The 139,884-nt window shown below is 40.4% G+C and overlaps 2 protein-coding genes across 4 annotated transcripts; one reads left to right on the top strand and one right to left on the bottom strand.

Annotated features, from left to right (window-relative positions):
* The first annotated feature begins 23,884 nt into the window (after positions 1 to 23,884).
* On the top strand, positions 23,885 to 38,759 carry LOC133135202 (E3 ubiquitin-protein ligase RMND5A). 2 transcript variants are annotated; one of them, XM_061252038.1, is made up of 10 exons: positions 23,885 to 24,051; positions 24,281 to 24,434; positions 25,693 to 25,835; positions 29,327 to 29,461; positions 31,508 to 31,608; positions 34,533 to 34,699; positions 35,481 to 35,646; positions 35,820 to 35,922; positions 36,238 to 36,392; positions 37,599 to 38,759. In XM_061252038.1, exons 2-10 carry the CDS (start codon positions 24,293 to 24,295, stop codon positions 37,660 to 37,662), a joined length of 1,176 nt encoding a protein of 391 aa, XP_061108022.1. In that variant the 5' UTR covers positions 23,885 to 24,051; positions 24,281 to 24,292; the 3' UTR covers positions 37,663 to 38,759. The 2 variants fall into 2 exon arrangements, with proteins under 2 accessions (XP_061108022.1, XP_061108021.1); XM_061252037.1 differs by having other exon boundaries at positions 23,886 to 24,124; positions 37,599 to 38,297.
* Positions 38,760 to 51,350: 12,591 nt separating this feature from the next.
* On the bottom strand, positions 51,351 to 95,266 carry rnf103 (ring finger protein 103). 2 transcript variants are annotated; one of them, XM_061253096.1, is made up of 4 exons: positions 94,556 to 95,266; positions 68,003 to 68,145; positions 61,125 to 61,240; positions 51,351 to 54,620 (listed from the first exon to the last, which is right to left on the bottom strand). In XM_061253096.1, the coding sequence occupies exons 1-4, from the start codon at positions 94,779 to 94,781 to the stop codon at positions 53,075 to 53,077; spliced, it is 2,031 nt and encodes a 676-aa protein (XP_061109080.1). In that variant the 5' UTR covers positions 94,782 to 95,266; the 3' UTR covers positions 51,351 to 53,074. The 2 variants fall into 2 exon arrangements, with proteins under 2 accessions (XP_061109080.1, XP_061109081.1); XM_061253097.1 differs by lacking the exon at positions 94,556 to 95,266 and adding an exon at positions 70,392 to 70,710.
* Positions 95,267 to 139,884: the final 44,618 nt, after the last annotated feature.

Raw genomic sequence — 139,884 nt, 5'->3', positions numbered from 1 at the left:
ATCCCTGGAGAACAGCAGTTTTTGAGATACTCAAACCACCCTGTCTGGCACCGATTATCATTCCACAGTCAAAGTCACTTAGATCACATTTTTTCCCCATTCTGAGATTTGGTCTTAAAAACAGCTTTTGACCATGCCTGCATGCTTTTATGTATTTAGTTGCTGTCACATGATTGGCTGATTAAATATTTGCATTAACAAGCTGATGTACAGGTCAATCTAATAGTGCTCACTGAGTGTAGTTGCCCAAGGAGGAATTGGTACTAACTGACAGGGTTCCCAAAAGTTTTTGCACAGGGCCTTTTTCCATTTGTATTATTTTGAAACTAAAAATGTCAATAAAAAGAAATGTGTCATGTTTAACTTTGTTAAGGTCCGGTTCGCTTCTGATATTAATTGTAAAAGGCTTTTTTAACAAGGGGTGCCCAAATGCACACCACTGTACAGTAGTTCATGCCAATTCATGCAACATTATTGTGTGACCAAAATAGGCTCATGCACACTGTCTGCACTTGCTCTTTGAAGTTAAAGGCCCGGACACACCAAACCGACGGTCGGAAGTCGGTGGCGCCCTGTCGGCCGAGTCTTTCCGGTTTGTCCCGCACGCCGACACTCCATCGGCGTGTTTTGGAGGGCTCCCGGAGCCGTCGATGAGAGAGCTCTCTGATTGGCTGTCCAGCTAGCGAATCAGTGCACGAGAAGAGAAACGGAAGCGACGAAAGCAAGCAAACGAGGAAGTCAAGAGGACACAGACAAGTTACTATCACTACCAGACATCATTTTCGATTAGTATTACTAAATAGCGAGAGAACAAGGAAATTGCTGCAAACTGTTTGTTGTGAGCGAGACAATGGCTGCTTCTAGGTCCAACGCAATGCAAACGCATTCCCCGGTCTTCCGGTTTCCAACTCTCCTGGTGTGGAGAGTTATTACCTCTCACGCAGGCGCAGAACGTACGTGCAACTCGGCTGTCGGCGGACCGTCGTTGCGGTGTGTTCGGCACAGCCAACATTAACGACGCGTATCGATGCGAGGCGATCTTTGTCGGCGCTCCGTGGCCGACCGTCGGTTTGGTGTGTCCGGGCCTTAAGGTGAATGAGAAGACTAAGTTTAAGTCTATTTACTTAAGACGTAAGGTGGATGAGCAAAGGGGGTGAGTTCGTGGGTGGCTTAGAGGGGGCAGAACTTATATAGCACTACAGCCTCCCATGAATGAAAAAGTTATCTTACTATGCAGTTTTGTTATTTAAAGTTATTGAGTACATTATTTTCAATGATTATATGGTCATTTATATTTAGATTAATTAGATGTTTACTCTTTAAGCTTTAAAATTAAAATGCATATTTTGGGCGAGTGAAAATGTATCTGGGCTAGTAAAATGTCTACCCCTGGATGTAATGGATGTATTGGATCAAATTAAAGATGGTAAAAATGGTAAATGCAAGGCCCCGACCAGCTCGTCAGGAGCATTTGGGGGTTAGGTGTCTTGCTCAGTGACACTTCGACACAGCCGGGCAGGGGATCGAACCAGCAACCCTCCGACTGCCAGACAACTGCTCTTACTGCCTGAGCCATGTCGCCCCCTTAAAGATGACAGTCTGCACTTTAACCTCATATTATTTAATTTCATATCTGATGTGCTGGAGTACAGAGGGGAAAAAAAACAAAACAAAAATTGTACCACTTTGAGTGTACCTACTGCCTAGTTTGCCTAAAAGCTAAATAGAACCTGACACCGTATCAAGCCTGGTCTTGAAAATGACATGTACTGGCACAATATTCCACACATTGACCACTCGCTGTGTGAAAAAAATACTTCTGTACCTGATATCTGTACGGAACTGTACTGCTACCGCACATTGACTAGAACCCGAAAGGCTTTGGTCAATTATGACCCCCCAAGTCTTTTTCAACTTGAGCACTATCCATTTTTGTGTCCCCATAAAGTAATCCTGCCTTATATTTTTATTTTATCACATCGAAAACTTTATATTTAGTTGTATGGAATTTCATTTGCCAGGTTTCCGCTGACTTCTGGATTCTGTTCAAGTCTTCCAGGATTACTTTAGTAGAGTCCATACTGTTAGCTAACCCTAGTTTTGTATCATCTGTAAATTACTTTCAATACCTATGTCAACGTAATTTATGTAAATGAGGAAGAGCAGACAACAAAGTAGCCATGTGTATCTTTATTCTAGCACAGCAGTGCTCCTTTGTTATTCTTGATTCACTTGACCACTTCAGTAATTCTCCTTTTCCTAATACAGTATTGAAAGAAGCATTTGACTAAGATTTTCTCGTACATAAATAGCCACACCCCCACCTCTCTTACTGGATCTGTCCAACCTGGTCTCACAACCCATTGACTTTACAAGACTCCACGAACGACATCAAAAGAATATGAGACGCTATTTTTCTGTCTCTTCATGTAATCCCAGACAGACTCTATGATGTAGAGATCAGGGCTCTGTGGGGGCCATATCATCACTTCCAGGACTTGCACTGTTCTTCTTTACACTGAAGATAGTTCTTAATGGCTGTATGTTTGGGGTAGTTGTCCTGCTGCAGAATAGATTTGGGGCCAATCAGATGCCTCCCTGATGGTATGATGGATAAGTATCTGCCTGTACTTCTCAGCATTGAGAAACCCAGTTCCTGAAATTTCTGCCTGGGAGAGACCTTGCTGATGCAGTATAATTACTGTCTTGTGCTGTGCTCAGTCTTGCCATAGGGTATGACTTCTGACATTAAACTGTCTTCAGCAACCTCACCTTGGAAGCAGAGTTTGGCTGTTCCTCACCCAGTTTTAACCCTCCTACACAGCTGTTTCTGTTTCAGTTAATGATTGTATTTCAACCTACATATTAAATTGATGATCATTAGTTCCTGTGTGATATAATTGGTTAATCACACACCTGATTATATGCCTACAAAATCCCTGACTTTGTGCAAGTGTATCTAGAAGAATTTATGCTGCTTTGAAGGCAAAGGGTGGTCACACCAAATATTAATTTAATTTAGATTTGTCTTCTGTTCACTCACTTTGCATTTTGTTAATTGATAAAAAATAAACGATTAACATTTCTATTTTTGAAAGCATTCTTACTTCTGTTCATATTGTCTCATGCATGCATTTACCTTTGCTTTGAAATTTGCGCTAGATAAGCATCTGCCAAATGGCTACATCTAAGTGTCTTGACTTATATACTTCTGTAACTTCATGGGCCCTCTCTTGAGTGGACAGCCTAAATGTCCAGCTAATAAAAGCTTGTAGAGAAAGCACTGAATTGCAATATATCTCTTGATTGATTTAACAAAAAACATATTTTAATTGTTAATAATCTGACTGGTGTGATCTGTCAATTTGCGTAAATACTGCAGTACATTGTGTGCAGTATATGTTGATATATTGTCAATTTTATCTTTCAAAACCTGATGATAGCTATATAGTAATAATGGGGTTTTTTAAAGAAACGCCCTTAATTAATATTGATAAGCATAGAACTATCATTGATAATCCCTATGTAGGCTATGCCTGTGAATGGCAATATCAGAGCGCAAAGCTAAGAACAGAAATTTGGAAAGATAATTTAGAAATTGATGGAATTGATTCACAAAAGCGAATTCCTCATTTAAACGGTTAACCAAACTGAATTGTAAACGTTTACAAAAAATTGCTAACTGATAACCGATATTTTTTTCTGAAGCTGAAATGGTAAACTCATTTTAAAATAAATGCGCATTCACCACCAGCTGTATTATTGTGGTTTAAGCAATATTGCAATACGCTGTTTAGATTCTAAACTAAAGCAAAAATATCCTGGTTTCAGTGAAAAATTGACCATGTTAATTTCACAACCACGATTGTCCCGCGGTATATAAAATGCATTGGCAAAGTTACATAAAAATATATCAAATTGTATTGGCATAAATGATCATTAGACCAGTCGCCTATGGTAAAATAGACTCAGTGTTATATGTTACAGTTTCATATTATATCAGGCAGATATTGGACTCCCAACGGAGTGCACAACCCCGCCTGTAAATTCTTAACAGCAGCATATTGACAGATGCCAATCAAATCTGCCAGCCAGAAGCCTTAGGGAAGAGGGAAGAAAACAAGAAGAATTCTTATTTTAACCGATGCATTTTTAAAAACTGACAAGCGATCGACTAGCATGCCTGGATGCAAACTACATGGATTGAACTAGCCTAGACTGCTGTAACTGCGAGGTTACACTGCACCATGTCAATATACATGTAAATTTGGCAATTAGGCTATTATCTAACTTACAATGTTTACGTGTAACTATTAAGATGGCCTAAAATAAAGTTGAAAATGCAATTAAATTTGTCAGTACAGTTTTTTTTTTTGTTTTTTAAAAAAGATACGACCAGTAGGCTATCGGTTACACAGTTAACCATTTAAAAAATGGCATAGTATCCGTTTACAAAAACTGATGATTTGTCACATCCCTACCTCGTGGTGTCCTTATTGCGATATTAGTGCATTCGATCACACTGATTACATTTTGGAACGAGCTGCAAATTGCACTTTGATGTTGGCTTGTTCACCTGCAGTGTAGGTAAACTGTATGTATTGTTGGGTCATTCCAATTATGCCATCCCACATGGATGGCATGACGAGGCTTAATGATATCAAAATCAACAAAATTGGAACATAAGCCAGTCTTTGGCCGGAAAATCCTTATGGTCCCTGAACACCCTCTCCATCCAAAGCCTGCCATTGCCAAAGCCCTTGCTAAACAGTGCTAAATCAGCCATTGCGTTACATTAGATTACATTAATGGCATTTTGGCAGATGCTCTTATCCAGAGCGACATACAATTGATTAGATTAAGCAGGAGACAATCTTCCCTGGAGCAATGCAGGGTTAAGGGCCTTGCTCAAGGGCTGTGCGGATCTTATTGCTAGACCGGGGATCAAACCACCGACCTTGTGGGTCCCAGTCATGTACCTTAACCACTGCGATACAGGCGCATCATTGCACATGGTCATCACCCAGCCGCTTTATAACCCTTTCACAAATAGTGGAATTGCTTAACAATTTGAATCAATCAATGTGGATGAATTGATGCCCCAAGTCCATTATGAAAATTAATTGAATGTTATATGGGGTCCAAATAATTGAGTGAAATTGTCATTACAACATATTGTCTGTATTTCACTACTTTACCTGCAGGGTTGCTATTTCCCTCTGCCTCCATAATGTGCGTAGGCATGGGGTTTTTAAATTGCAATTTATGCTTAGAAAGTGGTGTACGCACATTTCAAGCCCTTTTTTCTGCGTACGCAACGGTCAGAACTTACAAACACAAGCATGAACTGAGATACAAAGGCAGTCTCTGCTATATTTAATCAAAAAGTGTCTTGCTAATACATATATTATCTCTTTTTGGTGCACAGTTAATGCATCGGGGCATGCCGGGGTGCTCACACAGAGGAATCATCTGCTCATCCAATGAAAACACTGAATCACCGTTATAGCTTTTTTTGAGCATTCATAATCCTCTGTAATTTTGTCGTTGGTGATCAAAAAATGCTTTCTGATTGGCCATTTTGAAGGTGAGGGTGTGCTTAGTCAGTGCTCTTCTGCCTCCTTTACATTATCGTCGAACCACGACACTTCTTCACACATGCGGTACAGACATTGTTAAGTGAACTGCTAAACCTGTTTAGGGCTAGCTGTTCTCAGCAATCCAATTAAAACTTTTAATACCTTTGGTTCTTCTTCATTCTTATCTGTAGTTGTTATAAGTTATATTAGTAGTCTTGTATATTTTCACAGTGGAGTTTGCATGTTTTGCAAGCTGCTTATTTCATTTAAGTGACCAGCTCACTTTGTGGCCATTGGTTTAGTGATTATCCAGCTAGCTAGCCAACTCCAGGCTAGCTTTAGCCGATTTGTTGATATTCACTAGTTAGCTTGTTGAGTATAAAAAAGGCTAATATGATTAGATTTATTTAGCTAACTTTGTAAATCTTTCAGCATGGATAGGTGGCTCCCAGGTACCCTCAGCCATACAGTCTATGCCCTCAACCCCAGTGCATGCTGTCTCCACTGTTGAGCCCAGCACATCTACCAACACTGAGCAAAGCATTACAGCCTCAGGCACAAACTTCCGTCCTTCACAAAATCCAGATACACTATCTTCTCGCTCTGCTGTGTCTGCTCCTGACTTAAATATGGATAGCACATCCCAGCCTATTTTAAGTAGTTATCCCAAGCGCCCATTTGGACAAACCGTGAGAAACTTTCGAGCAGGCTGATACTAGTGATGGGAACGTTCCTTCATTTAGGTAAGCCGGATATTTGGCTCCATTCGTACAAATGATTTGTTTCGTTTGGCTCACTCGTTCATTCACTTGTACTTCCGGAAACTACGCGCATGAGTTTCATATGTTACTCAGTTCATCATTCGTTCGCAGCATTGAACTGTATTGGTAAACAAGCCGCCTGCGTGTGGCTCCCTCGGAATATCATCTTGTTGCAGAATTGATTTAACATTCCCCCTTTTAATATTAATTTAGTATAATGTGCAACCAAAGTATGATTATTACCCCTCTTTAAGACAGCATTTGTTGAGTCCACTTGTTGCCCTGTTGTAGCCTAGCCTATCAATCCTAGGAAAATAAAACTAACGCAATATTTTTCTTTTTTGGATTGCACCCAGGCAGTAAGTGACTCCAGGTCGGATCTGGCCCGATGTCAGCCTGGACTGGCACAGATCTGGTCTGAGGTCACTTGTTATGCGGGCAGCTGGATAAAAATATTGAACATCTGTTCAATTCTGCTTTGCAGTATGGATGATACCGCTCAAAAGCCATCTGCTTAGTAAGCAAAATAAATCAGCTATATCAGATTAAAAAAATGTTTCTTCCAAAGCTTCGTTTCAGGTTTCTTAAGAAATTGTAAGCTATGAGACATTGATGTTAAAGTTAAATTACATAGGCTACGATTACATTAAATTTAATTCGTTCATCGTTTGATTGGCATTTCGGTAAGCCTATTGGCCTTCACGCAATGCTGTAATAAGTAGCCATTGGACAATGTGAAGTCACTAAAATCACTGTATTTGGCTAAGGAGGTGAAGGGGGAGGGGCATGCAGATCTCAGTGCTTGGGAGAGAGCCAAACGAACAAATATTTCATGGAGTTCATTCATTTGAATGATTTGTTTGAAAAGCCCATCACTGGCTGATACCAGTCTCGATCATGGTTAGAATATTCTGTCTCACACAATGCCTGCTTTTGCCTGTCAGAAATGTGGTGTGTTTTTAATTCCAAAGGAGAGGACATATTCACAAAACGTCGATACACAAATTGGAAGAAAGCTTCCTTAAACATCCTCACGTTAGAGAGATATCTGCATGGCACGCCTTGCTCAGAGACAGGTGAAAGTATCGTGTAGCTACTGGGTCAAACCCAGACAGAAATGAACAGGTACTATGTTAAAAGCAAACACAAAGTCATTTGTTTGATTAAACCATACTTTACCCTAGCTAGCTATCAATTGCATTTCTAGGAGTTCTACATAGGGCGGCATGGATGGTGCAGTGGGTAGCACTGCCGCCTCACAGCAAGGAGGCTCCCTGTGCTCACATGGGTTTTCTCTGGGTACTCCGGTTTCCTCCCACAGTCCAAAGACATGCAGGTTAGGCTGATTGGAGAGTCCAAATTGCCTGTGGGTATGAGTGTCCGAGTGAATGGTGTGTGTGCCCTGCGATGGACTGGCGACCTGTCCAGGGTGTATTTCTGCCTTTTTCCCAATGTATGCTGGGATAGGCTCCAGCCCCACTGCCACCCTGTTCAGGATAAGCGGTTTAAGATATTGGATTGATGGATGGAGTTCTACATAACTTTACACACACACACACAAATTTATTTTCTTTTTTTTAAGTTGCTAATCATACTGGGCCTAGACATCATTCTATCCTATGCAGAACTATCATAGTTCATCATACAAATGTTCATCATAAAATCTAAAGTGAGAGTTGAATTTTTTTTTTTTTCAACGGTTATGGGTTTCTGAAGTTGCACTCTATTTAGCCTCGGGTGCTTACAAGAAGTAACAGTGTGGGTTGAAGCAAGGTATCTGGGTTTGACATATAAACCACGAGGTCGTCCGTGTATAACGACACTTTTTGTTCTGTTTCGGCCCTCCAAATTCCCTCTATATCACCACTATTTCAGATCACAATTGCCAGGGGCTCGATGGCCAGATCGAACAGTAATGGACTTAGGGGGCACCCCTGGCAGGTTCTCTGTTGGAGGTTGAAGGGCTGGGACTCTTGAGAGTTGGTTAATATTGTGGCAGTAACAGTTTAATCCACGCAATGAATTTTGGTCCAAAATCTAATTTATCTAGGATTGTGAACAGGTAGGCCCACTCCACCCAATCAAACACCTTTTCAGCATCTAGAGAGAGGATGCATTCAGGGGTATCCCCGACCGCGGAGTATCTGATGTTTAATAGACGTCTAATGTTAAAGTACGAGTGTCGGTTTTTAATGAAGCCAGTCTGGTCTTCTGATATAACCCGTGGCAAGACATCCTCCATCCTCCGGGCCAGAACCTTGGACAGTATCTTTGCATCCCCATTAATTAAGGGAGATCGGCCTATATGAGGGACAATCCACCAGGTCTTTACCCTTCTTAAGGATGAGGCTAATACAAGCTTCATTAAAGGAGGGTGGAAGGTTACCTTGTTCGAATGAGTCAATGGGGAGAATGCTTTGTAGAATTCTACTGGGAACCCATCAGGACCAGGAGATTTCCCAGATTGTACAGAGGAGATTGCTGACGCTATCTCCTCTTGTGTGATGGGTTCCTCCAGTCTCTTTTTGTCCTCAGGCGGGATATTGGGGATTTTTAATTGATCCAAAAAGTTACTCATTAATTTGGTGTCTACGGGGCAATCAGAAGCATACAAGCGAGAGTAGAAATCCCTGAACACATCAGTGATCTCAGATAAGTCCGAAGTGGTCTCGCCACTGTCTGATTTAATTTGAGTAATTTGGCTTTTGACCTTGCGTCCTCTCAGCAGGTGAACCAGCAACCAGCCCGATATTTCACCGTGTATGTAATTATTCACACTGATGTATGCTTTAAAAGTATCCCAAACCATAAGGAGGTTTCAGGGGATGTATTGATGCAAAAAAAAAGGTTATCTGCTCCTTCATGAATTCTTCGAAATCAGTTTTGGCCAATAGGGTTGAATTAAAGCGCCAGTGTCTTTTAACTTTGGGGAGGTGATGAGGAAGTATGAGGGAGTGTGAACCCAAGTCAGGTAAGAGAGAAAAGAAGCGCTCAAAGAAGCCTACATCATCCATGTTTGGAGCATAGGCATTCCCTAGGACTACATTGGTGTTATAAAGCTTCCCCAAGACAACAACATAGTGACCATTTGGATCCGATTCTACCTTATGATGCACAAATTGTACATTCGGGTCAATCAAAATGGAGACTCCTCTGGCCTTACCCTGAAAGGTTGAGTGGAAACATTCCCTGCCCACCCAGACATCAGGCGGGAGCTATCTAAGCCATGCATATGTGTTTCTTGCAAAAAAGCGATTGATGCTTTAAGCTGTTTAAGGTGCAAAAGCACCCTCCTTCTTTTGACTGGATGATTTAAAGATTTTACATTCCAGGAAATGAAATTAAGAGGGCTTGATATGTAAGTTAAATCTCAATAACAGTACTAAGGGCATCCATGTCGGTTTGCAGAAAAAAGAAAACAAATCTGTAAAAAATTCAAAATTACAACTCTGGCTAGCTGGAGGGTTGTCATTAGCTTGCTGTCCTTTCCCAGATATTTTAGACTTAGTTGTCATAATCAAAGTTTGCACGAGCAGAACACACTAAATATTAACTTATTAAGCACAGGTTACTAGCATTAATACCGTGTGAGAAAAGGTTTGTGGGATGTAATTATTGAATTTAAATCGGAGCTTTCACTCAACACATCCTACTCCATCAACCCGGAACCGGAAAAACCGCCTAGCTAACTTATGACTAATTCAGACTCGTTAGCTTGGCTTTTCCTGTAATGTTATAGCCTAGTCAACTTACTTTTACGTTTGCTGCGATAATTAGGCTATATTGCGGCCAGGGTTGGCAATTATGTTTTTCCTACCAACATCCCATACTGATGGATTATAGAAAATTATGCAAAGATGAAATGTGTCTGCTATGTCACGATTAATAGAAGGTATTTTTAAGAACTTATTAAGAACTTCTAAAGAAGAGAGCCGGAACCTGATGGAGGTTTTTAAGAACTTTGCCTCAGAGCTTGTTCCATCTATGCTATAGATGTATAAAGAGGCATTAGAGAGGGGTACATCGCCACCAACTTTGAGGCCATATGGATCAAGTGGGGTTTATTTGTGGTTATAGCTCCTTGGATGATATAAGACATTTTATTGATTTTATGTGTCCCCAGTAGCTGCTATTTCTTTAGATGGCAAAAAGGTGTTTGATATGGTGGAATATCAAATATTTAATGGAAATTAAATCTATGGGTTTGGGGATTTTTATTATATAAAAAACCAGATGCTGCAGTACAAACTAATGGGCTTATCTCTGAGTATTTTACACTGGGGAGAGGAACTAGGGTTTGCCTCTATGTCCTTTGCTATTCTGTTTAGCCATCAAACCGCTTGCAACGGCCATAAGGAATGTGACTGACTTCCCAGGTGTCTTGGCAGGCGGTGCAATGCATAAATGAATGCTCTATGCTGACGATATATACAGTGGTGTGAAAAAGTGTTTGCCCCTTTCCTGATTTCTTATTTTTTTGCATGTTTGTCACACTTAAATGTTTCAGATCAAACAAATTTAAATATTAGTCAAAGATAACACAGGTAAACACAAAATGCAGTTTTTAAATGAAGGTTTTTATTATTAAGGGAGGACAAAATCCAAACCTACATGGCCCTGTGTGAAAAAGTGATTGCCCCCTAAACCTAATAACTGGTTGGGCCACCCTTAGCAGCAACAACTGTGATAACTTGCAATGAGTCTCTTACAGCGCTGTGGAGGAATTTTGGCCCACTCATCTTTGCAGAATTGTTGTAATTTAGCAACATTGGAGGGTTTTCGAGCATGAACCGCCTTTTTAAGGTCATGCCACAGCATCTCAATAGGATTCAGGTCAGGACTTTGACTAGGCCACTCCAAAGTCTTGTTTTTCTTCAGCCATTCAGAGGTGGACTTGCTGGTGTGTTTTGGATCATTGTCCTGCTGCAGAACCCAAGTTCGTTTCAGCTTGAGGTCACGAATAGATGGCCGGACATTCTCCTTCAGGATTTTTTGGTAGACAGCAGAATTCATGGTTCCATTTATCACAGCAAGTCTTCCAGGTCCTGAAGCAGCAAAACAGCCCCAGACCATCACACTACCACCACCATATTTTACTGTTGGTATGATGTTCTTTTTCTGAAATGCGGTGTTACTTTTACGCCAGATGTAATGGGACACACACCTTCCAAAAAGTTCAACTTTTGTTTTCCAAAAGTCTTGGGGATCATCAAGATGTTTTCTGGCAAAATTGAGACGAGCCTTAATGTTCTTTTTGCTCAGGAGTGGTTTTCGTCTTGGAACTCTGCCATGCAGGCCATTTTTGCCCAGTCTCTTTCTTATGGTGGAGTCATGAACACTGACCTTAACTGAGGCAAGTGAGGCCTGCAGTTCTTTGAATGTTGTTGTGGGGTCTTTTGTGACCTCTTGGATGAGTCGTCGCTGCACTCTTGGGGTAATTTTGGTCGGCCGGCCACTCCTGGGAAGGTTCACCACTGTTCCATGTTTTCGCTATTTGTGGATAATGGCTCTCACTCTCTCCCGCAAGCGAGAATCCACCTGGATGGCCAGATTGATTAAGCCGTCCAGGTCTTGTGGAAGATCACGGGTGGTGAGTTCATCTTTTATGGGTTCGGACAGTCCATACAGAAAGACATCATAACATGCCACACTGCTCCAGCCCGTAAAAGCGCTAAACCCAAAGCCCTGACCAATTCTACTCCACTCCAGGGGCCTTGGACCATGGCAGGAGTTCTAGGAGGGAGACGCTCCTCTCGCGTCCTCCCATCGTAAGGCATCAAGCTCATAAACAGGTTTGATATCCTAGATGAGCAAGAGTTTCCTTCTATGAGCAGGAGCTCTCCATCTCCCACGGTCCACTCTGCAGCAGTTGCCAGACGGCTTTCCCGAGGCTGCACCTCGTCGATCAGGGCCAAACTCCCTCTCGGACCAGGCAGGGCCTAGATCCACTCCTCGGCCCACAGTTGAACACTTGGTCCGAGCTCACTCTCCTCCTCCGCCTGCCACAGTAGCGGAGCCCTTGCTGCGCCCACTGACCCCATTATCAGAAACGTAAAGAGCAAGTCAGCTGTGACTTTCTGCTCTCCCGGTGCAAGGGTTAGCGATCTCTTTGAACGCATTCCTAGCTTGCTGGTTAAACACCCCCTCGCCCGTAATATAATTGTTCATGTTGGATTTCCTGTTGACGCTGTTTCCTGTTTGCTGTTCGAACCAGAGGCTCGTTTTTCTCCAAGCAGCTGCTGAACTTCACTTCTATTTTTGACACTATACTCTGAAAATAATCACTGGATTACTCTACCTTCAACAAGGCGCTCCAAGATCCCACTGCATCCAATATCATCCACAAGCACACAGAATAAATACAGGCAGATAAAACGTAAGTAATTTACAAAGTCTAATGATGGTTTTCAGCTCGCTGGTATCGCCCACATCTCACCCTGTCCTTGACTCTCCTTCTTGGGCTGTCTCCTGCTCTGTGTGTAGGCTGACAGAGAAGATTGTTGAATTGGAAACTCGCATCCGTACCTTATACGAAATTCGAGATAGTGAAAAGTCTATAGAATCCTTCTCGGTTCCGGATGCACTAGTTAGTCTGTCTCCAGGTAGCACCCCACCGGAGCCTTTGCAGCAAGGCGGGTGGATTACAGTTCGGGAACGTAGTCGAAAACTTAAGCCACCAGTGCACCCCATTCACCCCACAACCCATTCACGTTTCCAACAGGTTCTTCCCCCTCAGCAACGCACCGGCTGTGAAACCTGTTGGCAACTCTATTTTAAGAAACGTGAATTTAGCGACACCAGGGACTATAGTACAATGTGTTCCTGGGGCTAGGGCGACCGACATCGAGGCAAATTTGAAAGTGCTGGCTAAGGGTAATTGTAAATTGAGATTGTTATTCATGTCGGCGCTAACGATGTCCGATTGAAGCAATCGGAGATCACCAAATATCATTTTAAATCAGTGTGTGATCTGGCAAAACGGTTGTCTAGGTCAGTTATTTGCTCTGGTCCCATCCCATCTCCGCGTGGTGATGAAATCTACAGCAGATTAACATCATTAAATCACTGGTTGTCTGTTTGGTGCCCTGCAAACGGTGTTTGCTTCATAGACAATTGGAATACCTTTTGGGGGAGGCCTGGTCTTTTGAGAAGAGATGGTATTCACCCCTAGTGGGAGGGTGCTGCTCTTCTTTCTAGAAAAAGTATTGTATAGTCTCAGAAATTAAATTTCTTGACACACCAGAGCCAAGGCCAGGCAGCAGATCCTCTGTCTTGCACAGCATACACAACTAGCATTAACTCAATTGATCAGCTGACTGACAACATAAATAACGTAGCAGAACCCTGGATACTATCACACCTCTTAAGAAGAGAAAGGTTTGCCATGAGAAATTAGCACCTTGGTACAATGACCATACTCGTGCTCTCAAGCAAGCTTCACACCAACTTGAGCGCAAATGGCGCTCTACGAAATTGCAGGCATTCCTCCATGCCTACTAACCTATAAACATGCCCTCTCCACAGCACGTTCATCTACTTCTCTACCTTAATTGATGAAAATAGAAACAATCCTAGGCACCTGTTTAAAACTGTTGCCAGATTGACGAAGAATCATGTTGATCCCTGTGTCTCAATATCGTTTAGTTAGATTTCATGAATTTCTTTGATGACAAAATTTTTAAAATCAGGGACAAGATTCAAAGTTCTTCTGCCACCCTTCCTATAGGGTCTGTCCTTCCATCCACTCAACACATAGATGGAGAATCCTCGGAATGACCAATGGCCTATCTGAACTCTTAGAGCTCCAATAGAGCTCATTGAATTTAACAGCATAGTCTTCTACTTGTCTTCTAGACTCTATCCCAACAAAGCCTTTGAAGGAGCTACTACCAGTGATTGGAGCACCACTCCTACATATTGTCAATGCTTCTTTAGCATCTGGACACATACCACAGACTCTTAAACTTGTAGTCATCAAACCACTTCTTAAGGAGCCAAACTTAGATGTGAATGATTTGTCCAACTACAGGCCCATTTCGAACCTCCCATTCCTGTCTAAAGTAAATGGTAAATGGTTGGAATTTATATAGCGCCTTTATCCAAAGCGCTGTACAATTGATGCTTCTCATTCACCCATTCATACACACACTCACACACCGACGGCGATTGGCTGCCATGCAAGGTGCCGACCAGCTCGTCAGGAGCATTTGGGGGTTAGGTGTCTTGCTCAGGGACACTTCGACACAGCCCGGGTGGGGGATCGAACCGGCAACCCTCCAACTGCCAGACGACTGCTCTTATTGCCTGAGCCATGTCGCCCCAAGTACTAGAAAAGGTCATTTAAAAACAACTGTTCATTTCTGCACCCCAATCATGTATTGGAAATTTTTTAATCTGGTTTTAGACCCTTCCACAGCACTGAAACAGCCCTGGTCAAAGTATTCAATGACCTACTCCTCGCTTCTAACAGTGGCTGCATCTCTGTACTTGTGCTTCTAGATTTAAGTGCAGCATTCGACAAAGTTGATCACCTGATCCTTTTGGATAGACTTGAAAATCTTGTAGGCCTCTGTGGACAGGCTCTCTCTTGGTTTAGATCATACCTTTCAGACCGATATCAATTTGTGAATTTTAACAATGACTCCTCATATCAATCCAGGGTTAGATACGGAGTACCACAACGATCTGTGCTTGGGCCCTTGCTTTTCTCTCTATATATGCTTCCCCTGGGACAAGTTATTCACAAACATGGCATTAACTTCCACTACTATGCTGGTGACACACAGCTGTATCCATCAGTCAAACCTGAGGAAGTTGTCCAGCTGTCAAAAATGGAAGCTTGTCTTAAAGACATTAAGAAATGGATGAATCATAACTTTCTTTTGCTAAACTCAGATAAGACTGAGATAATGGTAGTGGGGCCCAAGTCCTTGAGATGTAAATTTATCTGATGATGTGCCAAACATTGATGGAATTTCCATCACGTCAAGTGCTGTCATCAAAGACCTTGGAGTTACTTTTGATCCAGATCTTGCCTTTGATGTACATATTAAAAACATCTCTCGGGTTGCTTTTTATCACTTGAGGAATATCTCCAAAACTTGGAAGATACTGTTCCTAAATGATGCAGAAAAGCTAGTCCATGCTTTTGTTACCTCAGGATTAGATTACTGCAATGCTCTTTTGTCTGGATGTGCAAATTCCTCTCTGAAAGGGCTTCAGCTAATTCAAAATGCAGCAGCTCATATTCTTACTAGAACAAGGAGATTTGAGCACATCCTTATACTCCCTCACGAATACTCCGCCCGCAGGGTGCAGGCCTCCTTGTTATTCCTAGAATAACTAAAAGTTGCAAAGGTGGCAGAGCATTTTCCTATCGTGCTCCTTTCCTGTGGAACAAATTGCCTGCTCATGTTCGGGGTGCAGACACTATCACCTTATTTAAAGCTAGGCTAAAAACGTATCTCTTTAGTCTGTCCTATAGTTGAGGGGCAGGAGTGGGTGGCTGGCATAAGCTATAGAGTCTCTGGCGGACTTGGCGGTCAGTGCTGTCAGTGGATCATTGTTGGTAGTGCTGTGTTAAGCATAACCAGTCATGGTCTGGTGGTGACTGTCTCAAGCCTGCCCTCATGGCTGTGTTGGCCACTGCCTCTGTTTCCCTTAGCTATGCTGCCATAGCCTTATTCTGCCAGGGTGCTCCTTATTGCACGCAGGCACCTCACTCTCTCCTGCTGTGATTGACCAATTACCATCTGGACCCCCTAACAATGTTACTTTCCTCTTCTCCCCACTCTGGGCACCTGCCCAAAGAGCTAGCCCAACTTTTCCTGCGCACCCCCTCCTGGCCCAGAGCTCCAGCCCAAGACTAGCCGTACAACGCCCACCTGCCACTGCTGATTCAGCTGTAGCACCAAGCCCCCTTGCCTGACAGTGCCACCCATTGGTGTTCCTGCCATCCCTCAACCTCATCTCTGCTTCAACTTTATAATTGGACATTTATGTACTTTTATTAATCTGCTTTTCTGTTTAAAACCATTCTTTCTACAAACCAGAATGGCAGATGGGTTCCCCGACTGAGTCAGGTTCTGCTCAAGGTTTCTTCCTGTTGCCAGGGAGTTTTTCCTAGCCACTGTTGCCCTAGGTGTACTCTTGGGGACCGGTTTCTCTGTAAAGCTGCATTGTGACAAAGGCCCTTTGTAAAAAGCGCTATACAAATAAAAATTGTTTCCTGTTTTAAATAGTCATATTCTTAATGTTGTCAATAAGTCACTCTCCATGTGCCCTCAGCTGCCATTATTAAACCGCTGCTTAAAAAACCTGGATCCACAAATTCTGAATAATTATAGACCAATTTCCAATCTTCCTTTTATGTTGAAATTATTTGAAAGGGCTTACTGCCTACCTATCCAACAATAATCTTTTTGATCAATTTAAATCTGGCTTTCGGTCCTGTTATTCTACTGAAACCGCCTTGACCAGAGTAACCAATGATCTGCTGCTTAATGTTGGTTCTGACTTAACATCATTGTCGCTGCTTCTTGACCTAAATGCAGCTTTTGACACCGTGGCCCATAGCATACTTCTCAGCCGCCTGGAGAAGCATACTGGCTTGCAGGGGATGGTGCTTTCTTGGTTTAATTTTTATGTATCAGATAGAACTCAACGTGTAATTTACAATAATACAATCTCTGAATTTTCTGAAGTAAAGTTTGGTGTACTACAGGGATCGGTCCTTGGCCCTTTGCTTTTTTCTATTTATATGCTTCCCCTTGGTGACATCATTTGCAAATATGGTATTAAATTTCATTGCTACGCTGATGATATGCAGCTATATGTACCTGTAAAGCCAAATTACCTTTCTCAACTCCTAAATTCAGAAGCATGTGTATCAAAATAAAAAAATGGATGGGTGTGAACTTTCTGAGGTTAAATACTGATAAAACAGTTTTTATTTGTTGGACCAGCCAAACATGGACACTTGTTTGATAATTTGAGTGTTAAAATTGATGGCTGTATTATTTCCTCGTCCAGGCGCTCGTCATTTCCCACCTGGATTGCTGCAACTCCCTCCTAGGCAGTCTCCCAGCTTGTGCCATCGAGCCCCTCTAGTTGGTCCAGAATGCTGCAGCCCGCCTGATCACCAGTCAACACAGGTCGGCTCATGTCACCCCACTCTTCATTGGCCTCCACTGGCTTCCTATTGCCACATGCATCCAATTCAAGGCCCTAGTGTTGGCATTTCATGCTGCTAAGGGGACTGCCCCACCTTACATCAAATCCTTAATCACTCCCTACTCCCCAGCTAGACCACTCCAGTCTGTCAGCTCTGGTCGCCTTATGGTTTCCTCACTACGAGCACCTGGCGGTCAAGCTGCACGTTCATGCCTGTTTTCCGCTCTGGTGCCTCAGTGGAGGAATGACTTGCCTACCACTGTCAGGACAGCAGAATCCCTATTTCGTACAAAACACACCTTTTCAAAGTTTACCTTAGTCCTCCCTCCTGATTCCCCCCCATCCCTCTTGTCTAACTCAAAAAGACTTGTGGAAGAACCTATGCACTTGGAAGTCACTTTGGATTATAAGAGTCTGCCAAAAGACTAAAATGTTAAATGTAAATGTAAAACTCTACTCACTTCACTTCTGATTTTTACGTTCGCCAGTCTAGACAGAAATTGGAGCTGATGGCACAGGCTGGGAGACTAGGAGGGAGGGAGTTGCAGTTATCCAGGTGGGAAATGACGAGTGCGTCAGATGACGGATACATATACTGTAGAGAGTTGAGGTTTTATTTTCGTGAGTCAACAAACAAAGTTCAATCGGCGGCAAACAATCACAGGAGAGGTAGGCAGAGGCTTGGTTGTTGTCACAGGCAAGAGGTCCGTTAACAGAATAGCAATCCAAGAAGTTCACAGTAGAGAATCACCGTTCATAAATCAGAAATCTACTAAACCAGAACTGGGTCAATACACAAAGTAGACAATCTAGCAAAGTAACTGTGGAGACCTATACATATATATATACACCGGTGAATTAAACTGGAATCAGGTGAGGGAATGGAAATGAGGAAATAACAAACAGGTGAAATTAATGACTGGAGTGAAGGGTATGGAGTTAGGACGAAACGTAATATGAAACCAACAACGCAAACTAGAATGCAACACAGGGTGTGACAATGGTAATAAAAACAGATGAGACAAATAGATGCGATGATGTGAAAATAAGACAATGACGTGAAAATAAGTGATCTAAAACACTTTAATGAGGGAAAAATACAGAATGTGACACAACTGGCTTTATCAAAACGACACTATTATCAATAGACTTCACCTGGAACATGTCTGCTAATGCTGGTTAATTTAATTGCTTAGTGAGCAAACAAAGCCAGCTAGCTAATTTAGCATGTTTCCTGGTACATCATACAAAGGCAGCCATTCAATCTGCAACAGGGACAACATAACCTGTGACATGTCATGTTGGCCAATCAGAGAAAAAACTGTGGACCATTGCAAAAGTGCTGTTTTTCTGTGACCGTTTCCCTTCCAGTTATATTACAGTTCACTGGAGCCAGTCTTCGGTTGTCAACCCCTTCACTAGAAATAATTGCGTCCTATACTGATATCTACAGGTGCATGTCAAAAAAAGTGAATATCGTTGAAAAGTTTTTTGTTTTTTTTCGTAATTTAATTCAAAAGTGAAACTTTCTTATATTCTAGATACATTACACATAAAGTGAAATATTTCAAGCCTTTTTTTGTTTTAATCTTAATGATTGCAGCTTACAGCTCATGAAAATCAAAAATCCACTATCTCTAAATATTACATAAGACCAATTAAATAAATAATTTATAATACAGAAATGTCAACCTTCTGAAAAGTATGTTAATTTATGCACTTAATACCCAGTTGGGGCTCCTTTTGCACAAATTATTGCATCAATGTAGCGTGGCAATCGGCCTGTGGCACTGCTGAGGTGTTATTGAAGCCCAGGTTGCTCATCTTCCTCTTGACAATACCCCATAGACAGGTCAGATGAGTTGTCTGGCCAATCAAGCACAGTAACGCCATGGTCAGGAAGCCAGTTACTAGTAGTTTTGGCACTGTGGGCAGGTGCCAAGTCCTGCTGAAAAAGGAAATCAGCATCTTCTTGTAGTCAATATCCTGGACATGTCTGTGTGTGGTGGCTCTTGGTGCACTGACTCCAGTCCACTCCTTGCTCCCCCAAGTTCTTGAATCGGCTTTGCTTGACAATCCTCTGAAGTGTACGGTCATTCTTGTTGCTTGTGCACCTCTTCCTACCACTCTTTTCCTTTCCAGTCAACTTTCCATGAATATGCTTTGATACAGGACTGCACTCTCAGCAATAACTTTCTGTGGCTTGCCCTACAAGGAGGGTGTCAATGAGTGTCTTCTGGACAACTGTCAAGTCAGCAGTCTTCCCTATGATTGCCCGAGCAAGTATTGAGTACATAAATGAACATACTTTTCAGAAGGTCGACATTTCTGTATTATAAATCCTTTGTTTGATCTTATATAATACTCTAATATTTTGAGATACTGGGTTTTTGCTGTAAGCCGTAATCATCAAGATTTAAAAAATACAAAAAAAGGCTTGAAATATCTTTATGTGTAATGAATCTAGAATATATGAAAGTTTCGTGAATTAAATTACAGAAAAAAAAACAATATTCAAATGTTACACCTGTATACTTCCGCTCAAAAGGTCAATTTCCCCATTGGGCTCTATTCATTTTTGACAGCAAAATAAAAATACTTCCACTCATATAATTCATTCTTGGCATTATATTAAAAAGATAAATCAGTTATCATTTTTCATACCACACAGTATTATTATTATTTTCAATTATTTATTTTGCCCTACATCATTTCGTCCACGACCACGTTGGAGATCCATATGATGTAATGGATTTAGCCCAGGGTTTAGAAATAAGATCCGTAGTCTGTACATTTATAAGGCATTTATCTGGCTGAAAGAACGTACAGTCCCCTTCAAAATATTGGAACAGCAAGGTCAATTCCATTGTCTTTGCTATGCACTGAAGATAATTGACTTTGAGGTGAAAAGATGTCCATGAGCTGACAGATCCGAATTTCAGCTTTTATTTCCTGGTATTTTTATTTAGATTTATTAAAGAACATATCACCTTTGTATCAGAATTTAGGTGAGCAAAAAGTGTTGGAACATGTGACAGATAGGTGTTTCTTGTTGCCCAGATGTGTCCTGCTTGATTGGTTATCCAATCAATATTTCAGAATGACTGCTTTTGGTTTTAGCCTTGGTTTTTGCCTGTGAAGAGTGAGAGAGAGCAGCAATATAGAGGCTATACCACAAGATGCAAACCACTCATAAGTAGTAACAATCGGAACGCAAGATTACAATTTGCAGAGTATAATAGAGATGTCAAGTCTCCTCCCAGGATCGCCTTCAAAGACGAAAGGAAAAATAACAAAGAAAAGTAACAAACAGTGTCCCGTTGGAAGGATGCAATCCAGCTGGAGACACTGTAACTACCAGAGTCACTATACAGGGTGGGCGAACAGGGTCAAGCATGAGTGAGGCACTGGGGTGAACAGATCCTGAGCAGGAATCAGAGTTGTAATGGATGCAAGGGTCAAAATCCAATCTGCAAACAGATCAAAATGGGCTAGGCAAGAGTCAAACAATGAGGCAATGGTCATATACAGGATCCAAACATTAAACAAAGCAAAAGGGCTAGGCGAATAGGTCAAATACAAATACGGTCATACACAAGTGAAGTCGAAGCAATCACTAAACCACAGTCTCACTCACAAAGGTTTGCAGAGCTAGTCTAGGTAGGATTGGTGGCCTTTTTCAAAGGAACAAATTTGCGGCAGGCGGAATTTGCGGCAAACCAGTCAAAGTAAAATTAAGATGGTCCTGCATCCAGCCAAGATGCACAACTACAAGCACAAAAGCTTAAGACAGAGGTTGTAATAATGACCCAAAACTGCCAAAACAACACATGGCTTCATGGAGGTTTTAGACTAGCCAAGACCAGACCTTAACCCAATCGAGCATGCATTTCACCTCCTGAAGAGGAGATCGAAGGGTAACCCCCCCCCCCCCCCCCCCCCCCAAGAGAAGCAACAACTGAAAGAGGCTGCAGTAAAAGCCTGGAAAAGCATCACAAAGGAAGAATGCAACAGTTGTGCGATGTCAATGTGTTGCAGGGTTGATGCAGTTATTGCAAGCAAGGAATATCCATCCATCCATTATCTTAACCCGCTTATCCTGAACAGGGTCGCAGGGGGGCTGGAGCCTATCCCAGCATACATTGGGCGAAAGGCAGGAATACACCCTGGACAGGTCGCCAGTCCATCACAGGGCACACACACCATTCACTCACACACTCATACCTATGGGCAATTTAGACTGTGGGAGGAAACCGGAGTACCCGGAGGAAACCCACGCAGACACGGGGAGAACATGCAAACTCCGCACAGAGAGGCCCCGGCCGACGGGGATTCGAACCCAGGACCTCCTTGCTGTGAGGCGGCAGTGCTACCCACTGCACCAAGCAAGGAATATGCTACCCAATAATAAGTGTTATTTACTTTCGTTTACCAAAAGCCAGGGGTGCAGACAGGGGTGCAGAAAAATGGCAGGTTTAAAAGCAAAAGCAGGGGCAGACAGAGCGGAGTTAAAAAAACAGGCCAAGTCAGTCCAACAAGGCAGATATCCACAAGACAGGGGTCAAACAGGCAGGGGTCAAACAGGAAATCCAGATAAACAAGGCTGAATGGACTTGGGAACAAGGGCTCGGGAACAAGGGGGCTAGAACTGGGGGACGGAAGAAAAGGGCTCGGGACTCAGACACAGGACAAGACAAACTAGCAAGCTGCAACTGAAAAGGACAGGTATAAATACACAGGGGAATGAGACAAACTAGGCGGGGCATGGGAGTGAGGGCAGTCTAACAACTGAACATCAGGTGAGACACATGATAGGGTAATAGCACAATAACGAGGGGGAAACGAAAACGCGGACTGGATTCACAAAGACACACAAACCAAAACTAGTGAATGTTAGTTTGTTAGTTTGACGAACATATTAGTGTGTTAGTATAATTAGTACTGTACAAATTCTATGTTAGTTGGGATTAGTATATTAGTGCTGTGTACAAACATGAAATGGAGAGAAAGCAGGAAGTAAGGAATGCAAGATTGGAAGAAAGGTTGAACCCTGGAACTACCGTAAACACCCGAATAGTGGGGCACGCAGACAGGGGAGTGACTGGGCTCGTAAACATTCAGACTTAGACATCACAGGGGAAGATGAGTGCAAAGACTAATGAATATAAACAGAACAACAGACATGAATATGAAAAATAATAAATTACAAGAATAACGATAATAAACAATGATAAACTAACAGACAGAGCACAGGAACATAACAGTAAATCTTTTAACGCATCTAGGTGTAAATACCAGGAAATAAAATCTGAAATCTGAACTCTTGTCTCGTGTTCATCTTTTATCTCAACCCCAAATGTATTCAGTTTATTGCAAAACCAAAACAATTGGTCTTGCTATTCCAATCCGTCTAATTTAGCTTGTATTTTGAGTATTCTGTGAGCATTGCAGTTGTGCCAGTTATTATATTGCCAAATTCCATTACATGAACATCATAGCCTACAGCAAAATGCAATTATGCGCTTTGCCATCTCTGTACACACGCTCTCTAGTGTACAGAGTATAGTATCGTAGTGTTTTTTTTAAATCTGTGACTGCGGGTGTTTTCCCACATTAGCTTAGCCCAGGGGTCGGCAACCCTGGTCCTGGAGAGCCGCAGGGTGTGCTGGCTTTCGTCTCCACCTGAAAATAAGCAAGCGACTCAGACCCAAGAAACCAGGTGAGGTGAGTTAACTGTGTAATCAACGGCTTTCATTGATCAATTAATGCCAAGCAACAATGAAAGCCAGCACACTCTGCGGCTCTCCAGGACCAGGGTTGCCGACCCCTGGCTTAGCCATAACTCGTTCTGTGCTTGCCTCGTTGCACTTGTGATTATGCATGTGACCAAAGACACAGAACTGGGCATGTTTTGTGTGGAAATAAGTAGGGTTCTAGGTCTGCACCCACATATGTAAGAACTGAGTGAGTAAACATGTCAGTGAGCCTTTTTCAATGATAGGAAGGGATTCACATTGGTATGGTAACAATGTTGTAACGCAAAAATCTTACCTATTTGTTCAGCCTAGAAAAAAAATTTACCCTGCAAAATTGCAAAATGATATTTCTTGCTTCTATTTATAACTGGAATGTGAGCTTTGGGGCTGTAATTCATGCTGGGGTGACTATGGTGCTTTTAGACAACACTCATAGAAAATGAATGGCAGGCTCATCAGTAATTCTATTTCCAGGTCATGGCAGCCATCACGTGATCACGTTTCCCTTCCAGTTATTATATAGTTCAATGGGACAGGCTAAGAGCCCACCAGCCAATGGAAACTTCCGCGGTATCCCCGTTTCCCATTGGTTCACGGGGCCCACGGGGTATGTAGAGGAAGTTGTAATTACTGAAAACATGCCGAGGAACCAGAAAAAAAACAACAAAAAAAACAGCTAGCTCCCATGTTCACGTAAACAGCGACGAAGTCAATGTTAATTTGTTGTGAAATGTAATATATTTCGCACTGTACAGCTGGCCAATGATTCTTCTATCATAATTGGTGGGTAGCTTTAGCAGATCTAGTTTTATATCACATCTTTGGTGACGACCAATACAGACGGGTCATCAGTCCGGTATGAAAACAAAAACATTCGCCCTGTGCTTAAAGTTGTTGACTAACAGCAGGCTAACTAGCTGTCTTAACAGTATAGCGAGTAAGCTAGTTACCAGTTTTTATTTTATTTATTAAAATGTAATTGCTCTGTTGATTTGTAATGTTTTATTCGTAGTGTCTGAGCTCAATGGATCAATGTGTGAACGTAGAACGGGAGTTGGAGAAAGTGCTACAGAAATTTTCAAGCTATGGACAACACTGCGATAGGACACTAGAGGAACTAGTGGATTACACCAGTGGACTGAAACACGAAATATTACAGACAAACGGTCAGTTCATATGTCACACTGTAATATAATTTCGTTTTACCGTAGAAATCCCTGACTTGTTTACATTCTGGACATTCATCGCTGTTTCGATCGCAGCACCTTCGACACATGCAATAATCTCATTGTTCCGAAGATGGTCTCGATATACTTCACGGTCGGAATACATTTTAGAACAGCGCTTCAGGCATGTGTTGAAGGTGCTGCGACGAAAACAGCGATACGCTTAGCAGGCATTTCTGCCCAGAATGTAAACAAGTTAGAGATTTTTCATGGTAAGAAATTTTATAACAACGTTGCTTAATAATTATTGATTGATTGATTCTAACCTTTGTGATCACGGTCCTGGCATCTAATTATGTGAAAAACAGGCTACCTGGCTAGCTGTTACCTTGCTGTGACGCAAAATTTGGATCGTGTACAGTATCTCAGCTAACATGCAAAGGCTCAGAGTTGACAAGTGCAGCCCACATTTATGTAAAATTAACTCAAATTTGCCTCGTGCGGCAAAGTTCAAAGGAGAACACCAGCCTTATAAGGATTATAACAATGCCGTTATACAACAAAGCTGTTGTCGGTACAGTATACTGTTCAAATCTGTGTTTTATTGGAAGTTTCTTAAAAATAATTTGTGACCAAAACGTCAAATACATGTCAAATATTCTTGTTGTGGAAGAAGTTTCCTATTGGAAAATGTTTAAATGTCAAGACAATTTTGATCAAATTCACCCAGATTGTTGGCCTACCTTATAGCATAGGTCCTAATGTTGAAGTGGATGAACTGGTTCCCTTTGTGATGTGCAGTGTTTAGGGGGTTACACATTTTACAAAGAATTGCCCTACTTACCTAGAAGAAGGTTGGCCAGAAGTATGTTTTGTGCTTTTTCTTTCCAAATCTCCCCAAAATCTTTTTGCCCAAATGACCTTTTCTGCTACAATAAATGACATTACATTACAATATTGGCATTTAGCAGATGCTCTTATCCAGAGCGACGTACAGTTGAGTAGACTAAGCAGGAGACAGTCCTCCCCCTGGAGCAATGCAGGTTTAAGGGCCTTGCTCAAGGGCCCAGCAGCTATGCGGATCTTATTGTGGCTACACCGGGATTAGAACCACCGACCTTGCGTGTCCCAGTCATTTACATTAACCACTACGCTACAGGCCACTACACTACGCCACAGGCCGCCTAAATATTGCATCTCATGAACTGTTATGTTGTCTACTACTGACTGTCTTTGCTGCTTTTGTGTTTCTTCTTAGGTGAAGAGCAGGAGCTCCCTGGGACATTGTCCCTAGTGCTATCCCAGTGCTGTAAGAGGGTAAAGGATACTGTTCAGAAACTGGCCTCTCACCATAAGGACATCCACAGCAGTGTCTCCCGTGTGGGGAAGGCTATTGACAAGGTGTGCATGACGCCTCCCATATACGTGTGCGGTATTACAGTGTTAGTTAAAATCATAAAAACCTTCAAATCTCTGTGTGCATTAATTTATTAGCTCTTAGAGCCCACTCCAGTCGTTTGGAAATTGAGAGCGATCAGAGCATTGTTGGAAATACAGAGCAGTACTACCCTTGGAGCTCTCAGAGCTTGCAATGGAGAGTAGTGGTGTGCAGCTCGAATTGAAAGAAAATATAAATATTTTTGGATTGGGAATTATTGTTGTGCTTAGCCTATTGTTCCTTGACATCCTACTGAGATGCGACAGTCATTTACATTACATTACATTATTGCCATTTGGCAGACGCTCTTATCCAGAGCGACGTACAACAAAGTGCATACCCATAACCAGGGATAAGTTCGCTGAAACACCCTAGAGGGAAGTACAATTTCAACTGCTACCTGTACAACAAAGATAAAGATAAGGACGAGGGCCTTTTATTTTTTTTAATTTATTTTTTTTGAGAACAAATAAACAAACAAACAGAGCAAAAGTGACCAAAGTTAACTATCCAAACACTACGTCATTTGGTGAAGAGTTTGCAGTTTGCACTATTACTACAGATTACTCCACCGTATGAACGAGTGTCTATGAATGAACAAGTATCATTGAATGAATGAGTGCCTGTGAACGAGTCGTTCGGGGGATTGGGGTTGCAGTTCATTTTAATAAAAAATACAGAAGTATAAAGGTATAATAATATTGAGGGATAAATTATAAGGTGTCCAGTACCTGAAATGCATGTTAATAGTAACATTCAGGGTTTTTTTTCTTAATTGACACAATTAAGGGGTTCCCACCAAGGGACTAAATTATGGGGTCCCTATTTTTAAGTAAGGGGTATTGCATACTTTCAGGGGCAAATTAAAAGGAAATTAAATGATTTCAAGTTTTGTTGTGCCAATGAATGAGAATCTACTCTCTAATAGTTGTATTTAATGACATGATGTTGCAAGACATTATAAACCCAAAATGCAAACACATTAGTTGCTGGCAGTTTGCAAGCCTACTCAATGAGCTCTGAATGGCCCGGTCTGGTCGTTCGCTAGTATGTATCCTATGCGCTCTGGCCTTACTGAATTAAGTGAACAAAGTGAGCCTTTTGAAAGAGTTGTTCTTTTGACTGAACGAATTGAAAGTGAACGACTCAGTAAAAAGAATCGCATTGCTCACCGCTATCTGAGAGCTAATCAAGAAACGCACCTACTTTCAAAGGAAAAGTGACTTGTCTTGGGATTAACCAATGAGCGGGGCTATACGCTACATTGCATTGGTTCAGCCGCGTTTTTAGGTAAAATAACTTGTCTGTACTGCAATTGAATTGTCAGATACAATTCCATGTTTATTGCAAAAAAGTCTTCCTAAAGAATTCCAAAAAAGTTTGAATGGGCTTGACGCCACTGCTTGTAATAATGCCATGCCAACTACAACAGTCATTCAGTGGGGAGAGAATATGATTGGATGGGGGAGAAAGGGGTACCAGCTTAAAAAAAGTCCCGGTACCCCAAAGAACAAAACAAACAACTGCGTACCGGCCCACTTCAAGCAGTGGTTTTAACTAACTAATTTACACTTTTAGCAATTATCCCTTATCCCTGGATTTGTTAGCAGAATCGGCATTACTCTTTGCAATTGTCTGTATTTTATGTTCTTCCTCACTGTCTCACTATTGGGATTTACACATAAGTAAGGCTATGAAAGAAGTTTACCTTAACCCCCTTTTTTAAATTCCTTTTTTCAGTGTAGCTTTCAATCACTGTGGTTGCAGGATATATTGTTTGAAAGCGTTAACTTGCGGTTCCATCTTGATAACCTATTTTAAGATGCCATTGCTTTAGCCACAACAGCTCCTTATTTTGTAATGTGGGTGGCAAAACAAGCATGAGCAGACCTCACCTTCTCTGCATTTTGGAAATCCACAGACCACACAAATCAAGCAAATGTCCTTTTCATGGCAAGGGTCTAGTGAACCAAATGCGTAATAATTTTAAAAGGCCAGACTAATCTGTACCCACTTAAAAACTGAAAATATCTTCAGTGAGAAAAAGATGTTCCACTTCCACTGTGTTTGTTTTAGTAATGTTTAGAGTAACTTTGAAAAACTAACCCCAAAGGGTTACCTTTCAGAAGAGACCAAAAGGGAAGTCAAAAGGGTTTAAGAATAGTATCCCATTGTATTTTGGTTATGTCATTTTCAAGCTTGTGTTAAGTGGCGATTGTTTTAGATGAAAGTAAAAACGTTTTACTTGGAAACTGGAACGTTTGACTTTAAAGTAAAAATGTTTGAGAATAATATAAATACGGGGGCGACATGGCTCAGGCAGTAAGAACAGTCGTCTGGCAGTCGGAGGGTTGCCGGTTCGATCCCCCGCCCGAGCTGTGTCAAAGTGTCCCTGAGCAAGACACCTAACAACCCAAATGCTCCTGACGAGCTGGTCGGCGCCTGGCATGGCAGCCAATCGCCGTCGGTGTTTGAGTGTGTGTATGAATGGGTGAATGAGAAGCATCAATTGTACAGCGCTTTGGATAAAGGCGCTATATAAATGCCAACCATAAAAAGATTTGACTTTTAAACATTTGACTTGATGTATTACCATGGGACTATACTTTTAAGGAATAGTCTTCAGAAAAAGTCTCCAACTTGAAGGCGTACTGCAGTTGATTGTTAAGGTTTGAAACGGCTTGAGACATTTCAGTAATTTAAGCTACATTTACATCACCACTCTGATGTTACCAGATTGCGGTTTCATCCACACATCTGACTGGATTTAATTGTCCAAATTGTACATGCCAGAAAATGCATGGTATCGTAATTTTTTAGGGATAGAATGCTGGCCTCCTTCATATGTGGTATTAAGTTCACCAACTTGCTATTATGTTAATATGTCGTGTAACCCATTTAATGAAAATGTGCTGGTAGCTGGTGCAAATACATTTTTGCCCTTTTGTTGTTGTTATTTATTTGGCATATGCTACCAAATATTAAGTGTTGTTTACTTTCATTTTTACATAAATTCTCTGTTCCAATACTTTTGCTCGCCTAAAAATAGGGTGGTCTGATACCAAAGTAGTTTAATACATCTAGGTGTAAATACCAGGAAATAAAAGCTGAATGTCTGAACTCTTGTCTCGTGTTCATTAAAAAAGTTTTATCTCAACCCCAAATATATTCAATGTATTGCAAAAACAAAGGAATTGGAGTTGCTGTTCCAATACATTTGGAGGGGAATGTACAGATTGTGTGATGCAAACAGTATAGACAAAGGATCTGATTTCTGCAAAAACATGTCCTGCAGTGAAAATGCAGCCAAGAGAACACACCAACTAGATTTAAACTTCATAAATTTGTGAAAGAAAATGGACATACAAGGTTTTGATTGAGACTGATGATTTGCTCTGCAGTTGTTCTGTTGACGTGATGTGGTTTGTTGAGCATTGATGGTTTTGTGAGGCAGAACTTGGACTCAGATCTGGGCAGTGTCGGGATGGAGGCATGCTGGCAAGCAGAGAGCCAGAGGTTACTCAGCGAGGTCATGGTGGAACACTTCTTCCGTCAGGGTGTCCTTGATGTGGCTGAGGAGCTCTGCCAGGTAAGTGCCCATGCCTGGGCCACATACAGCACCCACAAACTGTACATGGCCCATACACGGGAACCAGACTATGGCTTGTCCATTGCTTGATTCAGGATTTGGTCATTATTTAACATGATTTATATGATTATATAAATGTATTTAAGGGATCAATAAAGTAGAATATTGATGTTATTTTTGGCTGTCATGTCAGAAGGAAAGCAGGTGCAGGTATAAATCAGTCATACTGGTATTAAGAAGTGTTTTTCACTGTAAGAGACCCTCGGGGTGCTTGCAGCAGTGTGGTGCCCTCAGGAGGGCTCACGGCTCCCCTGGCCAGGGCTGTGGGGTGGCGGCCTTCGGTGGGACAGTCACCAGGGTGGTGAGGGTTCCTACACCACTCACAACCTAAGGACCCATCCAGCTCTTCATCGGATTCATTGTCTGTGTACTACACGAGGCCGAGGCCAAGGCCAAGGTCCTCTCCGGACAACCTATCCAGGTCCCTACTAGGATTGGGATAAGCCTCAGCAACCAGACATAGGGGGTCGCCCAGGTAGTCTAGGGGGCTTAAACCCATCCACAAGAAAACTTCCTGCACCTACACACAGCATCATGAAAAAACGGTCATAAGGCTGTTTATAAGGCTCAGTGATTTGGTAATGAGCAGCAGTTTTTTGATTACAATTGGCCAGAGCTGCTGTTCTACCTGTGTTGGGCTGGTGCTCCCCCCTGGGAGGAACTTGCTTGTTTTCTGAATATTTTGAAAATAGAGAATGTGAGTACCATAAATCCTCAAATTGTGTCCGGGGACTTTACTTAGGCTGCACAAAGCACAGGCCTTTATTTGGGGCAGGCTTGTATTCGAGGCAGGCCTTTATTTCTTATTAGGCTTCTGTTGTAGAATTTTATTCTTAGACATAAAGTAAAAGGCTACACTTAAAGTGGGCCAACACTGTTCAACACTTCCTGTAACCGTTCAGAAATCAATTAGTGTAGGCTAATCAGGAAACACCGTTTGGTCAAAGTGTCAGTCTTAACAGACTTAGTTTATTGCAAATATTCTCAAACACAATAAATCACATGCAAGTCCAGAATCCATAAAATAACAACTTGCCAGACACGCCTTCATGAACAATAACAAATTAGCGTAGATAACAGCAAGTTAAGGATCTTTTTTCCTAAAGTGCGTTTTATTGGGAATGTTGGGACTGATGGGCACTGAAATCTGGGGGGTATTTGATGGTTCACTGTTAAGTTTTATGTAGTTGAAAGAGTGTCGGGATTTCCACCCGTCTGTTTATTGCGAGCCAAGGCAGCCGCTTTCATTCATTCATTGAACGTGCGCTGTGCTGTAAATACATGGAAACCTTATTGCGTAGCCAGGTAGCCTAAAATGAGTTAATTTTAAATTTTGCCTGACTTACTTTTTTATTAAATTCATTGGCTGGAATGCCTTGCGGCAACAATTGTGTTTAAATGTATACTGCTTCAGCCTTTGGCAAGCTACTCAGAAGGGGGCGGCAAGCAACTGGTAGCTTGAGAGCAACGTGTTGGAGACCCATGGTGTAGGACAACAACTTTTCATTGGCAACAGTATTAAACCAACCAACAATATAAAATATTAAAAAGAGCTCTTTTATTTCATTGAGGTAAATCGAAACAATGTCTTCTAGTGCTCATGGACTGATAGCCCTACTGGTAGGCAATATTACCCCGGCTTGTATTTTGGGGCCGGCCTTTATTTGTCCGAATCGGCCACGCCCCCGGCTATTATCCGAGGCCCGGCTTCAAATAGAATCCCGGACACAATTTGAGGATTTACTGTAGTACCTGTACTACCTATTGAAAATGATAGCAAGCCACTGGCTTAAGATTGACAGAAACTTCTTTCACCATGTGTTAAATGTGTATTTGATATTGATGTGTATTAGCTGTTTATCCCGTATTAGATGAGACTTTAGTCCATCTGTACCGTGTCTAATCAGTTAGTCATTTTTATTATCAAAAGTGAAATTAATGTAATTAAATCGCGTTTCACAGTTGTTTGCTTCTCTCTGCTTTCAGGAAGCTGGACTTTGCATTGATCCAAGTCAGAAGGAGCCTTTTGTAGAACTGAACAGAATACTAGAAGCTCTGAAATTGAGAGATCTGAGACCTGCATTAGAGTGAGTTTTTATGTTTTATCCTATTGGCTCAATTGACTGCATTGAACTTCACACAGTTCATCACTCACAAGGGAAGTAAAATGTAAAACTGTCAACACTTTATGTTTAGGTTGTCCTTGAAGCGATACTAAAACTCTTTGCATTTTAATGGATCTCTATGGGGATTGGGGGGTGGGACTAGATTCAGCTGTAAATTATGCTGATACAGTATACAGTCCCGGCCAAAAGTTTTGTCGCATGAGTGGACAAAAGTGACAATTGCTAATTACCCAACTCTTAATTAGCTAATAAAGTTAGGAAACAACACAAATTCATCATAAGTGTCTAAAGTTTATTAGAAGCTAGCAAAATGACATTTCAAAATTGTTACTAAATGTTACAGCTTGATAATGAGTTTTGGCCAGACAAAAGTCTTGTCCCAATGGCCAACTCCAATGTCTAGGCCACAGTGAGGAAGAAACAAACAAGGGGCTTGATTAGTCAGTTGTAGGTAACTTTGAGCTATAAAAGCAGAAATTTGAAACTTTAAGCCATCAAGTTCATGCTCAACATTGCTTCTGTCAACATGCCCAAGATCAAACCAGAAACCAAAGTGCTGATCATCAAGAATCTCAAGTCCAAGTCTCCTGCTGAAGTTGCAGACATCTTCAGTGTGTCTAAACGGCAGGTGGAGAGTATTCATTCGCAAGCGCTACCAAGAGACTGGCGACGTCCATGAAAGACCCAGGTCAGGCAGACCGCGCAAGACAACTGCTCGAGACGACAGCTTGCTGGTCCGACTGTCAAAAGCCAGCCCCATGTCAACGGCCTCACAGCTCCAGGAGGAGTGGACACCAGCAACACCTGTTTCGTCTAGAACTGTACATCGGATTCTTGCTCGCAATGGTCTCCACGGTCGTATTGCTGCCCAGAAACCAGCGCTAAACAAGAAACAGCTAAGAAACCGTGTTGCGTTCGCCAAGGCCCACAGCCTGACGGAAGGTTGGACAGCAGAAAAGTGGCGAAAAATAGATTTTTCAGATGAATCATCAGTTGAGCTCCATCCCAAGCGCCGCCAATATTGTTGACGACCCAGAAGACAGTCAAATTTGGAGGTGGAAAGATTATGGTTTGGGGTTACATCCAATACGGAGGTGCCAGGAGATCTGTAAGGTGGATGGTAACATTGACAGTGCCAAATATCAACAGATTCTTGCCTCCCAGTACATTCCCAACTACAAGAGGGGTCAGATTTTTCAACAGGATGGAGCTACTTGCCATACCTCAGGTTCCACTATGAAGTTTCTCAGGGGGAAGAAGATCAAGGTCCTTCAGGGATGGCCAGCACAGTCTCCAGATATGAATATTATTGAGCATATCTGGGGAAGAATGAAGGAGGAAGCTTGGAGGACCAAGCCGAAGAACTTGGAGGAGCTTTGGGATGCCTGCAAGGTGGCCTTCCATGCCATCCCCGACGACTTCATCAACAAGCTCTACGACTCTCTGCCAAACCGGATGGCAACTGTTCTGCAGGGTCATTTCTTAACTTATAGTCCATGATGAAATACTAGACTGATTTTTCATTTGGTATTTTATTTACTTTTTGAGAAAGATACAATTAATTGATTATAATTTGATTTGCGACAAGACTTTTGTCCAGGTAGAAAATGGCTTGTTCATCATTATCAAGCAATAAACCTTATAAGCATCTATGAAATTTTTGTTTTGCTAGTATCTAAATAAACTTTAGACACTTATGATTAATTTGTGTTGTTTCCTAACTGTATTAGCTAATTAAGAGTTGGGTAATTAGCAATTGTCACTTTTGTCCACTCATGCGACTGTAGAACCCATGTCTCGGCTTAATGGATTTAAGTCATCAAGGGTCCAAGGTATCAAATGAGCCTCAAGCTCTTGTTAGATATGCAGCAGATATGGATGGATCACTTCAAGGGTTGTTTCTTTTTAATAAATGGTAAATGGTTGGCATTTATATAGCGCCTTTATCCAAAGTGCTGTACAATTGATGCTTCTCATTCACCCACTCATTCACACACCAACAGCGATTGGCCGTCATGCAAGGCACCAACCAGCTCGTCAGGAGCATTTGGGGGTTAGGTGTCTTGCTGAGGGACACTTCAACGCACCCAGGGTGGGAACCAACCCGGCAACCCTCCGACTGCCAGACAACTGCTTTTACTGCCTGATTCATCCATATCTACTGCATATCTGGCAGCAGCATGACGGTTTGAGGTTCATTTGATACCTTGGACCCTTGATATCCTGATATCCAGACTCTGATGATGTTGACAGGTCATGGACATCAGGTAGTCATGGCATGCAAAGCATATGCAACCAATTAAAATCTATGATTATATTAATTTGTCCAATTATTTTTGAGCTGTCCTGTGGTAGACGGCTAAAATGACAATAACTTTGTTGATGTCCAAATATTTATAGACCTGACTGTATGGGTATAGGTGTTTGAAAATGTTGCAAATTAACATTATGCATGAATGTCAGTGTTCGAAATGACACATAGAAGCTGGATAGAGCATTGTTAATTCACATACCATATGAATGACTTGATCTTCATGTGTCAAAAAGATTTTTTAGTTTATAGAAAATGATGAAGTCGACTCATTGAGCCTTTTGTTAATTGGCATTCAGTTTGGCAAAAAAAAAAAACTGCCTAACCGAAATATCTCTCTTATGGCACTGGGAAAATCACTTTATGTGTGGATTTGTTTTAATTTATGAATTGTTTTTGACTGATCTTATCATTGAAATAATGAATATTGACAGATTTATATCACACTTTCATATATGTCCTTAAAATATGTAGAGGACAATAAAGTGTGGAAAAAGTGAATAACCAATACATTCTGAAGCTACTGCATATCCCTGTGCTGACTGTCTGGTCATGTGAACCCACCCGCTCTCAGGTGGGCGGTGGAGAACAGGGAGATGCTCATGGCCCAGAACAGCTCCCTGGAGTTTAAGCTACACAGGCTGAATTTTATTAGACTGCTTATGGGAGGAACGGCCAATCAGAGAGAGGCACTTCAGTATGCGAAAAACTTTCAACCTTTTGCTCTCAACCACCAAAAAGGTACTTCTATTTTTCATTTACTTATTATTCTTATTATTAACGTATTATTCCAATATTATTAAAGGTACAATACGTAAGATTTTTGTGTTAAAACATCGTTACAGGACTATTGTAAATCCCTTCGTATCATTTAAAAAGGTTCACTGACATGTTGACTCACCTTTTTGCCTGTGTCCTTAAATTTGGGTTTCAAAATATGCAGTTGACAGCCAATCAGCGCATTCACAGAGAAGGGGCGGGATAAACACTGTTTATGTTGCCGTAATTCCTCTCTTGACCGCCAGAAGTCCGGAATTACTTATTGTACCTTTAATTGAACCATTGAAAATATATTTCATACATAGTCCATAGCTACTTGAAATTTTGGACTTGGTAGTCATTGATGAGAAATGCAACATACAGGATTGTTATCAGTTGATCATAAGGGTTCTTGTAGTTATCATTTAATGTTTCAGTTGGGTATTGATTGGTATTTCGTGGAAAAGGTCTGGAAACAAACGTGATGCATTTATTTGGACACCAAGCCCCACACCCAGTCAGCAAACCAGTATCTTATCTCAGTCTTAAATTTAATAGAAGCATATCTAGTTAGAAATTATACAAAGAACAATGGACAACTAATAATAAGAACCATAATAATCATAATATAAAAAGATATAAACTAGAACTAGAAAATACTATTATAATCATGATTATTGCATGTATATAACACCTAACACTGCAGTGGATGAGCTGGTTGTCACTTCACTGAAGCATGGAGATCTGACCCTCTTACCCACAGACATCCAGGTGCTGATGGGAAGCTTGGTGTACCTGCGACAGGGGATAGAGAACTCGCCTTACGTCCACCTGCTGGACTCTAACCAGTGGTCAGATATCTGTGACATATTCACCCGAGACGCCTGCTCCCTGTTGGGCCTATCGGTGGACTCCCCCCTCAGTGTCAGGTGAGGGCCTATCAGGAAGCTCATCATAAGACCTTGAACACATGCTAAGGCTAGATGCTGTGACTGTCTGCTTTGAGGGTGGTGAACAGTATTGTGGAAATGCTCAGAATTCTGGTGTGATAGAGCGATAGGTGTAATGCTGGTCGGATATGTTCACTACCTTGTCATTTCAGTTTTTCAGCAGGTTGTGTTGCCCTGCCTGCCCTCATCAACATTAAAGCAGTCATTGAGCAGCGACAGTGCATTGGCGTATGGAACCAGAAAGATGAATTGCCTGTGAGTACCAGCCTGCTCCCCCAAAGCCATGAAGAGACCTACCATGATTGCATGTGTTCTACCATTCTTGGGGTATATTATGAGCTATCTCTGTGTTTAGGGGAGGAGGAGATCATGGATTGGGGCATCAAAAACCTTTTACTCTCATTTTCATGAGCTTTCAATGTTGCTTTGGCAGATAGGTTTTGTCTGTGGGAGTTTTCTTTTGACGTGGACGTGAGCTTCCAGTACTGTGAAACTTAACCAGTGCTAATGCAGATGCAGGACAGTGGCCCTGATGTTTTCTTCTGAAGTGAATGCCATGTGCATCTGTAGATAGAGGTGGACCTGGGGAAGAGGTGCTGGTACCACTCGGTGTTCGCCTGTCCCATCTTGAGACAGCAAACCACAGATAGCAACCCACCCATGAAGCTGGTGTGTGGACACATCATCTCCAAGGATGCCCTCAACAAAATGATCAATGGGAGCAAGTACGTCTGTGAATAGCTGCTTCATTATACAAATCATTATTTTTATTTAGCAAGTACCGAATTGTAACCAATGGACTACGGATCTCATTTATTTACAGCAAATTTAATCTTTAAGCAGTAACATGGTGGTTGGTCACACTTTCCAGGTTTCAATTTGCACTAGAGGGCATTGAAGAAACACAATGAAAGTATTAAATATGTCCGTTCTTTAGTTTTGGAGAAGTAAGCGTTTTAAATGTATCATCCTATTTTCAACCGGTTTAGAATGTTCTTCTCATATGCGTCACTTGAGGATAACCACTGCCCTTCCCTATAACTTGTGTGACCCATAGTTTGCCACACTGGCCTCCAGGCAAGACAATTAAAATATTTGACCAACATTAGGTTCACTTAAATGAAAGTGCCTTTTAAGTACTATTAGATTAGTTCTGGTTATATTCATTTAGCTAGCTAGCTAGTTTGCTTTCATAAGGTGACGTTATCAATAATGTTATCTAGCTAGTTTGCTTTCATAACGAAGTTGTAGTTGTGCTTTTATCTTAACTTGGCTAGCTAGCAAAAATGACCATTGGATAAGTCAGTGTCCTTACCTTAGCTATAGTTGATATACTAAGTTAGCTAGCTTGTCAAAATTTCCAAGATGAACGCATTAGCTATAGAGGTAGCTATGGTAACAAACAACGTGTGGAAAGTGGGAGCATGGTCTGCCAATCATACCTAATTGACTATGCCCAGACAGTTTAGGTGAACTTTTATAGTGGGACATTTAGGTATTAGGAAAATAAAAAGTTTAAAAATACATTTAAATGATTTAATAATAAAATAAATTATGCACATTTGTGTTGTTGTTGCCGAAAGACAACAGGCAAGTCTCACATTCCACCACCATGTTACTCCTTTAAACTGTAATGCATCACAAACAAATTACAGTCATACCTTGATGGACAGTTCCTTGTATTTGGATGAGTACAAGCAAAATCATATCCTTTTTTCACTTTCTATGCAGCAAATAATATCTCTGCAGCCAATAACAACTCCTGGAATGGTTAATTGGTGTTTAGACTCAACCTCTGAGAAATTAACCTGTGAAATTGACCTGTGTGCACTATGGCCCTCTAACCAAAAATAGACAGCCTGCATTGTAATTATTGATATGGCAATATTGATTTCTCAGTAATTCAAAGCATGTTTGTCTTCTATTTCAAGATTGAAGTGCCCCTACTGCCCAATGGAACAGGTACCAGCAGACGCAAAGCAAATCTACTTCTGAAGGGTGGTCAGGAATGTGACCGTCTTTTGAAGCGTTTGCGTGTGTAGGTGTGAGTGTGTACGTAGTGTTGTACTACGGGGTGTTAGTTTTGGAAAATGTGCCAATATGTAGAAACACTAACATGCTGCAAAGATTTGGAGAGAGTCTAGTGACTTCTTTTACACAATTATCTGAAGAGGCCACACCAGCTTTGGCCGGTTTATTTAGTGAAAAATATGTATTTTCAAAAAAAAAAAAAAAATTCTCCTCTTGAAATATCAGTGTATCATCATACTGATTTGTTTGTATGTCAGCTCTTGGGAAAATTGCTGTGGAATGTGTTTCTTTTTTCCTCTACAAATGTATATACATTTGCCTAAATTGATATGAAGCTATTACCACTACTGGTATGCATTACTATTTTTCATTGAACACAAGTTGTGTAATGTACAGGGGCAAGTAGAAATGGCCATCTCTGGGCCTGAGCTATTTAAAATACATTGCTAATTTATATTGTTTAATCATGGAGGTGTGGCAAGAATAATTACTTTGCTTTAATGATTATTGTTTGTGTAATGCAATATCTAGTAAATACAGACAGGGACAATATTTTCTCCCAGATTCTGTTGGTTTTGGAAATAAAGCACTGAAGCAAAGCTTTAGTTTCAAAGTGAATTCTACTCCTGCAAAGTTAGTGCACAGGCAATGTGCTTTTGCACAACTTATTCAAATGTATATTTGAATTCTGCACTTGCAGTTAAATATCTTTATCAAGCTAATGGCTAAAAATGTAAAGGTTTCAAGCTAGGAAATAATGGGCAGGTGTCATGGACACTGGTGAAGCTTAGTCCTATAATAAATTGAGTTTTGTATGGAGAATCTGCATTCAAAACATTATTTAGTTCAGGACTAGGCTTAGCCTGTGTCTATGAAAGTGGTTCAATATTTTTTGTTTTAGCATCATATCTACCCTTTGGGATGGTAAGGTTAGGAATGGAGATTATAAGGTTTGGCTAGGACAAATATTTCAACACTTGTCTTTGTGGTATTCTGTAGAACAAAAGTGTTATTGTGGTAGATTTCGTTAGATGAAGAGGTAAAAGCAGTTGATGATCAAACATGCTTCAACATACACTCATTGACTACTATATTAGGTACACCTGCACACCAGCTTGTTAATGCGAATATCTAATCACTGGATTGGATTACTGCAACGCTGTCCTTACTGGTCTCCCAGCTTGTGCCATCAAGCCCCTCCAGATGGTCCAGAATGCTGCAGCCCGCCTGACCACCAGTCACCCCACTTCACATTACCCTCCACTGGCTGCCTATTGCTGCACGCATCTGCTTCAAGGCACTAGTGTTGGCATTCCAGGCTGCTAAGGGGACTGCCCCACTATACATCCAAATTTTAATTGCTTCTTGCACCTCAGCAAGACCACTCTGTCAGCTCTGGTCGCCTTGTGGTCCCCTCATTACGAGCACCAGGTGGTCGAGCTGCACGTTCACGCCTGTTCTCTGTTCTGGTTCCTCAGTGGTGGAATGACTTACTTACCACTGTCAGAACAGCAGAATCCCTCCCTTTCAAACTGTACCTCCTGATTTATGCTTTTATGCACTTGTAAATCGCTTTGGATTAAACGTTTTTGGAATTAGTCTGCTAAATGACTAAAATTTTAATGTAATCAGCCAATGAAGAGATTCAGTTCTTGTTCAGACCAACATCAGAATGGGGAAGAAATGTGATCTAAATCACTGTGGAATGATTGTTGGTGCCAGACGGGGTAGTTTTAATATCTCAGAAACTGCTGATCTCCTGCGATTTTCAGGTATCAGTCTCTAGAGTTTACAGTGAATGATGTAAAAAAAAAACTAAAAAAAAACATCCAGTTCTGTTAGCAAACGCTCCTGGTTAATGAAAGAGGTCAGAGGGGAATGGCCAGACTGTTTCAAGCTGACAAGAACTAACTCACTAAAATAACCACATTTCTACAGTGGTATTGTTGAAGTTTGATCAAAATGCTTTTATTAAAACTATGAATGTTTAGAGTGAGCCACAGTTGAAAAATTGTAGAGGAAATATTTCTGTCACTGTTCCTCTTTGTCCCTTTTAGGTGGGGGTAGTTGGCAGTGTTTCGGCAGCAGTGACGTTGAAGAAGCACTCAAGAGTCAAGGTTGTTCAATCTAGAAATCTTTAGTTTAAAATAAAACACCCCATGTGCCAACAGATTAATCTGGGGAATCTTTGCTCCGTGCAAGAAGCTTCAAGAAACCAGAGAATTCCAAAGTTGGAAATATCCTAGCCTTTTTGCAATATAGCTAACCAATCATTTGTCATACAAACACATTGTCTCTCTTAACCCACCATAATATTTTCTGTCACTCTATGAAAGCTGAGCTGTCTTAACCCTCATCTCTGCAATGTCAGGCTGCCCGGCCTGCAATCACCAAACCAAAACATCTCCCAGTGAAGACGCACGCTAATTGGCCCGCAATCAGAAACCAGCGTCATGGCCTTTTAAACACCTGATTAAATGTACTCCTCGTACTTGGTGTGCAGCTCAATACGTCAGAACGGACACACAGTTAATCACTCATGCTGACTTATTCATTTTAACAGCATTAAAGCATTAAACATTATGACTTATCATTGTAGTACTAAACAGCATTTAATATATAGTATAAAGATATATGGAAACATTTAGAGAAAGGATATTTTTGCACATGATTCTCAATGTCATTCTAAACATCATAGTTTTAATAAAAGCATTTTGATCAAACTTCAACAGTATGCAGAAGAGCATCTCTGAACACACAGCATGAAAAACCTTGGAGTGGATGGGCTACAGGTGCAGAAGACCACAATGGGTTCCACTCCTATCAGCAAAAAAAAAAAAAAAAAAGGAACTACAGTGGGCACAGGCTCACCAAACCTGGACAGTTAAAATTGGAAAGATTGCCTGGTCTGATGGATCTCGATTTCTGCTGCAACATGCCATCTGTAGGGTCAGAATTTACATAAACTACATGAATCTGTGGATTTGTCTATTCCACAACCTACCTGAGTATTATTGCTGACCATGTGCATCCCTGTGGTGTGCAGCTCTGCAACAAAAAAATAAGGAAACTTGGCAGACAATACTGTTTTTTGGCACTGACATTCCTATTGTTGGAATATTTAATCATTTAACTCACTTTCCTACAATAGCCTAACATAATATTTGAAGTATAACAACAGTCTTACATGTTATGCAAAAGTAGAAGGCTAACAGCAGAGCTGGCAAATGAAATGGGGTAAGGTCCACAAAATTAATTTTTAAATAAAAGCTGAGTGTGCTCTTTAGCTAAATCAAGAAAAAAGTATTTGTCCCAAACATGGAGCTTACCCCATTCATTGATTACGCCGAACTACCACTACACCGAATCTAAGGACTGTTTTTAAGAAATAAAGCAGCAAGCACTTTACAAACAAAGGTAATGTAAAAAAATAATAAAATTTAATTAAAAAGATTTGTAGGCTATGGTTTCTCTTAAAACTGCTGGAAATTTCTAACATCTGACATCAATACTCTTGGTCATTAATTTTTCATGTGCCAGAATCACCATATTCCTTTCTCTCATGCAGCATTGTGCGGCGGAAGGGTGTTAGGACACGTGTCAGAGTGGAGAAAGAACTCTCACATGATGCTGAGCAGGGGTCACCAACACGGTGCCCACGGGCACCAGGTCGCCCCCAAGGACCACATGAGTCGCCCGCAGGCCTGTTCTAAAAATAGCACAACTCACTAGTGAGCTGCATCTAAAATTTAATTTTACTCTGTTGCTTTTTTTTTTTTTTTATCACACTTGCATTTATATAGATTTTAAAATGACAATATCTTGAAAATATGTTTATTATACAAGAAGTTTAGATAAGTTTAGGTGAACTCTGACCTACTCTAGTTCAAAGAATGTTCCAGAATGCTGCAGCCCGCCTGATCACCAGTCAGCCCAGGTCGGCTCATGTCACCCCGCTTCTCATTGGCCTCCACTGGCTTCCTATTGCCGCACGCATCCGTTTCAAAGCCCTAGTGTTGGCATTTCAGGCTGCTAAGGGGACTGCCCCACCTTACATACAATCCCTGATCACTCCCTACTCCCCAGCTAGACCACTCCGGTCTGCCAGCTCTGGTCGCCTTATGGTTCCCTCTCTACGTGCACCTGGCGGTCGAGCTGCACGTTCACGCCTGTTTTCCGTTCTGGTTCCTCAGTGGTGGAATGACTTGCCTACCACTGTCAGAACAGGAGAATCCCTCCCCCTATTTCGATGCAGACTCAAAACCCACCTTTTCAAACTCTACCTTAGTCCTTCCTCCTGATTTCCCCTACCCCTCCTTTCTGATATCCCTATCCTTGTCTAACCCCCCCCCCCCCCCCCAAAAAAAAGAAAAGAAATGCACTTATGGTGACAACTATGTTTAGAACAGCATTTCATGTGTATTTTGCTAGTTTCTGGATGTGATGCTTTGATTTATGGTAGAACCTATGCACTTGTAAGTCGCTTTGGATTAAAAGCGTCTGCCAAATGACTAAAATGTAAATGTAAAGGTCAGTATTGTGCGTGTGACAAAACAAACTGGTAGCCCTTAGTATGACTCAGTACCCATGAAGTAGCTCTCAGTTTCAAAAAGGTTGGTGACCCCTGATGCTGAGGATACTCCAATAGTGATTGGTGATTAGTGAGTCAGTTGCATACACTGCATGTAGCTCTGGAAAGGCTTCCTTATAGCCCTGTATATGTCGACACACTGTTGACAGGTCCGCGTCAGTGAAGAACTTCTTGAGCAACATGGATTTTGCCACATCAATTAGATTTTTCAGACTATTGGTTGTTGCATCAGTACCAGCAAGTTGCTGCAGCGGTTTCAATAGGGCCAACTCTAGAAAAGACGAAGACTTTATATCGGACCGACTTTCAGTGCTTCCACAAAGAGGAAATTTGTTCACATCCAGAAACTGCACCACTTCCCTTAAGCTTCTGATGTATCTGTGTAGAAATCTTAAGGAACCCTAGACTCTATTATATATATGTTTATTTTTTGGTGTTAGTAAAAAAGAACGCATTTGAGATTTCCAAATATTCATTTTCCAAAAGATTTAATTTTACAGAGACATTTTTGTATTTAATTAAAAAAGTAACATATTACTGTAAGCAATTGGCTACTTTTTACATAAAAACTTGATCAAGGCTGTCTGAGATCAGAAGCAAGCAGCCAGCCAAAGTCTGCAGAAGAACTGTGGCAAGTTCTCCAAAATGCTTGGAACAACCTCCCTGCTGATTGTCTTACAGAACTGCAGGAGAGCATTGGCTATCTCAGAAAAGTGATGCAGTTTTAACCCTGAAGGGTGGTCACAAAAAAATATTGATTTGATTCAGTTTTTAGCTATTCTGCCAAATTACTCAAATGTAGTGTAAAATGTATTGTACGTTTATTTAGGACCTTTCATTGAATTATTTTTGAAAGAATCTTATCTGTATAGAATGTTAGCAGGTGCCTAAGACTTTTGCACAGTACTGTAGTGTCGGTTTTTCTCAACCTGTGTTTTTCCCCAAGAGACATGATATAGTATTCAAGTGGCTATGGCTAGATGCATGCCTGTAGAATCCCGTCCTTTTATAATGCCGTTTTCCAGTTAATAAACCCCGTCTTGGTAAAAAAAAAAAAAAATAGATCTCTTTGTCATTTGTGCTTGAAAACTAGCGGCAGGGGTATTATTAAACAGAATAACTTTTTATAATAAGAATAATATTTTTTTGCTGTGGGCAAACGTCAACCTCTACAAGTGACACACAAACACCGACAAATGTAGAGAGTGACAGTAGAGTGGTCCGTCTCCCAGTTTTAAACTGCCAAATCAACCAATCAGAAATTAGTTGTCAGTTTTTTTTTTTGTTGTTGATATTTTGAATAGAATATTATGATAGAACATTAAGTCTCCTGAACTGAGAAATAATCCCCAAATCCTAACCTTAACCATTAGTAAATTTAAAAAACAACAGACCCTCGATCACAATGAAAATAAGTCTGACTTTCTTGTTTTTATCCTTGTTTTTTTAAACTTCGGGCAATGTTGCTACGGCAAGCTGGAAACTAGTTTTTGTGTTGAATTATATTAGCGAGCCATTACTGGACAATACTAGTGAACGTATAGAACTACAATTCCCTGTAGTACGTCCCATGGCGCTAAATACGAAAATGGCACCGAAATGTTGTGGCTTTGATACAACCGCGACAATGCAATATGTAAAAAGTTTTTAGTTTTCTAACAGGGTGTTTTTTACTTTGTAGGCTTAGCGAAGATCTGATATTGTATTGGTAATCATGTTAAACCAATTTTCTATTGAGCGAGTATTATTCTCACGGTAATCTATACTATATTTCTATAGTAATCTAATCTATATTTCTAACATTCATGTGACAATTTTTACTGTCTATTAACCATGTATGGGTAACTATAGGAGTGAACTTGGCTGTGTGTTGGGCTCGTGCCCGTACGGACAATTCAAAGTTGTTTTGGGATTTATAAAAGGAAATTGCGCACTGGCGCAAGGTGATATAGATCGTAATATTTTTTGCCGTACGTACATTTCCTCTTTTCTATTAATGCCAACATTTAGTGAGGATTGGAGTTTTGTAAATGAGGCCCCTAGACTGCAGAAAACTAAATATATTGACCAGGCTCATGCCTGGTCAATATAAGGAAAGAAATTCCTCTGCTCAAGAAAGCATATACTTTGCCAATGTATATTACCGGCACTTTTGACAAATATGCACAAAATAAGCTGTAAACTAAAAAAATAATAGTTTAAGATTTATTTTCCATCATGCGTAAGTGTGCTTGATTCAGTCTTACATTTTAAAAATATTTTTTCCCCCAAAAAACAGGTCCCACAATTATTGGCACCCCTGGTTTAATACTTTGTGTAAACCCTGGCAAAGATGACAGCGAAGGGTCATTGCTATCCTTGGGATACCCCCCTCTTCAGTTCAGACCACAGGTTTTTCATGGGACGGTAAAAAAAATAGGTTGGAAAAGTCTGGAGACTGATATAGCCATTGCAGAACATTTAAAATAAATAGCATTCCATTTTACTAGGGGACACCACAGTGACCTCATCCCCCAGTGCAAGGAACCTCAAAGTGGTGATGGACAATAGGCTGGCCCTGTCCAAGAACTCTGCGGCGGTGACCCGGGCATGCTGGACTACTGCAATTCTCTGCTGGCTGGCCTTCCAGCATCTGCCATCAAACTAACATTAGACCAGAGTAGTTATTAACCAACTAATCAATTAACATGCCCGTCATTATTCTCACCTGCCGCTGCTCCTCCGTTCCTAATTACTAACACTTATTAACCGACTAACATTAGATCAGCGTAGATACTAACACATTAACCAATTACCCATTAATCATCCCTCGTTCAGTATCCACTCCCATTTCCTCCCTGTTCCCAGTGTTACTCCCTTTGCATGCTGATCACTTCCATCTGCATCTTGTTTCCACTTAATCAATGACCGTGATTCTAAGCAGCATTCCGCTCTGCTACTTAAGCGCTTTTCTTTCTAGCACTCATTGTGAAATTGTCCCTCTTTTGCCTTGATACTTTTGAGTGGTATGCCTTGCCTTGTTTTGATTATTCAGTGTATGACTTTTCTTCGTCCCACAACTACGTCTTCTGTCTGCCATGCTCTGAACCCTGTCTGTTTGACCACGCTTCTTCCTGCCACTTGTTGTACCCAGCCTCCACTGCCTGCCTTCAGTTCAACGCGGCTTGTCAAAGACCCCTGCCTGATTTCTACTACCCTGACTTTCAGCCTGTTTCAGACGCCTCTCCTGGATCACCGTTCTGCACTCCGCTTCGCTGATTGTTTCTCCTGGCTTTCGACCCACACCCAGCTCTCGACTATGACTCAGCCCTGCCCTAATGTGCCAAGCCTTTGTGGATTGCTTACTCCACTGTTGGACCTTTGCATGGACTTGATTTTCGTACTTGCTTCGTGTTTTTACTGTTATTAAAATCTCCTATGGGGAGCTTTTCCTATATACTGTACCTAAACATGTAATTCTGAACTCCAAAGCCTGTAATCTCTTACAAGGGGATTTCAATTCTAACAAAGCATGGCACTATAAGTCGCTGCAGTGCGCCTATATGCAGCTACAGTTAGATTGTCAATGTCCAAATATTTATAGACCTGACCAAGTCATTATTTTTCCACATATGTCTACTACAGGATAATGGACTTGGAAGTAAATTATATTTTTTTCCATTGGGTTTAGTAGGACAATTATTCAGGAGAAAAAACCCTTAAAGTGACCCATCCATATGTACTGTATAACTGGTGGCAACATGACGGTTTGAGGCTCATTTGATACCTTGGACCCTTGATGACTTAAAGCCATTCAGCCAAGAACTGTGTTTTATACTGTATCAGCATAATTTACAGCTGAATCTAGTCCCAGCCCTAAATGACCATAGAGATCCATTGAAACTCAGTTTTAGTATCACTTGTAGGACAACCTGAAAATAAGATATCCGTGACCTATCATCCATCAGAGTCTGGATATCAGGACGTCATGGCATGCAAAGGATATGTAACCAAGTATGAAAAAATGTCAATTTAATCTATGATTGTTAATTTATCCAATTCCTTTTGAGCCCCTAAAAATGTGGGGTTTCCTACATCGTTCACCTGATTTAGATGGAAATACCCTCAAATTAAGACTTTCAGCTTTAATTTAAGGGCATTTACTTCCAATTCCAATATCCTGTGGTAGACAGCAAAAAAAAAAGTCTAAATATTTATGGCCCCAACTGTAGCTACAAATAAAAATGTGCCTTGCATTATTAGTAAAGGCTAACAGTTGTCTACAACGACCAATGCAAATTTAACAATATCAATATCAAGAACATAAGAAAAAATGTAAGTTTCACAAGCAGTAATATGTATATCTTTGCCATGTTCACATTACCCATGAGTTCATACTTCATCTGCTTCTGCTTCAAATCCCCCAAATCCATGTCAGCATTGCTAGAATTTGCTTTAGCTATGCAAATGAGTAGGAAAAAATACCATGGTGTAAATAGCAGCTGGGGTGCGATGTGTGGCCGGTGTGAATGCCTACCCCCACTTACCAAAAACAGATCCTAAGACCATAAATGACCACTCCATCCTGAAAGAGACATCCCTGTAAAATCAATGGTATGCTTGTATATTTATTGCAAATTTAGTGATAGTAGAATTACATGGTATAATTACACAATAATTAATATTTATGCAAATACAGTGTGTTTATATAAAATCATGTAATGTTCTTCTGTTCGCAAAAAATTGCTATCACCCCTCTTGGGAGGTCAACTTTATTTTTGAATAATATAAAACAAACATATATACATGGACTTGGAAGTAGTGTGAAAAAGTGTTTGCCTGATTTCTTATTTTTTTGCATGTAAATATTAGTCAAAGACAACACAAGTAAACACAAAATGCAGTTTTTAAATGAAGGTTTTTATTATTAAGTGAGAAAAAAAATCCAAACCTACATGGCCCTGTGTGAAAAAGTGATTGCCCCCTAAACCTAATAACTGGTTATTAGCAGCAACAACTGCAATCAAGCATTTGCGATAACTTGCAATGAGTCTCTTACAGCGCTGTGGAGGAATTTTGGCCCACTCATCTTTGCAGAATTGTTGTAATTCAGCCACATTGGAGGGTTTTCAAGTATGAACCGCCTTTTTAAGGTCATGCCACAGCATCTCAATAGGATTCAGGTCAGTACTTTGACTAGGCCACTCCAAAGTCTTCATTTTGTTTTTCTTCAGCCATTCAGAGGTGGACTTGCTGGTGTGTTTTGGATCATTGTCCTGCTGCAGAACCCAAGTTTGTATCAGCTTGAGGTCACGAACAGATGACCGGACATTCTCCTTCAGGATTTTTTGGTAGACAGCAGAATTCATGGTTCCATTTATCACAGCAAGTCTTCCAGGTCATGAAGCAGCAAAACAGCCCCAGACCATCACACTACCACCACCACATTTTACTGTTGGTATGATGTTCTTTTTCTGAAATGCGGTGTTACTTTTTTACGCCAGATGTAATGGGACACACACCTTCCAAAAAGTTCAACTTTTGTCTCGTCAGACCACAGAGTATTTTCCCAAAAGTCTTGGGGAACATCAAGATGTTTTCTGGCAAAATTGAGACAAGCCTTAATGTTCTTTTTGCTCAGCAGTGGTTTTCGTCTTGGAACTCTGCCATGCAGGCCATTTTTGCCCAGTCTCTTTCTTATGGTGGAGTCATGAACACTGACCTTAACTGAGGCAAGTGAGGCCTGCAGTTCTTTGGATGTTGTTGTGGGGTCTTTTGTGACCTCTTGGATGAGTCGTCACTGCGCTCTTGGGGTAATTTTGGTTGGCCGGCTACTCCTGGTAAGGTTCACCACTGTTCCATGTTTTCGCCATTTGTGGATAATGGCTCTCACTGTGGTTCGCTGGAGTCCCAAAGCTTTAGAAATGGCTTAATAACATTTTCTAGACTGATAGATAAACCACAGTTAAGTTATGTTTTAACAGGGGGGGCAATCACTTTTTCACACAGGGCCATGTAGGTTGGGATTTTTTTTCTCCCTTAATAAAAACCTTCATTTAAAAACTGCATTTTGTGTTTACTTTGACTAATATTTAAATTTGTTTGATGATCTGAAACATTTAAGTGTGACAAATCAGGAAGGGGGCAAACACTTTTTCACACCACTGTACATTGGTAATTTTGAGAGAGAGGGGGAGAGAGAGTGAGAGAGAGAGTGGAGAAAGAAAACAGTATGAAGCCTTTGAGGGGAGGGTAAAACAAAATAGAGTTACTAAAAATAACAATAAAAGAAAAAAAGAATAGTAATAAAAAGAATAATGAAGTGTGGAAAGAGTGACTTGTGTACACATATGGACATGCAGACCAACGGGCAGATAGACAGGAGGATGAACAGACAGACAGGTGGACAAGTGGGTGGACAGGCCGGATAATAATAATGAAAGTATGAATATGAATAACACATTCTTAAATACAAAAGAAAAAAATACAAAAATAAATAAAATAAAAATAACAAATAAAAAGCAAAACAAAAAAAAGGAACAGTAAAAGGAAAATATGCATGATTATGGATGGGTTGGATTAAGATATGGCATTGCATGGATAGTGTTTCTAGAGTATGTGAGTATATGTTGGTTAGGGTGGGGTTGGGGGATTAGTCCACAGGCAAATTGAATGATTTTATGAAAGGACCCCAAATGTTTGCCAAGTGTGAGCTTTGGTGCTGGTGTGAGATTAGTTCCATGGATATGTGTTCTTTGAGTAGATTTAACCATTGTGTTATGTTTACTTTGGGTCTCGTTTTCCAGTTTAAGAGGATGGTTTTCTTGGCGATAGCTAGGGCAATGAGTATAGGTTTGGTATTTTGATTTGGTGGGTTGATTTTTGAGAGGTCTCCTAGTAGATGGACAGAATGGTATGCTGCAGCTCATAATGACAGATATTTGGTCTGTGACTTGTTTCCAGAAATGGTGTTGGCGGGTAGAGCCAGGTTGAGTGGAAGTAATTATTTGGGGTATTCAAAGAGCAATGAGTGCAAGTGTCTGAGTCCACAAATCCCATTTTATACATCTTTTGGTGGGTGATATGAGTTCTGTGAATTACCTTGTATTGTATTAGTTGCAGGTTAGTATTGGTGGTCATCATGAAGGTGTTCCTACAGATTTGAGTCCGAATTGTCTTTTTCCCAGGAGGGATATTGTTGATGGTTGATATTAGTTTGTATAATTTGGAGAGAATGTTTTTGGTGTTATTTTTTTTATTTCATCCATTAGCGGAGGTGGTTGTAAGTAGTTGTTCATTATTTTAAAACAGATTTTAATTGAAAGTACTGGAGGTATTGCGCTTTCCCAATATTATACTTATGGACCAAATCCTGGAAGGTGCCGTCCTGAAAGATGTGTTGAAGATGTGCGATACCTTTTTGTTTCCATGAGGTGAAGGAGAGTGGTGTTTTGTTAATCAAGAAGTCAGGATTGTGCCATATTGCAGTGTATTTGCATGGGGTCATTGTGAATTTAAAGATTTTGTAAATTTTCCGCCAGGCATTCAGAGTTGTTGAAATGACAGTGTTTTTGAAGTTTGAGTTGAGTTTTATAGAGGCACTGAGGAATGGTAGATCGGAGTTGGAAATTTCTTTACATTCTGATCTATTTCTATCCATGGGTTGTCCTATTGGTTGGGATGAATCCAGTTTGTGATGTAGTTTAGCTGGTTTGCCAAATAGTATTGCTAAAAGTTTGGGGCTTCCAGTCCTCCTTGAGTTTTGAGTTTCTGTAAGGTAGAAAGTTCGATCCGGGGTGTTTTATTCTTCCAATAGAATTTAGTTGTGATGGTGTTTAATGAACTAAACCAATTTGTGGTGGGCTGGGTTGGAATCATTCTGAAGAGGTAGTAAATTTTTGGTAGTATGGTCATTTTTACAGTTGCTATTCTGCCAATTAGAGATAGTGGTAAGTTTGTCCAACGGTTTAAATCATCTTCAACTGTATTTATTAACGGAATGAAATTAATGAGGAACCACTCTGACAGCTTGGTGGAAATATTTATACCCAGATATGTAATATTGCTAGTGGAGGTGAGGGGTGAGTTCTGAGATGTAGCATTCCAGTCGGCACTATTTATGGGTAAAATGGTTGATTTTGTCCAATTTATAGCATAGTCGGATATTTGAGAGAATGAATTAATGAGACTGAAGACCTCATGCAGGGAGTTTGATGGGTCTTGTAGGTACAGCAATATGTTGTCTGCGTAAAGGCTGATTTTGTGGTGTGTAGAGAGGGTATGGATTCCTTTTATTTTATTGTTTTGATGTATTGCAGCAGCTAGTGGTTCAATGAACAAGGCGAATAAAGCTGGTGAGTGGGCATCCTTGCCTGGTCCCTCTGTGCAGTGTGAATCTCTGTGATGTTAGTCCATTAGTAGAAACTGTGGCCATTGGTGTATATAATATTTTTATCCAGTGAATAAACAATTCTCCAAAGCCAAATTTGTTGAGTGTTTTAAACAGGAATGTTCAATTTACTCTGTCAAATGCCTTTTCTGAATCCAGTGATTATTGTTTTAGTTTTGTTTTGATTTGATGTATGAATTAAATTAAAAGGCCTACGCACATTGTTTGAAGAGTGTCTTCCTTTGATAAATCCGGTTTGATCTGGATGGATTAGTGATGGGGTAACCATTTCAATTCGGGTGGCTAGTGCTTTACTGATCATTTTGAGATCGGTGTTGATGAGCGATAGGGGGCGGTAGCTGGAAAATAGGGTTGGGTCTTTATCAGGCTTCAGTAATACTGAGAGGGCTGTGTTCATTTTTGAGTTTTGTTTGATGTTAACTGTCATTCTGAAGAAGAGTGGAGAGATTGTGTTCCAGAAGTGCTTCAAGAACTCAGCTGGGAAAATCAGGTCCTGGTGCTTTATTGTCAGGCATCATCCAGTGTTAGGGGTGCTTCTGGTTCAATTGCTAGTTTTTCGTTAAGACGAGGTAGGTCTACATGGTTAAAAAAGGAGAGGGTATCTAATAAATTTGGCAAGCATAATGCCTTTGAACAAGGCATCAGTGCACGAGGACGTAATCACAAAAAAAGTTTGCTATAGATGTAATTTATTGAACATTCATAAGTAACGTTTTCCACATGTTCACAAAGGTACAACAGAGGGCATTTCAAGGCCTTTAAATTAGGTCTGGTGTAAATAAAATTGATTCGATATAAATACTAGGCCAAGTTGGCTCTTTCCTACAATCAGTACCCTAAACATACAATATTGACTCGTCTTAGGCAAATTCATTGAACAATGCTGAAATCTGCACAAGAAATATCCACCTTCATGTTTCAAACTGAAGTCAAACAATGCGATGTGCAAACACAAGGCTTTGAAGCCAGGTTCTGACCCCTTTTTTCCTTGAAACATTTACTCCTTTCCAGGCTCATGTAAGATAGACATGAATGCTGTGTCCACATCAGCATACTTGCTTAAAACTATGTATACAATTGGATACAAGTCGTGTACAACTTGAATACTCAATAGTAAGCAAGTAAGCAATTTCAAACATCGCCCAGTTCTGCATTTGCCACCAAGTATAGCTGGATGACACACTTTCTCTGGCTTGGATTAAACACCATATGATGCATCTGGACAAAAAACCAATGCATTTCCTGTGCAGAGAGAAAGGGCCTTGCACTACCACAGGAGGACCAACAAAACTAGAGAAAATTATTAGACAAGACAAGTTAGTGTGTGAAAACCACAGAACAAAGCAGACTCCCTTGTGCCGAAAATTAAAACCGCACAAACATCACTGCTTAGAAGCTGCTACTGTCACCTTTCATTGTTTGGAGAGTTTTACATTGTCCTTTGGTTGTTTGGAAATGAGATGGAGAATAACAAAAGGTCCAAGAGCAAAGAGCATTTCCAATCATTTTAGAAGTGAGCTGGCCCTTACACTGTGAACTATGCAATCCATGAACAATGCACTTTTTCCTTGAATTTAATGTACATGCTCTAATCCTGTGCATGTTTAAATTATTCTCATATGGCGTCATAAATTGATGATGGCTATATGCAGAAAGCCAAATAAGCATCCAAGATGCTTAACATTGTGGGGGGGGTCACAATTTAGTGAACAGGAGCTATTGGTATTTTTTATTTTTTATTAACAAGGTACTGTATCCCCAACTAAATAGAGCCACCTTTTTATTGTAACACAATACAGCTGTGAAGCTGCCAGACCAGTCCTTTGACTTATGATAGAAAAGTATATTCTTTCAGTGACCCCTGCTTTGTTCTTCTTCTTTTGGATGCATAACAGAAAGGAAAAAAGAAAAATAAAGTGAGTAATGCAAGGAAAATTACTGGACTGAAAGAGAATTTGAAATGACAGTAACCTGCATTCAAGGTTGTCCACATTTTCAAATGTGGAAATCTGTGGATTTATTAGTTAAGACTTCTGGTTAGGTTTTGCTCCCTCACGATAGCAAGCGATAGCTTATTTAAACAAGACTTTTTCAGCTAGTTCAATGAGCTTTAGATTCTAGTTTTAACGCAAAAGCGTTTTTCTGCTACAGCCAAATGCTTTCATGTACTTATAAGTATGAAGCATAACTTAATAATTTTTTTCATTATTATTAGTGCTTCTGATACATTTTCCCTTCTGTCTGCCCGAAAGTAAAACTGAGGTTCAAACCACAAAAAGAAAAACAGTTTAACAGAGCTCTATGGACTAACATTGACACATCAAGTATTAAGTTAAGTGCAGGAAGCAGGATTGTTCCCAGGCCCCAGTGCTACAGCGGTAGGCCCCATTCCACTTCTACAGGTGCTGTTCCCGTGATCTGTCAGGTTTCTTCTTGTACGATGGCCATCGGCACACGGGACAGCAGTGCCGCCCAGCAGCCAGCCAGACCACGATGCACTGCTGGTGGAAAACGTGACCACACGGCAGCCCCATTACGAGGCAACCATCTGCAAAGTTCTCCAGGCAAACGACACACTCCGTGCAATGGAGCATGCCAGTGGGCCAGGATGACCAATCTGCCTCCCAGCCCTCTCCGCTACCGTTTATGTTGCATGCCTCATACCCTTCATCTCCCACTGAACCAGTCCCACTTCCCAAACCTTCCTGCTCGCATGAGAACTTTGAGGCCCCCTCATCCTCACCCCCACAGTGATCATCATCAGATGATTCATCCTGCTCACTCCTGGACTCGCCCTCTAATTCGCCGCCACCATTGTGGAGGCCATCCTCATCCACCCCACTGCATGCCGCTCTCCTGCGTCTGTGGTGCCTGAAGTGCCAGGTGGAGAGGCTGGTGATGTAGTCGGTGGGGATGAGCGAATGGAGCCAGAGGTCAGGGAAGGCAAGCCTTTCCAGAAGGAAGTCTGGGTCATCGTCCCAGTCAGACTCATTGGGGAAGTTGTGGAAGGAGGCGATTGGGTGGATGAGGTAGCTGGTATACCAGTCCCAAAGGCTTGACAGCCACTCCAGATTGTTGGCATTAATTTCATCCTCATTGTTGTTCCGCCGTCTCTTCTTCTCAAAGTAGTCGACAAGCAGACCATGACCAAGGTAAGTACTGAGGAAAAGTGCTGGGTGGGAGGAGTAGAAGGTCCAGTCAGCCCTCACCCATGAGGCAAGTGCTGTGGTGTCAGCATACCGTAGCAGCTTCAGGCTGTACTCATAGAAGCTGTCCAGGTATGGCAACTGCAGGAAGCCCAGTATAGGCAGCCAGGAGATGATTAGTAGGGAGTTGTAGGTCCCCAGGGTGCTGATGAGAACTACAAAGCGTTTCACTGTGGCACCCTGCGTGATGAACAGGTCCATCCAGGCCATCAGGTTGACCATGACCAGGCTGAGTACAAAGAGGTCATTGACTTCGGGCTGAACTGAACGCAGGAAGGTGTCCATGGCATGGAGGGAGATGAACTCCCCGGTGCTGTTCCCGTATCGGTACATGCCTTCAGGGGTCTTCAGCACATACGAGGGTACCTGGGACACTCCGATCTCCTTCAGGCGGCTCTCAGCGGCCCAGCCACGTGTGTCTACAAAGATGAACTCAATGCGCCCCGTGAACTTGACACTTAGTGCCGAGAAGAAGGCCGGTGGCTGGGCCAGCTCGGCGAACAGGAACATCTTCACTGGATGGTGCTCGCTGGCAAGCCACTCCTGCTCCAGCTGACGTGGCATGCAGAGGGTCTTGATCCTCGATGCCACATGCGCAGTCATCCACTTGAAGATGGGCTCCGTCTCCACGCGCCTACCATCATACTCCTTAAGCATAACTCTTCCTTTGGAAGTGTTGGTCTGAGGTACAGACATGATGAGTGTCGATTTCAGCCAGCCACGTTTCCGACAGTACCTACCAGGGGAGAAAAGAGAATAAGGCAGATTAATGCATGACAATGTCTTAATATGTTCTAGCCAGGTCCTGACAAATATATTCATGGAGTTTGAGGATCCAAGATCCCAATAATTCTGAAAAGTTCAATTGTCAAAAACCCCTCCAAATGTGTTCTCGAACCTTATCAGAAATTATAGATAAAGTCTCATGGCCATCATCTTTGCCAAGGGCGTTTGCACAAGGTATTAAAGCAGGAGTGCCAATAATTGCGAAACATGAGTTGCACATGCGTGGTTCTGCTAGTATTGGGTCAAACCAATGACAATTGTTTTTTTAGTGATAACATGAAAATAATTCTGCACCAAAAGGGAATTTTAACATAACGTTTTGAAGGGTTAAATAACTGGTATATGGAACAAGTGTTTGGCCATTACAACTGCCTGTATAATGTGGTACATACTGAGGGTAATGGTTGGTATGTTCTGGGGGAGGGGCCTAAGGGTTAAAAGAGCCCCATTTCCATTCCTCTGAGAGAGAGTAGCTGTGGTTTAGTTGATTAATAATTGTGTTTTGTTGCCTTTGTATATGTATGTAGGTATGTATGTAAGGCATTACATACATTATAAAATGTTAAATCTCATCTCAAGAAAAGCTAAAACACTGAGGGACCATAGCATAATGGCCACACCAGATACAAAAAAAGGCAGAGAAGCCTATGTATTGGCAGGCAATTATGGCACACATTTAGTTTGGGTACACAATACATCAGAATGCAAATCCCTAATTAAGTCCTTTATTGTGTTGGCAGTGTATTCTGGCTCAGTGCATTATTAAGTTCCTCCCAATTAGTTTGGACGCATTTCTCCACAAATTGGCAGACAGAATGTTTTTGTAGACTTCTGAATTCACCCAGCTGTTCCATCATGAATAATGATTAGAGAGCCCTCTCCAGAAGCAGCCATGCAAGCCGAAATCCATTACACTTCCTCCACCGTGCTTCACAGATCAGCTCATTTGTTTCATGTGCAGATCCCTTCTTTCTCCACACTTTGGCCTTCCCATCACTTTGGTAGAGGTTAATCTTGGTCTTGTCAGTCCATAAAACTTTATTCCAGAACCTTTGTGGCGCATCTCTGTACTTCTTTGCAAACTGTATCTCACCTTCCGATTCTTACTACCGATGAGTGGATTGCAACTTGTGGTACTCACCGGTAACTTCAGACTGTCTTTGATCACCCTGGAGCTGATCATTGGCTGAGTTTTTGCCATTCTGGCTATTCTTCGATCCATTCGAATGGTAGTCTTTCGTTTTATTCCACGTCTCTGGTTTTGCTTTCCATTTTAAAGTATAGGAGATCATTTTAGCCGAGCAGCCTATTATTTTCTGCACTTCTTTATACGTTTTTCCCTCTCCAATCAACGTTTTAATCAAAGTACGCTGTTCTTTTGAACAATGTCTGGAACGACCCATTTTTCTCAGGTTTTCAGAGAGAAATGCATGCAAACATGTGCTGGCTTCATCCTTAAATAAGGGCCACCTGATTCACACCTGTTTTTGTGCTGAGCACATTTCAGGCACACAAGAACTGAATCTACACTAAGTTACTTCCAACCCATTTCTAGGACTAAGATCATGGCACAGTAGTTCTTCTAAGCAACAACTCAGATTAAAGCACCTTTAGAGAATCTCAATTGGGGACAATGTCCTGACCGTTAAATAAATCAAAGGCAATGTCATAGTTCAATATGCAAGAAACTAAAGGTGTGGTTTTGTGTGTTGATCTGAAGCAGCATCAGGTATAAATTAACTCCTTGCGCCCTTTTTCTTTCCTTAGGCATCCCCAGCAACTCATGGTCAATTTGGTGGAGCCATCCACAGCAACAGGCAGAACCTACTGTCAAAGTCCAAATGAAAGGAGCAAAGCATCTTCAACCCATGACCAGTGGCTTCAAAATAAAACGATCTTCGCATCTACACGTAGCTGTGCACTACACACATTTTTGCTGGCTTGAGCTTCCTTATTATATAGGCTAATTTAATTTTCTGTTTTCATTCATGTGATGATAAATGCAAAACTGAAATAATATTTGAGGTGAAAAAGAAAATCACAGGCAACATAAGGATTAGACCGACCTACCCACCATATACCCTGAAGTCTGCTGTTGCTCAGCCAATAGCAGGCACAACACAAAAACTTCAGAAGATGTAAAGTAGTGTCTATCCATATTAAACAAGACCAGGCATGCCTCGATTAGCCGGACCCTGATGCATTACATTACATGACATTATTGGCATTTGGCAGACGCTCTTATCCAGAGCGACGTACAACAAAGTGCATACCCATAACCAGGGGTAAGTGCGCTGAAAGACCCTAGAGGGAAGTACAATTTCAATTGCTACCCGTACAACAAAGATAAGGACGAGGGCCTATTTTATTATTTTTTTATTTATTATTATTTTTTTTAAATCAACAAATAAACAAAGCAAAAGTGACCAAACTTAACTATCCAAATACTGCTTACCTAGCCAACTAAAAATACCAAAACACTATGTAAATCACAAAGACAACAATTAAGGTTCACAGGGAGGTAGGGAGGGATGGGGAGAGGTGCTGCTTGAAGAGGTGCGTCTTCAGTTTGCGCTTGAAGGTGGGGAGAGATTCTACAGTTCTGACCTCAACGGGGAGTTCGTTCCACCACCGTGGAGCCAGAACAGACAGTAGTCGTGAGCGTGAGGTGGAGGTTCGGAGAGGGAGAGGTGCCAAGTGGCCTGTGGAGGCTGAACGAAGAGGTCTGTCAGGGGTGTAGGGTCTGATGATTTTTTGTAGGTAAGCTGGGGAAGACCCCTTAACTGCTTGGAAGCACCAATGTTTTCAATTTGATGCGAGCCATGACAGGCTGCCAGTGGAGGGAAGTAAGCAGGGGGGTGACGTGTGAGTATTTGGGGAGGTTGAAGACCAGACGAGCTGCTGCATTCTGCAGTAGTCCAGGCGGGACAGAACCATCGCTTGGATCAGGAGCTGGGTCGAGTAGGGGGTGAGAAAGGGGCGGATTCTCCGTATGTTGTATAGGAAGAACCTGCATGACCGGGTCACCGCCGGGTCCCTCAGGGATACCACACCCCATGGAGAGATCCAGGTGAGGAGAGGTATTAGTAGGGATGAATATCATTTCAGTCTTGCCTGGGTTGAGCTTTAGATAGTGGTTGTCCATCCAGCTCTGGATGTCACTCAGGCAAGCAGAGATACGGGCAGAAACCTGTGTATCAGATGGTGGGAACGAGATGAAGAGTTGGGTATCATCCGCAACTAAGTATGTGTGGCAGAAACTATTTGGGTTGACCCATACCTGTCAGCGCAGAAGTGGATTAAATATATAGAATAAAGAATAAAAATATCTAAGATTATTCCGGCGATAAAACAGCCCTCCCATGAAACCAGAAGTGATGTTAAATATAACTCCCATTTATATGATACATTTACTTCTTCCACTGAGGCATTTCCATGTCAGTGGGTTACTTGTATTAATTAACACAGAATGTCAGAAAATGTGTTTTGTGGCTTTAAGAGCATTGCACTGCGGGTTCAGTTGCGAGAGGGAACTTGAGATGGCTGTGGCAGAGGACAGGTAGCTGCTACACGTTGTTTTAAATGTATTGATTCTAATAGCTATATTGGAAATACTGCAAAAACAAACAAGCCATAAAATAAATACCATGTGCTTCACGGAATCCAAGCAGGATAAGGTTAAGGTACATGACTGGGATATGCAAGGTCGGCGGTTCGATCCCCGGTGTAGCCACAATAAGATCCACTGGGACCTTGAGAGGATTGTCCCCTGCTTAGTCTAATCAACTGTACGTCACTCTGGATTAAGGATGTGACAAATCATCAGTTTTTGTAACCGGTTACCATCCCATTTTTTTCAACTGTTACCATTCACTGTTCACCGATACTGCTTATGACCGCTAGGGGTCATATCTTTTTTCTTTTTTTGAACTGAATTACTGAGAATTATTATTATTATTTTTTTAAAGATATTCTTTAGGCCTTTTTCAGCTTTATTGGACAGTATAGTATAGAGAGACAGGAAGAATGGGAGCGAGAGAGAGGGAAAGACATGCGACAAATGTCAGACGGTCGGATTCGAACCGCCGACGTCGCGGCTCGCAATGAGCATGCGGTCAGTGCTCTACAGACTGCGCCACCGAGACACCCATTACTGAGAAATTTAATTGCATTTTCAAACTTTATTTTGGGCCATCTCAATTGTTAAATGTCAACAATCTAAGTCCGATAATGGTAAATCAGCCTAATCGCCAAATTAAATATTCACATTCACATTGACATTGTGCAGTGTAACCTCACAGTTGCAGAAATCCCTATAGTTTAGGTGTCATTTTTTTTAATGCATCGGTTAAAATTATAATTCTTCATGTTTTCATCCCTCGTCCCTATGGCTTCTGACACGATTGGCATGTAATCTGTAAATATCCTGCTGTGAACAACTTTGTTACACGCATTATTTGGCTGATAGAATATAACACCGGGTCTATTTTACCATAGGTGACTGGTCTAATGATTTTACTTTCCTGCCAATACAGGTCTCTGAACAATTTAATATATTTTTATGTAACAGTAAACTTGCATTTTATATTCCAATGCATTTTTATATAGCGTGGGACAATCATGGTGGTAAGATTAACATGTCCATTTTTTCATTGAAAGCGGGGAATTTTCTCTTTCAATATCTGATGGATAAATAGCCTAATGATAATGTATTGCTTTATTTATTTTTATGTAGATACCGCATAGTGGAAAGCGAAGTTCAGTTTGCCATTCGTTTTAATTTGCGTGTCAATGAATAAACACAGATGAAGAAATAAGAAGAATAAGCCATAAGTGAACTAACATCTACAGATTTAAAACACCCAAAAAATTTGACAACTATAGTACTGTAGCATTCAATTCCATGCAGTGTTTGCATTCTTAACCCTCTAAAATGGCCGCCGATTGCTTGTGGACAACGTATTGTAATATTTAGTGCAACATTTGTCCAATAATGTATTGCTTCGTTTATTTGTAGATACAGGATAGTGGAAAGCTACGTTCAGTTTTTTGGTAGTTTGAATTTGCGTGTCAACGAATAAACACGGATCTTCTGTGAACCTTAAGAAACCACATAGCATTCATTTCATGTGGTTTTTGCATTTGAAACCCCCTGAAATGGCCAGATTGCTTGCACAAACTACTGAAGCTTGTAAATTTTCAGTTTAGAATAGTTTAGAACTGCAATAATATGCCTAGTGATGAACATGAACATGAACATTAATTTTAAACTGAGCTTACGGTTATAGGTTAGGTGTTCTTAATTGAATTAGCTGAACTCTGTAAATAAACAGATAAACAATAAATTGTTACCCTAGCGATTTGATCAAATCAGAATCTGTTGTAAGATCCTGATCAGCTGTAACATTCAATATAAAATGCATGGAATATTTATCAGTACAACAACGGCATTATTGGTTTTTTTCCCCGAAGTACAAAGGTAGCTAACTTTAGCTAGCCTAGACATTTGCTGCCTGCCTAACCTACGAAGCTAATGTTACCAAGTTTAACAGAAAAGCAATTAGCTACCCAGGTAACAAATGTAATCCAAACTAGTAAACTATAAAAGATAACGATTAGCTGAGGTTAGGCTATATAAAATTATTTCTCAGATAAAACCTAATAAGCTAGCAAGTTAGGCACATTTTAAAAAGGTAAGTCAGTTACTCAATAATAGAAAAACAAGATTCTTGCCTGGTCCCTTATGGGTCTGAAAAAAAAAACAGTGTATGCATTTTTGCAAAGTCCAAGTTTCCTGACGCAAAATCATCTAACTTGCAAATGCATTTATTTTGGACCACTCAGCCCTTTGAGTTAAAAATAATGTGCCTAGAGCATGTAAATCAGAATAAAAGATGGTGTATATAAGGATGGCCCTCAGGATATAACCCTATTACACTGATGACAGCAAGAGTCTTTTCTAAATGTAGGTACTTTAAAGTAAAAAAGATCGACAAAATACCAAGAATTTGGTATCTGTACATCTAGTATTAATTTCAATACACATACCTTTAGCTCATGCCCCACCCAAGGATTCCAACCTGCAATCTGCTGGTGTCCATGACCAGTCGTCAAACAATGACTATGGTGTAGTTTTCAATGACAAAAATAAAGGCACCATTATTATCTTGTGTCTTGTGCCTTGAAGACAAACTCCAATTCAAAATAAGGCCTCAAATAGCAAACCTTATTAATGAATGGCAGGAATGCACATACATGCCATGCATCGGATATTCAAATTGTGATGTCAACCCAAACCCTATTAATCGAGAGCTTCTAGATTCATGTGACTGTGTCAATGACAGTTTTAAGGGAAGAAACCTACAGTGGTCATATCTTTTCACGACTAGTGATGTGTTTCAGCAGCAAACCATACAGAAAAATACATTAAACCAGCAATAAAGTTTGGTCTCACCTGGAATCGCTGGAGCAGTTAAAAGTGCCAGTCCGGATGCCAAACTGAGAGACCTTTTTGACCATCTTCCCCCAGTTGGCTTTACTCACTAGAGGGTGTCTGTCTTTGGCTATCACCTGTGGAAAAATAGTTTTGTTTAATACACCTCAAACAAACAGCTAGTCTGCCTGATCCTCTGCTGTAAGCAACCTCAGCGATGGTGCCATATTCAATTATTTTTTATACAGACACAAGCTACAAGACATGAACTATATTTTTGCCGCTGCAGGCTTTTTGAGAAGATAAAACACTCTCTTTGAGTGTCCAGTTTGTTCGGTACTTTGCAGCCATGTCTGAGCCATACTTGAGCCTTACGTTGCTTTACAATGGAACCTGTGCCACAGATGCATTGAGACGGCATATTTTCCAGATGATCACACATCACAAATGATTGCATAGGGCCTGAGAAATATAGTTCTTTTTTTTTCCCACAAGACGTTTTCATTTCAAACGATGTGTACTTTTGATTTCAAAATACTCGATAAATAGCCATAAATAGTTCATCTGTGTGTATTTTCTTAAAATATGCACTCCTTGATTTGAAAAACTTTAATTGTCTAGTATTTACAGTACAGACCTTGTCAGAGAACTATGAGGGCAGTGTTTAAAAAAAATAATAATTTAAATACATTTATAATAAAATAATTAATAATCAAGATAAGATTGAAATAATCGTGATATTGATTTGATGTCCTATCACCCAGCCCTACTTGTGAAACATAGAATTTTCACACTTTGCTTTTGACATTACCCATCAGGTAAGAACTACAATCAAGTTGTCTTTTGTCAAGTAATACCATTTAAAATAAATATTTTAAAAATAAACACTTTTCTTGAGTTGTAAAGCTGAGTGTCTTGCTTCCGTTTTGTAGATAGGATTAATCATATCGTTTTAAAAAACTAAATTAATGAAGCCGTGCCAGTCCATTTTGTGCAAAAGCAGAGCCATGTGCTGTCGCCCTCACTGAAAAGTTTTGTATGACCCACACACCAATTTGTGACATGGTGGTAGGCTAAAAGTGAACGCCGCCACTCAGCCACCCATTTCGTTAGCTAAAGCTATGCAGTGGTATGCCTGCTTATGTTACATACCGTAAATCCTCAAATTGTGTCCGGGGTCTTTTATTTACTTTGGCTGCACAAAGCACAGGCCTTTATTTGGGGCAGGCTTGTATTCGAGGCAGGCCTTTATTTCTGATTAGGCTTCTGTTGTAAAATTTTATTCTTAGAAATAAAGTAAAAGGCTACACTTAAAGTGGGCCAACACTGTTCAACACTTCCTGTAACCGTTCAGAAATCAATTAGTGTAGGCTAATCAGGAAACACTGTTTGGTAAGTCAAAGTGTCAGTCTTAACAGACTTAGTTTATTGCAAATATTCTCAAACACAATAAATCACATGCCAGACACGCCTTCATGAACAATAACAAATTAACATAGATAACAGCAAGTTAAGGATCTTTTTTTCCTAAAGTGCGTTTTATTGTGAGACATGCGTTTCGTTTGGAGCAGCATACCGGTAGGCTATCAAAAGATTTTTGCTTTGGTTTGGGATTTAATTTACTTTTGGACTGTTTGATTCTATTGCTAAATGTTGGGACTAATGGGCACTGAAATCTGGGGGGTATTTGATGGTTCACTGTTAAGTTTTATGTAGTTGAAAGAGTGTCGGGATTTCCACCCGTCTGTTTATTGCGAGCCAAGGCAGCCGCTTTCATTCATTCATTGAACGTGTGCTGTGCTGTAAATACATGGAAACCTTATTGCGTAGCCAAGTAGCCTAAATTGAGTTAATTTTTAATTTTGCCTGATTTACTTTTTATTAAATTTGTAGGCTGGAATGCCTTGCGGCAACAATTGTGTTTAAATGTATACTGCTTCAGCCTTTGGCAAGCTACTCAGAAGGGGGCGGCAAGCGACTGGTAGCTTGAGAGCAACGTGTTGGAGACCCATGGTGTAGGACAACGACTTTTCCTTGGCAACAGTATTAAATCAACCAACAATATAAAATATTAAGCAGAGCTCTTATTTCATTGAGTTAAATCGAAACAATGTCTTCTAGTGCTCATGGACCGATAGCCCTACTGGTAGGCAATATTACCCCGGCTTGTATTTGGGGGCCGGCCTTTATTTGTCCGAATCGGCCACGCCCCCAGCTATTATCCGAGGCCCGGCTTCAAATAGAATCCCGGATACAATTTGAGGATTTACTGTACATTAATTTGGCTGTGTGGCAAGATAGAGTAGAATGAACACCACTGGTGCTGTCCTAGCAGAGGCTAAAACAATTCTGTCCGTTACTTCCCAGAGTTTTTTGGTGCATTCTGAATTTTATGTGTCACCGGATTGCCGCTCCCTACAACAGAAAGCGCAGTCTTATTCCAACTGGTATCTTTTTAAATTGTGAAGTGGGCAGAGACTGGGTGTTACTCTTTAATTGGCATTGTAGTACTGGATATTTAAGCCCAACCCTATAATGGTTACTTAGTTTGCAAACAGGTCTACCAATATTAGTGCTTGACAAGCATACAAAACCAGCAATATTGTGTTTGAAATTAAAATATGCAGGCCATTTACTTCACCTTAAGATGTCATCTTTGTTTACAGAAGAAAGACATCTGACTGCAGCCACAAATTGTGTCAGAAGCAATGATATCCTTCACATATTCTCTCAAATATGCATTTATTCCCTAGATAATCATATTATGCAAACTACAGTATTACTCTGCATATTATTGGACAAGTGAGATCCTCAACATGACCAATATACACTCATTGAGCAATTTATTAGGAACACTATACTAATACTGGGTAGGGCCTCCCTTTGCTCTCAAAACAGCCTCAGTTCTTTGTGGCATGGATTCCATAAGATGTTGAAAACATTCGTTTGAGATTCTATTCCATGTTGACCTGACTGCATCATGCAATTTCTGACCATTTGTCAGCTGTGTAAGGCAGAAATGATTAAACCTCATAATGGGACTCATCAGTGAGCTGGACAGCACCAGGTGGCTTCCTCTGATGCAATGGCAATAAAGTGGCTGTAAACTAATTTAACCCCCCAACGCAGGAGTATACACATTGCTAATTCTGCATTGTCCACAGACCACTAATCTGTGCATCATCACTACTGGACAATGCCCTGTCTGGGTTGTCATTCCCCATAGGGCGTCCCCTGGTAACCCCTCTATTTTTGGGGGTACTCTTGCCCCACCAGGTATAATATAATATCTTCCAGCACTAGACAGGGTTTTTTTAATTTCTGGCCTCCATTTTGTGCCAGGTCATGACCTTTTCTAGCTGTTAAAACTCTAAATGTCCCATCTGTCTGTCTGACCACCTTGACCCAGACTTTAGGGAACAAGCTTTTAGGCAGTAAATATTTATTAGTAAATATATAGTCTGATCTGATTTTTTTGGGTTTTTCCTTTTGCTATTACTGTGCTTTCTAGCCTGGCTAGAATCTGTCTCCCCGTACCTTGCCGCAGAGGATGGATAAGGGTGTAACCAGTGCACGAATCAACTATTATCAGTAAGTATCGGTGCCCCCCTGTGGATCGCATTACAGGACCGGCCACGTCCATGCAAATATTTTCCCAGGGTACTCCCGACCTTATAGTTAATCCAGCACTCCACATACCGTGTGGTGTATTAATCATCTGGCATTGTGAGCAGTTCTTAACTACTCCCTTCACTACTTCTCTCAGCTTGGGTATATGTAACCTATTCTGGTTCTTAATTACATTAAAAGAGAAATGTCCATTCTCTTCATGTATTTTCCAAACCAATGCCTCTCCCTCTGTCAGAGGCGCGACTTGTTTAGTCCCTACTATGGGCCATTCTTCTATATGTGGGTCTGGCATATCACGGACAGCCATTTTCCCACCTAGTTATAAATTTATATTTATACTATCACTTTATTAGAATTTACTGTCCTACACAGTCTTCTAATACTGTAACTCATTCTAAATTATCTCAATTCCTTTCGAGTATGAGTATTACGGTTTCACTACTTAGGTGCCTAGCACCTTTCTCGTCAGTGCCAGTAATCGACTCGAGCCCCACGAGTAGGAATCTACTCGGGCAGTGCCCCACTAGGCTAATTGTCGTGGGTCCAGCAGGAAGGTGTTCTGTAGCGTGGAGGAACCCCGCGTCCTGTCTGTTGGCCTCCAGGTGCAGTTCACGGCTCCAAGCATGTCGTAAAAGCCCTTTAACTCTTTGACCAGCTTTTCTGTATGATGAGGGATGCGCATGAACACCTCTTCGACATCAGTCCCACTGCCACAACTCTTGGGCTGAGTCCGCACCGCGTACGTCACTCCGTTCTCCATATCCATATCCTGGAGTGGCGCGCAGAGGGAGCGCCACTGGTTGGGCCACCCTTAGCAGCAACAACTGCAATCAAGCGTTTGTGATAACTTGCAATGAGTCTCTTACAGCGCTGTGGAGGAATTTTGGCCCACTCATCTTTGCAGAATTGTTGTAATTCAGCCACATTGGAGGGTTTTCGAGCATGAACCGCCTTTTTAAGGTCATGCCACAGCATCTCAATAGGATTCAGGTCAGTACTTTGACTAGGCCACTCCAAAGTCTTCATTTTGTTTTTCTTCAGCCATTCAGAGGTGGACTTGCTGGTGTGTTTTGGATCATTGTCCTGCTGCAGAACCCAAGTTTGTTTCAGCTTGAGGTCACGAACAGATGACCGGACATTCTCCTTCAGGAGTTTTTGGTAGACAGCAGAATTCATGGTTCCATTTATCACAGCAAGTCTTCCAGGTCCTGAAGCAGCAAAACAACCCCAGACCATCACACTACCACCACCATATTTTACTGTTGGTATGATGTTCTTTTTCTGAAATGCGGTGTTACTTTTACGCCAGATGTAATGGGACACACACCTTCCAAAAAGTTCAACTTTTGTCTCGTCAGACCACAGAGTATTTTCCCAAAAGTCTTGGGGAACATCAAGATGTTTTCTGGCAAAATTGAGACGAGCCTTAATGTTCTTTTTGCTCAGCACTGGTTTTCGACTTGGAACTCTGCCATGCAGGCCATTTTTGCCCAGTCTCTTTCTTATGGTGGAGTCATGAACACTGACCTTAACTGAGGCAAGTGAGGCCTGCAGTTCTTTGGATGTTGTTGTGGGGTCTTTTGTGACCTCTTGGATGAGTCGTTGCTGCGCTCTTGGGGTAATTTTGGTCGGCCGGCCACTCCTGGGAAGGTTCACCACTATTCCATGTTTTCGCCATTTGTGGATAATGGCTCTCACTGTGGTTCGCTGGAGTCCCAAAGCTTTAGAAATGGCTTCATAACATTTTCCAGACTGATAGATAAACCACAGTTAAGTTATGTTTTAACAGGGGGGGGGCAATCACTTTTTCACACAGGGCCACGTAGGTTTGGATTTTTTTCTCCCTTAATAATAAAAACCTTCATTTAAAAACTGCATTTTGTGTTTACCTGTGTTGTCTTTGACTAATATTTAAATTTGTTTGATGATCTGAAACATTTAAGTGTAACAAACATGCAAAAAAAAATAAAAAAAATCAGGAAGGGGGCAAACACTTTTTCACACCACTGTATATATATATATATATATATATATATATATATATATATTTTTTTTTTTTTTTAATTGATTAAGTTTCACCAAAGGTTATAATGTCAACATGTCAGTCATGTGGTAAGACAGCCTAGCCTGGCCAATCAGCAACACCAATTACCCGGGAGAAAAGAAAACCAGTTTGAAATGCGCATTCAAACGCAAGCATATAATTCAGTCTACGCAACATACTTCCATCCATCCATCCATTATCTGAACCTGCTTATCCTGATCAGGGTCGCAGGGGGGCTGGAGCCTATCCCAGCATACATTGAGCGAAAGGCAGGAATACACCCTGGACAGGTCGCCAGTCCATCGCAGGGCACACGCACCATTCACTCACACACTCACACCTACGGGCAATTTAGACTCTCCAATCAGCCTAACCTGCATGTCTTTGGACTGTGGGAGGAAACCGGAGTACCCGGAGGAAACCCACGCAGACACGGGGAGAACATGCAAACTCCGCACAGAGAGGCCCCGGCCGACGGGGATTTGAACCCAGGACCTCCTTGCTGTGAGGCCGCAACATACTTACACAAACAATTTTTTTTTTTTTTTTGGACAAGCTACTTTACATTCTATGATTTTCTATCTCTTTAATTCTTTTCCAACATATTTGATTCCTGTTTCGCTATAAAAAAAAGTTTTAAATCTCGTTTCCAGATGTTTTCCACTGCTACACAGATGCATAACAACTAAAGCAGAGATCAATCCAAATGCTTTTCTCCAGGGTAATTAGTGATCCCGATTGGCCAGACTGTCTTCAGACAAGACTCCCAGGTAAAGAGAGGATGGAAAACCAGGAATTACTGATCCAAAAATTGAACCCATTTAAAAACTTTTTTTTTTTTTTCACGCAAATCACATTCCTTGTGCATCATTATCTGGAACAAAAATGAACCATCTATCCACAATTGTACAGTACTGTAGTAACAAAGTTTATGCATGGCTTAACACAGGTAAGTTCAATTTCAAATACAGTTGATTCTCTGTCAACAATATGTTAAATGTAACATGTAGGCCATTAACTAATGTTAAGGTGCTACCTTGACAAAATAGGATGGAAACTGCAAAGAAGGTCCATCTAGCCATGATGTGCCTTCCAACAGATTTTGTAGTGGGGAGGTGAAAAAAAAAAAAAAAAAAACACTGGCTTGAAAATGAACTATTTTGATAAACGCTGGATGGATAGATAAATGATTTCATAAATAAACACGTACACAACCCAGCTTTACCTGGACTAACCAGATGCCATCCTTGGTGTCCTCCACCAGCTCGTAGAAGTGCATCTCGCCACTGAAGGTGGTGCTAGAGGTGGCCTCCGCCTGCTCTTCCTCGTTCTTCAGTGCAGAATACAGCTCTCCCTTCATCAAGTCTCCTGTAAACCACAAATTAAGGCCTTTAGTCATTGGATATCATAGGCTGCCCCCTAGTTACTAAATGATTGGCCATCAGCCAGTTTGTTCTAGTATCCAAATTCAAAAATCTAATTTTACTCAGCAATGCACTGTGAACAACTGTGGTCTACTCTACAGCAAACAATATGTGTCAGCGCTGGGCAGATTCAAACCTCTCAAAGATATTTGCATATTAAACCTAGAGGCAATAATTATTTCGCACTTTTCTAAAGCATGATTTACTTCCAACATGTAGAATGTGTCCTGTTTGGGACCACATATCCTTGTATCACTATTTAAACATACAGTACTGAGCAAAAAGCTTTAGGCAGGTGTGAAAATGCTGTAAAATAAGAATGCTTTCAAAAGTAGAAATGTTAATAGTTTATTTTGATCAATTAACAAAATGCATGAACAGAAGAAGTCAATGACCATAAGAAAAATCTAAATCAAATCAAAATTTGGTGTGACCACCTTTGCCTTCAAAACAGCATTCATTCTTCTAGGTATACTTGCACAAAGTTTTGTAGGCATATAGTCAGATGTGTGATTAGTTTTTGAAGGAACTCGGCAGGTAGGTTGTTCCAAACATCTTGGAGAACTAGCCACAGTTCTTCTGTGGATTTAGGCAGCCTCAAATGCTTTGGTCTCTTCATGTAATCCCAGACAGACTTGATGATGTTGAGATCAGGGCTCTGTGGGGCCCATACCATCACTTCCAGGACTCCTTGTTCTTCTTTACGCTGAAGATAGTTCTTAATGACACTGGCTGGATGTTTGGGGTCGTTGTCCTGCTGCAGAATACATTTGGGGCCAATCAGATGCCTCCCTGATGGTATTGCAAGATGGATAAGTATCTGCCTGTACTTCTCAGCATTGAGGAGACCATTAATTCTGACCAAATCGTCAGCTCCATTTGGAGAACTGCAGCCCCAAACTTGCAAGGAACCTCCAACCATGCTTCACTGTTGCCTGCAGACACTTGTACCGCTCTCCAGTGGTGAACAAACTGCCTTCTGCTACAGCCAAATATTTAAAATTTTGAATCAATCAGTCCAGACTACCTGCTGCCATTTTTCTGCACCCCAGTTCCTGTGTGTTCGTGCATAGTTCAGTCGCTTGGCCTTGTTTCCACGTTGGAGGTAAGGCTTTTTGGCGCGCAATTCTTCCATGAAGACCACTTCTGACCAGACTTCTACGCACAGTAGATGGGTGTACCTGGGTCCCACTGGTTTCTGCCAATTCTGAGCTGATGGCACTGCTGGACATCTTCTGATTGCAAAGGGAAATAAGCATGATGTGTCTTTCATCTGCTTCACTAAGTTTCCTTGGCCGACCACTGTGTCTTCAACATTGCCAACGTTTCTTTCTGCTTCTTCAACAGAGCTTGGACAGCACATCTGGAAACCCCTGTCTGCCTTGAAATTTCTGCCTGGTAGAGACCTTGCTGATGCAGTATAACTACCTTGTGTCTTGTTGCTGTGCTCAGTCTTGCCTTGGTGTACGACTTCTGACATTAAACTGTCTTGAGCAACCTCACCTTGGAAGCAGTTTGCCTGTTCCTCACCCAGTTCTAACCCTCCTACACAGTTTTTTCTGTTTCAGTTAATGATTGTGTTTCAATCTACATATTAAACTGATGATCATTAGCTCCTGTTTGGTATAATTGGTTAAATCACACACCTTAATATATGCCTACAAAAGACTTTATGCAAGTGTACCTAGAAGAATTGATGCTGGTTTGAAGGCGAAGGGTGGTCACACCAAATATTGATTTGATTTCAATTTTTCTTCTTTTCACTCACTTTGCATTTACATTTTACATTTGAGTCATTTGGCAGACGCTTTTAACTTACAAGTGCATAGGTTCTTCCACAAGTCAAAGCATCACATCCATAACTAGGACCACATCCATTTTCTAAACACATAGTCATCATAAGTGCACATTTTTTAGACAAGTCATTTCACCACTGAGGAACCAGAACGGAAAACAGGCGTGAACGTGCAGCTCGACCGCCAGGTGCGTGTAGAGAGGGAACCATAAGGCGACCAGAGCTGGCAGACCGGAGTGGTCTAGCTGGGGAGTAGGGAGTGATTAAGGATTGTATGTAAGGTGGGGCAGTCCCCTGAGCAGCCTGAAATGCCAACACTAGAGCCTTGAAATCGGATGCATGCAGCAATAGGAAGCCAGTGGAGGCCAATGAGAAGCGGAGTGACACGAGCCGACCTGGGCTGACTGGTGATCAGGCGGGCTGCAGCATTCTGGACCAGCTGGAGGGGCTTGATGGCACACGCTGGGAGACCGGCTAGGAGGGAGTTGCAGTAATCCAGGCGGGAAATGATGAGCGCCTGGACTAGGAGCTGGGTGGCTTTCTCCGTCAGGAGATGATGGATACGCCGTATATTGTGCAGAGAGGTTCTGGCAGTGGAGGATACTTGCGGAGCCAGGGTGAGGCAGTTATCAAGAGTCAACCCAAGATTCTTTGCCATATGGGAGGAGGAAACTACAAAGTCCTCAACAGTCAGTGAGAGGTCGATTGTCGGAGAGGACTTAGCAGGGATGTAGAGAAGCTCAGTTTTGGCAAGGTTAAGCTTCAGGTGGTGGGAAGTCATCCACGCAGAGATATCAGCAAAGCAGGCAGAGATCTGCGCGGTGACTTGGGTATCGGGGGGGAAGGAAAGGAAGAGTTGGGTGTCATTGGCGTAAGAGTGATAAGAAAAGCCATGGGAAGAGATAACAGAACCAAGAGATATGGTGTATAGCGAGAAGAGGAGAGGACCAAGAACTGAGCCCTGTCGGGGGTGAGGGTCAGAGACTGAGCCCCTCCAAGTCACCTGGTAGGAGCGACCAGAGAGGTAGGAGGAAAACCAAGCAAGTGCAGACCCTGTGAAGCCCATCCCAGACAGCGATGAGAGCAGAATCTCATGGTTGACAGTATCGAAAGCGGCCGACAGGTCGAGGAAGATGAGGACAGAGGAGAGGTATTTGGCTTTAGCAGAGTGGAGTGCCTCAAGTGACCGCGAACAGGGCGGTCTCAGTGGAGTGGCCACTCTTGAAGCCGGACTGGTTGGGGTCATGGAGATTGTTGTGAACAAGATAAGTGGACAGTTGGGAGTAGACCGCCTGTTCCAGAGTCTTGGCGAGAAAGGGAAGAAGAGAGACAGGCCGGTAGTTGCTCAGAGCAGGGTGACTCTGGCCGTATTCAGGGAAGAGAGCATGGTGCCGGAAGAGAGGGAGGTGTTGATTAGGGAGGAGAGAAAAGGGAGAATGTCATTAGATATAGATTGTAGAAGGGGAGAGGGGATGGGGTCAAGAGGACAGGTTTTAATGTGTCGGAGTCAGAGAGGGAAGAAAAGGAGGCTAGGGAGTTGGGGAAGGTAGGAGGGTCAGCAGGGGGAGAGGGTTGGGAGAAGGAATTGCAAATGGCGTCAACCTTCTTTTCAAAGAAGGAGACAAAGTCATCAGGTGATGAGGGGGGTGGGGAGGGGGGCAGAAGAGATGAGAAGGTAAGTTAATTGATAAAAATAAACTATTAACATTTATATTTTTGAAAGCATTCTTACTTTACAGCATTTTTTCACACCTGCCTAAAACTTTTGCACAGTACTGTAGCTTGCGCAAGACCTGTCAGTACATAGCATACAATTTTTAAACTAGTGTGATTAGTTGATAGATCCTGCAATAAAGTGTATATTGTAGAGTATAGAGTGTATATTGCTATGATCTCATTCATATAGGCCTACTGTATATCATTCTGGATAAACATGTAGCAGCAGATATATAGCCTACAGTATGCACGTATATGGGCCGATGCATAATTAACTTGTCCAAAAGTCATGGCCTTCTGACTGGCAAAAAGAAACGGGAACATATTACACCAGCACTGTCATCCCTACATTGGCTTCCTGTCCGTTACAGAATAAATTTTAAAATTGTATTATTTGTTTTTAAGGCAATGAATGGTCTAGCACCTACGTACTTGTCTGAACTCGTCAATATGTATACCCCAGCTAGATCACTTAGATCATGCAATCAGCAACTTTTAGATGTCCCTATGTCAAGGAGAGCTAGGAGGGGTGACCGGGCCTTTGAGGTAGCTGGCCCCAAGTTGTGGAACAGCCTACCGCCACATATTAAATCTGCCCAAAACATAGATGTTTTTAAATCCTTGTTAAAAACCCACCTTTTAGTGAGGCCTTTATGTCAGACATAAATGGGGAATCCAGATAATGTACATGTATTTCATTTTTTTTCATTTTATCTCATTTTATCTCATTTTATTTCATTTTATCTTTAATTTTATTGCCTGGTTTTGTACAGCACTTTGGTCAACCATGGTTGTTTTAAATGTGCTTTATAAATAAAGTTTATTATTGTTATTATATTATTATGGCTAACTAGTATGCATTTCACAGTCACTCGATAGTATCAGCCACAAATCACTATGATTATCACTGTAAATTGTATAATGTTGTATGTAATGTACACAATTAATGTTGCCAAAGATGTGTGCTGACATTTTGATGGAGAGCAGGCGGATGTTAGCGTGAGGGCTGATCAATTTAATTTCATGTCTTTTGAGGCTTTCAGCAAATGTAAACATTTCATTTAAAATATGTGATTCATTTCCTTAGTTTTTACACCAGGAGGTTCAATTAATACTTGATAGGTCATTATACTGTAAATGAGCATTAAAAATAAAGCCCTTGACTGAGAACATGGTTAAAGAATCTACTTGGCCCACTAGCTGTTTAACTGTAACTGTCCCCATCTACTGGAAAAAAGTTTTTTTTGGTTGAACTTGGGAGTTCACCCAAAGGTTTTGTTTTTATAGCTAGCTAGAATGCATAACAACGGATTATTTAAAAGTATAGGTAGTGTCGTTCTTTCCCATTTCAACCATAATTCTGCTGTCTGAAACACATTTCTTCAGTCAAATCTTTAGGAGATGCGAACTGTCTGTCATCAACAAGGTATTTGCATATTAAGTTACCTTTCTTCACAAGATTATATGTTCTCTCATTTATAACGTTAATGAGAAATATCTACATAACTACTTAAAAAGCAGCCTGTAGCGTAGTGGTTAAGGTACATGACTGGGACCTGTCCGTGTCAATGCAATGACCTGCTTGCGATAACATTGCTGAACATAACAGTGTCATGTTCATGTAACAATGTGTTTCACCTTGTTAAATCCATGGGCTGAAATTTTGAGGCCTAATTCAAATTTAATAAAATGTACAGTCATGAAATAAGAGAAAAAAGCATGCATACTTCATCTTGTGTCGGGATCTGTTGGGATTGGAGTTATTTTTGCGCAAATTTATTTTATTTAATGCACATTTTTAAGGGTATCCATGGGTATCAAATTGCGCCATGTAGCAGTACCAAGATCAGTAGTTGGCCAGCCAGTTGCTAAACCAATGCAACGATCTGGAGAAGACAAGTGTGCCAAAATCTAAAGTGATCTTTCCCAGACAGCAAGCAACTTCAGGCCGGATCTACCCAGATACTGGCCTTGAAGACAGCCAGGACCGGCCCAGATCTGGTCCTGGGTCACTTGTAATCTGGGTTGGCAGAGCAGAACAAGAATTAAAACTGGATATAGTTTCAATCTTCAGAGGTATGCTTTCATATTCTCTCTTACACTGAAGACACAAGGTTTCCAGCAAAGCCACCAGGCACAACACCCACCTCCCTCATTTGGCCACTTGTGGGCATTTAATGCATTTGACTGACAGTAGTGTTCCTTCAATTTGAGCCTGGTTTAATGTTATGAAGTCATTGTCCCGTTTTAACACAATCAAAAAAATTGTGATGTGATATTGCCCTATTTTAATGTGTTCTGTGAGCCTGGGGAGAGGGGTATGATTGAGCTTTATTCATTTTTATATCAACTAGGTTACATTCTCGCTTTGTTTTCAATTATTGGAGGGGCATCAAGTGTTACAGTTTTTATTATTGTCCGCATGGATTAATTTAAGAAGCATGTGGCGGCTGGTGCAGTGTAGCAACTTGTTACCATTCGTAGCCTGTTGTCAGTCAGCCAGCTTTAGTGGTGAAATCCTGATGTTTAACATGAACCTTGTGGTGATTGTTACAGCATAGCAACGTTGCTGTTCATATTCATCTGAAGAAGCTAGCCAGCTTTAGTGCCAGTTTTCCCTTCAATTAAATGGGAAACCTGCAGGTAGCAATTCCAGCTATTGCATTAATGTCTTCCATTACAACGGAACTATTGAATGGGGAAGAACATTTTGAACGGGGTATTCAAATGTAATTGTTTCCCACAAGGCAGGGTGGTGCTAAACTTTCCTCATCACTCCCGCCACGGCTAGCCCCGCACCGCTAACAATCCCTGTGTTCGCTTCGGCCGAATATCTTGCGTGTCTACTTGTATTTGATATTCTAAAAACTGTGCATGGCCTCTTATTTCTATGTTGTGTCCAATATACAGAAATCATACACTCTATGATCCAATATGAGGAGGAGGGGGGGCAAGAGGAGATGATTGGCTACTACGGTGGTGAGCTGGGTTTGCGAGAGATTAGCCTCAGTGGCTAAACATCAATCAAGTGGCTGGGTAGCTTTCACTAACATTAATTAGCTGCTGCGTTATAAGTCAACTAAATTCAGTTTTGTATGTCAGCTGGCTGGGTCTCTGGGATAGCTGGGATAGCACAGTGCAAACGTCACAGCTTATATTTTAGGGAGATTCTACCAGCGTATTTCCTCTCATGGGCAGGGACCGAATGCCTAAATCCAAAACACTCCCACACTTTCAGAAGACTTGTGATGTTTGCGACAATGAATTGATGCGTTTGTGTATGCGTGTTTATGTTAGATTTGTGCATTTCCAAAATGTAGGTTTTGCATAGCACATGGTCCCATAAAATCAACTATAATAATAATTATTATTATAAAAAATAAGGACTGATTCTGGATCAGTGCCATCTCAAAAGCAGCTCCATAGTGTTGAAAAGACAGCTGATCTAGTCATTCCACTGACAGTGGGCAAGGGAAACGATTCGGAAAATAAGCAACTTTTAAACATGAAATTTGGTGGTCTAGTCCCAGTTTATGGATGATGTCACTTTCAGTGACAACCGTTATCGAATGCTTTCATTATCATCATTCCACTGACCAAGTGCCATTAAAAAGCTAATTGTATGGGTTAGTGTTATTGGCTTGTGCAAGCTAGATCATATTAACCTCATACAAGGATCAGTAAACATGCGAGCACTTCTTGTCATTTTTTTCCCCAACACTGCTGTGAAGTAATTGGACAAATTACATTGTAGCTTAGTTAAGGTTAAAGGGATAGTTTGCATTTTTTAGACCCATGTCCGGTTTCTCATCACGACTTGGACTATGTAATGAATTGGGGACAAAAGCACTTTGTTCTGTGATAACTCATTTCACAAATAATGATGTTCAGCTTAGCATTATATTGTAGGCTTCAATGGATAAAGCTTGAATTTGGGTTGGGAAATCTGATGCTCAATCTGCACGTAAGGGCAACGTCACCCTGGAGCAGTGTAACACAACCAAGTAATTTAAAATATATATAAAAATGTCTCCAGCCAAATGCTGGAATGCTAGACTGTGCACTCAAAGAGCAGGTCTATGGTCATTACAATAAAGAACATTTGTTTGTTTATATGCAAAGTGTGTTAAAACGGCGATTGCTGCAGCATTGAATACAGACATCGAAAAGTCAATCAAATCTCATCAATTGATCATATTCAACTCCTTCTGGATGTGATTGGTGCGTAAATTTGGTGAGTTGCAAATATTTGTTTGTGGAGAAAGTATATGTTGTCAAAACATTTTAAAATTATTGCTTTGAAATTAAGTGCATATTTACACATACAATCACCAAGTACTTTATTAGGACTTTATTTCACCGACTAATTAATGTGATTATCTAATCAGCTAATTGTGTGGCAGCAGTGTAATGGATACAATCATGTAGATACTGGCCAGGAGCTTCAGATAATGTTCACATCATGTGAACTAAATGACTTTGACCATGGAAAGCTTGTTAGTGGCAGACAGGGTGGTTTGAGTATCTCAAACTGCAGATCTCAATACAAGTTTGCAAAGAATGGTGCAAAAAATGATAATAATAATAAAATAAAATTATATATATATATATATATATAAAACATCAAAGCTGACAGGAAGGTGACAGTAACTCAAATAACCACAAATAATAACATACAACAGTGGCATGCAAAAGAGCATCTCTGAACACACAATGTATCATAACTAAGTGGATAAGCATATAGCAGTAGAGGTCTAAAAAAAGAAGAAAACATAAAAACCTAAAAGTGCTCGATGAGTGTCTATGGTTTCTTTGTTGACTATATTTTAGGGATGGAGAGTCAGTATTTTTGTAAGCCCCGTGCTAACCCGACGACGGAATTTAGGGCGAAGGTATCTGCATGCTTATCCTTCTGAAAAAAGTTGATATTATTAAATGTTTGGGACTATTAATTAATTTTAGAGTGAAAGACTGGATCAGCTAAAAAAAATATCCCAAGTTACAAAGGCAGTAGTACCACTCTGTCTTCTGCTTTAATCTGGTACCGGCTGACCCAGAACCTCCCAAATAGTGTATTTAAGTTACGATAATATTTGACTCCAAATAGTATGTTTAATAGTTTAAGTTTACTTCTGAGTTTAGCTACCTTTAACTTTGGTAGATTTGTTATTTATAATTTATACTTGATTACTATGGAATCCTATACCATAACAGGCTTCCTGAACAGACCTCTGCTGGTCTCTGGGACTGCCAGTTGCCGGTCCATAAAGCAGACTTCATATCAACCTATGCCTCCCACCTCAACCTCAACTTTCTTGCTTTAGCAGAAACGTGGCTCTCACAAAAGAACACAGGCAGCCCTTTCCTCTGCCTACTCCTCCCTCATCCCTCACAGCTGGAGACTTTGTCTTCTTGTTTGAAAAGAAGGTAGATGACATCCACAATTCCTTCTCCCCACCTTCTCCCCCTGCTGACCCTCCTACCTTCCCAACTCCCTATCCCTTTTTCTCCCCTCTCTGACTCCAACACTTTAAAACTTTGTACACCCCACCACCTGTCCTCTTGACCCTCTGCCCATCTACAGTCCATTCCTAAAGACGTTCTCCCTTTTCTATTCTCTCTAATCAACACTTCCCTTTCTTACAGCACTATACCCTCTTCACTCCTCTGCTCAAAAAACCTACTCTTGACCGCCCTCAACAACTTGCCCCAAACAACTACAGGCCTGTCTCTCTTCTTCCCTTACTATCTAAAACTCTGGAATGTGCAGTCTGCTCCCAACTGTCATCTCCTCCAGAACAATCTTCACGATCCCAACCAGTCTGGCTTCAAGAGTGGCCACTCCACTGAGACTGCCCTACTCGTGGTCGCCAAGGCACTCCACTCTGCTAGAGCCAAATCCCTCTCCTCTATCCTTATCTTCCTTGACCTGTCGGCTGCCTTCGATATAGTCAACCATGAGATTCTGTTCTCATGGCTGACTGGGATGGGTGTCACAGGATCTGCACATAGTTCTCTTCCTACCTCTCTGGTTGTTCCTACCAGGTGACTTGGAGGGGCTCACTCTCTGACCCACACCCCCTACAAACTGGAGTCGCACAGGGCTCATGTCCCTTGTTTCTCTTCCCATGGCTTTTCCTGCTATTGGCACTCATCCAGCACAGCAGTAAATAATGAGGCAACATTACGATGACTATTGTCTTTTTCTTTAGAACAGCACTTCATGCGTGTTTTGCTAGTTATCGATTTGATGCTTTCAACTTGTGGAAGAACCTATGCACTTGTAAGTCACTTTGGATTAAAAGCGTCTGCCAAATGACAAACATGTACACGTAAATGGCCACACCACGTCAGATCGCATGTTATTGCATGATTCACAAGCTGGCCAGATATCTACAGTCATTTCAGAGGTTGCAGGAATAGCTACTTCGCTAGGTATATCCAATAGCGGCTCAGCGACCCAAGAAGGCCAACATCAGCTATTCCTGTTCTCAACATGAATTAACTGACATGCGGACAAGACTGACTTTTTACATTACATTACGTGGAATTTATCAGACGCTCTTATCCAGAGCAACGTACAACAAAGTGCAAATCAATCACAAGAACAAGTGCAAAAGTAGACCTGAGAGGACAGTACAGTTCCGAGTCCTAGGGTAAACATACAGAAATTCAGAACCCTTGAAGAGTACAATCAACGACTTAAAGACAGAGGTCAGCGTATGCCATACTCAACTGGCAATTGCGATTCGCAGTACATTCAAAGACTCCCATGACACGGCCACGCATCGACCCAGTTACCTCGCCCGGAAAAGGGAAACCGGGGCCCCCTGCTGGAGCCAGACCCGGGAGGGGAGCTTGTCGGCGAGCGTCTGGTGGCCGGGCCTTATCCCATGGGGCCCGGCCGGGCACAGCCCGAACTGGTCACGTGGGGTCGCCGCCCTGTGGGCTCACCACCAGCAGGGGTCAGCATCGGAGTCGGGTGCTTTGTCCAACGGGCAGTAGGCAAAGGCGGGGATCCGGGCGTGCTGATCCTCGGCGTCGCAGACTACGTGTCGCTGGGGGGAAGGCTCTGACTGTCATTTGTGCTTATGCACCAAATGGCAGTTCAGAGTATCCGGCCTTCTTGGAGTCACTGGGCGGCATCCTGGAAAAGGTGCCACCCGGAGACTCCATAGTTCTGCTGGGCGACTTCAACGCTCACGTGGGCAATGACGGAGAAACCTGGAGGGGGGTGATTGGGAGGAACGGCCTGCCTGATCTGAACCCAAGCGGTGTTTTGTTATTGGACTTCTGTGCTGGTCATGGATTGTCGATAACAAACACCATGTTCGAGCATAGGGTAGCTCATAAGTGTACTTGGTACCAGAGCACCTTAGGCCAAAGATCGATGATCGACTTTGTGGTCGTATCATCAGACCTGCTGTAGGGGAAAATTCACAGAACGAAAGATCTCTCTCCTAAAAGCATGATAACCAATCACAAGTTAAAATCAGACTCCGCCTTAGTGAGCAGGCTGGTTCCTCCAAAACTCTCGACGATGTGTGCTAAAAGTTTATCAATATATCTGTATTAAAGTTTGATATGTACCCTGTATAGTTTCAAACTGATTAACTGCTAAATTGTGCTAGGATTACACAGTGAGCCCAGCCAGCTGGCAGGGGGGGCCCCGTCTTGAACTGTGTAGACCAAACTGTCAAGGACACGGGCAGAGCGAGATATGACTGTACAGCTGATTTCTCCAGGACTCTCAATGTTTTATGCCAGAAGTGTATCTATTTGACCTTGAACATTAATTATAGCTGAGCTTATGAAAACGCAAGAAACCACAGTGAAAACTGTTGAAATGAGAGCAAAGAATGCTACGTACATTTATTCCCTTAGAAGAGAATAATTAATCAAATGTTTAGTATGTCTGTATATTAGAAAAGTATATTAGAAGTGAATATTAATGAAATGTTTAGTTTGTCTGTATATTTTCAATGATTACTGCTGCTTAGTTTGTCTTATAAAAGCGAAAGATACAGAGTGACGTGTATGGATGACGTGTTAGAGGGAGGGCATCCAGAACTTTATGAGGTCTGGTAGTTTGCCAAGAGCAGGTGCGGGGTGAAGTGAGGACACGTAGTTGGCAGAATGCCCTTGGACCAGCTTTTTACCTTGGCAGGGTTGCTGGCGGGGTCATGGGAGTTTGCCCATCCAGTCCACATGTGCTTTGTGGACTTGGAGAAGGCTTTCGACCGTGTCCCCCGGGGAACCCTGTGGGGTGTACTGCGGGAGTATGGGGTACCGGGGCCGTGGTTACGAGCCATCAGGTCCCTGTATAACCAAAGTGAGAGCTGTGTCCGCATTCGCGGCACAAAGTCAAGCACGTTTCCGGTGGGTGTTGGACTCCGCCAAGGTTGCCCCTTGTCACCGGTCCTGTTTGTGGTATTCATGGACAGGATCTCAAGGCGCAGCCGAGGTGAGGAGAGTGTCCGGTTTGGTGACCTCAGAATCGCATCTCTGCTTTTTGCGGATGATGTAGTTCTGCTGGCTTCATCGGACCGTGACCTTCAGCACGCACTGGAGAGGTTTGCAGCCGAGTGTGAAGCGGCCGGGATGAGAGTCAGCACCTCCAAGTCCGAGGCCATGGTTCTCTCCCAGAAAACGGTGGATTGCTCCCTCCGGGTTGGGAACGAGTCTTTGCCCCAAGTGAAGGAGTTCAAGTATCTCGGGGTCTTGTTCACGAGTGAGGGTAGAAGGGAGCGTGAGATCGACAGGCGGATCGGTGCAGCGTCAGCAGTAATGCGGGCGTTGCACCGGACCGTTGTGGTGAAGAGGGAGCTGAGCCGGAAGGCGAAGCTCTCGATTTACTGGTCGATCTACGTCCCAACCCTCACCTATGGTCACGAGCTTTGGGTAGTGACCGAAAGAACGAGATCGCGTATACAAGCGGCCGAAATGAGCTTCCTCCGTAGGGTGGCCGGGCTCAGCCTTAGAGATAGGGTGAGGAGCTCGGACATCCGGAGGGAGCTCGGAGTAGAGCCGCTGCTCCTTCGCGTCAAAAGGAGCCAATTGAGGTGGTTCGGGCATCTGATCAGGATGCCTCCCGGGCGCCTCCCTTTGGAGGTTTTCCGGGCTCGTCCAACTGGGCGGAGACCCCGAGGGAGACCCATAGCCCGCTGGAGAGATTATATATCTCTCCTGGCCAGGGAACGCCTCGGGATCCCCCAGGAGGAGCTAGAATGTGTTGCTGGGGAGAGGGACGCCTGGAATACCCGGCATTGCCTACTGCCCCGCGACCCGACTCCGGATAAGCGGGTGATGATGGATGGAAGGATGGAGTACATTGAAACCAATACTTTCACCTGAAGCACAACTACTACAGTTTTGCCGAAACAGTAACAGTCTATATAAAACGATTATTCACACATGTACACACAAGGAACCGTGTACGTGTGAATAAGCCGCCTGCCTGCTCGTATGAGAACCACCATCCGCATTGCCGTCACACTCACCTATTTAAATACACACTCACATTTTACTTAAGCACTATAGCCTACTCTTAAGCAACACATCCGTCACAGTTTGTTACATAAATAAAATAATGGAAATAAAAATCACTCAAATAACATACTGTAAATTGTAAACACTTGTGACCAGCGACCAGTCTCAAGATCCCTGGACCACTAACTCTCATAGCAATCTGTGAGAGAGGCAATACACCTGATTCAATACACAGGGCTCGCAAGGATTATCGGTATGTTTCAAAACGAGCAAGGTCGTAACAAAACTGCGCCATACCTTGCTATCGGGTGATGGCTACAGTACAAAGTACTACAGCCTAAAGTAGCCGGCTAGGCTACCAACCACCACATAAGGTTACAATTAACAGGCTTATTTAAATTCAGCGACTTCACCATTTTAGGAGCTAAAAATGTATTCATAGACATAATTATTAAAAAACATATCATTGATTGACTGATTTCTTTAACAACCAGAGAATGCAGTCTGACCCAGGGAGAAAGCTCACTCCATACATAGTGCCGCCATTCATGCTTTCAAATGTTTGGGGCATTATGGGTTTATTCAACCAACATGAAGAACCAGAAACGGAGGCGTTGAGTAGTTAAACGTAGGCAAAGAATGTCTAGACATCAAGGATTTTCAGTAGTCCTCACACATTAAAGTGTATTCAGTCCACTTCAGATCAAAGGGAATCGGTAAGACATAACAAGCAAGCTCACTAGCTAGCTACATTAGCTACATTATCATTACAGCAATCTTGAAAATGCACTGCAAGCAAAATCACCACAAACTTAAAACAAATCAAGCTTGCCCACGTGTAATAATGTCCACAAAATCCTGACAGCATCCTCCGACCATACAATTAACTCAGGCATTTTTAATCCTGGATCATTTAAGTCTAAAGTTAGCTCTGTACCGTAACTAGTTTGAAGCACATGGCTGTGTGTTTACAATGGGACACGTCTTCCCCATCGGAAGCAATTCCTGTTCGCACTACCATTTCAAATTGTAACAGAAAAAAAGTTTGAATACTTTTGCTAATGTTTGCGATCTTGAATGCAGCTCTGATCACACGATGACAAGATACAAGTTAAGTAATTATATCTTTAACCTACGAGCAGAACAAGTTCACACAACAGTCTCTTCTCCTGACATGCACAAGAGAGAAGTGAGGAAAATAACAGCAGACAGTAGTTTTTACTGATCTAAGCGGGAGGAACCAGGGAGAAACTGGCCTATCACAAAACAGTGTTAACTTGATGTTACGCATTCATCACTGATGTACAGCTACTGCAGCCAATGTAAAAAATAAATAAAGCAGGCCAATTCTCCAATCATGGAAAATGAATCAAATTACTCGTACAATATTCCCACTCAAAAAATAGTCAATACTCGAGTACTCGTCTGAAACTAATACTCGCCCCACATAAGATGTGCCACTGTACAACAGGGGCATAATTTCAGGAAAAACAGGCTACTCGGTGAACAATAGATATTGTAACTATAGGACACTACCTGAAAAATGGCTACCTAGGCTGCTAATACGTGACTTTGTGCTATTTCCTATTTAAAAAAAGGAAGTTGCTGGTTTGCGGTTTTCGGAAATCTGGAAATTTAAAAAAATCTGGTTGCTCGTTTGCATGGAAATGTGACAAGCTACCAGTTTTTCCACATTTAAGGCTTGTCTACTATTGTTCAAGGACACTAGCTTGCACTTTAATTCCACAGTTGATTTAGGTATTCAACTACCAGCCAAAAAATCCTATCCCAGTTGTCTGGGCTTGTTTTGATGGCGAGGTCCCTTATTTGTTTCGAGACAGCTGCCAATAACACTCAAACTGAACTTGTCATACACTTCAAGTGTCATTCCCCATTGTCATTGTTCCCTGAAAACCCATCTTGTGGTGTTTTTCGTTTCATGTCGTTTGAAAGCGGTTTTAACTTCCAATCCATCAACATGTTACAATCATGTAGCCTATGCCGCTGTTTTAAGAGAGGTCAGCCATTGGTGGAAAAAGTAATGTTGGACAGCCAGAAGGTCGGATTTTATCTTCCCAATCTTAGCTGTAGTCTGTTCCTTCTCAACCTGCGCTGTAATGATCTTGCGCAATCGTATATTTATATATAGAAACTTTATCACAGCTAAGGGAATGCTGGCAACGCTGGTTAGGTCGCTTTCCCTCAAAAGGAACTGAAAATTAAACTGCTATAGGTACAATGGGATAGGCAAATTGTATATACAATAACTCATGTAAAACCTCATAGAAACAAGAAGGTTTTCAAATGTTGTATCTATTCCAAAAGGATCATTTTCAGAACAGATAATTTCATGGATTGAGCTTGCATTTTCAAGTTGTGCAAGTCAGCCATTGAAGAAATGGATGAAGAGTAGGTTAGGCTATAGTAGCCAACTATAGTTCAACTAATGAGCTGTAAATGTGATAGTTGCCCTCTCAATGGGACGCTTTTGCCCGGCTGTTCTCGATATATTTTTTATATTTTGTCTCCATTAAGTATTCTTTGAAATAAAGCTATGACATATGATAATTAGCCCACAGAAATATGTAGCAAAATATTTAAATGGATCTGTAAACCAATAGGCTCCTCTCAGTTGTTTAACACGTTTCAGTTTGTCCATATTTAGATTTGTTTTTAACAATGAAACCTATTAACACCTATTATTGTTGCGTTATCATTTGCTTTAGTCTGTCTTTGAATTCTTCATTACCAAATGGTTCATTTTGGTGGTCATGTGTCCCATTATTCATCAATTAACAACTTGTTCACCACAGGTTTTAATTTTATCAGTTAAATAATTGTGTTACCTCTTTTTATGTTTGCAATAAAGCATAACATGAACATACAGCATATCAAGGTTAGAAACCACTGGACTGTGTTCTGCATGATCTGAAACCTCACTTTGACCCTCCCACAAGTTCCCAAGACCGTAAACCCAAAACCCCAAAAATATCCAATGAGTGGTTTCGGATGGGTGGATGGGTCCTCAAATTGTGTCCGGGATTCTATTTGAAGCCAGGCCTCGGATAATAGCCGGGGGCGTGGTCGATTCGGACAAATAAAGGCCGGGGTAATATTGCCTACCAGTAGGGCCATCAGTCCATGAGCACTAGAAGACATTGTTTCGATTTAACTCAATGAAACAAAAGAGCTCTTCTTAATATTTTATATTGTTGGTTGGTTTAATACTGTTGCCAATGAAAAGTTGTTGTCCTACACCATGGGTCTCCAACACATTGCTCTCAAGCTACCAGTCGCTTGCCGCCCCCTTCTGAGTAGCTTGCCAAAGCCTGAAGCAGTATACATTTAAACACAATTGTTGCCACGAGGCATTCCAGCCTACAAATTTAATAAAAAGTAAATCAGGCAAAATAAAAAATTAACTCAATTTAGGCTACTTGGCTACGCAATAAACAGACAGGGGAAAATCCCAACACTCTTTCAACTACATAAAGCTTAACTGTGAACGATCAAATACCCCCCAGATTTAAGTGCCCATCAGTCCCAACATTTAGCAATAGAATCAAATAGTCCAAAAGTAAATTGAATCCCAAACCAAAGCGAAAATCTTTTGATAGCCTACTATGCTTTTGATAGTACGCTGCTCCAAACGAAACGTATGTCTCACAATAAAACGCACTTTAGGAAAAAAGAATAAGAATAAAATTCTACAACAGAGGCCTAATAAGAAATAAAGGCCTGCCTCGAATACAAGCCTGCCCAAAATAAAGGCCTGTGCTTTGTGCAGTAAATAAAAGACCCCGGCCACAATTTGAGGATTTACGGTAGTTAATTGCGCTGCTGCAGGAGATGGGTGTTCAAAGTTCGCAAAATGGCTTTGATGATTTACGTAGTTGACAGGTCTGTGAAGATTCATGCTAAATCTAAAGAGCATGCCAGTGTAATTGAGCAGGTTGGGAAATGTGCGAATTGAGCATTTAATTGATGAAGGTGCCAGTATCCAATTGGCAAAGCATAACGAAGCTGTGCAATTCTCAGGAATTGATGAAATTTCATTCTTAGGTCGTCAAGCGCTGGCATTTTGGGGGCATAAAGAGAATGAAAGTTCAGATAACAGGAGGAACTGAAACTTAACTAGAGAGAGCTGACTGAAGATCGATCCCACTACGAAGACGTTCTGGCTGGTCATTTCAGGTCGTCTACCATGTTCTCTGGAATGTCCAAGACCATACAAAATGGTTTGAGCAATTACAGGTATGAGATAAGGAGTGAAGCGGTCTTGGCTCCTTTTTTGCATAGCATATACACGAGACTACTACCTACATTTATTGCCCAGCTCAGCTGTCTGTAATTCTGCGTGATGTTGAATAATTCACGTTCCATTGGATTCTTCGATGTGTCATGTCACAACCCGATCTAGGGTCAGGCTGTGACAGGGTAAATGATATGGAGATGGAGTGTAGAAAGGTGGGTGGGAACAAAACGAACACTGCAGACCACCGAGTAACTCCAGTCCTGTCTGCCTAAACAAATCTAAATACACCTTGACTAGTTACTTCAGAGGCTTACCACGCTCAAAGTGTCATGAAGCCAACCCCAACAGAGAGCAAGTCTCCTCCCAGGATCACCTTAAAAAACACCATAAAGGACAGCGTCCCGTTGGAAGGATGCAATCCAGCTGTAGACACTCACTATACGGTGTGCAGAGGGGCAAATCAACATCACAGTCAGGGTGGGTGAACAGGGTCGAGCACGAGTGAGGCACTGGGTTGAACAGATCAAAAAGGGCTGGGAAGGAATCAGGAGTAGGGATGCAAGAGTCAAAATCCAATCAGCAAACAGTTCAAACTGGGCTAAGCAAAAGTCAAAAACAAACGAGGCAATGGTCATACACAATATCATACACAAGTCAAATCACAAATCAAAATCCAAAGCCACACAAAAAGGGGTTGCAGAGCTTGTCTATCGGTAGGATTGGCGGCCTTTTCAAACAAATGACCAGGTAGCGGAAATGACCAATTCTGTGGCAAATTTGGATCTGGAGATGGCTGGTTACGACTACAGGCAGAAACTTGGTCAAACATAAATAAACAACAGATTAAATTATGGTTTTGTGTATCTATTGAATATGCACATTTAAAATCCGCATACCGTAAATCCTCAAATTGTGGCCGGGGTCTTTTATTTACTTAGGCTGCACAAAGCACAGGCCTTTATTTGGAGCAGGCTTGTATTCGAGGCAGGCCTTTATTTCTTATTAGGCTTCTGTTGTAGAATTTTATTCTTAGAAATAAAGTAAAAAGCTACACTTAAAGTGGGCCAACACTGTTCAACACTTCCTGTAACCGTTCAGAAATCAATTAGTGTAGGCCAGGGGGTCTCCAACCCTGGTCCTGGAGAGCTACTGGGTCTGCTGGTTTTTGTTTTCACCTTAAAATCAGCACCTGTTGAGACCCAGGTAACCAGGTGAGGTGAGTTAATTAATTAAATTAGAGCAGTTGATTATAGTTAATTGCAGGGTAAGAACGAAAACCAGCAGACCCAGTAGCTCTCCAGGACCAGGGTTGGAGACCACTGGTGTAGGCTAATCAAGAACACCGTTTGGTAAGTCATAGTGTCAGTCTTAACAGACTTAGTTTATTGAAAATATTCTCAAACACAATAAATCACATGCAAGTCCAGAATCCATAAAATAACAACTTGCCAGACACGCCTTCATGAACAATAACAAATTAGCGTAGATAACAGCAAGTTAAGGATCTTTTTTTCCTAAAGTGCGTTTTATTGTGAGACATGCGTTTCGTTTGGAGCAGCATGCCGGTAGGCTATCAAAAGATTTTTGCTTTGCTTTGGGATTTTATTTACTTTTGGACTGTTCTATTGCTAAATGTTGGGACTGATGGGCACTGAAATCTGGGGGGTATTTGATGGTTCGCTGTTAAGTTTTATGTAGTTGAAAGAGTGTCAGGATTTCCACCCGTCTGTTTATTGCGAGCCAAGGCAAACGCTTTCATTCATTCATTGAAAGTGCGCTGTGCTGTAAATACATTATTACATACTTTACATACATTATACCTTATTGCGTAGCCAAGTAGCCTAAATTGAGTTAAATTTTAATTTTGCCTGATTTACTTTTTATTCAATTCGGCCGGCCTTTATTTGTCTGACTCGACCACGCCCCCGGCTATTATCCGAGGCCCGGCTTCAAATAGAATCCTGGACACAATTTGAGGATTTACGGTAGGTAGATAGTGATATGTCAATCTGACTTAATAAATGTGATGAGTACATGACTACTTGTAATTCTATTTATTTTTTCTTATCCTTTAAAAGGTACAATAGGTCATTTTGGACTTTTCACGGTCAAGAGAGGAATCACAGCAACAAACACCTTCAAACCACAACACTGTTTATCCCTCCCTTCTTCTCTGTAAATGCGCTTACGTTGAAACGCCAATGGTGGTGGCAATTAGAACTAATTTCAACCAATGATCTTGAAGTATTGTACAGTTATACAATGTTTTGGTACAGAGTGTCGGGTCGTCAACTGTATATTTAGAAACCTGAATTTATGGACTATAAACACAGGCAGAGGGTGAGTCAAGCCTTTTTCAATGATAGGAACTGATTTACAATGTTTAATGGGCTGCCTATAGCTGGCTGTGTGATGTGGTCAGTTGTGTGACCTCAAAATGGCCTAGGTCAATAGATAAATCACAGACAGGAGTTTGATGGTGATGGTGGGTTGCTTCACCAAAAATACTGGACAGCAGCTGGGTCTTAAAGCGATGCATCCCGTTAAAGCCCCATTTTGCCATCCCTACTAGGAGTGACTCTCCAAGAACCCTTGCGTTTCTAATGGCTGCGTTTACTCTGTGTGTCTTCAACAGAAACAACTGCGAAACATGGAAAGCTTTCAAACTAAATAGCTAGGAAATTTACATAAATCCTACTTTAGAAGTTGACGATGTGGGATCAGCCAAGCTTAATTTTCCATTTCTTATGGCGGGGCCCTCGTTCTTTGGGGAATGTATACACATGTATACATTCATGTTTTGATAAATTCTGGATTTATATTTCGTATTAATTTCAGCCTGCCTCATTTAAAGCTAGCCAAGCCTCAGGAAGACACCCCAGGCTGCAGTGCTTATTTTGGGCCATGATGGGCACAGACCCCGCATGTAGCCGCATGCTAGCCAGCTAGGGTGAACTAACTCTACATTTGGCAAGCTGAAGTGAATACCACACTTCATTGAATTGCATCACAACACAGCGGGTACTGTTGATATTTGTAAAGGTAAACGGGATTTGCAGACAGGAATTCAACTGTAATTTCCATTTACCAATGCAGATGTCAATAAAACAACCAAAAATGATAATCTCCCATATTGCCACTTTAACTCCTGTTCTGTTCAATTTTCTGATTTACATGTGTTAATTATTATTATTTATTTTTTTATAGAAAACTGAAACCTGATTCTGACCCAAACACCACAGGGTAAGGTGAGCTGCATTTCGACTGGGTATTGCAAGAGAAAATTTCAGTACCGGCTATATGTAATGGTGCTACCTTTTACCACCCTGAAGAGCAGTTATTTCCTCATAACTGACTCATAGGGTGGTAAAGGGTATTATAGGTGTTCATAGGGTATTATCCTGCATACAGTCCCCTCCAAAAGCATCGGAACAGCAAGGCCAATTCCCTTGTTTTTGCAATACACAGAATAAATTTGGGGTTGAGATAAAGAGACAAGAGTTCAGAATTTCAGCTTTTGTTTCCTGGTATTTACACCTAGATGTGTTAAAACTACTTTGAATATAGCACCTTTGGTGTCAGACCACCCAATTTTTAGGTGTGAAAAATACTGTCTATTCCAGTACATTAAGTAAATGAAAGTAAATAACACTTCATATTTGGTAGCATATCCCTTGCTTGCAATAACTGCATCAAGCATCAATTATAGCATTCTTCTTTTGTGATGCAATTCCAGGCGTTTATTGCAGCCTCTTCCAGGTGTGCTTGTTTCGGGGGTTTTAACCTTCAATCTCCTTCTTCAGGAGGTGAAATACATGCTCAATAAGGTTCAGGTCTGGTGATTCACTTGGGCAATCTAAAACCTTCCACATTTTCTCCCTAATGAAGTCCTTTGGCAGTGTGTTTTGGGTCATTGTCTTGCTGCATGATGGAAGTTCCACACAATTAGTTGATTAGTACGCATTTCTCCTTAAGTTGGCAGACAGAAAGTTTTTGCAGACTTCTGAATTTATCCTTCTGCTACCATCATGATTTACATCATCAATAAAGATTAGTGAGCCCACTTCAGAAGCAGCCATGCAAGCCAAAGCCATGACACTTCCTCCACCGTGCTTCATAGATGAGCTTGTATGTGCATAGCTCTTCTCTCATCACTTTAGCATTTCCATCACTTTGGGAGTTAATCTTGGTCTCATCAGTCCATAAAACATTGTTCCAGACATTTTGTGGCAAATCTCTGTATTTCTTCAGTTTGCTTGCTTGTACGACTGTAGCTTGTGGATTGAATGTAAACAGTGTATTGTAATATTTCGTGCAACATTTGTGCAATGATGTATTGCTTTGTTCATTTTTATGTGGCTACAGCATAGTGGAAAGTTACGTTCAGTATGCCGGTAGTTTCACATGACAACGATTAAACAAGGATCTTCTGTGAACCTTAAGAAACGACATAACGTTACGATAAGCCATAAGTTAACTAACAGCTTCTGAAATTATTTGATAATTGTAATATTGTAGCATTCAATTCCCTATGGCGTTTGCATTTTAAACCCCTTGAAATGGCCAGATTGCTTGCTCGAACTACTGAAGCTAGTCGATTGCAGAACCGCAATAATACGCCTGGTGATGAACATCCATTTATTTTAAACTGAGCTTACAATTTCACCTTCAGAAAAAAATATTGGTTATCAGTTATCAATTTTTTACCCGTTTACAATTCAGTTTCGGTTAACCGTTTAACCATTCACACTGCTAATGGTTACCAACAAAAAGGTTACTGTTCTAATATTATTATAATTATTATATACTATTCAAGAAAATCTAAATATAGGCTATCATTAATTTGGCGAAAATGTGGCTTTGTTACGCATTTGTAAAGTGAAGAGTGTTAGTTCACCGAAGAAATGCAGGCTGACACGTCTGCAATCAAATTTCATTCAGCCATATAATTAGAGAAGAGAAAAGAGAATAAAGTTCAAGATCCAAAACATGCATTATCACCTATAAGGTGAGGGGGTATTTACTGTTAGTGTCATCACAACAGTGATATGGTTAGGAACGAGGCCCTTTGCTAAAACATTACTTTGAGCAAACATCAACAAAATGTGTCAATTTGTACAATCGAGCACATCAACAACGTATCACTTGTTAGAAAAGTGCACCATTCATCAAAACTATAAACCCAACATACAGTTAGCCCACTAGAAAGCAAAGTGATAAACAAAACAACATGACATTACACACTAACATTTGCCAGATGGCCTAAAGGATGAAATGCAATCATTTTGTTCCCTTTCGGGGCTGATGCCTCTGCAATCGAATTTTGTTTGGCCATATAATTAGAGAAGAGAAAAGAGAAAAGTTCTAGATCCAAAACATTTATTATTGGGTATAGGGTATTAATTAAACAATAATGAACAGAATCACAGTGCAAGTTCATATAGCCTAACAGGCTAAATAACAAAATAAGCTAAACTTAAGTGCAGCAGCACAAAATAATTGTTAAAATGAAAAAACAAATAATTTCAATGAAAGGCAAATGAGAAGCCGAGATGTGCTCTTCAAAATGAACTAAAATAACAAAAAGCAAAAGGTATCTTGGGCTATATCTCAAGATAAAATATTCTATAACTATTCTACTGTAGGTCTTTTGCAAAAAAACACTAGCATATCCACTTTCTCTGGTTTAAGAAGAGATCAGGTCAGGCTTACAACGTTGCCAGCTTTGCTAAATACACACTCTGATGGAGTACACACACAGGTATTTCCTGGAGACCCATTGGCATTCCACCACAGAAGTGGGTCTTGCAAACATAAGCAAACCGTTTGAATGTGTTTGTTGCAATCAAATTTAATAAAAGATAACCTCAACATCGCCAAAGAAAGATTCACTAGCTCACCATCGGCAAAACAAAATATTACGTAAAGGATATCAACTAATGTTAGCTCGCAAAATAATGGCAAGCAATTTATAGAAATCTGACGCTGTATTCCAGACATCAGTGCCATGAAATTGAATGGAGTATGGCTGGCCCATCCCATTTTTAACTGAAGCATACAGACATCAGTATTCTGTTTTACAGCACTGCAAATTAGCTTTGGAACACATCAGCTGGCATGTCTCTCTGCAGCCAGTCCCACAAAATGGCAGTGGCCGATGTCTTTTCTTTTCGTATCACATTTTCCATTAAGTCAACCGGTTTAATCATTTGATACACTGATATTCTCTGCAAACTACATAGAACAGTTGTTCCTGCCTCTTTCCTGCCTGTTTTACGGACTTCACGGCTCACTATATGTAGTTTGCAGAGAATATCAGTGTACCAAATTATTTCAGCCTCTCGGGGCCTTCTGTGTCCAAGTATCTGTGTCTAAGTATATGCCTCTGCGCATGAGGCACCGTCTGTTGTTCTGCGGTGCGATCACAATGAGTAAAAGTTTGATCATTTTCTCCTCTCCCACTTATGTGTTGGAAGTCATTTTACTGCCGAAGTTAAAATGCGTGGTTCCATTACACTCCCATGGTTATCTTTCTGACAATGTAAAGGCTGTATCTTTATGTTCCAGGTCGGTTATGATAACCGGACTATTTACATGAATTAGTAATGCATTGCATAGTAGTGCATGTTGCGCGCTTTGACATTTGTTGGATATTTCAGCTGAGAAAAAATTATACACACCTGTTCGATCAGTTCTCGTTAACAAGGTTATCCAAAATGAATGACCACGCAATTGACACATCCCAGCCAAGCAGAATGCCAGATTTGCCCTTGGTGGTCGGTTATTTTTCTGTGCCATGGTATAAGGTATGTTAATTGTCACTATGCAGCTATGTGATGATGCTGAGCAATAGCAAAAGATACCACCTGCAGTCCAAATTCACTATTTATTTAGTAAACTATTTAGTGCACTATATGGACATTCACTAGCATGGAGAGTTTGGACTGCCAAAATTAAACAAATAGCCCAATACATAATTAATTTAAATAATTTAAACCACAATGAATTAAATCCAGATTTCACGAATTAAAAACCAGATTAATTAATCTTATTACACTATTTAATTAATGAATTGTCCCAATCTTGTGTACAAGACTTATCTATCAGCAGTTAACAGTTGAATGCTTGTCCTGTAAAACCAAGAAGCATTATAGCTAGCTTACGATCATTTCTTCCAGTTTAAATCTGAATCCTGAACCAGTGTCTGTAAATGGTGTTTCCCATTATAAATGAGCTGGCTATATGGTGTTTTGTCAGCAATTAAAGCTCTGATTTCTTTGTGCTTACTGTGTTTCTTATCAGGTTCATATCTATAGCTACAAGTGTAAGAGATTGAATGCACTTTGCGTTAAAGGTACAATGGGTAAGAGTTTTGACTCATCCTCTGCCTGTGTTTAAAGCCTGTAAATTCGGGTTTCAAAATATAGCTTTGGAAAAAAATATCCAACAATAATATCTTTATTATATGGATGAAAAGCTGAATGTCTTTTGGGCATTTCCACACATTTTGACGATGAGTTGTTTTTCAGAACGAGAGCTTTGTTTGACACCTGCAGCAGTCTCCATCTGCACCTGCTCTATCGCCAAATTTGGCGGTACACTGACATTAAATCCCTTCCAACACACCAGATCGATCGACAGACAGACAGATTGTGTGTTCAAAGATGCTTTTCTGCATACCACTGTTGTAGTACGTAGTTATTTGCATTACTGTTACCTTCCTGTCAGCTTTGACCAGTTGGGCCATTCTCCTCTGACGTCTCATTAACAAGGCGTTTCTGTCTGCAGTACGGCTGCTCACTGGATTTTTTTAGTTTTTTGCACCATTCTTTGCAAACTCTAGAGACTAGTGTGCGTGAAAATCCCAGGAGAGCAGCAATTTAGGAGATACTGAAACAACCGTGTTAACTGCAGCTGAGTTCGTACAGAAAACAAAGACATGAAACAATTTGGAATCACTGTATATGAAGTTGATTAAAATGACACAAATGTCAGAGTATGGCACAGTCACCAGTTTTCCTCATTTTGCCCTCAGATCCCAGAGGATTAAATGTTTGTGCCCTTGCTCAACGCCATTTTTACTCAACTTTGGTTAAACACTGATGGGAAAGATGCTGCTTCAAATGAAACCGCAGTAGCTACCACTGATGGTAATTAATGTAAAGCCACGGTGTTCCGAACACCAAGTAGCTCACCATGTTCCGAAAAGTGCAACTTTCATGATGAATAATTTAAAAAAATGACTTCCAGGTCAACTTTGGGGGAGACAACGAACCGTGCAGTCTTTATACGGCGGTGTTCGGACCATTGTGAGCCAAGACGGGCTTCCGAACACAGAGACGTGCTGTTATTTGTCCTTTGCTCTATACTTATTGGTCCAATTCACATCAAAGTGTTTTAGTATCTGAGATGGTCAATAGGGTACTATAAACCACATTCCTTAGGAGAAAAACTAGCATTAAACTTACAAGGGACGCTTCCCCGTGTTCTCTTCGTTACCATAAACAACATTAGGTAAACATTTCTGGAACCTAGTTTTAATGGTCAAGTGAAATTGTTCCACGACTTGTTTGAATTTAAAGCAATGTTTTGACTAAAACAACGCAAAACTAGAATTTGACACACCGTTGAGCTATCAAGTGTGCATATGTAGCCCACGTAGCTACAATTCATTAACGTGAAATGTAGCCATGTGTTTTTTCCCCATCGTAATTGTCTTGTTCAGTTCAAAGCGTCCAGGCAATATGAAAACGAAGTAGGCCACTAAATGTAAAACGGATCCGTTGCTCTACAGCTTCACATCGAAAGCATTAGTCAAAGTAAAAGAGCACCGAACAAATTCGCGTTTGAAAACACCCTCACACAGGCCTGTGTCTTAACTGTTGGCGGTTGTTATAGCATACTATAAATGCAATACGTTTTGATTGTGAAAACTTAGATCACCCTAACCTACCACTGCAAGGTTATTTGCTAATGCTACTGCACGAGGATCTAACATTCCTTCGATTTTTTTGTTTTGTTTTAACCCATATGTTTTTAATGCAGTTTCTTTTAGAAGCAAAATATGTAGGCTATCACGGTACTGAGTAGCCAACTCACCAGATTTTTCGACGAGCTCCCGTACATCCTTCTTCTCTGGAAGTCCAGAGTATCCCAAGCCGCGGCATTCTAGAATCGTTTTCAGCTTCTTGAAGCTCAGTGTTACTGGATCAACCAGCTGAGTGGCAAAGATACCAGTTTCATACCACACAATTGCTTCAAAAAACCTGGCTAAAACGAACAACACCAAGAAATATAGCAGCAAAAAAAAGAGTTTCAACCACATCTTCCCTTTCCAATCGGAATGAATATTTTACAATCGTCTGTGATATCCGGGTACGACTTGGCAACTTTGCATTGGATGAGTCTAACAGTCTCCTAATTATTCGATTTCCATTCGCGATACAACGATTCGCCTATCGTATCTAGAGCAGGCAAACGGCCAGCTAGCTAGAAATGACAAAACCGAACGCTTATCGGTTACAAAAATGCCAGTAATTTCCGATGATCGCAAGTGCAAGGCCTTAAGGCCAAATGTACTGTCTCTGGGTGTCCACCATTTTCAGAAGTTGTTTCTGTTGGATGGATGCCTTAAAGAAAATACAACCGCGCTATTTTTCCGTTCACCTTCTTCACAGCCTAATGAATTAGCGACCACTATTACTCCTGGAATGCATGCCTCAGTGTCTACTGATTGTTGTAACTTTTTAATCGGCTATGAATTGGAAGATTATTGCCGATGTTGGAGTGCCTTGCGTGGCAGATCAGCTGGCACACATAACAAAGTGACGTATTTTCCTTCTTCTGCAGCATAGAGCGTACATAGAGACTGGAGAGAGTGGGAGGGTCCAGGCAGTGAACCACCCGGAAGAATGTATAATGAGAGCAAGAATATAATAGAACATTTTGACGAATATATTATTTCAAAATGATAGAAAGGCTATCTAACTGTCAAGCTAAGTAATAGCCTAATGCAGCACTGCTAGTTTATTAGCTTGGCCAAGTATAAATCAAAGCGTAAAATCAAAGCGTAAAAGTAATTGATACGCCAATGCTATATGAACTGGTTATTGATATAATTAACAGCATTATACGATTGCAGATTAGTTTTAGCTACGTAGCTGACTGTATTCACAGCATATTAGCTTGTAAGCAAAAATAACGATAACTGGTCAAAGGTGGCTACGAATGCATTTAAATATTTCACTATGTCGAATGCCTATTTCATAATATTAGCGATATACACTAGGGATGTGACAAATCATGCATTTTTGTAACCGTTACCAACCCATTTTTAAAAAATGGTTAACCGATACTGGTTGTTTTATTATTTATTTTTTTACTGGATTACTGAGAAATGTAATTGCATTTTAAAACTTCATTTTGGGTCATCTCTATAGTTAAATGTCAATATTGGAAGTCAGATAGTAGTAAATCAGCCTAATTGTCAAATTAAACATTTGTCAATTCGGCATGCTCATCGATCACATCATTTTTTTAAATGCATAAGTTAAAATGATAATTCTTCATGTTTTCATCTCCCTTCCCTATGGCTTGTGCCTGACAGACTTGGTTGGCATGAAATCTCCAAATATGCTGCTGTGAACAACTTGGTTACAGACAGGGTTATGCACTCAAAATTTCGTGATCACGCAACATTTTCCTGATATAATATAACACCGGGTCTATTTTACCAACTGGTCAAATTATTTTACTTTCATTTTTATAGTACTGTAGCATTCAATTCCCTGCGGTTTTTGCATTCTTAACCCTCTGAAATGGCCACAGATTGACTGCTTGTACAACTGTAGCTTGTGAATTGAATGTATTGAACAGCATATTGTAATATTTTGTGCAACATTCATCCAATGATGTATTGCTTTGTTTATTTTATGTAGATACAGCATGGTGGAAAGCTACATTCAGTTTTCCGGTACTTGCTTACTTTACTTTATTGTAAAAGTACAATGAAACGTTGCTTGGAGCAAGCCTGTTGATGTATGAATTTGTATGAAAAAACTGTGCTCCTTGCCAAGGTTTATATAGACCTAGAGGAATCTCAACCTCCCCTTGGAAAAACATTTGGGTTTGCTTTACTATAATCAGGCCTAAACGATACTTGCAAGTCCTTCGTCTATACATACAGAATGATCAGAGAATCGGCTCTGGATTCCAAGGTGGAGAGAGCATGAGTATGAGTTCTGCATTTAGCACTGTGTCTAACTCCCGCAGGGCTCAGTTCTTCCCACAGGGCTCAGGTCTTGGTCCTCTCCTCTTCTCGCTATACACCATGTCTCTTGGTTCTGTTATCTCTGCCCATGGCTTTTCTTACCACTCTTACGCCGATGACACCCAACTCTTTATTTCCTTCCCCCCCGATACCCAGGTCACCACACAGATCTCTGCCTGCTTGGCTGATATCTCTGTGTGGATGACTTCCCACCACCTGAAGCTTAACCTTGCCAAAACTGAGCTTCTCTACATCCCTGCTAAGTCCTCTCCGACAATCGACCTCTCACTGACTGTTGAGGACTTTGTAGTTTCCTCCTCCCATACAGCAAAGAATCTTGGGTTGACTCTTGATAACTGCCTCACCCTGGCTCCACAAGTATCCTCCACTGCCAGAACCTGCAGGTTCTTTCTGTACAATATACGCCGTATCCGTCATCTCCTGACGGAGAAAGCCACCCAGCTCCTAGTCCAGGCGCTCGTCATTTCCTGCCTGTATTACTGCAACTCCCTCCTAGCCGGTCTCCCAGCGTGTGCCATCAAGCCCCTCCAGCTGGTCCAGAATGCTGCAGCCCCCCTGATCACCAGTCAGCCCAGGTCGGCTCATGTCACTCCGCTCCTCAGTGGCCTCCACTGGCTTCCTATTGCCGTACGCGTCCGATTCAAGGCCCTAGTGTTGGCATTTCAGGCTGCTCAGGGGACTGCCCCACCTTACATACAATCCTTAATCACTCCCTACTCCCCAGCTAGACCACTCCGGTCTGCCAGCTCTGGTTGCCTTATGGTTCCCTCTCTACGAGCACCTGGCAGTCGAGCTGCACGTTCACGCCTGTTTTCCGCTCTGGTTCCTCAGTGGTGGAATGACTTGCCTACCACTGTCAGGACAGCAGAATTCCTCCCCCTATTTCGACGCAGACTAAAAACACACCTTTTCAAACTGTACCTTAGTCCTCCCTCCTGATTTCCCCCGCCCCCTTTCTGATATCCCCATCCCGCTTGTCTACAAATTTGCACTTATGTTGACTATATGTTTAGAACAACATTTCATGTGTATTTTGCTTGTTATGGATGTGATGCTTTAACTTGTGGAAGAACCTATGCACTTGTAAGTCGCTTTGGATTAAAAGCGTCTGCCAAATGGCATAAATGTAAAAACAAAATGTTAATTTAACGAGCATAAAAATGGAAACTTCTTTTTGCTAGCCTTCACTATAAGGCTTCTTGCTTTTTGCCCTATCTTACAGGTGTAGTCAAATTTGCATCTACCTCTTACATGTGCGTTCCATCATTGCATGTACTACTTTGAAACAAAGTAATTCATCTAACAGATCAAGACTTTCATGCTTAAATACCTTTACTATTGATGCACAACCTGGGGTGATTTTTTGGGGCTAGGGCATCATCTTGCTCTTGCACTACTGTTGGATGCAACCAATAGTCCCAAAAGCCACTCCTTCGATCCTGAACCAAAGTGTCAAAAACCTCTCCAATTCACTTTATAGTCTTTATATTTATGGATGACGGAAAAAAGGCACCCTGGTTCGCACAGACTAAACAGTGTTTATGCTATGTATTCTTCCCCATCCCGGTTCAACACATCCAGTTGTTCCCTTCTCACTGGAGTCAGCTCCCAGGTGTAACTGGATCTCCTTCCACTGCTCTGTCATTGGCATTGGTAGTTCAACATCCAGCACCATTGTCGAGGACCCGGCCCTAGGCCCGCCTGATGAGAGATTGACGGAAGATGGGTTGGACAGGAATGCATTGTTAACCCCTCGCACACGCCATTGGGGTGGTAGTAAGCACGCCCGTAAGAGGAAAAATATGTGCAGCCCTACTTGTCAGCAGAGGAGTCTGAAGTTGGAGGACTTAGATTTAGGGTACTAAGAAGCAAGGCTAAAGGTCTGACTGAGGCCATGCGTAACATGAATGTATAATAACATTCTTGGTTGAGAAGTGTGGGCTTGCTCCTACAGGGGAGGAGCATAAGGCCTAGTTAAAGCAAAGAGATGAGGAAAACAATGTGGACGATTGGAAAATAAAAGAGTATGAGGAGATGGAAAAATGTAGGAAAGATAAGGAAGAAGGGAGGGATGTTAATACCGAAAGAAGATTAAGAGGCTTTAAGGGCCTCCCTGATTATAGCACTGACAATTTGTCAGATAGATTCAAAGGACTGACTGTAGAGGAGTTGGGGGATGAATTACACTCGGCCATAAGTTGAATGTCCTTTGTGGACCCGTTACGGCGACACATAAAGGAGCATCTAGAGAAAGTGCTAGGATGGTGGAAACTCCCTACTGGAGGGGTATATGAGATAAAGTGTTGGGAAACTCCCTTTAAGGTATGGGGAAACGACAGTGAGACAGATAACAGTGATGATGAATAGGCCCATTAGACGGGGCGCGAGAGTTAGTGTTTCTGTACAAGTTTCAGGATATATAAGGAGTGAGCTTTTAGACGTTAAAAAACCCTCTTAGGATTTTGCTTAATAAGACATCTATGGGCTGTCGAGGTGAGAGCTACGCAGGACAACTATAATCAAGCTGGAGTGGCGTGCTCCCTCTGCCTAGTGATGTGTATCTGCAATTCCCCAACGACTTCTGCGTGAGCTTGACCTGGAGCCCACCGGAGAAATTGCACCACAGTATATGTAGCATTCAATACCACAGTACAGTAACAGCTGGGCAGGCTGGCGACCCGGAGTCCCGTACGGAGGAATCTACGCATTACCAGGAATGTCTGGATATGGAGAACGGAGTGACGTATGTGGTGCGGACTCAGCCCAAGAGTTGTGGCAACAGGACTGATAGCGAAGAGGTGTTCAGACTGGACTGGAAGTTCAGTAGAACTTACCAGTTCTCCAGGACGTTCGAAAGTACTTAAAGGAAAAGAGAGTTTGTCTCCGAGACACCTCCTCGTGGGGTACTGCTCGTGGGAACGTGAGGTCTGAGCTTGGCACGGGGTCCCGGGCTCACAACACCATTTGACGGATAATGGTCCTGGTGAGAAAAGATCTGAGAACCGGTAATGCACAACAAAACACAATTGCCATTGTCGTGTCTCGGAAACTCGAATTTGTCGAAAAACATCTTTACGAGGGAAAAGACACCACGGCAGCAAGCTGTTCAGGAAAATCAGACTTTATTTAGCACAAGTGCATAAAGCCGGACCAAAAACATGGACCCATTTTTACACCCATTTTATACACAGTTACTCCTCCCACAACTCCACCTCCAACCTCATTGTGGCAAATCACCCACATTGTTCTTATCTTAACTCCTCCCACATCTCCTCCCACAACGTCATTGTGGCAAATCGCCAAAGGTCCTTATGCTCTGCCAGCTCTGTACAAAGTTCAGGATGCCCGCCGTCCTCACTTCACCCTCACTTCATCCCGCACCTGCTCTTGGCAGAGTGGAAAAACTACCAGACCTCATAAAGTTCTGGATGCCCCCCCTCTAACACACACACATCCGTCACTCTGTATCTTTCATTTTTATAAGACGAACTAAGCAGCAGTAATCATTGAAACAGAGTGTTTCAGACATACTAAACATTTGATTAATTATTCTCTTCTAAGTGAGTAAATGTATGTTGCATTCTTTGCTCTCAACAGTTCAACAGTTTTCACTGTGGTTTCTTGCGTTTTCATAAGCTCAGCTATAATTAATGTTCTAGGTTCATTTGATTTGATATATGGGATATAGTGATTATAAGTCACTTGCATATAGATACACTTCTGGCATAAAACATCGAGAGTCCCGGAGAAATCAGCTGTACAGTCATATCTCGCTTTGCCGTGTCCTTGACAGTTCGAGACGCCTCCCCCCCAGCTGGCTGCTTTTATTAAACTCTGGTTACATATGGGTCACTGTGCAATTCTAGCACAATTTAGCAGTTAATCAGTTTGAAACTATACATCTTTGAAACTAATCATACTTTTATATGGACATATTGATCCACTTTTAGCATACATCGTCGAGAGTTTTGGAGGAACCAGCCTGCTCATCAAGGTGGAGTCTGATTTTGACTTGTGATTGTTTATCATGCTTTTAGGAGGGAGTTCTTTTGTTCTGTGAATTTTCCCCTACACCATAACAATTATTACTAGCATGAGTACTCCTCCCATTTTAGCCAACCACGCTCCCCACTCTCCCACTACGGAATCTAGCCAATCCCATATTTCATGTCCAAATCCTGCATTCTCTGTGACTTCTTTTTTCTCAGGTTTTATTCATTGCTTCAGTAAATGATCCTTCAGGGGCAGTGTTGTTGGGAATGAAAGTGCAACACATATCTCCAAGCATTGCACAGACTCCTCCCTTTTCTGCTAGCATCCAAACTAAAGCCTGTCTATTTTGCAATGCCATTCTGCTGGTAGCATCAACCTGTTCTGCTGGTAGCATCAACCTGTTCTGCTAACACAGTTAATGCATCATTGATATAATTGATGAATCTCTGCTGGTTATAATAGATAATAATTAATAATTAATAATTAATCCATCCCAAATTTTTGTGAGGAGAAATCCATAAAAAGATGGATTCAAACCCTGCTGCTATTTCATTTCGGTTTTAAATAGCACTGGAAATTGTCAATAGATTAGCCTTGATTTGAAATTCCTTGTTATCGATTGTAGGCAATTGAAATAGGTGTGCTCAGAGCGACACCAACATTAGACTTGGGAAACTTGTTGTTAGTCAGTAAGTGCATAATTTTAACCAGGTGTGCTGGTATCGCTGTGGGCCGTCCGCTAGACGCGGTAAAGTAAATTTGTAATTGCTATTTTAAACAGCAGAGGTTAGGGCTGGAGCTAGTTTGTTTTTATCGCTGTGTTAATCACTGAAACTGGTTGCATACCTGTCAAGTGATTGAACATTTGTTTTAAATAACACTGGAATTTGTCAATAGATTAGCCTTGATTTGATATTCCTTGTGAACGATTGTAGGCAATTGAAATAGGTGTGCTGAGAGCGTCGCTCGCGTCACTCCGTCCCAGTTTGTTATGTTTCACCCCATCCCAGTCTGCTCTCTCCCTCTGTGACGTGGGCCTCCACGGCGTCGGAACCCCTCCAACCTCAGCTACCCCCCGCTGACCCCCTGTGAGGACTTTGCGGTCACAGGGGGACTATGGAAATGCCAGTCTGCCACTCGGAAGGCTGACTTCATCCCTGCGTATGCCTCCCTCTAGTCCCTACAATGCCTTGCCCTAACTGAGACCTGGACAACCACACCTGACAACACCGCCACTCCCGCTGCCCTCTCATCCTCCTTCTCCTTCTCTCACCACTCCCTGGCCTTCTGGTCTTTTAATTTCCCCTTCATGGAAATTCTGTTCTCCCCCTCTCTGTCCTGTCCATATCCACTTTTGAATTCCATTCTGTTGCAGTATCCTACCCTACTAACCTTTTTATTGCAGTTATCTAGATGAGCTAGACACCCTTCTCAGCTCCTTCCCTGAGGATGGCACCCCACTGATTCTCCTCAGAGATTTCAACATCCACCTTGAAGCCTCCCAGGCTGCTGCCTTCCTACCACTACTCCACTCCTTCGGCCTCTCCCTGCAACACACTCCTCCACCCACAAGGCAGGCAATGTCTTAGACCTTGTCTTTGTGAGGAACTGCTCATGCTCGGATTTCACGGTTACCCCTCTGCATACATCTGATCACCACTTCATCTCATTCTCCCTCTGTGGTGGGAATTTAAATTTATTCCTGTTAGAAAACACTCAGAGACATGCATAGGGTCCAAGTTACATGCAAAAACAAGGACAGAGGTTTCTCTCCTTTGTCTGGATATATGTATGCGTGGAACGCAACAAATGTACGCCCCTTTTGATTAAACATTCCCAATGATCAATATTCAAAGACAATTCCCCACTCTTCTCCTTACTACAGATTGTTTATTCATATCTCCCCCCCTTCAAGGTACTGTTTATGTAGATATATGTTCTCAAAACATTCCAGCATGATGTATACGCAGGGGCCTGCGCATTCCCTGCGCGTCTGAGAAGTCTATCTTATCTTGTTTTAACTCACTATGTCCAGGGGGAGGATAATCCCCATGGTAGCCTCCGTGGTGAGGATGTTTTCGGTTCTGCAGGCTCACAGGCACCTCCTCCCACCTCAGTCCTCCTTCGCTGCTGATGACTTTTCAGATTTTTTCTATGAGAATGTCACAGACATCCGCAGATCCTTTACAACCACCGCCCCCCTCTCTGTGCCCTCCCCCCCTCTAGGCCCATCCCTTCCTTTTCCACTTTCTTCCCCCTTACAGACTCTGATGTTTCTCAACTCCTGCCCGGTATCTCTTCTTCATTTTCCATCTAAAACCATACAACGAGCAGCTTCTAGTCAGAAAAGAAAGAAGAAAGTTAATAACAAATTGCTAGACCCCCATTCTGGCTTCAGATCTGGTCACTCGACAGAGACCGCGCTCCTCTCCATCAGTGAATCACTCCATGCCGCACGAGCAGCCTCCCTCTCCTCTGTCCTCATTCTTCTAGATCTCTCTGCTGCTTTTGACACTGTGGATCACTCCATTCTCCTGTCCGCCCTGTCAGCAACGGTCATCTGTGGCACAGCCCTGGACTGGATTGAGTCCTACCTCTCTGGTCGCTCCTTCCAGGCTGCCTGGGCTGGTACGGTATCGACACCTCGGCCCCTTGCCACAGGAGTTCCCCAGGGCTCAGTCCTAGGCCCACTTCTTTTTTCTCTTTACACTTGTTCCCTTGGCCCTGTTATCACTGCACATGGTCTATCCTACCACTGCTATGCGGACGATACCCAACTCTTCATCTCATTCCCACCATCTGATACGCAGGTTTCAGCCTGTATCTCTGCTGGCCTGAGTGACATCCAGAGCTGGATGGACAACCACCATCTAAAGCTCAACCCAGGCAAGACTGGAACATTGCGGCGGTGACCTATACAACATACGGAGAATCCGCCCCTTTCTCACCCCCTACTCGACCCAGCTCCTGGTCCAAGCAATGGTTCTGTCCCGCCTTGACTACTGCAATTCCCTCTTGGCTGGCCTCCCAGCGTCCGCCATCAGACCCCTCCAACTTATCCAGAATGCAGCAGCTCGTCTGGTCTTCAACCTTCCCAAATACTCACATGTCACCCCCCTGCTTACTTCCCTCCACTGGCTGCCTGTCATGGCTTGCATCAAATTCAAAACATTGGTGCTAGCCTTCCAAGCAGTTAAGGGGTCTTCCCCAGCATACCTACAAAAAATTATCAAACCCTACACCCCTGCCAGACCTCTTCATTCAGCCTCCACAGGCCGCTTGGCACCTTCCCCTCTCTGAACTTCCACCTCACGCTCATAAAAAATAAAAATAATAAAGAAATTCCAATGATCAAATAGGCCCTGGTCCTTATCTTTGTTGTGCAGGTAGCCGTTGAAATTGTACTTCCCTCTAGGGTCTTTCGCGCACTTATCCCTGGTTACTTTGCACATTGTTGTACGTTGCTGTGGATAAGAGCCATTAATGTAATGTAATGTAAGATATGCACAGTTTGAAAAACTAAATTCTGAAGATGGAAAAAGTGATTCTGCTCATAATTCAATCTCCTAAAAGAGTACATGGCAACATTTAGAAAATATGACATGAAACCTTCCTCCATACAATATATGTAATTTGGAAGCAACTAGTGGATTCTCGCTTCAAGATATGCTCATTTTGACAAACTCAGATTCTGATAGTGGCATAGCTTAAAATGCTCATTATGGTGATATCTTGAGATCTTGAGGGTTTTTATGGCTATATATAAAACGGGAATATCTTTTTTCATTTGGAAGCAATTCGAGCATTCTGTTTTCAAAATATGCAGAGTAAAAAAAAAAAAAAAGTTTATCAAGGTGGAAAAAGTTAGTGTTCATAATGCTCATACTTAAAGAGCACATGGGTACCATTAGAATATAAAAAATTTAACCATACCCATAATACATGTCAAATTTTTGAATCAAGTAGCGGATTCTCTCTTCAAGATATGGTCATTTTAAAATATTAGGAAACATAAAGTGCCAAAGTTTTAAATGTCCATTATGGTGATATCTCCAGCTCTTAATGGTGTTTATAGCCAATGAGCACATATGCCATAGGGTTCCATCAAGCATAATACATGTTTCATTTGGAAGAAATTTGAGCATTCTCTCTTCAAGATATGCACAGTTAAAAATAGAACGTTTCTTATGGTGGAAAAAGTTAAAGTGTTCATAATTCTCATATCTCAAGCTAGGAAATGAGCAAGCACGTGGTTACCTTTTGAATGAATGAAATGGAACCATACAACATAAGACATATTTCATTTAGAATCACCTAGTGCATTATCTCTACACGATATGCTTGTTTTTAAAAACGAAAAAATGTCCTCATATCAATGCATAAAATGCTCATTATGGTGATATCTCCAGCTCTTAATGGTGTTTATGGCAAATAGGTATATTTGTGATAGGTTTGCATAAAATATCATACATTCTTTTTTTGGGAGAAAAAAGAAAGTTTCTTATGATGGAAAAAGTTATAGTGTTCATAATGCTCATATCTCAAGCTAGAAAATGAGCACATGGTTTAAAAAAGCTTTACAAGTTTTCATAAAGCCTATATCTAAAGCTCGCAATAGAGCAGACTGCTACATACACTTGATAGATTATCGCCCCTCCTTCAACCCTTTTTGATTTGGATGAAATTTGAGTATTGACTTCCAAGAAATGCACAGTTTGAAAAACTTTGTTCCTGAATGCGGGAAAAGCTAATATGTGATATGGAACCATTCACCATCATACATATCTCATTTGGAAGCGACTCGTGTATTCCCTCTTCAAGATATGCTCATTTTTACCAACTGTGAAACTTACATTGCCAAAGCTTGAAATCGTCATTTTGGGGATTTCACAAGCTCTGAATGCGGTTTCGGGCAAATGGGCATACACCTGATAGATTATCGCCCCACCATCAAACCTTTTTCTTTTGGATGAAATTTGAGTATTGACTTTCAAGAAATGCACAGTTTGAAAAACTTTGTTCCTGAATGCAGGAAAAGTTATAAAGTTTTTATAAAGCCTATATCTAAAGCTCCTAATAGAGCACATGGCTACCTTTTGAATATATGATATGGAACCATTCACCATCATACATATTTAATTTGGAAGCGACTAGTGTTGTTATGGTTTGGGTTTTGGTGTTGGTTGCGTGTGTTTTCTGTTTCCTTTTTCTGTTTCTCCCCTGGCAGTGTAGCTGTGTTGCAGTGGGCGTGGCTGGACATCTACGAGGCACACCTGGCAGCAATCGTCCAATAACCCCGCTCCATAAACGCCTGGCTTCACTCTACTCCGGTGCCAAATTATTTCCGATGACAAGTCAGTATTACGGCTGCTTGTTTCCGCTCGGTGTTTTGTCTCTCGTGGTTTCTTTTTTCCCCGAAGATACCAGTACATGTTTTCCCTGACCAAGTGCGTCTCTACTTACCCGTGTCTCTCCGTTTTCACCCGTGCACAGTTTGCCCGTGTGCCTCGCCTCCTGCCTGAACCCACTGGACTCTGATGCTGGTTTCCTCGTTGTGGCTATCCCGGCTCGTGGTGCCGAAAGTCCGCCCGCTGCCTCCCCTACACGCCAGCGCTTTTTGTTATTGTTTTCTCTCGAATAGATTTTAGTTTGCTTCCTCTCGTTCGTTGTCCCTGTCTCTGCTTCGGGGTCCAAAAACATTTAACTGAACCCAAACGTGACAAATGTATTCTCTCTTCAAGATATGCTCATTTTCACCAACTATGAAACAGAGTGCCAAAGCTTGAAATCGTCATGTATGTATCTCACAAGCTCTGAATGCGCTTTCTGGCAAATGGGCATACACCTGATATCTTATCGCTCCACCGTCAACCCTTTTTCTTTTTGTTGATATTTGAGTATTGACTTTCAATAAATGCACAGTTTGAAAAACTTTGTTCCTGAATGCGGGAAAAGTTAAAAGTTTTATGAAGCCTATATCTCAAGGTCCTAAAAGAGCACATGGCTACTTTTTGAATATATGATATGGAACCACTCACCATCAAAAATATTTCATTTGGAAGCAGCTAGTGTATTCTCTCTTCAAGATATGCTGATTTTCACCAACTATGAAACAGAGTGCCAAAGCTTGAAATCGTCATGTATGTATCTCAAAAGCTCTGAATGCGCTTTCTGGCAAATGGGCATACACCTGATATCTTATCGCTCCACCATCAACCCTTTTTCGTTTTGTTGATATTTGAGTATTGACTTTCAATAAATGCACAGTTTGAAAAACTTTGTTCCTGAATGAGGGAAAAGTTAAAGGTTTTATGAAGCCTATATCTCAAGCTCCTAAAGGAGCACATGGCTACCTTTTGAATACATGATATGGAACCACTCACCATCAAAAATATTTCATTTGGAAGCAGCTAGTGTATTCTCTCTTCAAGATATGCTCATTTTCACCAATTATGAAACAGAGTGCCAAAGCTTGAAATCGTCATGTATGTATCTCACAAGCTCTGAATGCGCTTTCTGGCAAATGGGCATACACCTGATATCTTATCGCTCCACCATCAACCCTTTTTCTTTTTGTTGATATTTGAGTATTGACTTTCAATAAATGCACAGTTTGAAAAACTTTGTTCCTGAATGCGGGAAAAGTTAAAGGTTTTATGAAGCCTATATCTAAAGTTCCTAATGGAGCACATGGCTACCATTTGAATACATGATATGGAACCACTCACCATCATACATATTTCATTTGGAAGCAGCTAGTGTATTCTCTCTTCAAGATATGCTGATTTTCACCAACTATGAAACAGAGTGCCAAAGCTTGAAATCGTCATGTATGTATCTCACAAGCTCTGAATGCGCTTTCTGGCAAATGGGCATACACCTGATATCTTATCGCTCCACCATCAACCCTTTTTCTTTTTGTTGATATTTGAGTATTGACTATCAATAAATGCACAGTTTGAAAAAATTTGTTCCTGAATGAGGGAAAAGTTAAAGGTTTTATGAAGCCTATATCTCAAGCTCCTAAAGGAGCACATGGCTACCTTTTGAATACATGATATGGAACCACTCACCGTCAAAAATATTTCATTTGGAAGCAGCTAGTGTATTCTCTCTTCAAGATATGCTGATTTTCACCAACTATGAAACAGAGTGCCAAAGCTTGAAATCGTCATGTATGTATCTCACAAGCTCTGAATGCGCTTTCTGGCAAATGGGCATACAACTGATATCTTATTGCTCCACCATCAACCCTTTTTCTTTTTGTTGATATTTGAGTATTGACTTTCAATAAATGCACAGTTTGAAAAACTTTGTTCCTGAATGCGGGAAAAGTTAAAGGTTTTATGAAGCCTATATCTCAAGCTCCTAAAAGAGCACATGGCTACTTTTTGAATATATGATATGGAACCACTCACCATCAAAAATATTTCATTTGGAAGCAGCTAGTGTATTCTCTCTTCAAGATATGCTCATTTTCACCAACTATGAAACAGAGTGCCAAAGCTTGAAATCGTCATGTATGTATCTCACAAGCTCTGAATGCGCTTTCTGGCAAATGGGCATACACCTGATATCTTATTGCTCCACCATCAACCCTTTTTCTTTTTGTTGATATTTGAGTATTGACTTTCAATAAATGCACAGTTTGAAAAACTTTGTTCCTGAATGCGGGAAAAGTTAAAGGTTTTATGAAGCCTATATCTCAAGCTCCTAAAAGAGCACATGGCTACTTTTTGAATATATGATATGGAACCACTCACCATCAAAAATATTTCATTTGGAAGCAGCTAGTGTATTCTCTCTTCAAGATATGCTCATTTTCACCAACTATGAAACAGAGTGCCAAAGCTTGAAATCGTCATGTATGTATCTCACAAGCTCTGAATGCGCTTTCTGGCAAATGGGCATACACCTGATATCTTATCGCTCCACCATCAACCCTTTTTCTTTTTGTTGATATTTGAGTATTGACTTTCAGTAAATGCACAGTTTGAAAAACTTTGTTCCTGAATGAGGGAAAAGTTAAAGGTTTTATGAAGCCTATATCTCAAGCTCCTAAAAGAGCACATGGCTACTTTTTGAATATATGATATGGAACCACTCACCATCAAAAATATTTCATTTGGAAGCAGCTAGTGTATTCTCTCTTCAAGATATGCTCATTTTCACCAACTATGAAACAGAGTGCCAAAGCTTGAAATCGTCATGTATGTATCTCACAAGCTCTGAATGCGCTTTCTGGCAAATGGGCATACACCTGATATCTTATCGCTCCACCATCAACCCTTTTTCTTTTTGTTGATATTTGAGTATTGACTTTCAGTAAATGCACAGTTTGAAAAACTTTGTTCCTGAATGAGGGAAAAGTTAAAGGTTTTATGAAGCCTATATCTCAAGCTCCTAAAGGAGCACATGGCTACCTTTTGAATACATGATATGGAACCACTCACCATCATACATATTTCATTTGGAAGCAGCTAGTGTATTCTCTCTTCAAGATATGCTGATTTTCACCAACTATGAAACATAGAGTGCCAAAGCTTGAAATCGTCATGTATTTATTTCACAAGCTCTGAATGCGCTTTCTGGCAAATGGGCATACACCTGATATCTTATCGCTCCACCATCAACCCTTTTTCTTTTTGTTGATATTTGAGTATTGACTTTCAGTAAATGCACAGTTTGAAAAACTTTGTTCCTGAATGAGGGAAAAGTTAAAGGTTTTATGAAGCCTATATCTCAAGCTCCTAAAGGAGCACATGGCTACCTTTTGAATACATGATATGGAACCACTCACCATCATACATATTTCATTTGGAAGCAGCTAGTGTATTCTCTCTTCAAGATATGCTGATTTTCACCAACTATGAAACATAGAGTGCCAAAGCTTGAAATCGTCATGTATTTATTTCACAAGCTCTGAATGCGCTTTCTGGCAAATGGGCATACACCTGATATCTTATCGCTCCACCATCAACCCTTTTTCTTTTGGTTGATATTTGAGTATTGACTATCAATAAATGCACAGTTTGAAAAACTTTGTTCCTGAATGAGGGAAAAGTTAAAGGTTTTATGAAGCCGATATCTAAAGTTCCTAATGGAGCACATGGCTACCATTTGAATATATGATATGGAACCACTCACCATCATACATATTTCATTTGGAAGCAGCTAGTGTATTCTCTCTTCAAGATATGCTGATTTTCACCAACTATGAAACAGAGTGCCAAAGCTTGAAATCGTCATGTATGTATCTCACAAGCTCTGAATGCGCTTTCTGGCAAATGGGCATACACCTGATATCTTATTGCTCCACCATCAACCCTTTTTCTTTTTGTTGATATTTGAGTATTGACTTTCAATAAATGCACATTTGAAAAACTTTGTTCCTGAATGCGGGAAAAGTTAAAGGTTTTATGAAGCCTATATCTCAAGCTCCTAAAAGAGCACATGGCTACTTTTTGAATATATGATATGGAACCACTCACCATCAAAAATATTTCATTTGGAAGCAGCTAGTGTATTCTCTCGTCAAGATATGCTCATTTTCACGAACTATGAAACAGAGTGCCAAAGCTTGAAATCGTCATGTATGTATCTCACAAGCTCTGAATGCGCTTTCTGGCAAATGGGCATACACCTGATATCTTATCGCTCCACCAGCAACCCTTTTTCTTTTTGTTGATATTTGAGTATTGACTTTCAATAAATGCACAGTTTGAAAAAATTTGTTCCTGAATGCGGGAAAAGTTAAAGGTTTTATGAAGCATATATCTAAAGTTCCTAATGGAGCACATGGCTACCATTTGAATATATGATATGGAACCACTCACCATCATACATATTTCATTTGGAAGCTGCTAGTGTATTCTCTCTTCAAGACATGCTCATTTTCACCAACTATGAAACTTAGAGTGCCAAAGCTTGAAATCGTCATGTATTTATTTCACAAGCTCTGAATGCGCTTTCTGGCAAATGGGCATACACCTGATATCTTATCGCTCCACCATCAACCCTTTTTCTTTTTGTTGATATTTGAGTATTGACTATCAAGAAATGCACAGTTTGAAAAACTTTGTTCCTGAATGAGGGAAAAGTTAAAGGTTTTATGAAGCCTATATCTAAAGTTCCTAATGGAGCACATGGCTACCATTTGAATACATGATATGGAACCACTCACCATCATACATATTTCATTTGGAAGCAGCTAGTGTATTCTCTCGTCAAGATATGCTCATTTTCACGAACTATGAAACAGAGTGCCAAAGCTTGAAATCGTCATGTATGTATCTCACAAGCTCTGAATGCGCTTTCTGGCAAATGGGCATACACCTGATATCTTATCGCTCCACCAGCAACCCTTTTTCTTTTTGTTGATATTTGAGTATTGACTTTCAAGAAATGCACAGTTTGAAAAAATTTGTTCCTGAATGCGGGAAAAGTTAAAGGTTTTATGAAGCATATATCTAAAGTTCCTAATGGAGCACATGGCTACCATTTGAATATATGATATGGATCCACTCACCATCATACATATTTCATTTGGAAGCAGCTAGTGTATTCTCTCTTCAAGATATGCTCATTTTCACCAACGATGAAACTTGGAGTGCCAAAGCTTGAAATCGTCCTGTATGTATCTCACAAGCTCTGAATGCGCTTTCTGGCAAATGGGCATACACCTGATATCTTATCGCTCCACCATCAACCCTTTTTCTTTTGGTTGATATTTGAGTATTGACTATCAATAAATGCACAGTTTGAAAAACTTTGTTCCTGAATGAGGGAAAAGTTAAAGGTTTTATGAAGCCGATATCTAAAGTTCCTAATGGAGCACATGGCTACCATTTGAATATATGATATGGAACCACTCACCATCATACATATTTCATTTGGAAGCAGCTAGTGTATTCTCTCGTCAAGATATGCTCATTTTCACCAACTATGAAACAGAGTGCCAAAGCTTGAAATCGTCATGTATGTATCTCACAAGCTCTGAATGCGCTTTCTGGCAAATGGGCATACACCTGATATCTTATCGCTCCACCATACACCCTTTTTCTTTTTGTTGATATTTGAGTATTGACTTTCAATAAATGCACAGTTTGAAAAACTTTGTTCCTGAATGCGGGAAAAGTTAAAGGTTTTATGAAGCATATATCTAAAGTTCCTAATGGAGCACATGGCTACCATTTGAATATATGATATGGAAACACTCACCATCATAAATATTTCATTTGGAAGCAGCTAGTGTATTCTCTCTTCAAGATATGCTGATTTTCACCAACTATGAAACAGAGTGCCAAAGCTTGAAATCGTCATGTATGTATCTCACAAGCTCTGAATGCGCTTTCTGGCAAATGGGCATACACCTGATATCTTATTGCTCCACCATCAACCCTTTTTCTTTTTGTTGATATTTGAGTATTGACTTTCAATAAATGCACATTTGAAAAACTTTGTTCCTGAATGCGGGAAAAGTTAAAGGTTTTATGAAGCCTATATCTCAAGCTCCTAAAAGAGCACATGGCTACTTTTTGAATATATGATATGGAACCACTCACCATCAAAAATATTTCATTTGGAAGCAGCTAGTGTATTCTCTCGTCAAGATATGCTCATTTTCACGAACTATGAAACAGAGTGCCAAAGCTTGAAATCGTCATGTATGTATCTCACAAGCTCTGAATGCGCTTTCTGGCAAATGGGCATACACCTGATATCTTATCGCTCCACCAGCAACCCTTTTTCTTTTTGTTGATATTTGAGTATTGACTTTCAATAAATGCACAGTTTGAAAAAATTTGTTCCTGAATGCGGGAAAAGTTAAAGGTTTTATGAAGCATATATCTAAAGTTCCTAATGGAGCACATGGCTACCATTTGAATATATGATATGGAACCACTCACCATCATACATATTTCATTTGGAAGCTGCTAGTGTATTCTCTCTTCAAGACATGCTCATTTTCACCAACTATGAAACTTAGAGTGCCAAAGCTTGAAATCGTCATGTATTTATTTCACAAGCTCTGAATGCGCTTTCTGGCAAATGGGCATACACCTGATATCTTATCGCTCCACCATCAACCCTTTTTCTTTTTGTTGATATTTGAGTATTGACTATCAAGAAATGCACAGTTTGAAAAACTTTGTTCCTGAATGAGGGAAAAGTTAAAGGTTTTATGAAGCCTATATCTAAAGTTCCTAATGGAGCACATGGCTACCATTTGAATACATGATATGGAACCACTCACCATCATACATATTTCATTTGGAAGCAGCTAGTGTATTCTCTCGTCAAGATATGCTCATTTTCACGAACTATGAAACAGAGTGCCAAAGCTTGAAATCGTCATGTATGTATCTCACAAGCTCTGAATGCGCTTTCTGGCAAATGGGCATACACCTGATATCTTATCGCTCCACCAGCAACCCTTTTTCTTTTTGTTGATATTTGAGTATTGACTTTCAAGAAATGCACAGTTTGAAAAAATTTGTTCCTGAATGCGGGAAAAGTTAAAGGTTTTATGAAGCATATATCTAAAGTTCCTAATGGAGCACATGGCTACCATTTGAATATATGATATGGAACCACTCACCATCATACATATTTCATTTGGAAGCAGCTAGTGTATTCTCTCTTCAAGATATGCTCATTTTCACCAACGATGAAACTTGGAGTGCCAAAGCTTGAAATCGTCCTGTATGTATCTCACAAGCTCTGAATGCGCTTTCTGGCAAATGGGCATACACCTGATATCTTATCGCTCCACCATCAACCCTTTTTCTTTTTGTTGATATTTGAGTATTGACTTTCAATAAATGCACAGTTTGAAAAACTTTGTTCCTGAATGAGGGAAAAGTTAAAGGTTTTATGAAGCCTATATCTCAAGCTCCTAAAGGAGCACATGGCTACCTTTTGAATATATGATATGGAACCACTCACCATCATACATATTTCATTTGGAAGCAGCTAGTGTATTCTCTCGTCAAGATATGCTCATTTTCACCAACTATGAAACAGAGTGCCAAAGCTTGAAATCGTCATGTATGTATCTCACAAGCTCTGAATGCGCTTTCTGGCAAATGGGCATACACCTGATATCTTATCGCTCCACCATCAACCCTTTTTCTTTTTGTTGATATTTGAGTATTGACTTTCAATAAATGCACAGTTTGAAAAACTTTGTTCCTGAATGCGGGAAAAGTTAAAGGTTTTATGAAGCATATATCTAAAGTTCCTAATGGAGCACATGGCTACCATTTGAATATATGATATGGAAACACTCACCATCATACATATTTCATTTGGAAGCAGCTAGTGTATTCTCTCTTCAAGATATGCTGATTTTCACCAACTATGAAACAGAGTGCCAAAGCTTGAAATCGTCATGTATGTATCTCACAAGCTCTGAATGCGCTTTCTGGCAAATGGGCATACACCTGATATCTTATTGCTCCACCATCAACCCTTTTTCTTTTTGTTGATATTTGAGTATTGACTTTCAATAAATGCACATTTGAAAAACTTTGTTCCTGAATGCGGGAAAAGTTAAAGGTTTTATGAAGCCTATATCTCAAGCTCCTAAAAGAGCACATGGCTACTTTTTGAATATATGATATGGAACCACTCACCATCAAAAATATTTCATTTGGAAGCAGCTAGTGTATTCTCTCGTCAAGATATGCTCATTTTCACGAACTATGAAACAGAGTGCCAAAGCTTGAAATCGTCATGTATGTATCTCACAAGCTCTGAATGCGCTTTCTGGCAAATGGGCATACACCTGATATCTTATCGCTCCACCAGCAACCCTTTTTCTTTTTGTTGATATTTGAGTATTGACTTTCAATAAATGCACAGTTTGAAAAAATTTGTTCCTGAATGCGGGAAAAGTTAAAGGTTTTATGAAGCATATATCTAAAGTTCCTAATGGAGCACATGGCTACCATTTGAATATATGATCTGGAACCACTCACCATCATACATATTTCATTTGGAAGCAGCTAGTGTATTCTCTCTTCAAGATATGCTCATTTTCACCAACTATGAAACTTAGAGTGCCAACGCTTGAAATCGTCATGTATTTATTTCACAAGCTCTGAATGCGCTTTCTGGCAAATGGGCATACACCTGATATCTTATCGCTCCACCATCAACCCTTTTTCTTTTTGTTGATATTTGAGTATTGACTTTCAATAAATGCACAGTTTGAAAAAATTTGTTCCTGAATGCGGGAAAAGTTAAAGGTTTTATGAAGCATATATCTAAAGTTCCTAATGGAGCACATGGCTACCATTTGAATATATGATATGGAACCACTCACCATCATACATATTTCATTTGGAAGCTGCTAGTGTATTCTCTCTTCAAGATATGCTCATTTTCACCAACTATGAAACTTAGAGTGCCAAAGCTTGAAATCGTCATGTATTTATTTCACAAGCTCTGAATGCGCTTTCTGGCAAATGGGCATACACCTGATATCTTATCGCTCCACCATCAACCCTTTTTCTTTTTGTTGATATTTGAGTATTGACTATCAAGAAATGCACAGTTTGAAAAACTTTGTTCCTGAATGAGGGAAAAGTTAAAGGTTTTATGAAGCCTATATCTAAAGTTCCTAATGGAGCACATGGCTACCATTTGAATACATGATATGGAACCACTCACCATCATACATATTTCATTTGGAAGCAGCTAGTGTATTCTCTCGTCAAGATATGCTCATTTTCACGAACTATGAAACAGAGTGCCAAAGCTTGAAATCGTCATGTATGTATCTCACAAGCTCTGAATGCGCTTTCTGGCAAATGGGCATACACCTGATATCTTATCGCTCCACCAGCAACCCTTTTTCTTTTTGTTGATATTTGAGTATTGACTTTCAATAAATGCACAGTTTGAAAAAATTTGTTCCTGAATGCGGGAAAAGTTAAAGGTTTTATGAAGCATATATCTAAAGTTCCTAATGGAGCACATGGCTACCATTTGAATATATGATCTGGAACCACTCACCATCATACATATTTCATTTGGAAGCAGCTAGTGTATTCTCTCTTCAAGATATGCTCATTTTCACCAACTATGAAACTTAGAGTGCCAACGCTTGAAATCGTCATGTATTTATTTCACAAGCTCTGAATGCGCTTTCTGGCAAATGGGCATACACCTGATATCTTATCGCTCCACCATCAACCCTTTTTCTTTTTGTTGATATTTGAGTATTGACTATCAAGAAATGCACAGTTTGAAAAACTTTGTTCCTGAATGAGGGAAAAGTTAAAGGTTTTATGAAGCCTATATCTAAAGTTCCTAATGGAGCACATGGCTACCATTTGAATACATGATATGGAACCACTCACCATCATACATATTTCATTTGGAAGCAGCTAGTGTATTCTCTCGTCAAGATATGCTCATTTTCACGAACTATGAAACAGAGTGCCAAAGCTTGAAATCGTCATGTATGTATCTCACAAGCTCTGAATGCGCTTTCTGGCAAATGGGCATACACCTGATATCTTATCGCTCCACCAGCAACCCTTTTTCTTTTTGTTGATATTTGAGTATTGACTTTCAATAAATGCACAGTTTGAAAAAATTTGTTCCTGAATGCGGGAAAAGTTAAAGGTTTTATGAAGCATATATCTGAAGTTCCTAATGGAGCACATGGCTACCATTTGAATATATGATATGGAACCACTCCCCATCATACATATTTCCTTTGGAAGCAGCTAGTGTATTCTCTCTTCAAGATATGCTCATTTTCACCAACTATGAAACAGAGTGCCAAAGCTTGAAATCGTCATGTATTTATTTCACAAGCTCTGAATGCGCTTTCTGGCAAATGGGCATACACCTGATATCTTATCGCTCCACCATCAACCCTTTTTCTTTTGGTTGATATTTGAGTATTGACTATCAAGAAATGCACAGTTTGAAAAACTTTGTTCCTGAATGAGGGAAAAGTTAAAGGTTTTATGAAGCCTATATCTAAAGTTCCTAATGGAGCACATGGCTGCCATTTGAATATATGATATGGAACCACTCACCATCATACATATTTCATTTGGAAGCAGCTAGTGTATTCTCGCTTCAAGATATGCTGATTTTCACCAACTATGAAACAGAGTGCCAAAGCTTGAAATCGTCATGTATGTATCTCACAAGCTCTGAATGCGCTTTCTGGCAAATGGGCATACACCTGATATCTTATCGCTCCACCATCAACCCTTTTTCTTTTTGTTGATATTTGAGTATTGACTATCAAGAAATGCACAGTTTGAAAAACTTTGTTCCTGAATGAGGGAAAAGTTAAAGGTTTTATGAAGCATATATCTAAAGTTCCTAATGGAGCACATGGCTACCATTTCAATATATGATATGGAACCACTCACCATCATACATATTTCATTTGGAAGCAGCTAGTATATTCTCTCTTCAAGATATGCTCATTTTCACCAACTATGAAACAGAGTGCCAAAGCTTGAAATCGTCATGTATGTATCTCACAAGCTCTGAATGCGCTTTCTGGCAAATGGGCATACACCTGATATCTTATCGCTCCACCATCAACCCTTTTTCTTTTTGTTGATATTTGAGTATTGACTATCAAGAAATGCACAGTTTGAAAAACTTTGTTCCTGAATGAGGGAAAAGTTAAAGGTTTTATGAAGCATATATCTAAAGTTCCTAATGGAGCACATGGCTACCATTTGAATATATGATATGGAACCACTCACCATCATACATATTTCATTTGGAAGCAGCTAGTGTATTCTCTCTACAAGATATGCTCATTTTCACCAACTATGAAACAGAGTGCCAAAGCTTGAAATCGTCATGTATGTATCTCTGTTTGTTTGTTTGCTTTTTCAAAAAAAAAAAAAAAAAAAAAAAAAAGCCCCTTGTCCTTTTCTTTGTTGTACAGGTAGCATTTGAAATTGTACTTTCCTCTAGGGTCTTTCAGCGAACTTTTTCCTGGTTATGGGTATGCACTTTGTTGTACGTCGCTCTGGATAAGAGCATCTGCCAAATGCCAATAATGTAATGTAATGTAATGTAATCTCACAAGCTCTGAATGCGCTTTCTGGCAAATGGGCATACACCTGATATCTTATCGCTCCACCATCAACCCTTTTTCTTTTGGTTGATATTTGAGTATTGACTATCAATAAATGCACAGTTTGAAAAACTTTGTTCCTGAATGCGGGAAAAGTTAAAGGTTTTATCAAGCCTATATCTAAAGTTCCGAATGGAGAACATGGCTACCATTTGAATATATGATATGAAACCAGTCACCATCAAAAATATTTCATTTGGAAGCAGCTAGTGTATTCTCTCTTCAAGATATGTTCATTTTCACCAACTATGAAACATAGAGTGCCAAAGCTTGAAATCGTCATGTATTTATTTCACAAGCTCTGAATGCGCTTTCTGGCAAATGGGCATACACCTGATATCTTATCGCTCCACCATCAACCCTTTTTCTTTTTGTTGATATTTGAGTATTGACTTTCAATAAATGCACAGTTTGAAAAACTTTGTTCCTGAATGCAGGAAAAGGTAAAGGTTTCATGAAACCTATATCTCAAGCTCCTAAAGGAGCACATGGCTACCTTTTGAATATATGATATGGAACCACTCACCATCATACATATTTCATTTAGAAGCAGCTAGTGCATTCTCTCTTCAAGATATGCTCATTTTCACCAACTATGACACTTGGAGTGCCAAAACTTGAAATCGTCATGAATGTATCTCACAAGCTCTGAATGCGCTTTCTGGCAAATGGGCATACACCTGATATCTTATCGCTCCACCATCAACCCTTTTTCTTTTGGTTGATATTTGAGAATTGACTTTCAATAAATTCACAGTTTGAAAAACTTTGTTCCTGAATGCGGGAAAAGGTAAAGGTTTCATGAAGCCTATATCTCAAGCTCCTAAAGGAGCACATGGCTACCTTTTGAATATATGATATGGAACCACTCACCATCATACATATTTCATTTGGAAGCAGATAGTGTATTCTCTCTTCAAGATATGCTCATTTTCACCAACTATGAAACTTAGAGTGCCAACGCTTGAAATCGTCATGTATTTATTTCACAAGCTCTGAATGCGCTTTCTGGCAAATGGGCATACACCTGATATCTTATCGCTCCACCATCAACCCTTTTTCTTTTTGTTGATATTTGAGTATTGACTATCAAGAAATGCACAGTTTGAAAAACTTTGTTCCTGAATGAGGGAAAAGTTAAAGGTTTTATGAAGCCTATATCTAAAGTTCCTAATGGAGCACATGGCTACCATTTGAATACATGATATGGAACCACTCACCATCATATATATTTCATTTGGAAGCAGCTAGTGTATTCTCTCGTCAAGATATGCTCATTTTCACGAACTATGAAACAGAGTGCCAAAGCTTGAAATCGTCATGTATGTATCTCACAAGCTCTGAATGCGCTTTCTGGCAAATGGGCATACACCTGATATCTTATCGCTCCACCAGCAACCCTTTTTCTTTTTGTTGATATTTGAGTATTGACTTTCAATAAATGCACAGTTTGAAAAAATTTGTTCCTGAATGCGGGAAAAGTTAAAGGTTTTATGAAGCATATATCTGAAGTTCCTAATGGAGCACATGGCTACCATTTGAATATATGATATGGAACCACTCCCCATCATACATATTTCCTTTGGAAGCAGCTAGTGTATTCTCTCTTCAAGATATGCTCATTTTCACCAACTATGAAACAGAGTGCCAAAGCTTGAAATCGTCATGTATTTATTTCACAAGCTCTGAATGCGCTTTCTGGCAAATGGGCATACACCTGATATCTTATCGCTCCACCATCAACCCTTTTTCTTTTGGTTGATATTTGAGTATTGACTATCAAGAAATGCACAGTTTGAAAAACTTTGTTCCTGAATGAGGGAAAAGTTAAAGGTTTTATGAAGCCTATATCTAAAGTTCCTAATGGAGCACATGGCTGCCATTTGAATATATGATATGGAACCACTCACCATCATACATATTTCATTTGGAAGCAGCTAGTGTATTCTCGCTTCAAGATATGCTGATTTTCACCAACTATGAAACAGAGTGCCAAAGCTTGAAATCGTCATGTATGTATCTCACAAGCTCTGAATGCGCTTTCTGGCAAATGGGCATACACCTGATATCTTATCGCTCCACCATCAACCCTTTTTCTTTTTGTTGATATTTGAGTATTGACTATCAAGAAATGCACAGTTTGAAAAACTTTGTTCCTGAATGAGGGAAAAGTTAAAGGTTTTATGAAGCATATATCTAAAGTTCCTAATGGAGCACATGGCTACCATTTCAATATATGATATGGAACCACTCACCATCATACATATTTCATTTGGAAGCAGCTAGTATATTCTCTCTTCAAGATATGCTCATTTTCACCAACTATGAAACAGAGTGCCAAAGCTTGAAATCGTCATGTATGTATCTCACAAGCTCTGAATGCGCTTTCTGGCAAATGGGCATACACCTGATATCTTATCGCTCCACCATCAACCCTTTTTCTTTTTGTTGATATTTGAGTATTGACTATCAAGAAATGCACAGTTTGAAAAACTTTGTTCCTGAATGAGGGAAAAGTTAAAGGTTTTATGAAGCATATATCTAAAGTTCCTAATGGAGCACATGGCTACCATTTGAATATATGATATGGAACCACTCACCATCATACATATTTCATTTGGAAGCAGCTAGTGTATTCTCTCTACAAGATATGCTCATTTTCACCAACTATGAAACAGAGTGCCAAAGCTTGAAATCGTCATGTATGTATCTCTGTTTGATTGTTTGCTTTTTCAAAAAAAAAAAAAAAAAAAAAAAAAGCCCCTTGTCCTTTTCTTTGTTGTACAGGTAGCATTTGAAATTGTACTTTCCTCTAGGGTCTTTCAGCGAACTTTTTCCTGGTTATGGGTATGCACTTTGTTGTACGTCGCTCTGGATAAGAGCATCTGCCAAATGCCAATAATGTAATGTAATGTAATGTAATCTCACAAGCTCTGAATGCGCTTTCTGGCAAATGGGCATACACCTGATATCTTATCGCTCCACCATCAACCCTTTTTCTTTTGGTTGATATTTGAGTATTGACTATCAATAAATGCACAGTTTGAAAAACTTTGTTCCTGAATGAGGGAAAAGTTAAAGGTTTTATGAAGCCTATATCTAAAGTTCCGAATGGAGAACATGGCTACCATTTGAATATATGATATGGAACCACTCACCATCAAAAATATTTCATTTGGAAGCAGCTAGTGTATTCTCTCTTCAAGATATGTTCATTTTCACCAACTATGAAACAGAGTGCCAAAGCTTGAAATCGTCATGTATGTATCTCACAAGCTCTGAATGCGCTTTCTGGCAAATGGGCATACACCTGATATCTTATCGCTCCACCATCAACCCTTTTTCTTTTGGTTGATATTTGAGTATTGACTTTCAATAAATGCACAGTTTGAAAAACTTTGTTCCTGAATGCGGGAAAAGTTAAAGGTTTTATGAAGCCTATATCTCAAGCTCCTAAAGGAGCACATGGCTACCTTTTGAATACATCATATGGAACCACTCGCCATCATACGTATTTCATTTGGAAGCAGCTAGTGTATTCTCTCTTCAAGATATGTTCATTTTCACCAACTATGAAACATAGAGTGCCAAAGCTTGAAATCGTCATGTATTTATTTCACAAGCTCTGAATGCGCTTTCTGGCAAATGGGCATACACCTGATATCTTATCGCTCCACCATCAACCCTTTTTCTTTTTGTTGATATTTGAGTATTGACTTTCAATAAATGCACAGTTTGAAAAACTTTGTTCCTGAATGCAGGAAAAGGTAAAGGTTTCATGAAGCCTATATCTCAAGCTCCTAAAGGAGCACATGGCTACCTTTTGAATATATGATATGGAACCACTCACCATCATACATATTTCATTTAGAAGCAGCTAGTGCATTCTCTCTTCAAGATATGCTCATTTTCACCAACTATGACACTTGGAGTGCCAAAACTTGAAATCGTCATGAATGTATCTCACAAGCTCTGAATGCGCTTTCTGGCAAATGGGCATACACCTGATATCTTATCGCTCCACCATCAACCCTTTTTCTTTTGGTTGATATTTGAGAATTGACTTTCAATAAATTCACAGTTTGAAAAACTTTGTTCCTGAATGCGGGAAAAGGTAAAGGTTTCATGAAGCCTATATCTCAAGCTCCTAAAGGAGCACATGGCTACCTTTTGAATATATGATATGGAACCACTCACCATCATACATATTTCATTTGGAAGCAGATAGTGTATTCTCTCTTCAAGATATGCTCATTTTCACCAACTATGAAACAGAGTGCCAAAGCTTGAAATCGTCATGTATGTATCTCACAAGCTCTGAATGCGCTTTCTGGCAAATGGGCATACACCTGATATCTTATCGCTCCACCATCAACCCTTTTTCTTTTTGTTGATATTTGAGTATTGACTTTCAATAAATGCACAGTTTGAAAAACTTTGTTCCTCAATGCGGGAAAAGTTAAAGGTTTTATGAAGCCTATATCTCAAGCTCCTAAAGGAGCACATGGCTACCTTTTGAAGACGTAATATGGAACCACTCACCATCATACATATTTCATTTGGAAGCAGCTAGTGTATTCTCTCTTCAAGATATGCTGATTTTCACCAAATATGAAACTTAGAGTGCCAAAGCTTGAAATCGTCATGTATTTATTTCACAAGCTGTGAATGCGCTTTCTGGTAAATGGGCATACACCTGATATCTTATCGCTCCACCATCAACCCTTTTTCTTTTGGTTGATATTTGAGTATTGACTTTAAATAAATGCACAGTTTGAAAAACTTTGTTCCTGAATGCGGGAAAAGTTAAAGGTTTTATGAAGCCTATATCTCAAGCTCCTAAAAGAGCACATGGCTACTTTTTGAATATATGATATGGAACCACTCACCATCCTACATATTTCATTTGGAAGCAGCTAGTGTATTCTCTCTTCAAGATATGCTCATTTTCACCAACTATGAAACAGAGTGCCAAAGCTTGAAATCGTAGTGTATGTATCTCACAAGCTCTGAAAGCGCTTTCTGGCAAATGGACTTACACCTGATATCTTATCGCTCCACCATCAACCCTTTTTCTTTTGGTTGATATTTGAGTATTGACTTTCAATAAATGCACAGTTTGAAAAACTTTGTTCTTGAAAGCAGGAAAAGGTAAAGGTTTCATGAAGCCTATATCTCAAGCTCCTAAAGGAGCACATAGCTACCTTTGGAATATATGATCTGGAACCACTCACCATCATACATATTTCATTTAGAAGCAGCTAGTGCATTCTCTCTTCAAGATATGCTCATTTTCACCAACTATGAAACTTGGAGTGCCAAAGCTTGAAATCGTCATGAAAGTATTTCACAAGCTCTGAATGCGCTTTCTGGCAAATGGACTTAAACCTGATATCTTATCGCTCCACCATCAACCCTTTTTCTTTTGGTTGATATTTGAGTATTGACCTTCAAGAAATGCACAGTTTGAAAAACTTTGTTCCTGAATGCGGGAATTGTTAAAGGTTATATGAAGCCTATATCTCAAGCTCCTAAGGAGCACATGGCTACCATTTGAATATCTGATATGGAACCACTCACCATCATACATATTTCATTTGGAAGCAGCTAGTGTATTCTCTCTTCAAGATATGCTCGTTTTCACCAACTATGAAACAGAGTGCCAAAGCTTGAAATCGTCATGTATGTATCTCACAAGCTCTGAATGCGCTTTCTGGCAAATGGGCATACACCTGATATCTTATCGCTCCACCATCAACCCTTTTTCTTTTGGTTGATATTTGAGTATTGACTTTCAATAAATGCACAGTTTGAAAAACTTTGTTCCTGAATGCGGGAAAAGTTAAAGGTTTTATCAAGCCTATATCTCAAGCTCCTAAAGGAGCACATGGCTACCTTTTGAATACGTGATATGGAACCACTCACCATCATACATATTTCATTTGGAAGCAGCTAGTGTATTCTCTCTTCAAGATATGCTGATTTTCACCAAATATGAAACTTAGAGTGCCAAAGCTTGAAATCGTCATGTATTTATTTCACAAGCTGTGAATGCGCTTTCTGGCAAATGGGGATACACCTGATATCTTATCGCTCCACCATCAACCCTTTTTCTTTTGGTTGATATTTGAGTATTGACGATCAAGAAATGCACAGTTTGAAAAACTTTGTTCCTGAATGAGGGAAAAGTTAAAGGTTTTATGATGCCTATATCTAAAGTTCCTAATGGAGCACATGGCTACCATTTGAATATATGATATGGAACCACTCACCATAAAAAATATTTCATTTGGAAGCAGCTAGTGTATTCTCTCTTCAAGATATGTTCATTTTCACCAACTATGAAACAGAGTGCCAAAGCTTGAAATCGTCATGTATTTCACAAGCTCTGAATGCGTTCTCTGGCAAATGGGCATACACCTGATATCTTATCGCTCCACCATCAACCCTTTTTCTTTTGGTTGATATTTGAGTATTGACTTTAAATAAATGCACAGTTTGAAAAACTTTGTTCCTGAATGCGGGAAAAGTTAAAGGTTTTATGAAGCCTATATCTCAAGCTCCTGAAAGAGCACATGGCTACTTTTTGAATATATGATATTGAACCACTCACCATCATACATATTTCATTTGGAAGCAGCTAGTGTATTCTCTCTTCAAGATATGTTCATTTTCACCAACTATGAAACAGAGTGCCAAAGCTTGAAATCGTCATGTATGTATCTCACAAGCTCTGAATGCGCTTTCTGGCAAATGGGCATACACCTGATATCTTATCGCTCCACCATCAACCCTTTTTCTTTTGGTTGATATTTGAGTATTGACTTTCAATAAATGCACAGTTTGAAAAACTTTGTTCCTGAATGCGGGAAAAGTTAAAGGTTTTATGAAGCCTATATCTCAAGCTCCTAAAGGAGCACATGGCTACCTTTTGAATACATCATATGGAACCACTCGCCATCATACGTATTTCATTTGGAAGCAGCTAGTGTATTCTCTCTTCAAGATATGCTGATTTTCACCAAATATGAAACTTAGAGTGCCAAAGCTTGAAATCGTCATGTATTTATTTCACAAGCTGTGAATGCGCTTTCTGGTAAATGGGCATACACCTGATATCTTATCGCTCCACCATCAACCCTTTTTCTTTTGGTTGATATTTGAGTATTGACTTTAAATAAATGCACAGTTTGAAAAACTTTGTTCCTGAATGCGGGAAAAGTTAAAGTTTTTATGAAGCCTATATCTCAAGCTCCTAAAAGAGCACATGGCTACTTTTTGAATATATGATATGGAACCACTCACCATCCTACATATTTCATTTGGAAGCAGCTAGTGTATTCTCTCTTCAAGATATGCTCATTTTCACCAACTATGAAACAGAGTGCCAAAGCTTGAAATCGTAGTGTATGTATCTCACAAGCTCTGAAAGCGCTTTCTGGCAAATGGACTTACACCTGATATCTTATCGCTCCACCATCAACCCTTTTTCTTTTGGTTGATATTTGAGTATTGACTTTCAATAAATGCACAGTTTGAAAAACTTTGTTCTTGAAAGCAGGAAAAGGTAAAGGTTTCATGAAGCCTATATCTCAAGCTCCTAAAGGAGCACATAGCTACCTTTGGAATATATGATCTGGAACCACTCACCATCATACATATTTCATTTAGAAGCAGCTAGTGCATTCTCTCTTCAAGATATGCTCATTTTCACCAACTATGAAACTTGGAGTGCCAAAGCTTGAAATCGTCATGAAAGTATTTCACAAGCTCTGAATGCGCTTTCTGGCAAATGGACTTAAACCTGATATCTTATCGCTCCACCATCAACCCTTTTTCTTTTGGTTGATATTTGAGTATTGACCTTCAAGAAATGCACAGTTTGAAAAACTTTGTTCCTGAATGCGGGAATTGTTAAAGGTTTTATGAAGCCTATATCTCAAGCTCCTAAGGAGCACATGGCTACCATTTGAATATCTGATATGGAACCACTCACCATCATACATATTTCATTTGGAAGCAGCTAGTGTATTCTCTCTTCAAGATATGCTCGTTTTCACCAACTATGAAACAGAGTGCCAAAGCTTGAAATCGTCATGTATGTATCTCACAAGCTCTGAATGCGCTTTCTGGCAAATGGGCATACACCTGATATCTTATCGCTCCACCATCAACCCTTTTTCTTTTGGTTGATATTTGAGTATTGACTTTCAATAAATGCACAGTTTGAAAAACTTAGTTCCTGAATGCGGGAAAAGTTAAAGGTTTTATCAAGCCTATATCTCAAGCTCCTAAAGGAGCACATGGCTACCTTTTGAATACGTGATATGGAACCACTCACCATCATACATATTTCATTTGGAAGCAGCTAGTGTATTCTCTCTTCAAGATATGCTGATTTTCACCAAATATGAAACTTAGAGTGCCAAAGCTTGAAATCGTCATGTATTTATTTCACAAGCTGTGAATGCGCTTTCTGGCAAATGGGGATACACCTGATATCTTATCGCTCCACCATCAACCCTTTTTCTTTTGGTTGATATTTGAGTATTGACGATCAAGAAATGCACAGTTTGAAAAACTTTGTTCCTGAATGAGGGAAAAGTTAAAGGTTTTATGATGCCTATATCTAAAGTTCCTAATGGAGCACATGGCTACCATTTGAATATATGATATGGAACCACTCACCATAAAAAATATTTCATTTGGAAGCAGCTAGTGTATTCTCTCTTCAAGATATGTTCATTTTCACCAACTATGAAACAGAGTGCCAAAGCTTGAAATCGTCATGTATTTCACAAGCTCTGAATGCGTTCTCTGGGAAATGGGCATACACCTGATATCTTATCGCTCCACCATCAACCCTTTTTCTTTTGGTTGATATTTGAGTATTGACTTTAAATAAATGCACAGTTTGAAAAACTTTGTTCCTGAATGCGGGAAAAGTTAAAGGTTTTATGAAGCCTATATCTCAAGCTCCTGAAAGAGCACATGGCTACTTTTTGAATATATGATATTGAACCACTCACCATCATACATATTTCATTTGGAAGCAGCTAGTGTATTCTCTCTTCAAGATATGTTCATTTTCACCAACTATGAAACAGAGTGCCAAAGCTTGAAATCGTCATGTATGTATCTCACAAGCTCTGAATGCGCTTTCTGGCAAATGGGCATACACCTGATATCTTATCGCTCCACCATCAACCCTTTTTCTTTTGGTTGATATTTGAGTATTGACTTTCAATAAATGCACAGTTTGAAAAACTTTGTTCCTGAATGCGGGAAAAGTTAAAGGTTTTATGAAGCCTATATCTCAAGCTCCTAAAGGAGCACATGGCTACCTTTTGAATACATCATATGGAACCACTCGCCATCATACGTATTTCATTTGGAAGCAGCTAGTGTATTCTCTCTTCAAGATATGTTCATTTTCACCAACTATGAAACATAGAGTGCCAAAGCTTGAAATCGTCATGTATTTATTTCACAAGCTCTGAATGCGCTTTCTGGCAAATGGGCATACACCTGATATCTTATCGCTCCACCATCAACCCTTTTTCTTTTTGTTGATATTTGAGTATTGACTTTCAATAAATGCACAGTTTGAAAAACTTTGTTCCTGAATGCAGGAAAAGGTAAAGGTTTCATGAAGCCTATATCTCAAGCTCCTAAAGGAGCACATGGCTACCTTTTGAATATATGATATGGAACCACTCACCATCATACATATTTCATTTAGAAGCAGCTAGTGCATTCTCTCTTCAAGATATGCTCATTTTCACCAACTATGACACTTGGAGTGCCAAAACTTGAAATCGTCATGAATGTATCTCACAAGCTCTGAATGCGCTTTCTGGCAAATGGGCATACACCTGATATCTTATCGCTCCACCATCAACCCTTTTTCTTTTGGTTGATATTTGAGAATTGACTTTCAATAAATTCACAGTTTGAAAAACTTTGTTCCTGAATGCGGGAAAAGGTAAAGGTTTCATGAAGCCTATATCTCAAGCTCCTAAAGGAGCACATGGCTACCTTTTGAATATATGATATGGAACCACTCACCATCATACATATTTCATTTGGAAGCAGATAGTGTATTCTCTCTTCAAGATATGCTCATTTTCACCAACTATGAAACAGAGTGCCAAAGCTTGAAATCGTCATGTATGTATCTCACAAGCTCTGAATGCGCTTTCTGGCAAATGGGCATACACCTGATATCTTATCGCTCCACCATCAACCCTTTTTCTTTTTGTTGATATTTGAGTATTGACTTTCAATAAATGCACAGTTTGAAAAACTTTGTTCCTGAATGCGGGAAAAGTTAAAGGTTTTATGAAGCCTATATCTAAAGTTCCGAATGGAGCACATGGTACCTTTTGAATACATCATATGGAACCACTCACCATCATACGTATTTCATTTGGAAGCAGCTAGTGTATTCTCTCTTCAAGATATGTTCATTTTAACCAACTATGAAACTTAGAGTGCCAAATCTTGAAATCGTCATGTATTTATTTCACAAGCTCTGAATGCGCTTTCTGGCAAATGGGCATACACCTGATATCTTATCGCTCCACCATCAACCCTTTTTCTTTTGGTTTATATTTGAGTATTGACTTTCAATAAATGCACAGTTTGAAAAACTTTGTTCCTGAATGCGGGAAAAGGTAAAGGTTTCATGAAGCCTATATCTCAAGCTCCTAAAGGAGCACATGGCGACCTTTTGAATATATGATATGGAACCACTCACCATCATACATATTTCATTTGGAAGCAGCTAGTGTATTCTCTCTTCAAGATATGCTCGTTTTCACCAACTATGAAACAGAGTGCCAAAGCTTGAAATCGTCATGTATGCATCTCACAAGCTCTGAATGCGCTTTCTGGCAAATGGGCATACACCTGATATCTTATCGCTCCACCATCAACCCTTTTTCTTTTGGTTGATATTTGAGTATTGACTTTCAATAAATGCACAGTTTTAAAAACTTTGTTCCTGAATGCGGGAAAAGTTAAAGGTTTTATGAAGCCTATATCTCAAGCTCCTAAAAGAGCACATGGCTGCCATTTGAATATATGATATGGAACCACTCACCATCATACATATTTCATTTGGAAGCAGCTAGTGTATTCTCTCTTCAAGATATGCTCATTTTCACCAACTAAGAAACAGAGTGCCAAAGCTTGAAATCGTCATGTATGTATCTCACAAGCTCTGAATGCGCTTTCTGGCAAATGGGCATACACCTGATATCTTATCGCTCCACCATCAACCCTTTTTCTTTTGGTTGATATTTGAGTATTGACTTTCAATAAATGCACAGTTTGAAAAACTTTGTTCCTCAATGCGGGAAAAGTTAAAGGTTTTATGAAGCCTATATCTCAAGCTCCTAAAGGAGCACATGGCTACCTTTTGAAGACGTAATATGGAACCACTCACCATCATACATATTTCATTTGGAAGCAGCTAGTGTATTCTCTCATCAAGATATGCTGATTTTCACCAAATATGAAACTTAGAGTGCCAAAGCTTGAAATCGTCATGTATTTATTTCACAAGCTGTGAATGCGCTTTCTGGCAAATGGGCATACACCTGATATCTTATCGCTCCACCATCAACCCTTTTTCTTTTGGTTGATATTTGAGTATTGACTTTAAATAAATGCACAGTTTGAAAAACTTTGTTCCTGAATGCGGGAAAAGTTAAAGGTTTTATGAAGCCTATATCTCAAGCTCCTAAAAGAGCACATGGCTACTTTTTGAATATATGATATGGAACCACTCACCATCATACATATTTCATTTGGAAGCAGCTAGTGTATTCTCTCTTCAAGATATGCTCATTTTCACCAACTATGAAACAGAGTGCCAAAGCTTGAAATCGTAGTGTATGTATCTCACAAGCTGTGAAAGCGCTTTCTGGCAAATGGACTTACACCTGATATCTTATCGCTCCACCATCAACCCTTTTTCTTTTGGTTTATATTTGAGTATTGACTTTCAATAAATGCACAGTTTGAAAAACTTTGTTCCTGAATGCGGGAAAAGGTAAAGGTTTCATGAAGCCTATATCTCAAGCTCCTAAAGGAGCACATGGCGACCTTTTGAATATATGATATGGAACCACTCACCATCATACATATTTCATTTGGAAGCAGCTAGTGTATTCTCTCTTCAAGATATGCTCGTTTTCACCAACTATGAAACAGAGTGCCAAAGCTTGAAATCGTCATGTATGCATCTCACAAGCTCTGAATGCGCTTTCTGGCAAATGGGCATACACCTGATATCTTATCGCTCCACCATCAACCCTTTTTCTTTTGGTTGATATTTGAGTATTGACTTTCAATAAATGCACAGTTTTAAAAACTTTGTTCCTGAATGCGGGAAAAGTTAAAGGTTTTATGAAGCCTATATCTCAAGCTCCTAAAAGAGCACATGGCTGCCATTTGAATATATGATATGGAACCACTCACCATCATACATATTTCATTTGGAAGCAGCTAGTGTATTCTCTCTTCAAGATATGCTCATTTTCACCAACTAAGAAACAGAGTGCCAAAGCTTGAAATCGTCATGTATGTATCTCACAAGCTCTGAATGCGCTTTCTGGCAAATGGGCATACACCTGATATCTTATCGCTCCACCATCAACCCTTTTTCTTTTGGTTGATATTTGAGTATTGACTTTCAATAAATGCACAGTTTGAAAAACTTTGTTCCTCAATGCGGGAAAAGTTAAAGGTTTTATGAAGCCTATATCTCAAGCTCCTAAAGGAGCACATGGCTACCTTTTGAAGACGTAATATGGAACCACTCACCATCATACATATTTCATTTGGAAGCAGCTAGTGTATTCTCTCTTCAAGATATGCTGATTTTCACCAAATATGAAACTTAGAGTGCCAAAGCTTGAAATCGTCATGTATTTATTTCACAAGCTGTGAATGCGCTTTCTGGCAAATGGGCATACACCTGATATCTTATCGCTCCACCATCAACCCTTTTTCTTTTGGTTGATATTTGAGTATTGACTTTAAATAAATGCACAGTTTGAAAAACTTTGTTCCTGAATGCGGGAAAAGTTAAAGGTTTTATGAAGCCTATATCTCAAGCTCCTAAAAGAGCACATGGCAACTTTTTGAATATATGATATGGAACCACTCACCATCATACATATTTCATTTGGAAGCAGCTAGTGTATTCTCTCTTCAAGATATGCTCATTTTCACCAACTATGAAACAGAGTGCCAAAGCTTGAAATCGTAGTGTATGTATCTCACAAGCTGTGAAAGCGCTTTCTGGCAAATGGACTTACACCTGATATCTTATCGCTCCACCATCAACCCTTTTTCTTTTGGTTGATATTTGAGTATTGACTTTCAATAAATGCACAGTTTGAAAAACTTTGTTCCTCAATGCGGGAAAAGTTAAAGGTTTTATGAAGCCTATATCTCAAGCTCCTAAAGGAGCACATGGCTACCTTTTGAAGACGTAATATGGAACCACTCACCATCATACATATTTCATTTGGAAGCAGCTAGTGTATTCTCTCTTCAAGATATGCTGATTTTCACCAAATATGAAACTTAGAGTGCCAAAGCTTGAAATCGTCATGTATTTATTTCACAAGCTGTGAATGCGCTTTCTGGTAAATGGGCATACACCTGATATCTTATCGCTCCACCATCAACCCTTTTTCTTTTGGTTGATATTTGAGTATTGACTTTAAATAAATGCACAGTTTGAAAAACTTTGTTCCTGAATGCGGGAAAAGTTAAAGGTTTTATGAAGCCTATATCTCAAGCTCCTAAAAGAGCACATGGCTACTTTTTGAATATATGATATGGAACCACTCACCATCCTACATATTTCATTTGGAAGCAGCTAGTGTATTCTCTCTTCAAGATATGCTCATTTTCACCAACTATGAAACAGAGTGCCAAAGCTTGAAATCGTAGTGTATGTATCTCACAAGCTCTGAAAGCGCTTTCTGGCAAATGGACATACACCTGATATCTTATCGCTCCACCATCAACCCTTTTTCTTTTGGTTGATATTTGAGTATTGACTTTCAATAAATGCACAGTTTGAAAAACTTTGTTCCTGAAAGCAGGAAAAGGTAAAGGTTTCATGAAGCCTATATCTCAAGCTCCTAAAGGAGCACATGGCTACCTTTGGAATATATGATCTGGAACCACTCACCATCATACATATTTCATTTAGAAGCAGCTAGTGCATTCTCTCTTCAAGATATGCTCATTTTCACCAACTATGAAACTTGGAGTGCCAAAGCTTGAAATCGTCATGAAAGTATTTCACAAGCTCTGAATGCGCTTTCTGGCAAATGGACTTAAACCTGATATCTTATCGCTCCACCATCAACCCTTTTTCTTTTGGTTGATATTTGAGTATTGACCTTCAAGAAATGCACAGTTTGAAAAACTTTGTTCCTGAATGCGGGAATTGTTAAAGGTTTTATGAAGCCTATATCTCAAGCTCCTAAGGAGCACATGGCTACCATTTGAATATCTGATATGGAACCACTCACCATCATACATATTTCATTTGGAAGCAGCTAGTGTATTCTCTCTTCAAGATATGCTCGTTTTCACCAACTATGAAACAGAGTGCCAAAGCTTGAAATCGTCATGTATGTATCTCACAAGCTCTGAATGCGCTTTCTGGCAAATGGGCATACACCTGATATCTTATCGCTCCACCATCAACCCTTTTTCTTTTGGTTGATATTTGAGTATTGACTTTCAATAAATGCACAGTTTGAAAAACTTTGTTCCTGAATGCGGGAAAAGTTAAAGGTTTTATCAAGCCTATATCTCAAGCTCCTAAAGGAGCACATGGCTACCTTTTGAATACGTGATATGGAACCACTCACCATCATACATATTTCATTTGGAAGCAGCTAGTGTATTCTCTCTTCAAGATATGCTGATTTTCACCAAATATGAAACTTAGAGTGCCAAAGCTTGAAATCGTCATGTATTTATTTCACAAGCTGTGAATGCGCTTTCTGGCAAATGGGGATACACCTGATATCTTATCGCTCCACCATCAACCCTTTTTCTTTTGGTTGATATTTGAGTATTGACGATCAAGAAATGCACAGTTTGAAAAACTTTGTTCCTGAATGAGGGAAAAGTTAAAGGTTTTATGATGCCTATATCTAAAGTTCCTAATGGAGCACATGGCTACCATTTGAATATATGATATGGAACCACTCACCATAAAAAATATTTCATTTGGAAGCAGCTAGTGTATTCTCTCTTCAAGATATGCTGATTTTCACCAAATATGAAACTTAGAGTGCCAAAGCTTGAAATCGTCATGTATTTATTTCACAAGCTGTGAATCCGCTTTCTGGTAAATGGGCATACACCTGATATCTTATCGCTCCACCATCAACCCTTTTTCTTTTGGTTGATATTTGAGTATTGACTTTAAATAAATGCACAGTTTGAAAAACTTTGTTCCTGAATGCGGGAAAAGTTAAAGGTTTTATGAAGCCTATATCTCAAGCTCCTAAAAGAGCACATGGCTACTTTTTGAATATATGATATGGAACCACTCACCATCCTACATATTTCATTTGGAAGCAGCTAGTGTATTCTCTCTTCAAGATATGCTAATTTTCACCAACTATGAAACAGAGTGCCAAAGCTTGAAATCGTAGTGTATGTATCTCACAAGCTCTGAAAGCGCTTTCTGGCAAATGGACATACACCTGATATCTTATCGCTCCACCATCAACCCTTTTTCTTTTGGTTGATATTTGAGTATTGACTTTCAATAAATGCACAGTTTGAAAAACTTTGTTCCTGAAAGCAGGAAAAGGTAAAGGTTTCATGAAGCCTATATCTCAAGCTCCTAAAGGAGCACATGGCTACCTTTGGAATATATGATCTGGAACCACTCACCATCATACATATTTCATTTAGAAGCAGCTAGTGCATTCTCTCTTCAAGATATGCTCATTTTCACCAACTATGAAACTTGGAGTGCCAAAGCTTGAAATCGTCATGAAAGTATTTCACAAGCTCTGAATGCGCTTTCTGGCAAATGGACTTAAACCTGATATCTTATCGCTCCACCATCAACCCTTTTTCTTTTGGTTGATATTTGAGTATTGACCTTCAAGAAATGCACAGTTTGAAAAACTTTGTTCCTGAATGCGGGAATTGTTAAAGGTTTTATGAAGCCTATATCTCAAGCTCCTAAGGAGCACATGGCTACCATTTGAATATCTGATATGGAACCACTCACCATCATACATATTTCATTTGGAAGCAGCTAGTGTATTCTCTCTTCAAGATATGCTCGTTTTCACCAACTATGAAACAGAGTGCCAAAGCTTGAAATCGTCATGTATGTATCTCACAAGCTCTGAATGCGCTTTCTGGCAAATGGGCATACACCTGATATCTTATCGCTCCACCATCAACCCTTTTTCTTTTGGTTGATATTTGAGTATTGACTTTAAATAAATGCACAGTTTGAAAAACTTTGTTCCTGAATGCGGGAAAAGTTAAAGGTTTTATGAAGCCTATATCTCAAGCTCCTAAAAGAGCACATGGCAACTTTTTGAATATATGATATGGAACCACTCACCATCATACATATTTCATTTGGAAGCAGCTAGTGTATTCTCTCTTCAAGATATGCTCATTTTCACCAACTATGAAACAGAGTGCCAAAGCTTGAAATCGTAGTGTATGTATCTCACAAGCTGTGAAAGCGCTTTCTGGCAAATGGACTTACACCTGATATCTTATCGCTCCACCATCAACCCTTTTTCTTTTGGTTGATATTTGAGTATTGACTTTCAATAAATGCACAGTTTGAAAAACTTTGTTCCTCAATGCGGGAAAAGTTAAAGGTTTTATGAAGCCTATATCTCAAGCTCCTAAAGGAGCACATGGCTACCTTTTGAAGACGTAATATGGAACCACTCACCATCATACATATTTCATTTGGAAGCAGCTAGTGTATTCTCTCTTCAAGATATGCTGATTTTCACCAAATATGAAACTTAGAGTGCCAAAGCTTGAAATCGTCATGTATTTATTTCACAAGCTGTGAATGCGCTTTCTGGTAAATGGGCATACACCTGATATCTTATCGCTCCACCATCAACCCTTTTTCTTTTGGTTGATATTTGAGTATTGACTTTAAATAAATGCACAGTTTGAAAAACTTTGTTCCTGAATGCGGGAAAAGTTAAAGGTTTTATGAAGCCTATATCTCAAGCTCCTAAAAGAGCACATGGCTACTTTTTGAATATATGATATGGAACCACTCACCATCCTACATATTTCATTTGGAAGCAGCTAGTGTATTCTCTCTTCAAGATATGCTCATTTTCACCAACTATGAAACAGAGTGCCAAAGCTTGAAATCGTAGTGTATGTATCTCACAAGCTCTGAAAGCGCTTTCTGGCAAATGGACATACACCTGATATCTTATCGCTCCACCATCAACCCTTTTTCTTTTGGTTGATATTTGAGTATTGACTTTCAATAAATGCACAGTTTGAAAAACTTTGTTCCTGAAAGCAGGAAAAGGTAAAGGTTTCATGAAGCCTATATCTCAAGCTCCTAAAGGAGCACATGGCTACCTTTGGAATATATGATCTGGAACCACTCACCATCATACATATTTCATTTAGAAGCAGCTAGTGCATTCTCTCTTCAAGATATGCTCATTTTCACCAACTATGAAACTTGGAGTGCCAAAGCTTGAAATCGTCATGAAAGTATTTCACAAGCTCTGAATGCGCTTTCTGGCAAATGGACTTAAACCTGATATCTTATCGCTCCACCATCAACCCTTTTTCTTTTGGTTGATATTTGAGTATTGACCTTCAAGAAATGCACAGTTTGAAAAACTTTGTTCCTGAATGCGGGAATTGTTAAAGGTTTTATGAAGCCTATATCTCAAGCTCCTAAGGAGCACATGGCTACCATTTGAATATCTGATATGGAACCACTCACCATCATACATATTTCATTTGGAAGCAGCTAGTGTATTCTCTCTTCAAGATATGCTCGTTTTCACCAACTATGAAACAGAGTGCCAAAGCTTGAAATCGTCATGTATGTATCTCACAAGCTCTGAATGCGCTTTCTGGCAAATGGGCATACACCTGATATCTTATCGCTCCACCATCAACCCTTTTTCTTTTGGTTGATATTTGAGTATTGACTTTCAATAAATGCACAGTTTGAAAAACTTTGTTCCTGAATGCGGGAAAAGTTAAAGGTTTTATCAAGCCTATATCTCAAGCTCCTAAAGGAGCACATGGCTACCTTTTGAATACGTGATATGGAACCACTCACCATCATACATATTTCATTTGGAAGCAGCTAGTGTATTCTCTCTTCAAGATATGCTGATTTTCACCAAATATGAAACTTAGAGTGCCAAAGCTTGAAATCGTCATGTATTTATTTCACAAGCTGTGAATGCGCTTTCTGGCAAATGGGGATACACCTGATATCTTATCGCTCCACCATCAACCCTTTTTCTTTTGGTTGATATTTGAGTATTGACGATCAAGAAATGCACAGTTTGAAAAACTTTGTTCCTGAATGAGGGAAAAGTTAAAGGTTTTATGATGCCTATATCTAAAGTTCCTAATGGAGCACATGGCTACCATTTGAATATATGATATGGAACCACTCACCATAAAAAATATTTCATTTGGAAGCAGCTAGTGTATTCTCTCTTCAAGATATGCTGATTTTCACCAAATATGAAACTTAGAGTGCCAAAGCTTGAAATCGTCATGTATTTATTTCACAAGCTGTGAATCCGCTTTCTGGTAAATGGGCATACACCTGATATCTTATCGCTCCACCATCAACCCTTTTTCTTTTGGTTGATATTTGAGTATTGACTTTAAATAAATGCACAGTTTGAAAAACTTTGTTCCTGAATGCGGGAAAAGTTAAAGGTTTTATGAAGCCTATATCTCAAGCTCCTAAAAGAGCACATGGCTACTTTTTGAATATATGATATGGAACCACTCACCATCCTACATATTTCATTTGGAAGCAGCTAGTGTATTCTCTCTTCAAGATATGCTCATTTTCACCAACTATGAAACAGAGTGCCAAAGCTTGAAATCGTAGTGTATGTATCTCACAAGCTCTGAAAGCGCTTTCTGGCAAATGGACATACACCTGATATCTTATCGCTCCACCATCAACCCTTTTTCTTTTGGTTGATATTTGAGTATTGACTTTCAATAAATGCACAGTTTGAAAAACTTTGTTCCTGAAAGCAGGAAAAGGTAAAGGTTTCATGAAGCCTATATCTCAAGCTCCTAAAGGAGCACATGGCTACCTTTGGAATATATGATCTGGAACCACTCACCATCATACATATTTCATTTAGAAGCAGCTAGTGCATTCTCTCTTCAAGATATGCTCATTTTCACCAACTATGAAACTTGGAGTGCCAAAGCTTGAAATCGTCATGAAAGTATTTCACAAGCTCTGAATGCGCTTTCTGGCAAATGGACTTAAACCTGATATCTTATCGCTCCACCATCAACCCTTTTTCTTTTGGTTGATATTTGAGTATTGACCTTCAAGAAATGCACAGTTTGAAAAACTTTGTTCCTGAATGCGGGAATTGTTAAAGGTTTTATGAAGCCTATATCTCAAGCTCCTAAGGAGCACATGGCTACCATTTGAATATCTGATATGGAACCACTCACCATCATACATATTTCATTTGGAAGCAGCTAGTGTATTCTCTCTTCAAGATATGCTGATTTTCACCAAATATGAAACTTAGAGTGCCAAAGCTTGAAATCGTCATGTATTTATTTCACAAGCTGTGAATGCGCTTTCTGGCAAATGGGGATACACCTGATATCTTATCGCTCCACCATCAACCCTTTTTCTTTTGGTTGATATTTGAGTATTGACGATCAAGAAATGCACAGTTTGAAAAACTTTGTTCCTGAATGAGGGAAAAGTTAAAGGTTTTATGATGCCTATATCTAAAGTTCCTAATGGAGCACATGGCTACCATTTGAATATATGATATGGAACCACTCACCATAAAAAATATTTCATTTGGAAGCAGCTAGTGTATTCTCTCTTCAAGATATGTTCATTTTCACCAACTATGAAACAGAGTGCCAAAGCTTGAAATCGTCATGTATTTCACAAGCTCTGAATGCGTTCTCTGGCAAATGGGCATACACCTGATATCTTATCGCTCCACCATCAACCCTTTTTCTTTTGGTTGATATTTGAGTATTGACTTTAAATAAATGCACAGTTTGAAAAACTTTGTTCCTGAATGCGGGAAAAGTTAAAGGTTTTATGAAGCCTATATCTCAAGCTCCTGAAAGAGCACATGGCTACTTTTTGAATATATGATATTGAACCACTCACCATCATACATATTTCATTTGGAAGCAGCTAGTGTATTCTCTCTTCAAGATATGCTCATTTTCACCAACTATGAAACAGAGTGCCAAAGCTTGAAATCGTAGTGTATGTATCTCACAAGCTCTGAATGCGCTTTCTGGCAAATGGACTTACACCTGATATCTTATCGCTCCACCATCAACCCTTTTTCTTTTGGTTGATATTTGAGTATTGACTTTCAATAAATGCACAGTTTGAAAAACTTTGTTCCTGAATGCAGGAAAAGGTAAAGGTTTCATGAAGCCTATATCTAAAGCTCCTAAAGGAGCAGATGGCTACCTTTTGAATATATCATATGGAACCACTCACCATCATACATATTTCATTTAGAAGCAGCTAGTGCATTCTCTCTTGAAGATATGCTCATTTTCACCAACTATGAAACTTGGAGTGCCAAAGCTTGAAATCGTCATGAATGTATTTCACAAGCTCTGAATGCGCTTTCTGGCAAATGGATTTACACCTGATATCTTATCGCTCCACCATCAACCCTTTTTCTTTTGGTTGATATTTCAGTATTGACCTTCAAGAAATTCACAGTTTGAAAAACTTTGTTCCTAATGCAGGAATTATTAAAGGTTTTATGAAGCCTATATCTCAAGCTCCTAAAGGAGCACATGGCTACCATTTGCATATCTGATATGGAACCACTCACCATCATACATACTTCATTTGGAAGCAGCTAGTGTATTCTCTCTTCAAGATATGCTCGTTTTCACCAACTATGAAACAGAGTGCCAAAGCTTGAAATCGTCATGTATGTATCTCACAAGCTCTGAATGCGCTTTCTGGCAAATGGGCATACACCTCATATCTTATCGCTCCACCATCAACCCTTTTTTTTTTGGTTGATATTTGAGTATTGACTTTCAATAAATGCACAGTTTAAAAAACTTTGTTCCTGAATGCGGGAAAAGTTAAAGGTTTTATGAAGCCTGTATCTCAAGCTCCTAAAAGAGCACATGGCTACTTTTTGAATATATGATATGGATCCACTCACCATCAAAAATATTTCATTTGGAAGCAGCTAGTGTATTCTCTCTTCAAGATATGTTCATTTTCACCAACTATGAAACAGAGTGCCAAAGCTTGAAATCGTCATGTATTTCACAAGCTCTGAATGCGTTTTCTGGCAAATGGGCATACACCTGATATCTTATCGCTCCACCATCAACCCTTTTTCTTTTGGTTGATATTTGAGTATTGACTTTAAATAAATGCACAGTTTGAAAAACTTTGTTCCTGAATGCGGGAAAAGTTAAAGGTTTTATGAAGCCTATATCTCAAGCTCCTGAAAGAGCACATGGCTACTTTTTGAATATATGATATTGAACCACTCACCATCATACATATTTCATTTGGAAGCAGCTAGTGTATTCTCTCTTCAAGATATGCTCATTTTCACCAACTATGAAACAGAGTGCCAAAGCTTGAAATCGTATTGTATGTATCTCACAAGCTCTGAATGCGCTTTCTGGCAAATGGACTTACACCTGATATCTAATCGCTCCACCATCAACCCTTTTTCTTTTGGTTGATATTTG

The sequence above is a fragment of the Conger conger genome, chromosome 8, assembly GCF_963514075.1.
Source record: "Conger conger chromosome 8, fConCon1.1, whole genome shotgun sequence".
In the NCBI taxonomy this organism is placed as follows: Eukaryota; Metazoa; Chordata; class Actinopteri; order Anguilliformes; family Congridae; genus Conger; species Conger conger.
The sequence above is the reverse complement of the archived record's forward strand: the minus strand, read 5'-3'. Positions and strand labels throughout refer to the sequence as shown.

What these genes read in the sequence shown, in the direction of transcription:
- LOC133135202 (XM_061252038.1), top strand. Translation starts at nt 24,293, where the DNA reads ATGGATCAATGTGTGAACGTAGAACGGGAGTTGGAGAAAGTGCTACAG. An exon ending in TGCTCTCAACCACCAAAAAG is followed by an intron (nt 34,700 to 35,480) that starts GTACTTCTATTT and finishes TCTTACCCACAG; the next exon opens with ACATCCAGGTGCTGATGGGA. An exon ending in ACCAGAAAGATGAATTGCCT is followed by an intron (nt 35,923 to 36,237) that starts GTGAGTACCAGC and finishes GTGCATCTGTAG; the next exon opens with ATAGAGGTGGACCTGGGGAA.
- rnf103 (XM_061253096.1), bottom strand. Translation starts at nt 94,781, where the DNA reads ATGTGGTTGAAACTCTTTTTTTTGCTGCTATATTTCTTGGTGTTGTTC. An exon ending in ATGGCATCTGGTTAGTCCAG is followed by an intron (nt 61,241 to 68,002) that starts GTAAAGCTGGGT and finishes ATTTTTCCACAG; the next exon opens with GTGATAGCCAAAGACAGACA. An exon ending in AACTGCTCCAGCGATTCCAG is followed by an intron (nt 54,621 to 61,124) that starts GTGAGACCAAAC and finishes CTCCCCTGGTAG; the next exon opens with GTACTGTCGGAAACGTGGCT.